At 44.4% G+C, this 144179-nt stretch overlaps 2 protein-coding genes and 2 pseudogenes across 2 annotated transcripts; 2 read left to right on the top strand and 2 right to left on the bottom strand.

The window, feature by feature from the left end:
• Nucleotides 1–4382: 4382 nt before the first annotated feature.
• Nucleotides 4383–5846, top strand: LOC141961093 (putative C->U-editing enzyme APOBEC-4; annotated as a pseudogene).
• A 21844-nt stretch (nt 5847–27690) lies between these two features.
• LOC141961092 (ral guanine nucleotide dissociation stimulator-like 1) lies at nt 27691–71272 on the bottom strand. Its single transcript, XM_074907642.1, has 16 exons — nt 71246–71272; nt 70140–70250; nt 62998–63203; nt 60943–61020; nt 53527–53711; nt 50957–51081; nt 50056–50271; nt 45645–45748; nt 44389–44473; nt 42004–42093; nt 40069–40155; nt 38893–38925; nt 37288–37409; nt 36304–36393; nt 35773–35787; nt 27691–27895 (listed from the first exon to the last, which is right to left on the bottom strand). The coding sequence occupies exons 1-16, from the start codon at nt 71270–71272 to the stop codon at nt 27691–27693; spliced, it is 1779 nt and encodes a 592-aa protein (XP_074763743.1).
• A 9428-nt stretch (nt 71273–80700) lies between these two features.
• On the top strand, nt 80701–82164 carry LOC141961089 (putative C->U-editing enzyme APOBEC-4; annotated as a pseudogene).
• Nucleotides 82165–99955: 17791 nt separating this feature from the next.
• On the bottom strand, nt 99956–143551 carry LOC141961087 (ral guanine nucleotide dissociation stimulator-like 1). The gene is made up of 16 exons (XM_074907637.1): nt 143525–143551; nt 142419–142529; nt 135277–135482; nt 133222–133299; nt 125806–125990; nt 123236–123360; nt 122335–122550; nt 117924–118027; nt 116668–116752; nt 114270–114359; nt 112335–112421; nt 111159–111191; nt 109553–109674; nt 108569–108658; nt 108038–108052; nt 99956–100160 (listed from the first exon to the last, which is right to left on the bottom strand). Exons 1-16 carry the CDS (start codon nt 143549–143551, stop codon nt 99956–99958), a joined length of 1779 nt encoding a protein of 592 aa, XP_074763738.1.
• Between the last annotated feature and the right edge of the window lie 628 nt (nt 143552–144179).

The raw sequence follows: 144179 nt of genomic DNA, 5'->3' as shown, positions 1-144179 counted from the left end.
ACCTTTGCGATCCTTATTCCTGTGCAAAAAAGGAAAAAACGTGTTCCCCGCTCGCTCTGAACAGCGTTGAAAGATGTGACAATGCAGTAGCAGCTCAGTAAAGAACCAGATAACCAAGTTCATCATAACCTGTCTTGGCTGACACTAGAACTAAATAGGTGCCTTTGAGTAACTGGAAGTATTAACCAGCTTCATTGTAAAATGCCAGAGGAAATGCAACAGAGCTCCCATACAAAAAAAAAACCCAACAGATTACTGATTCATAAGGCTGCATAATTAGCAATGCTAATTCAAAAAATTATGTACTTAAGGAAGCAGATCCAGCCTTCCCTTGACCTCTCATTTCAGATGTGATTGCAGTTAGATAGGCATGCACTGTTTCACAAACTGTGCAGTCCAAGAGGAGATGGCATGCTTTTGTATAATCTCAGATCTAGGGGGCATATCTCCTTCAGGAACAGCAAGTCCTTGGCCTGCCGTTTGTTAAGACTTCAAAGCAATGCTGCTTGCAAAACCGTGGTCACATCACTGGTAAACTGCACCGCCTGCAACGTCATACGGAGAAACAACAGCGTGTTTTACTCCCTGTCCCCTGAGCCTTTTCACTCAAGAGGAGGGTAAGTAGTGCCAGCGTACCTCAGGGTCTGCTCTTATACCTGCCCCCTACTCAGTCTGCAGAAACCTCTCTTGGTTCTTTGGAAACAACCTGGAGGAGCAGAGACGGCGGGTCCTAGGAACTGGAGTCTCAGTCGCACATATCGCAAAACACCCAGAAACTTTTCTTAGGCCTTAAGCGCTTTACCAGCTCCTCTGTTCTTTTTCCAGCCACACGTGTCCCTGCTGCTTCAAAGCAGTATCTTTCTCTAGTTTCGTGCTCTATAGCTACTCAGGTGTTTGCAGCAAATCCTCTTGGCTGCCCCCTTCACAAGCTTTGAAGGAAGAAACAAAACCCTGAAGTGCATGCTGAGTACGTGGTTTTCTAAGGCTTGTAACTCAGTCAAATCAAAGCCATATTAACAAAGGGAAAGTTGCCTATGCTGTTGAGATCGTTCCGTTTGTAAACAGTGGGACCGTGCTTCTTCACCTTACTACTGCTTCACAGAGGAATAAGCAAGTGTTCACGTAAAGGAGAAGACAGGGAGATGGAGTTCACCAATTTCTTCCTTTTTCAAAGAAAGGACTGATTTTCCCGCCTGTTACACACACACACACACACACACACTTCCATTTGGTATCATCACTGTTGTAACCACAGAGTTTTCTGCCACAGCAGAAAATTCCTATGGACATTGTGATATAAATAGGTCATTTTGATTGCATCAGCTGAATTAAGGAAAAAAAACCTTTCCTGATTTGTGAATCAAGTGGCTCTCATATACAAGTGTCACTCAAAAGATTGCCTTCTTTTTTGCACAAACAGATATTGGGTTGATTTAGCACAGTTCTCGTTTTCCCTAATTGCTCTCTCATCTCCATAAACAGGCTGATTGTCCATAAGAAGCTTCTTGCTTCCAATACATTTACAAATTTGTTATTTATGTTATTGGCTAGTTGGTAGTCAATCCTCCCCCTCATTCCCAAATTACTTGCCATAGTTCATGTTCTTTTCTAGCAAGCTTCAGTTTCCAGAACAAGAAGTGTAACTGTTTGATTAGTTGATGAGCTCTCAGAACTTCCCATTTACAAACATAACTTTCTTTTTCCCTTCTGCTCTGTTTCAGTTTGCTTTGGTTACAGGTATGCACATAGGCCTTTTATGGCCCTGTTGCTGTCTGCTTCGACAGTATAAATCTCTGTTGACTATGAGGATTTTCATCTCCTTAATTTTCACTCTAGAGTCTTTTTCATTTTTCCTCTTGAAAAATAAATATTTCCTTCCCTAGAAGACTGTATCACTCTGGTATCCTTTAATCCAAGCACTCCCCAGAGGACTCTGGGTTTAATAATTATATTGGAGTGCCTGTTACTTAAGATACTGGGAGTACTTCCCACTCTATCCAGGGCCTTCCCTTCCTCTGAACAGACTTTTGCCAGGCAGCTCTGTATTTGTATCTAACTAGTTCAAAGCCCAAGGACTTTGTCCCTCCCACCCACTGAGTTATAATCAGAGGGCAGGTCGCATTCATTTCATGCATACATAGTTTCCAGAAAGAGTAAATGTAGAGTTTCAGTTTAAATGCTGTTCCTACAACAAATCCTAGTAATCGTGTGTTTTCAATGGCATTATACATGTTAGAGGTCACAACTAACATGTCCAAAAGTAACTCCATGGCTTAGACTTAAAGCATGAGGAAAATCTGCACAAAGTAGTCTTGTGAACTGTGAACCCCAAAACAAAGTGTGGCATTTCCGAACGTTGTGCACAGACTCAACACTCTTAACCTCTAAGAGATGGTTAAAGTAACAGGGATAAATTAATCATAAATCCTTGTATTACTATCATAGTTGATCCTATTTGCTTTTTTATTCTAAATGACCCATATTAAACTTGAAAACTGTGTCCTCCTTTCTTGCAGGACATATTTCAAAATACTCAGAAATTCCTAGACCCCATTTCAAGAAGCCAGTCATATAAGAGAGCTCTTTTGGATGCTGAAGACTCTTGAACACCAGGGACAGATTTCTCAATCAGATCTAAGACCAATTCTTTCAAGCGTTCAGGTAAGATGGGCACTCGCTGCAGTTCTCTGCTCTCAGATCTCAATGCTGTTAGTCTAAGCCAACAAAGGATTCCCACTAGCGTAACAGAAAACAGAACATAGGCTTCAATTTCAGCTGAGAGTGAAGACATGAGAAAGAGCCTCATTTTCCAGTTGGCTTGGGACCCTAACTTTTCCCCAGTGCTCAAGTAACAACAGTAAGACATAGTTGTCATCTTTTTTCTTCTCTTCATTCAGTTAAAAGGCAAATAGCTGAAGTGAAGCAAGAATTCGGCTTATCTATGGGTTACTTCTTTTGTTTAATGCTACATTCGTTCTATGTGATTTCACCAAATCCTACAAGGATTTTATTGCCCTCTTAGAGCCCTGCTACAGAGCCAAGTAGGCACCATTAAATCAGATGCCTACTCCATAGCTTTCTTTTGAGCTCTGTTTAGATTTGCAGGGAGGAGCAATGAACAGGAGAATTGCAAACAAATATGTAACCATTAACTTTAGAAATATATATATATACTAGTCCTTCTGTAACCATGTAATGAGTTTTCATTATACATACCACTTGAACAATTAAAATTTCAGGGCTTTACTAACTACCACAGCCTTGAATACAGAAATCTCTAAATTAGAAAGGGTATCTTTCAAGTGCCGCACAATAAAATCCAGGTTTGGGGAGGCTGGGGTTTGGGGGTTTTGAGTTGTTTTTCTGTTTGTTTGTTTTTACACCATCTCTAAAATATCCCATAGTCAGCTATAACTGCCTGTACACCAGTGACTTGCCTCCTGCACACTCTCTGCATCTTCTGCAGGCTGCACCTGTGTCTCAGTTTCGGCAAGGTGTTGCTCAGGTGAGCTTCTATTTCTTCTTCTCCAAAATCTCCGAAACAGGTTCCTGAAGAACAAATGTCATACTTGTTTGGAATCAACAGAAAGGCAGTTTTGAAACGCAGATAGCAATACATTTACTATTAATGTCCATTGTGTTTCTCTCTCTCTTGTGAATCACGACAATTGACTAAAATCCTTCCACAGCTAAGGAAGATGCTCAGGCATGTTGAGTAGATGCAGTGCATCTAACCCATGGCATGGTTACATGCACCCAAGCCCCCTTCCTAGCTCACTTAAATTTCTGCTTTCTCTGACACTAGAGTAAGTACCGCTATCGCAGTGGCCTAAACCAGTAACCTAGACAGCACATCTACTTCTCCCTCTTTACACTGCATACACTTTGAGCTCCACCAAACCATTTGGAAATGTGCACCTCATAGTCCTATGTATTGGTTCTCTGATGACCATTCTTGTAAATAACCCCAAAAGTCACAAGGGCTTTAGAGACTGCTTGGGGTGTCCAGGCTCAAAGCCCACAGTTAAACATCCCCCGGCGTCTCTAAGTATTCCAAAGAACACCATATTCTGGCCTCCTCTTTCGTCTTGTTGACACACAGCCAGCACTCGTCAGTCCGTTTGATCTGAATCACCAGGCAGCTAGTTGGGGAGGCAATAGTAACTTTCTTCTTCATCATAGGATTTTGAAAAGAAAGCTTGCCACATCACTGGAGTGGAAACTCTGGACCAGTCCTAAAAGGCCAGTGAAGGAAATCAGACGAGTATTTACTGAGCTGGAGCTGCTGAGATGGTAATTATACCTTTTGGGTTTTGGTGGTGTTTTCCTGTTTGCTTTGCCAGATTTCATAAGGCTCATCTGCTAATCAATTCCTGAAAATCATGGCTGGTTTTATTATACAGTTTGTCCTGTCTAGGGTAAGGGAGCAGAGCCGGAGAAATATTTTCAACTTACGTTTTTAGCAAAAAAGGCTAGTTTGTGAAAAGGAAAAATGTTCCTAGGCTGCAAGGGCGCTTTGTTCTGTGTGTCACTAAGTTGCTATACGCTGCTACAAGTTTCAGTACGTTTTTGAGGAGACTGTCCCCTACTATTTTTGCGGTTCAAGTGCCAAATAAATCGAAGGGTTGACTTAAGCTAATACTTCCCCTTTTCACTCAGGACTGTCAGCTATGTAGCTCATAAACGGGGAGATTTTTCAACAGAACTTGAATCCAGGAGAGAAAACAATTTTCCAAGAATATCTGACAAACCAGGGGACTGTGGTAAAGCCCTGTTGCTGGCAGAGACAGAACCACACCTGCGCCAAGTGTCCCTACCACATGCGGGCTGGTGAAGAAGCGAGAGTCCCTTACGCAGAATTTGACAGGGTCTTTGGCTTCCCTTACAGATCAACAGCAACTCTCCGAAACAAACACCTCCTCTTCTGTGAACTGAGGAGTTCCTCAGGCAGCGTAGTCCAAAAAGGCCATGCTACAGACTGTACTGAGCGAGGCTACCATCCCGAATCTGTGCTGTTTGGGGTGGGTGGTTATCTGGATGCAGTTACAGATGCCCATGCAAACATCGGATGCATCGTCCTCTATGCAAATTACTCTCCTTGTAACGAGGTTTACCACTGCTGCGTAAGTAAAATCTACACCCTTTTGTGGAAGTATCCAGAAATCACGCTCTGCATCTATTTCTCTCAGTTTTATCTCACCGAGGACGGTTTCCCCACGGCTGCGTGGAACGGCGAAGCTTTGCGGAGCCTCTCCCAGCCTGTGGCCTGGGGTGACTCTGCAGAGACTGCCTGGGGGGGCCTGGTGTTACCTCCTCTGCAATTTTGTGTATGGCATCCCAGGGTCAGCCCTTCATCACTCAACTCCACCATCAAGAACCCTAGCAGATCAACAAAATCTGCATCCAGTTAACAACTTAACAGGAATTACACCCTACTTTAGGAAAGCCTTTCCACAGGCGAGGCAGGGAAACCCTGCTGTGCAGCAGAAATTAAAGGCCTTTTCTTCTCCTAGTCCGGCCTCCCAGCAGCCTTTCCAAGCGATGAAAGGCAGACTGCTACCTCCGATGTCTCACAGCCCCTTGGTGCTTTTCCCAGGCATGTTTCTGCCCTTTTAGAGGGAACATCTATACCCCAGACCTAAAAATATCGTAAGGCATTTAAAAATGCCAAAGGAATAATTCAGTGACACTCATAATCCTGATTTTTTTCCAAGCAGCAGGCACCTACTCTAAAGATGATACTAACTGAACTGCTTTCTGGCTATCAAACTGAGATCACAGATGGAAAAAAGAAAAAAAAAAAATCAATAAAGTCACCTCCTACAAAAGTTAACCCACAGAATAACTGGTGGTCTCGAATAGCTGATTCTGAAGATAGTATACTTTTATTTTATCCCTGTTCCTTTCAAACATAATTCTATCGCACTAAAACCAAAACCTTGGTATCTTCTGATTACCTCCTGGGAGTAATTTGTTTGTTGCCCTTAAGCCAATTGCTACCAGAAACATGTGAACAGTCCACAAGCTACCGCCACAGCCAGACTTGTAGCTTCCCAGCTGAGGCAACTTTGGGGGAACACATGACATATCCTAAATTCCTCCTCTGTCAAGAAGGTGGTTCTGTAGGTAAGGCTGATCTATCGATAAAGTTTTCCCACCGGCTGTTTCCTTAATAGTAGAGGGGTTTATATACACTTATTTATGTGTGTGCATGTACTTTACGCCCCCCCCCCCCCCCCTTGGGTTCCTCCCTTCCGTTAAGAGGAAGCTCACAAAGCTGTGTCATTTTGTAATTGATAGCAAGTATCTGATAGGATAATAGAGATAACAGATCTACACAGTCCAAGTGTAACTTGAAAAAGAAAAACAAAGTTTCTGTCATTTAGAGCAGTGTTTTCACTGTGTGATTGAGTACATTTGTGATGACACTAAAGGTCTTGAAGAAGGGAGCAGCTGAAGTCAAGATCATGCTGTTGCCTGGGGAAACCGGGGTTCCTTCCTAGGTAACAGCCATTGCCAAACACACACACTGTCTAATTTTGTGAGGCAGTGCTGCTGCTCCTTTTTGACTCTTTTTGTGGCATCTCTTACTTAGTTACGCATATCCGAGTAGAAAAAAAGAGGTTGCTTCCCCGTGTGACCTTAACCACCCTTGACTTCAGCAGAGGTGATCCCCCTTGGAAACGCAGAGGTTCTTCTGAGCCTCAGACGACGTTAGAGAGGCAGCACTGCGCTAAAACCCACCCGATCCCTTACTTTTACAACGCCTAGGCGCTTTTTTAGGACAGCTTTCTTGCATGAGACGGAATCCCTCTGCACTTTCCGATTAAGTACTAGCTAGCACGGCCACAAGCAGGCGCCTGTGCTGTAGCATCGGGGCGATTACTTTTCTTTCGCTAGATTTTGTAGAGCCGCTGCTCTTTTTGAACTCTTGTGGTAAGTAGGCGGCGTTTGAGCTTGGACTTCCAAGCTCAGCACCAAAGCCTGTTCCCCAGTGCCGGAGCACGCCGCGTGGGCACTACCTGGCGCCACCCGCGCTCCGTGTCGCCCCCACAGGCCCGTTGGAGGGGGCGGCGGGCTCTCGCTTCGGCCAGAGCCGTCTGAGAACGCTCCCTAGGCTGAACCCGCACGGCATCGCGCCCTGTCGCTGTGTCCGCAGGACCAGCTCGCTGTCGGGGCTCGGCAGGAGCGCGCTTGCCCGGAGCCCGAAGTCGATGGCCACTCCGCGTCCCGCGGCGCCCGTCCGCGAATGACGCGGTAACCACAGCAACCGGACGCCCTGGCACGCAGCCGACCAATGGCAGCTCGCTTCCCGCGTGGCTCCACCCCCTCGCGCCCAACGGCCGGCGCCTGCGCAGAGCTCGCGCCCCGGCGGAGGGCGCGTGCATAGCGCTCGCGCCCCGGCGGCGCCTGCGCGGGGCGGGGCGGGGCGGGGCGCGGCGCGGCGCGGCGCGGCGCGGCGGCCATGGCGAAGCACGCGGTGTTCTCGGCGCGGTTCCGCCGGGTGGATGTGGACGAGTACGACGAGAACAAGTTCGTGGATGAGGAGGAAGGAGGCGACGGGCAAGCGGGGCCCGATGAGGGCGAGGTGGACTCGTGGCTGCGGCAATATCCTTCCGCCGCCGGGCGGGAAGTAGTCCCGGCAGGAGCGGGCGCGGCGGGGAGGGCTGCGGGGAGCGGCGGCCGCCGGCGCTGCCTTTTGCGGGAACATCCGTGCCCGGCGCTCCCGCCGAGGGGCGACCCGGCCCTGAGCCGACCGGAGGGCGGGCAGGGGCTGCGGGGCGGCCGGGAGAAACTGCGAGGGAGCGCTGTGTGCAGTTGTCACCGAAATCCGGGATAAAAATAACTTATCAACACCAATTTGATGTAGATAAGCAGACACTTCTTTATTGACGGCCGGACGTGTAGGGGAGTGCTCTCACCAACAACACGTACCAGGCACCAGGGTCATACATCTTATATAGAACTTACTCATACATATTCATTAAGTCTTTATACATAAGCATACAATTTCTAGGAAATCATTAGCATATTCTCCTCCCATTTCCGATTCTGCGCAGTAAAGGTTAGAAATGTCCAGAAATGGGTCTGGGGTGTAATGTGAGTAGGTGGCCCATGAGTCGGTGGTCGCGATCTCCCCCTGCCGGAATTACCTTCTGCTTAAGGACACAGTTTTCTTGGCAGGTACCTGCAAGCTGTTACGGTTACTTCCCTCGGTTCTCATTAATCCTGGACCTTGACAACTACTTGCATTCTTCTAGTCCTATACATGTATTATAAATCAGATTACAAATCACCTCATGTTTTGTTACCTAGGTTCTAACCGTTCTTACTAAACAATTATGACCAATCCTTTCGGCCTTGGTACGGGGCTGTACAGGGGATTTTAGAGTAGCGATCGGTTGCTAGATTCAAAATACAATAAATGTAAAATGATTTTTACTAAAATATCCCTTAATTCTATACTTACATTAAAATTAAACATAATTTAATTTCAGTTGATAATAAAATCAGTAACATTCCCCCCTTTGAAAGTGTTGAAAATTATTTCAATACTTTCACACTTTTATTCTTTCTCATTTTTGAGGCCAAAGTTTGTCTTGCTAGATGATGGTGGTGGTGGGCTGTAGTCTGGTGGCATAGTGGGTACTTTTCTTATAATTCTATGATGTATTGCAAGTTTATTAGTAAACTGTCTTTTAAGGCACGCATACACTAGCATAATCATTAAAAGGACGATCAGTAATAAAAACAGAGTCTTGATTTGGGATTTCAGCCAAGAGCTCAAATTCCAACCTAATCCACTAAAAATTTTTCTTAGCCAATCTTCTGATATGTCTTCTCGAATGGTTTCTGTTTCTTTTTCGATTTTGCCTAACAGATCTAAATCATGTTCTAAATCCTGTTTAACATTTGGAATATGAATGCAGCAATGATCCGATCTATCTTTGAGATATCCACACACTCCATTCTCTTTTAACAGAAGCATGTCTAATGCCATCCTGTTTTGAAGTGTCATTCGGGAAGTTGCCTGTAACTGTATATTTAATTCTTTAAATCCTTTTCTTGTAACATTGGCCAATTTTTTTACTTGTCCTGTTAAGTGATAAAGCTATTCTCTCTTCCTATAGGACGCTATTGGGTTCAGAAGAGACTCTAAAGCCTGGCCAGTTTTTACTCCTGTTAATGGTTCATTCCAAGTGTCATCATCTGTTTCAGACCTTTTGATTCGTTGTAATTTTAAATTTTTCTAGGGATCCCTTGAATGGTGATTTCTTCCAAATTGGACACAATGTTGGCAGGCCTAAAGTAATTTGTTTTACCTTACTATCTACTGGTAAGTGGGTTGTCCAGGTGCCATCACTTAATGCCCAAACTAAATGTCCTGGACTTTGAGTGGTGGATTTCTTACAACTAGAAAAGTATCTGCTTCTGGGTGTAAAGATGCTAGTCATGGTGAAGTTATTATAAAAACCTCGACAATAACAACCAAACTTCTAAGTATCTGCCAAATGAGGAATTCTTTGAATTATTAAGTCTGCATTGCTGCAATCATACACCTTTTCACATTTCTACCATGGTACTACAATGTTCCTTTTCTAATCGGGTAGTGCCTTTATTTACTATTGAGGGAAGGATTGTAAACACTCTATTGATCCAGGTACTCTCCCAAGTAAAACACTAAGGGGTTCTGGCCATGTACTGAAATAGTAAGAATATGGACATAGACCATACAGAGTCTCACCTTGCCTGGTTTTGGGTACTTTGCCCAGTTTTGTTACACTGCTATTCCATGATGATCCTGCTCACATTGTTGTTAACTTGTTCATCATATGAACACCATCCTAGATTAGGGTTTGGGCCTCCTGGAAGGAGAACTCGATCCAAAGCACTAGGTTGAGACCCTGTTACAAAGTCATAATTTAGTAGTTTTTCGCAGTCTGATTTTTTTCCTGGTGATTTCCATTGTTTTCTAATAACTTTCACTTGTTCGTACCATTGAATCACTGGCTTTTGTTTGCAATAAGTGGTCTCGTTTTTGTGTTCTAGATAGGTCAAATTAATAGTCAAGATTCTCCAAGGAATAGATTCACCTACTGCTCTTGGAATTGGTAAACAAGCTGTGATCTGGGTGACATTTTGTAAGTTGGCAAATCCCTTAATCAATCCCAACATCAAATTTTCTTCAGGTATTTCTTTGGGAATTTGGATTAATTATTCTGTATCTGCTTGCCTTCTGTTGCTTGCCACCAGATCAACCATGATTCCACCAGTGTCACCTTCCAAGCTAATATAAGGAGAACAATCACAAACTGATATGAAATTTTAAACATGTTTTAAAGTCAGTTTTAAAGTCTTTGGGTCACGGCTTATAATCTTCCATGGAGTAGGTGCTTTCTTCACTCGGGTATAGTGTATCCAAGCATCTGATTCTGCAATTTTGATAGCCGTAAAGGTTGTTAACAGTATCTGAAAAGGTTCTTTCCAGCGCTCCTGTAAAGGTTCAGAAGTCCATGTTTTCACATAGACATAATCTCCTGGTTGAAAGTCATGCACTGGAGTTTCTAGGGATAATAGTCTATTCCACAGCACTGCACTCCGAATCACAGTCAGTGTTTTTCCTAAAGAAAGTAAATAGTTATACACATCCTGTTTTCCTTTTACATGCATGTTTGGATTTGGTTCTGGGGACTCATAAGGTTTTTCCATACAGTAATTCATAAGGACTGACTGAGGTTCCATCTTTGGTTGTACTCTGATTTGTAATAATGCCAATGGAAATGCTTGAGGCCATTTTAAATTGGTCTCTTGACAGATTTTACTTATTTGTCTTTTTAAAGTTTGATTCATTCTTTTTACTTTTCCACTGAATTGCAGCCTCCATGGAGTATGCAAATCCCAAGTGATACCCAGAATTTTGATGACATTTTGAACTATTTCTGCAACAAAGTGTGGACCTCTGTCAGACAAAATTCTAACAGGAATTCCAAATCTTGGAATTATTTCTTGTAATAACCACTTTACTACTTCATTGGCTTGGGTGGTGCGACAGGGAAAAGCTTCTGGCTATTTTGTAAAAGTATCAGCCCCTACCAGGATGTATCAGTACCCATTTTGTCTAGTAATTCTGAAAAATCTACTTGCCAATAATCTCCATTTTCTGTACTAGATTTTAATCTACCCATTTGAACTCTTTTCTTGATTACTGGATTATTTTTTAAACATACGTCACATTTTGCAGTTATTAATTTAGCCATGTCCACCATTTTAACAGATATAACTTGTTTTTGTAAAAAAGTTACTAAAGCTTCTGTTTCTTAATGACATTCTTGATGTTTGGTTTGCATTCTTTCTTTTATTAACAAAGGTGGAACTATTACTCCTCCATGAAGAGTTATTCACCATCCCGCTAAATTTTTCTTAGCATTCAAAAATTGACCTAATTTTCATCTTCTACTGAATATTTTGGCCTTTCCCTTGGAAGAGTTACTGTTTGGAGGGAATTAATGCCATTTGGAATGCTTGTTCCTTTGTTATTTTTCTTGCTGTTTGGACAGCCAAAATGTTTCCAATAAAATTTTTTTGTATTTTTAATTTGGTGTGATTTACAGTGCATGATTGCTACCTGATTTGGTTTTTGAACTGCTTGCAATAATTGTATAATTTAATTTTGATGCTTAATATTTGATCCCTGAGAGGACAATAATCCCCTTTCTTTCTACAAAGCTCCATGGACATGTACCACCCTAAGAGCATACTTTGAGTCTATCTAATTATTTACTTTCTTCGTTTCACTTAGTTCTAAGGTTCGAATCAAAGTAATGAGTTCTGATTTCTAAGCTGATGTGGTATTCGTCAGTGCCTTTGCTTCTATAACTGTGGTGTCTGTTGTTACCGCGTATCCAACATATCAGACTCCTCCATAAAGCTGCTACCATCTGTATACAATTCCCAGTCTGGTTGCTCCAATGGTGCATCCTTCAAATCTTCTCGACTGGAATAAACATACTCGATAGTAGCCAAGCAGTCCTGCTCCAGTGGCTCTTCTTCCTGTGTGGAACTTAAAAACACTGCAGGATTTACCAGGTTAGTTGTTTTTAGAATCACATCATCTTGTTCAGTCAGTACTACCTGGTACTTCATCATTCAGCTCAGAGATAGCCAATGTCCCCCCTTCTGTTCTAAAACAGTTATCACCATCTGTGGGACATAGACTGTTACTGTGCTTCCCAAAGTTAATTTCCGAGCTTCCTGTATGAGTATCACTGTTGCAGCCACAGCTCGAAGGCACTTTGGCCACCCTTTACTCACTGTGTCCAGCTGTTTAGAGAAGTATCCGACAGGTCGTTTCCAGCTTCCCATCTTCTGAGTCAGGACACCCAGTGCCAGGCGTTGTCTTTCGTGAACAAACATCTGAAAGTCTTTGGTGATGTCCAAAAGTCTTAAGGCAGGTGCAGACATTAAAGTGTTTTAATTCTGTGACAGCCCATTGTTGCTGTGGGCCCCATGTCAAAGGAGAGTTCTTTGGGCCTCATATAGCAGTTTAGCTGTCAGACCATAACTTATGATCCAGAGGCGGCACCACCCTGTCATTCCTAAGAATACTCAGAGTTCATGAATATTTTTCAGCTTACATGGCTTCTCAGTGTTCTGTTCCTAATTGCCGCTGCCCTTTTGAAATCTTAAACTCCAAATGTATCACAGTCTGACATGCTATTTGGGCGCTTTTTTTTTTTTTTTTTTTTTTTCCTGGCTACCTTATACCCATTCAGTGCCAGAAATTTAAAAAGATCTATTGTTACCTATATGTAGGTAAATCTTTCTTCTGTAGCAATCAGTGTGTCATCCACATATTGTAAAAGAAAATGTCCAGGTTTTGGTTTGTCCTGTTTCCGTGTTTCAAGCTTCTTTGCCAGCTGATTTCCAAAAATTATCGGGCTATTTTTAAATCCTTGGGGTAGTCTTGTCCATGCCAGCTGCATCTTTCGTCCTGTTTGTGGATTTTTCTATTCAAAGCAAACGATTTTCTGTTTTCCTTCTCCAAGGTATACAAAAAAAAGCATCTTTTAAATCAAGCACTGTAAACCACTGATAAGTCTCCTTTAAAGCTGTTAACAGCGTGTAAGGATTTGCTGCTACAGGATATATACCCTTAACTATTTGATTCACTGCTCTGAAGTCTTGCACTAATTTATATTCACCCAATGGTTTTCTGACTGGTAGAATGAGAGTTTTATATTTAGATTCACACTCCTCCAAGATTTTATACTTCAAAAATTTATCAATCAGTTTCTTTCTTATATCTGGTACCAATTGTCCTATAAAAATCAAAGCCAATTATATCTGAGCTGCCTCAGTTTCTACTTTCAAATCAGTATTTATTTTTCTGGCAGCTTCTTCTAGTCTTTCTAGAAATGCTGAAGGAGATTCATTCTTATCTTGTCCCACCTCATACAATTTAGACCAGTTCAGAAACCTAGGCATGGCATGTTTAACTCCATATAAAATCCATTTCTGATACCAACTCAGTCTTTCTCTGTGTTCTACATTATTTGGATCCTCACTGCAGATCCCCAGATGAAGTATTCTGCTCTAATATTCTACCTGTTGTCCTACTCAATACAGTCACTTCTGCCTGTGCTTTACCAGCCTTCAATACCATCTGTTTTTCTGTATCATCTAACACATTAGCTAAAATCACCTGTAAATCACTCCAATCCAGATTCTGTGTTCTGTTCATATTATCTATTACTCTGCCTGTTTTCTCAGGATCCTCTTTATACACTTCTACTGCCTGCTTCTAAGCCATCAAATCCGTCACTGAAAAAGGCACTTTCACATACGCTGACCCATCATTGCCAACTCTCTGCCGCAGGGAAACTATTGTTTGTACCTGCTGCCGAGTTCTTTCAAGATACAGGGGTATGAATTACAACCTTAGACGACCCTTCATCCACATCTTCTATTCCACTACTTTCAGGTTCCTCTACCTGTTCTCTATATTCTCGCCCCTGATGCCATTCTCTCTGTGGAGGGCATATATCTAATTCCAGCCCTTCATCCTTTTCAGTAGAAACAATTCTTTCCTTCAAACAGTCTTTCCAAGTTCATATGTTGAACAACACTTTTTCACCTTTTTATCATCAGAAATTATAGCCATTACTAAATTATCCTTACTAATCAACTTACATTCTTTCTGCCAATCCTTCCTTTTAAATAAAAAAATAAATGAACAGATGGCACCTCACTCCATTTTCCTTCCCTTCTGCAAAACAGCATTAACTGAAAAATGGTATTATAATTTAATGTCCCATTCATGGGCCTTTTTTTCCTGATCATCCACAGTATACAGAGGCCACCAATGATTACAATATTCAATCATCTGACTCTTTCGCAAATCATCCTGCAAATCTCCCCAATGTGCTAACAAACATCCTAACAGAGAGGTTTTTGGAACTTTGTCATTTGCAGCAAGATTACCCATACTTTTGCTTTTAAACAAATGAGTCAGCTTAGATGCCATGGTTCAGTTATTTTGTTAACACAATATACAATTAATCACTCGCTCAAGTCTATCGCTTCGTCCTTCTCCGGCTGCACCCCTCGTGGGATAACAGAACTGCGGATCCGAACTCCACACTCACTTCATGCTCAATTACACGTCTCACACTTAACAAACACACTCACACCTTTCTACCATTACTACGACAAATAAAGGTATATAACACAATGCAACACAGTTCCTAATTACTACACAAAATTCAATTGACGAAACAACCAATCCCACAATAGAGTACATAAAAACTTCTAACTTTTTCGTTAGAGGCACTACCTTTGAAAACTCTATAGCATATAGGTTCTCTTGTTTCCAAATCCAAATGTCCAACCCTGCAATAGCTTTCGCTTATGTCTTACGGGCAGACGCCTAGGCTTCCAACAAACGAGGATCCTCTAGCCCAACCCTGCGCAGCTTTCGCTGCGTCTGACAGGCAGGCTTATATAGTGGGACTCTAACCCACTTTTCCAAAACGAATGCAAAACCAATACAAAACCAATGCAAATGCAAAACCAATACAAAACCAATGCAAAGGAGAAGTGTCTTACCAAAATCCAGGGGACGTCGCGAAGAGCCTTACGGATCGGGGATCGATGGGTATCCCCGAGTAATCCTCGGTGCCGGCTGGAACCGATCAGGTCCCCGACTCCTCCGGTCTCTCTCAGCGAGGTCCCATCTGGGTCGCCAGAAACTGTCACCGAAATCCGGGATAAAAATAACTTATCAACACCAATTTGATGTAGATAAGCAGACACTTCTTTATTGACGGCCGGACGTGTAGGGGAGTGCTCTCACCAACAACACGTACCAGGCACCAGGGTCATACATCTTATATAGAACTTACTCATACATATTCATTAAGTCTTTATACATAAGCATACAATTTCTAAGAAATCATTAACATATTCTCCTCCCATTTCCGATTCTGCGCAGTAAAGGTTAGAAATGTCCAGAAATGGGTCTGGGGTGTAATGTGAGTAGGTGGCCCATGAGTCGGTGGTCGCGATCTCCCCCTGCCGGAATTACCTTCTGCTTAAGGACACAGTTTTCTTGGCAGGTACCTGCAAGCTGTTACGGTTACTTCCCTCGGTTCTCATTAATCCTGGACCTTGACAACTACTTGCATTCTTCTAGTCCTATACATGTATTATAAATCAGATTACAAATCACCTCATGTTTTGTTACCTAGGTTCTAACCGTTCTTACTAAACAATTATGACCAATCCTTTCGGCCTTGGTACGGGGCTGTACAGGGGATTTTAGAGTAGCAATCGGTTGCTAGATTCAAAATACAATAAATGTAAAATGATTTTTACTAAAATATCCCTTAATTCTGTACTTACATTAAAATTAAACATAATTTAATTTCAGTTGATAATAAAATCAGTAACACAGTGAGATCATTCTTGCCACCCGCGGCAGAGAGAGAAGGAAACGCTCAAGTCAATCAGATAACAGGAGCCACTTTACTGTCGGGGTGGTCCAGGAGTGGGCACACAAGGCATCGAGTGGGTGTTTCATACACCGTGTTACCCTCAAGCTGATGGCATGGTTGAGCGAATTAATGGCTTGATCGAGAGGCCTGCCGGTGTTTCACGACCTACCTGGGATGTAAGGTTCGCATAAGCAGTTTTTATTGTTAATAACTGCCAGGGACATTACGTGAACCCAAGAAGGCGAGCGTTTTGTCCTATGGGATTATCAGGTGACGATGCTCCTATATTTGACAATCATAAGGGCCGGTTCCCCCTGAAAATACATGCAGGCCAGCCTGCGGTGGGGAAGTTGCCCTCTTGTGGCATTGTGCTTGTGACCTTGTTAAAATCTAGGGGGTTTCCATGCCTGGGAGGCCTTAGATAAAGGTGGAAAAACTCACCAAAGCAGTGCCTGATGGATAATCCCTGATTTCCAACTTGATGCCCGGGTTCTGACCCCAGGCCTAGTTCTGTTTCTTTTGTTAAGATCTTGGAGGAACAGATGACTTCGACATCCTGACTGGCAATGGTGACCCATATGGACAACCAAGACTCGGCTGACAAAGTGGTGGTGAATGAATCTTGTGAAATTGGCATCCTTCAGAAGAATGTGATTGAACTTGGTGCTGTTGTGTTAATGTCACTTTAGGTCAACAAATGAAGAAAGTGGCAAGAGACTTGAGGCAGTTGTTGCCATATTAAGCATTAACTGGATCTGTTTGAATCTTCCTCGTTAGAACGGTTAATCAGCTTCCTTCAGTGTTGATTGTAATACATTGTATGGGTGGGGGGTTGTTTTTTTTAAGATTTGAGTGTATAATCATCTAGGGATGACAATCCACAACGAGCATGGAGACTCACCAGGACCGCACTGCCTTTTAACCTTGGAGGCGAGAGGTGACTGCGCCGCCACTTCAAGGAAACCTGCCGAATTATGGCTGCAGTCACGGGGTGGATTGTGGCAGGTGCACCAGCCCAGTGGTGCTTCTTGGCTGCTGAGGGGTTGCTGCTCCTGGCTGCCCTTGTTCTCCGGGCTCCGTGGCAATCGGGGCCTGTGGCCAATGGGAGCCGCTATTGACACAGGTCAGATTCGGCCTGGGTATCGATGGAGTCCCCGGGGGGAGCCATTTGGAGCTCGTCCCCTGGAGCAGCAGCTGCGGCCGAGGACTCTCCCCCTGGGTCGGGATGCTGCCCAAGGAAACTCCTCGAGGGGCCTTGGCTCGGGACGCTGCCCTGAGCAGGTCCTCGAGGTTGAGAGCCCTCACTTGTCAGGTGAGTGATAAAGCGTTTGGGGTTGCCGTTAAACCCTAGGAAGTCATTCTGTGCTCCTCTCACAGACATTCGAACCTGTAATTTATGGAGAGCTAGTTAATTGTGTTAATAATAATTTTTTTATTTTTTAGTGGATTATGTGAGAGCCTTCGTAACAACAACCCAACTGACATACCTATGAAGGTGTAAGTAGAGCCGCCCCGGCCCCTCTAATCTCTGAGGACCGGCTAGAACGCAAGGGGATTTATCTTGTACCAAATTTATTCTCACCCGAAATGCAACACCACTCTTTCTGTGAAAAATTTTTTCCTCCTGTCCACTCTGAACCTCCCCTGTTGCAGTTTAAAGCCATTCCCTCTTGTTCTGTCACGCATCACCCGTGAGAAGAGACCAGCACCAACCTCCCTACAATGTCCTTTCCGGGAGCTGTAGAGAGTGATGAGGTCTCCCCTCAGCCTTCTCCTCCTCAAACTAAACAGCCCCAGCTCCTTCAATCGCTCCTCATAGGATCTGTTCCCCAGGCCCTTCCCCAGCTTCGTTGCCCTCCTCTGCACCCGCTCCAGCCCCTCGAGATCTCTCTCGTATTGACGTGCCCAAAACTGGACACAACACTCCAGGTGTGGCCTCACCAGTGCAGAGGACAGGGGGACTATCACCTCCCTGCTTCTGCTGGTCACACTATTGCTGACACAAGCCAGGATGCCGTTGGCTTTCTTGGCCACCTGGGCACACTGCTGGCTCCTGTTCAGCCGCCTGTCAATGAGAACCCCCAGATCCTTCTCCTCCAGACAGCTCCAGCCACACCTCCCCAAGCCTGTAGCTGTGCAGGGGGTTGTGGTGGCCCGAGTGCAGGACCTGGCACTTGGCCTTGTTGAAGCTCATCTCGTTGACGTTGGCCCACTGATCCAATCTATGCAAGTCTCTCTGCAGTGCCTCCCTATCCTCATGCAGGGTTAGGCTGCTCCTAATGCACACGTGCTCTCCCACCCAGAAAACACCTTCCCCAGGCTGCAGGCGCAGCTTGGCTGCAGCTGGGCTTTCCTTGGTGAGCACAGGGCTGCTGAAGTCTGTTGGAGAACGGCTTGCAGAGGGCAAGGCCACGGGTCTCTGCAGGAGCTGATTGCAGCCATCTGAGGTAAACAAAGGAAAAAACCCAGGGTACAGTTATGCTTACAAAGGACTGTTATGTTAACCAAGAGAGAAACTGAGGTACACAATGGCCTTGAGTGTGATGGGAAAGAGGGCAGGCCAGAAGAAGGAAGATGCCACAAGGGGCTGGGATATGATAATGTAGCCTTTTACATGTCTCCAATAGATTTGTGAGTAGTATGCGTGATTATTGTAGAGTGCTTATGTAAGGTGTGATTTCTTTCAATAAAGTTGAAGCTTGCTCTATCATTCACGTTGAATCGGCTGCTTGCTTCCTCCGCCCGCCGCAAGTGGCGCACCGAACAGGGTTACCCGAACTCTGCTTTTCCACCGAACGGAACCCAGGAAGCGGCGGGACGGATTTCGGAGCAGGAAGGCGATAAAGTCGCTGCCGGCGGCAGTAGATGTGTGCCATCTCCTAAAGCGTCGGGATTTGTAAGTCTGACATTGGAGCAGCTGGTCCAGCTTCAGGAGGTTTTGCAATCCGGGGAGGGCTACCCCGGAATAGGCCGCAATAGGGATTTACCCAGGAAAGGCCAGGCCGCAATAGGGATATTACCCAGGAAAGGCCACAGGAATAAAAGGCTGAATAGGGATTACCCAGGAAAAGCCTTCACTGGTTGTTGGCTACTTGATCGGACTTTAAGGAAGGTCGTCAAGCTGCACCAGGAATTTAAGGAATTTTTGCCCGGGCAGGAACAAGGAACGAGAGGTAGCCCTTAAACTTTTTGCTTTTTAGAAAAGCAGGGAGTAGGTCCGTTAAAAGACTTAGCCGCGCTGATCGGTCTGGGCAAGGCTAAGGGACACTTTAAAGAGCCAAATTTATTGTTTAAAGAAGCAGAATGGCGTGATAATCTTTTAGACCCTGATGCTGTAAATCCTGAAAAAGAATCTGGACTGTCTGGTCTGTGTCCTCCTTTAATTGGGGATGATCCATAGATAAAACTTGTTATAAACTGACTTCTTAAATTTGGCTGAGTCAGAGTTTTATTTAGCAAGCGGCAACAAGCAAAACAGCGCTGGGCGGCCGGGGAGTCTCCTGCTCCAACAACGGCCCGCAACCCCAGGGCATTTTGTTTCAATCTTATACTATAAAGTGTTACATAGTCATTATACACTTATGCATATACATTACTTGGACCCGCCTATTCCCGCTTCGTATGGTAATTAGCTTATCAGTCTTTTACGCTTGCGCAGAAGCTGTTAAAAATACGGGTAAGGGTCCCCAAATTATGGGTGGTGGTCGTTTGGGATGAAGGCCGTAGGTCCTCCTCACAGTGTACTTTTCACCTTTCGCCTGGAATGTGATGATCCACTAAGTCTGCAGCGTCCTTATCAGCCTAGGCCCAGCAGTCTCTTTGAATAAGGAGATTTATGGTCGTGAACACTCTCTTGTTTGCTTAATTGGGCATCTGCAACTCTTCACACCTTTTGAAGTGCAGATGCTTCTTCTCTTGTTGTTCCCCCCCCTTTCTTCCGGTCACAATTCACACTATCATGTTAATTCAATTAAACATTTGCTGTTAGTCTTACACAACATACAATAGTTCATATGACAGTTTGCTTTTCTATTGTCTTCTTACTGGATTTGATGAACAGGCGATTTACTACCTATCACAATCCCCCCTTTTTCTTTTTACCATGTTGTTCATCAAATCTTTCGAGTGCCTGTTGGCTCAGGATGAAAGTTTCTTCCAATTTCGGTGTTCCCCCCAAAGGTTCACACTTAGTTCCCATGATCATTGAATGAGCTGTTTCTAATCTATTCTTAATGATCTTTACTACCCTGTCAAATATACAAGGACCAAAAGTTAAGGTTAAAATTAAGAGGATAAGTGGCCCTGCTTCTGGTACCCAATCTGAGGCTATAGTTTCGCATCCCCAATACTTACAATAGAATTGGTTAGGATAATTGCAGTAGCTTTTTCCTGGGTTGGAACTGGGGCAAATATAAAATCCTGAGTCCTGTGTGCAAGGCATTACGGGCACAAGTGTACACAGGGAACTTACAAATGATGGTGCCCCTGATGTTATTACAGTCTGCATTTGCTTTTGGTTACCCCTTTCAGCAGTTAGGGTCCATTCAAAAGGTTGATGGGGCTGGTGGTTCAGTCCAGCCCGTGCTTGTGACATGTGTGTTATGAGTAGTATGTTCAGAATGTATTGAGAAGGGTGGAAACTCCATTTCTTTGTTATCCAGATAGTCCAATAGATCCAATAGAAGGTTGGTAGGATTCTGAAAGTTTTTACAACTTTTATAGAAGGAGGGCATTGCTCCTGTAGAGTCAAGGTGATTTGCACCCCTTCCTGGCCTTCGCTTTTAAGGAGCCTTTTTCTCTCAGAGTAGGGCTTGAAGTTTTTCCCCACTGGTGTACGTCTCTGCCTCCTCTGCCTACTCTGTTGCATAGAGCAGCAGTGTGCTTCATCTTCTCGGCAGCAGTCGTATTCTTCAGGGGTACGTTTTACCTCTACTCTGGTCTGCATAGGCCTCCCAGTTTTAGCTTCAATCTCAGGCCCTTGACAAGGATTTTGACGTTGGAACTTTGTAGGCCAGTTAGGGTGAGTGTGTGTGTGTGTGTATATATATATATATTTTTTTTTTTTTATTTTTATATATATATTTTTTTTTTATTTATTTATTTATTTATTTATTTTTTTCCCCCTTCTCTGTTGTTTCTAATTTTAAGGCCCAGTTAGTTAACCACCGTTCTAGTCAGTAATCTTGATTACGACTAGATCGGAGGTTCGCCTCGAGTGTATTATGAATCCACCAGCCTTCTTTACATGTATTGTATTCTATATACACGAAAGGGAAACAATTATGGGTTTTAATTAACAAAATATTAACATCTCACTCATTGAGTTCTTTTGTGATGTCTTGTACCTTGACTTTCACAGTGTTCGTTTAGGTCTTTCGAAGAGTGACTCGCAGATCTCCGGGAGAGCTGGTCACCTGCCAGGATGAATCTCGTATAGGTCCTTTCACACGACTGGCATGTGTCCACCCCTTCTCAGCAGTTCGAATAGCAGTTTCTGTAGTGATAAGAACAACATAGGGTCCTTCCCAACGGGGGGGGTTAAGGAAGATTCTTTCCACGATTTAATCAATACTTTATCTCCTGGTTGAATTCAATGCATTGTTATGTCCAAAGGAGGCCTTTGTACCACCATCCCTCGGGCTCGCAGCTGTTTTCTCCTTGCCATTAGTTGTATTAGGTAGGATATTATTCTTGCATCTTTAATTTGAGGGTGATCAGGGGGCATTTCCAAATCATAAGGCATTCCATATAACATTTTAAAGGGAGATATTCTAGTATCTGTTTTAGGCTGGGTTCTGACATTTAGTAGGGCCAGAGGTAAACATTTAACCTAGGACATCTTAATTTCCTGTGAGTGTCAGGGTTCTCCCATTCAAAGGCAAAATAATCTCTACATTCCTCTTTAAGAGGGCAGGCCCAAAATGCATCGTTTAGGTCGATGACACTATACCATTGATGTTCAGGGTTCAATTGGCTTAATAGCTTGTGAGGGTTTGCTACTACTGGAACATAGTACCAGTTCTTTTGTTTATTTCCCTTAAATCATGCACTAATCTGTAACTCCCATCTGCTTTCTTAACGGGCAATATTGGAGTATTAAAAGGCAACATACAAGGTTCCAATAGTCCCTTATTAAGGAGTCTTTCTATTTCAGGCTTTAAGCCTTTCTTGCCTCCTTGCGGCAAAGGGTACTGTTTGATTTTGGTCGGGATCTCTGGGTTCCTAATGGTTGTTTCAAAAGGAGGTAATATCCAGTCTACCCACTGTCTCTGGGGTATACCATACTTCTGGGTTAATCTCTTCTTCATCCGCAGCTGCAAGGGGGCATAATCTGACTTTGAGTTCTTTTTCTTCCACTTCCAAATTGACTCCTAATTCTATAATCAGATCCCGTCCAAGCAAATTATAATCTGCTTCTGGTATTAATAAAAATGTTCCAATCACATATTTACATATTGATTCAATAATTATATTATGAAGAACGGGGACTTCAAATGGTTCACCTTTAGCCCCTATTACATTAACTTTTTCTGATGATACCTTACAACCTGGAAGTAAAGCCTGAATGGTAGATCTTTTGGCTCCTGAGTCCACAAGGAACTCTACTTCTTGTCGCTGAGGACCCACTTTAAGTTTTATTAAGGGCTCTTTGTTCTTTGGGGTCCCCAGCACATAGAGCCCCTGACCCCACTAATCTTCAAAGAATATTTTCTCATCTTGGATTCTCTTTCAGCAAACCTTCTTCACATGCCCTTTCCTTTTGCAATAAAAACACTCCACTTAATTTGTTATAAACTGACTTCTTAAATTTGGCTGAGTCAGAGTTTTATTTAGCAAGCGGCAACAAGCAAAACAGCGCTGGGCGGCCGGGGAGTCTCCTGCTCCAACAACGGCCCGCAACCCCAGGGCATTTTGTTTCAATCTTATACTATAAAGTGTTACATAGTCATTATACACTTATGCATATACATTACTTGGACCCGCCTATTCCCGCTTCGTATGGTAATTAGCTTATCAGTCTTTTACGCTTGCGCAGAAGCTGTTAAAAATACGGGTAAGGGTCCCCAAATTATGGGTGGTGGTCGTTTGGGATGAAGGCCGTAGGTCCTCCTCACAGTGTACTTTTCACCTTTCGCCTGGAATGTGATGATCCACTAAGTCTGCAGCGTCCTTATCAGCCTAGGCCCAGCAGTCTCTTTGAATAAGGAGATTTATGGTCGTGAACACTCTCTTGTTTGCTTAATTGGGCATCTGCAACTCTTCACACCTTTTGAAGTGCAGATGCTTCTTCTCTTGTTGTTCCCCCCCCTTTCTTCCGGTCACAATTCACACTATCATGTTAATTCAATTAAACATTTGCTGTTAGTCTTACACAACATACAATAGTTCATATGACAGTTTGCTTTTCTATTGTCTTCTTACTGGATTTGATGAACAGGCGATTTACTACCTATCACAAAACTGAGGTGAAAAAAACATAAAAGTGAGGCGAAAAAACTTTGGCGCAAGGGAATACGGACATGGCAAGAAAAATTCTTACTCCTGTAAGCTATGAGCCGAGTCATCAGCCACGTTGGGAAAAACGGCATTTTTCTAATATTAAAGATTTACAGAAAAGCATTAATAAGAACGGGCTGCAAAATCTCAGACTACGACAGCTGTACTGGAGGCGATGGCTCAGGGATCTCGACTGGCCCCATAAAAACTGGCTAACACTTTTAAGAAAAAACGGCATTCACGCCGGCACAGTACTCTGAAAAATCAAAATCTGAAAAACCGAGCGTGTACATCTCTGTGCTCGGCGTTCGGAGCTGGCGGCGGCGGCCCGGGGCCTCCCCGACCCCCCCGCGGAGCGGCCGCCTGCGGCTGAGCCCGGCACTGCGCGCTCGGCACCCCCCCGCCAAAAGCGGCAGGGTTGTGCAGCACAGGCTTTAGATGTTCTTAATGGAGTCCTCGTATTTGTCATATTTGTCATTTTATGTTGTGAGTGATGAGTGTCAGGAGCTCCTGCGTGCAGTTGTGCGACTGTGTGTGTGTGTGTGTGTGTGTGTGCGCGAGACGCGGCCGCTGCAGCCGCGGAGTTCTGCGGCCAAGGGAGCGGCCGCCGAGGAGCTACAGGGTCCTAGTGCCCGCCCGCTGGGGCATCGGTGCTGCGGTTTGTTTGGGCTCCGTGTTCTCAGTGTTACAGGTAAAATACCTCCTCTAACGGGAGGCAGTAATTCTGTGTTGACTGTTATCTTGAATTTAGGTGCATACTCTGCGGAGAGAGTGCACCTCTGAAAATATTGTTAAAAAGTCATCCGCAACCTTACAGGGGTTGTTTGTTTTACCAGGGGTCGTAGATGCTGATTATGAAGAGAAAAATCAAAATTATGGTCTGTACCCCTATGTTCAGTAACAAAAAAGTAAAAAATTGCTCAGCTTGTTAAAGAAGCTGCAATTACTCGGGATTTGGATCAGCAGGTACCCCTTAAATTTTTTTTGACTAAAACAGTAACACAAGGTTCACTTCTGGTAAAATGTACTCTCGTTAAAGCTGAAAAATCTGTCGAGCTGACAGGCGTTTTAGATACTGGTGCAGATGTTAACCATAATATCTGTGAGCAGATTGGCTGTTAGCTCCGGTAACTCAAATGCTTTTCAGGGTTGGTGGTCATGCTGTAACAATTTAAAGCAAGGATCTCATTCATGTAAGAGGCCCAGAAAATTGGGTAGCAAATATCCATCCATTTATATTGGAAAACCCCTATTGCATTTTGGGGTCATAACTGTATGACTCAACGAGGAACTCAAATTGGATCAAGTTTGTCTTAATCACCACTGTAGCACAACCCACCCTGAAACCCACCCTGACACTAACCTTGTAAACCGAATCACCTGTGTGTATTGTCCTGCAACAACTTAAAACTGTTATTAAGACTTTAAAAGATTTACAGTCACTGTTAGGAACCATAAATTAGATACAGCCGTCGTGGGCCTAACTCATGATGATCTGCATAGCTTATTTGATATTTTGTGAAAAGATCCTTCACTGACATCACCCAAAGTACTTACAGAGAAAGCAAAACAAGATCTTCACCGTATAGCTAACAAGCATCGCAAGTGTACTGCATTCCCCCACAGGACAAACCATCGTAGAAAGAGCACGCCAGATCTTGAAAGTGCTGTTGCAAAAACAAAAGGGGGGAGAGATCTTGGCTCCCGGTCAACCATTTGCTCTGCTGTAAAACGCATGCATTTTTTCCACCAGAATGCCAGAGCAATACAAAACCAGGTTTCTTTATCAAGGCATCAGGCTAAAGACATCACTGCAACTTGCCCTGAATACCAGAAAGACTCCGTCTCTTCAACAGGGAAGTGGTGTTGACTCTTGGGGACTCACCTCCTCAGAATTATAGCAATCTGTTGTCACTCACTTAGGTGCATTTCAGATACTAAAATATGTACAGGTGTCTGTTAATACCTTTCCTGGAGCACTGTTTGCATCCTGTCATACAGTGGGGAGTCAAGCGTCTGACCTGCATTCCCCATTCACCGGCTGGTCAGGCCACTGTGAAGCATACATCTAGCAAGCTAAAGCGTCTATTGCAACAACAATAACAACAAAGGGGCAAGACGCAAGATACCAATCTACACCTCACAAAAGGCTAAATAAGGCATTATATGTCATGAACATTTTAAACATTTCCCCTGTGTTACAGGTGTCACCAATATTGTGTCATTTCTCATCACAGATACCAGATCAACAAGAAGTCCAAAGCAAAGCTCAAGTGTTAACAAAAACCTAGTAAGGGGTAACTGGGAAGGACCATTTTCTTTAATAACCTGGGGAAGAAGTTATGCTTGCGTCTCCACAGGTCTTAGTCTCCAATGGTCACCAGCAAGGTGTGTGCAACCACAGCTGAGGCGTGAGAGGCAGCCAGCACTCGGGATCCAGCTGTGGGTGCTGTGAGTGCCCCTGTGCGGACAGTTTGCGGTCTCTTCGACTGATCGTTCAAGCAGAATGTCTGAGTAATGTTTGCTACTGCAACAGGACAAACTACACTACAGTTGCCAATTCTTTTAAGAGAAAATGCTAACAGTAATTGTAACTCCTTAATGAAATATATAAGCTTACTAGTCGCTTGTGCAAAATGTAGTTTAGAGAAAATGTAGTTATTAATAAGGATAAGATACCGCAAGAATATGTGTATTCCACTTTCTGTGTTTAGTAACATTGAGAATTAAGAGCTCAAGTGTTTAACCTTATTTAGAAACTCCCTTGGTTTTCCCCCTGGAGTACTGGCCAGGCTCCAGGTGGAACCCAACAGGAGGATGAAATCAGATGTTTCCGCTCAAAGAAAGTTGCCAGTTATTTTGGCTTGTTGCTTTGAAGGCTGGACCTGCTTGCAGCGACTTTGGATGCCTCACCTACGGATGGACGCATCACGTAGGGTTTCCAGTTTGTGAGGAAGGGCATTCTAAATTCTCGCTGTATCCAGGGTTCCCTAGCAATTGCGGATCTGAATGTTAGTACTTCTATTAATTAAGTGTGCTATTCCATATTTTCCTCACTGTTTATTTTCTAGTATTTAGTCATATCCCTTGAACATAGGTAATATGGGATGCTTTGTACTTAATAGGGTACCTTTAACAGTTTATTGCGGTGATTAGGAATAGTATTATTGATTGTAGTAATTATTAAAATAGCATATAGTTGTATAATGAGAAATATTAGTAAATTTATGCTTGTGCAGCCTGCACAAAAAGAAAAAGGGGGAATTGTTGGAGAACGGCTTGCAGAGAGCAAGGCCACGGGTCTCTGCAGGAGCTGATTGCAGCCATCTGAGGTAAACAAAGGAAAAAACCCAGGGTACAGTTATGCTTACAAAGGACTGTTACGTTAACCAAGAGAGAAACTGAGGTACACAATGGCCTTGAGTGTGATGGGAAAGAGGGCAGGCCAGAAGAAGGAAGGTGTTGTGACATGCCTGAAGTGCTGCAGGGGGCTGGGATATGATAATGTTTTACATGTCTCCAATAGATTTGTGAGTAGTATGCGTGATTATTGTAGAGTGCTTATATAAGGTGTGATTTCTTTCAATAAAGTTGAAGCTTGCTCTATCATTCACGTTGAATCGGCTGCTTGCTTCCTCCGCCCGCCGCAGAAGTCAAACTCCCTTTAACAGCCGCAGCTGACTGAGAATGATGGACACAACAGCAGGCTGCTAACAGCAGAATAATTCATCAGACCTGAGGTATTGGAGGAGGAAATGTCTAGCTGTTGAGCTTACTCCTCTTCAGCTGATCCCATCTCCCATTTCAGTGGGTTTTGGTTGGGGGGCGCTCACAAATCCTCTTGTCCGTGTCACTGCTAACGTCATGCTGCCACGTGCTCCTCACCCCACTTCCCACAGGTAGAAATGCTGCCCGCTAGCCTGCCCCATCCCTCTCAAAAAGCACAACGAGGGACTGAAAGAAAAATTAACCTCGTGCAATTCCACTAACAGGCACCACAAGAAAATCTGGTTTCAGGGAAGGAGAGCTTCAGTCTGCCTTGTATCTCAGCAACACAGAGGGAACTGTGCAAAAATCCTGACTGGGTTGCTTTCATTTTTACACATTTATATCTAGAGTCTCTCCATTCCTCTAAAAGCAATGCTCTCGACACGACAAGCAGGCTTGGGCCCTGCTGGCAGTGTCGACAGTCTCTCTCAGGCTACTTCTTCTGGCAACAAGGCACAGACTGCACCTTTTTCTGAGACGCATCAGCGGTTCCTACGGGAGCGATGCAGGCGTCTTCAGGCTCAGGGTGATTAAACTCGCATGATGGAACACTGGCCGAGTCTGTGCTGTCACCCGAGCCCCCACTCGGAGCAGATTTGGGTTGCTCTCTGAGGGGTGTGTTATGGGCCAGTGGATCACTGGTTCCTGGGGGGTGAAAGAGGATTGAGCACTGCTTTCCGACTTGTGCCCTTTGCACGAGGCAAGGGAAGTGAATCAGTACATGTACGTGACTTGTACATGAGCAGTACAAATGAATTAATGGCCAAACTCTAGGGCAACCTGTGCAGAAAGACTGACGTTAAATCTTTCTGATAGTCAGTATCAATTCGGAGTTAAACTCTATTAGTGCTGGACCTGTTACGGGCGGCAAAGTAAAAATACCTCCCATGCAGATTCCAGCTGCAACTAAGTTAGTTGCAACAATTAAGAGATTTAGGTGTAGGAGTTGAAAGCCAAGCACCCCAGAAATCCATCTCATTTCTCCCAGACAACCTGTCTTAGTTGAACTGCCAACAGTGGGAGCGGTATCGTTGGTATTGGATACACCAATAAACAAGTATACCTGGAAAGCCAAAGATGCTCATGGAAAGGAGCACAAAATTAATACAAGGTGGATTGCCCCATCTTTCTAATTATAACCCACTCCCGGTTCACAAAACGAACCAAGAAGCTTTTCCTTCCTTTTTCCTGCAGGTCAGCGCTCCTGGAGACAGATGCCCTGAGTCATGAGGAGGGATCCTTATGTAAATCTAAATTTTTGTGCAGTGCCGATGTTCGTTGCCTTACTAACGTTTTTAGGATGCGTTGTCTATCATTGCAAAAATTGCTTTGGGTGACCATTCTCCTCTCCCTTGGTTCCGAGGGAAGGTCCCTTTGCTAATGGGGCCTGCACTTTAAAAGGTCATTACTGGACCCATGAAGGCGAGGTGGAAGTACCAAGGCCTAAACCACGCCTGCACGCTAGGCTGGGGGTGTGGAATTTCATTTTCCTGCTGCGTAGGCAGACAACCCGCGCCCCCCCCGCCCCGGCGAGTCAGAGTGCCATCTTCAGCCACAACAGCCACCGGAATATATACCCTGTTGACACTTAATTGTGTGGCAGGTGCTCTGTTAGCTCTTGCTGTATTTTTCCCGTGTGGTATGTATGTGGTCATCCTGTAAGCGTCCGTGTAAACCGTCTTGCAGTTGTACCTGTTCGTGTGAACAACCACCTTCTCCCCCCAGTTCCCAAAGGCTGGAAGCACATCCCTCGGCCCGGCCCGGGACACATTTTGTTTGAATATGTCTGCTTAAAAACTGTTAATTGATAGTGTTGTTATTACTGTTGCCTTTATCATGTGCTTGGTTAGGACTGTGCTTTATTTGTTATTTGCAGTGTTGTTGGTCGTTTACCTTTCTTTGACTCTGGGATAGAACTCCACCTGCACACACGCTTTGCCACAATAATTCTTAATACCCCCTCGTGTTAGAGGAGGTTATAGAATCAGGATGCAGGAATGGAGCTGCGTACTCGGCCGGGTTCAGAGGGCAGCTTTGCCACTGGTTTGTATGAAGCCCTCCGGCAGGACTGACAGGCTCAGGCACTCCCTGCAGCCCGGGACCTGCACCGCTGCGTGTTTGCGTGGCAGCTCCGTCTGGGTCGCCACGTTCTTTCTGGTGGTGGTTTTGACGCGAGTGGAGGCCATGGTTCAGTCTACTCGGGGAGGACGATAAGATGAAACTGGCTCGGATAAGTTCCAGACCCAGGAGATGGACTGCGCCCTGTCCGCTGGCCCTGCCTGCGCAAACTGAGGCGCCAGGCTCGGGTTGGCGTGTGTGACTGATGCACCGGGATCGCTTTTGCTTTGCCCTGGAGCTCTCGGCAAGCTCGCTGCACTCCTGCAATGTGTGACTGGACTACGTATGGCTCGTGGTGAGCTGCTGCCCCTCCGTGGGTAACGTGGGTGAGAGACTGCTTTACTTGGACAGCCCTTCCAGCCACTGTGCGGAAGAAACACAGAAGCCGTCCTCATAGAAACTTTTAGGAATTCAAAAGAAAATGCACGATTGCAGAGTAAAAAAAGGTATAGGAAGGTTGTAGCTGAAGGGTTACGGCTAAAATATGGCATTTCAAGTTCTCTGGGTGGCAGGGGAGATGGGTTGTGGGAGCTGGAAGAAGTTGAGAACAGTTAAAACAGTAAAAGTGATGAAGTTGGAAAGAGTGACAGTGAGGGAAGTGGTGTGAGGTAGGAAAAAACCCCACAACTGACATGCAGTAATAAAGTCTTAAGAAAACAGATTCACTCCAGGCAAATATTAGTGGAAAAAAAGTTTATATACTTATTGTATAAAGATTACAGGTAAGCAATTAAAAAAATCTTTTTCATATACAACATTTTTGTAATTTTAAAATCAAGAACATTCACCTTTCAGCTTAGTACAGACATACCCCCTCTGAGTGAGCAGTGCTGTGCTTTGCAAATGGTACTGCACAGACATCAGTGCACGCTTACACTGAAACGCAAAGAAAACTGAACTTCTTCTGTGGTAATCTTATCCTAACTCTGGGCAAAGTTTAAGGCTCAGTTACAAACTCGCTTCCTTCACCCTCCTAACAGGGAAACAGTGGGAGTCCTTAAACTATTCAGACTAGGACCTACATGGTGCTACTTGTCAACAGAGGTGATAAAACTTCACACAGAACATAGTAAAGCAAACACTGCGTCATGAGTTTATCGCTAATTGCGCACAGTTTTGAAAATCTCTGCTACAGAACCGGTGGGGAAAAAAAAGACCCAGGCATGTGTATCATTAAGTATTTGAGTTTGTTTTAACTCAGACTAATCTATCTCAAAGACAGCCTATTCAGTAAGAGCTGCTTACAATCCAATGTCTCATTTATGGCTTTTAAAAATAAAACTCCTAACTATCCTTTCAAGGAAGGCTGTATTCTGGTAAGAGACTCAAGAAATATGTTCTTTAAAGTTTCACAGAGAACAGATGATAACATTCCAGCTGAATTCTTTATTGCAGCTGAAAGGATGTACCATTCAGGAAACTCATTTAACAGACATACATCAAGAGCAAGGGAGCTGCCTGTAGATGACCCATAATAATGCTACGAGTGTATCAAAATCTCTGGGTGGTTGGGGTAATGTTTAAGGCCCGGTTATCTCCTCTCAATACCCACTTTTAAAATAAAAGGTCATGTAGTTGCCCCTCATGAAGGAAAACGTGAGTTAAAAGTTTTGCTCTTGAAGAGTGATTGCACGTTACAAAGAGGTACATCGGTCCTTCCAGAGTACAGGCAAAAGGCATCGATTTCTGTACAACGGGTTAGCAAAGTGAAAGAAAAAACGCCCTGTAGCGGCATTAAGACCAGACCTAAATCCAGACAAGGAGTGGTTCTTTGCCTTGTTCATGGACAAACCATGACATTCATCCCAAAGCAAGTGCAGTCCATTCTTTCAAAGGTCTTTGGAAAAAAAACCCCAAATAGGTAATTTTCTGGCATGGAACAAGCGCAAAAAGAAGTTTGCCAGCTGTGTGAAAGCAACAGACCCACTTGCAGTTTCTACTGTCTCCAGGGATGAGTGTTTTGGGGATGCACCCGCCCTGCTTTTTCATGAATGTAAATCCCTCCTGAAGGCAGCAACTGCTTGTGGCACTTGGCTCACCCACACCTCCCGCAAACCAGTGTTCCCGTCAGTCAGCTGGAGGCGGCTGGGACCTCCTCCTCGGTTCAGGCAGAACTGCATTGAAACTTTTCTTCTCCCGTTTTATAAAAATAAATTCAGACCTTCTTCTGTGTAATACTGGCACAAAGGAAAATGTTTTCTCGCAAAGAGAGTTGGCTTGTGCGGTGTTCTTAAGACAAACGTTGCAGTCCTGTTTTCCCCTCTAGGTGAGGCTGTCACCTTCCTCGGCTCACGTGCAAAACAACCCCCCCAAAAATTCCAGTCTGTACTGTTGTGGAGAAGTTGTTGGAAGATAACAGTCACATGGTCCTTGATACTGAAATGAACAATTCTCTGCTGTTTGCCTCTGTAGAAAGAACTGCTGTTCAGCATTCCTCTCTGACTTGCCACTGCATAGAGAGCTATTGTTCAGCAAATTCTTTTAACTAGAGATAAGGCGTGACGTTGAAACCTCAAGTAGTAGGTCCACGGCTCACGCCTCTCGCGTGTGCTTCTTACGTTGTACCAATGAAATATGAATAATATCGTGTGGACAGTAGCACAGAACCAATCACAGTTTGTTTGCCTTCGCATAGTCACTCTCTAACAGTATGTAAGATGCTCTGTACTTAATAAAATTGGATCGAGCTTGCAAACCACGTTGGTATTATTCTTGATATCCGGGCTCTATCCATCGGCAGATGGCGCCCGAACAGGGACCTCGTTATTCTTAACACATCGACCGAGACGTGGCGATGAACGGAGAACTTCGGATAGAAACGGCGCAGAGAAACACAGAAGCCGGCACATAGACGCACTTCTGGAGTTAGGAGACGGTTCTGCAGGCTGTCCTCTGCGAAGGTAAGCTGCTATGGCACAAGAAGTGGAAGCAGCGATATGGCTCCTCACAAGTATACTCTCTAAGAGAGGTAGTGATGTGAGCCAGTCCAAGCTAAAAGACTTGGTGCAATGGGCGCAGGAGCCACAGCTTTGCCTCAGCGCCTCTATGTTATTTAATCCCTCTCAATGGAGGGCTGTAGGAGATTTACTGTGGAATTTTACTATAGAGGGTGGAAAAGCAGGAAAAAAAGCAAAGGAACTTGGATCGGTGTGGCGGGAAGTGATTAATGCTTTACAAGAGATGGAAGCTGAGCGGAAGGTGGCCGCTGCAGCAATAGAGGCGGTACAACCAGATAAAGCAGAAGTAAATAAAGCAACCACCCCACGTCGTCCGGTAGCGAAATTTTTTGGTCTCGATGTCACTAAGCTGCCTGTTCGTGGTACGTCGGGTTCCGTCGCTGCATCCGCAGCAGAAGTTGCGGCTCGTGCAGGAGGGGGTGGTACAAGCAGCAAAGTTTCAGTTTCAACTGAGAGTAAAGCGGAAGTGAAAGAGATTGCCCCTCAGATGAGGGAAATTACAAAAGAAGAGGCGGAGCAAAGCGGATCTAGTTGCCGCCCACGATTATATTCGTCCCTTCCAGTTTCACACTCCTCCTCCTCTTCTTGGTCATCATCCAACAACTCTGGCAGTAACACGCCTCCAACAGTTCCTGCTGCAGGCGATTTAGAAAATGACCAACTGTTACATCAACTAATGAAAAAGCTGGAGGAGCTACATCCCTGTATTGACACAAAAAAGGACTCTAAAATCTACCACTTGGTGGCACTCCAACTCAGGCCCTGCACTTCCTTCTGCACCACCACCACCACTGCCACCACCACCAACCACAACAAATACAGCTCCGACTATACAACGACCTCCATCCTATCCAACCTCCGACACTGATCCTGTGCAGCGACGATGGACTGGAGTAGTCCGAGATGCTATTTTAGAAGGAGACTGGCAGACAGTTGGATCTTTAGCCTGCCCCGTGGTCACTGAAGGGGGAGTCGGGAAGTGGGAACCACGTGATTGGAAAATTTTACAGCAAGCAAAACAAACAGTAACCACTTATGGATTAAAATCAGGAGCAGCAAAGAACATTATAAAATATATAATTACAGCGGATTTGATGGTACCTGCTGATTCTCAGAACATTGCTTCACTTTTATTGACTCCTTCTCAACATTTAATTTGGGAAAGAACATGGAATCAACTTGTAATTACTGAACTAAATAAGCATCAACGTGATCAGAACGATCCATTTTATGCTGGGACTGTAGGTATCTGTACTGTATCTGTAGAGTCAGGGCGCATATGCCAGCACGGCCGTACAGGTGACTTTCCCTCCAATTTTTCACCAAATGTCACAACAGCTAGCCCACCGGGTTCTTCTGCAGATACCTGAAGGGAAAAAAAACAGCTCCATTTGCGGCTGTTCGACAAGGACTTACAGAACCATATACAGTGCCTGTATTGATCGACTATCTCAAGCTATGAAAGATCAAGCGGACTTACCTGATGAAATGAAAGACTATGTTTCGGTTGTTAGCTTTTGAAAATGCCAATACCAGAACAAGGACTATACTAGCAGGTTTACTAAATGGAGCTCCTGTTGATGAAATGCTACTACGTGCTTCCAGGGCAGAACAGAATGCCCAAGCAGCTATGATTGCCTCTGCTGTAAAAGGTGTTTTACTAGCAGAAAAAGAAAAACCAGTAGTTGCTGCTGTCACTAAGATAAGTAACAAAATGCCAGAAAAGAAAAAATTCATTCAGAACATGAGACCATGTTATCATTGTGGAGAGAGTGGACACTTTAGGAGGAATTGCCAAAAAATAGAGTGGAAAGGCTAGCCACAGCTTGTTTGAACTTAATAGATCAGCTCCAGCAGCAGGCCTTTGATGTCGAGTTGCCTAAAACAGTCTAGTATAGAAAAGAAAGCATAAAAGCCAGTAAGTGAAAGCAGAACAGAGCTGGCCTGAGCAAGGCGGTCACTTGGCTCAAAGTTCTTATGCACTGTTTCATTGTTTTGCTTTCCTGTCTTGAGTGGCCTGTTGTTTCCATTTCCTCTATGCTGTTCATACGGTTTGTCAAGAGAGTCTGTTACACCCTAACACAATACCTTCTTGACCTGGCATACCCACCAGCTGCAAGGCCAAAAGCTGAGCTAATGCCCAAGTACCACAAACAAGACTCTTCGGTCTGCTGAATTTTCAGCCTCACTTGCTAGGAAATGACAGCTTGTAAACCTGATGTGTTTACAACCCAAGGGATGAGGAGGGGCGAGTTAGAGGCATGGCAGCTGGCTGCACCTTACGCGGTCCTGCACACTGCTGTCACACCCGGGTCCCACTGACACAAGACCTGCTCAGTCGCCATGAGTGCAAGAAAGGTAACACGTGGCCAAACACCAGGCAAAGGTCTGCCAAAGGCCAATTCCTCCCCGCTGCAAATTCTTTCCCTCAGTAAAGGTGCCACGGATACCAGTTTCTCTCTAAGAGTCTGAATGGAGATGTACACAACGAGAAGATCAGGAGAAAGTGTAAATTATAGGCTCTCCCTCTCCAAGACTCATTTCTAAATGCAGGTCAAGTAAATTTAAAGGAGTGTCAAAGGAAACAAACTTGTACAAGACATAAAGTAAAGAAGCCAGGTGAATTAGATGCTCTGTCGGCATGCAGTTAACGATTTAAAACAATTTAAAGAGGTGTCACCCCCTGTTGCCGGGGTGAATTATGCCAGTCTTTTCTACAGTATTAATTTGCAAAATACATTCAGAGTGCAGATGAAACAATTCTTTAGACAAAGGCTGCACAGTGCAAACAAACTCCATGCAGTAAATGACAATACTGCAGCACTGAAACGCCGTCAGAAACAAGAGAATAAAGCCTGTGCTCCGCAGCGACAGTTCTTACGCGCAGCTTAGGCACGTGCCGAGGGAGACACCCATGACAGGCCACCGAGAGCTCAGGCACTGTCATCTTCAAAGCTCACGTTCTCACAGCCAGATGGACTACGCAAAATGGAACTCAGACGGACTAATTGAAACACCTTCCAAACAGCTGCCTGGACTTTTTTTTCTTGCTTATCAGAACTCAAAACTCTAGATTGAAAACATCCATTCATTCTTCTTTCAGACCCTAGCCTGCAGTAGTGCTGATGTGAAGTGAAATGGCTACTGCCTGTTCTGAGGAAACTGGCCACAAGAACCGAGCAGGAAAGGACAGTTAGGAGCTGATAGTGCTCTTAAATTCATCATCTCCCCACCTCATCTTGATCATGCCACTGGTATGCGGGAGTCCTTTCGTATCTCCTCTCGCATCAGGTTCAAATTTCTCACCTTTAAGTTAGTTTTACTTCCGCCCTTGATCTCTGCTTTCATTTCCTGCAGCTTGCCATGAATTCCTGCTAGTCTGTTCTTTCCTGTGTCTGCTTAGCTGCATGCCCCTGTTCTCCACCGCCTCCTGCTTGAACCTTTGCAGTATTAAACTCAATTGAACCATGTCCCCATGATTATTTTCCTTCTCTAACCTGAAGGCAGCTGGGCAGATTGTTTCTATTATCAAATGCCCTTTTGCTAACCTTAATTTTCAAATTAAAATCCTGCAAGGAATTTTTGCAAGTGTGAGCAAATTAGACTAATAATAGGCCAGACTTTATCCTCATCTACTCTGTTTTGCCTCTGCATTCAGGGAAGTCATTACACAATAGATATTGAATTTATAATCCAGCCCTAAAATGATTCCTTTTTCTGACACCTTAGGAAGGCTTTTTTGTCTCTAATCTCTTTCATCATTAATAATCCTCATGACTACTTATAACAACAGCAGCAGCAAGGACAGCTTCAGACAGAAGTCTGCATTTCTAGCTGATGGTGTCTCCTTAATGTACTGCAGTGGTCTGCATCCCCAGCCAGGTTTTTCAGCGGGTAAAACAAGCACTGCTTGTTTGATTTATTCAGGTTCATATTAACACACCAGATACCCTTTGCCCCATCGTACTCACAGGCTCAACCTCTTCACCACGCTTTTCCGAGGTTTCGGCGATGGGGTGCCAGTGTCAGCAGCTGCTTCAATCTCACGTGCAAGGTTGTAACTGCAGAACAGAGGGCACCCGGTTAATTTTGACAGACAAGACGATTAGTTAGGTATCTCAAAGCAGTAATATTCAAGATATTTGAGAAGCCTTCAGTTATTCCCACTTCACCAAAGGTTGCAACCCCACAAAGAGGAACACAGCGCGCTCTACACTTTACCCTGATGAAGGGGATATTTCACTTCTTTACAACAATTTTAAAAATTAGTGCTTTTTTGGGTAACAGTCATCATTTTATTTAAAAAAAATAGTCAAGAAAATACTTAACATGTGAATCTTGGATAAGCTGACTTTTTTTCACTATGACTCAGTACAATGCAGTATGTATCTATGCTTACACTCTTAGTGCAGCAGAGTGGTATTCAGATACCTAGTGGAAATATTAGAGTGCAGAAAATAAATTGCCTTGCGTTTTTCTAGCAGCATGTACCGTAGCACAGAACTCAGCAGGGCTGCAAAACCCACCCCAAACACCCGGGAGACGTTTATCTGATGAGCGCTCAGCCAGCTCTGCGTTGCCTTGGCTACCTGCTGCCTGCATCCACCAGCCCAACGCTCAGTGCCTGCATCTCGACCTCCCCTAGGATCGGCCTCTGAGCGTGCCTCTGGGCATACAGACAGCCCAGACACAACAGACTATCAGATTTCAAAGTCAGAAGCCTCATTTCCAATCTCAAAAAAAAAAAAAAAAAAAAATCCAGTCTCCAAAAACCCCTGCTAAATGTTTAACAGGGTTTCTACAGCTGGTTAGCAGAAGACAGAGGTACTTCCACCCTCCTGGAGCAGCAGTACATGTAAGTCCCTGTAAGAGGACAGCTCAAGGCTGACACAACCTCCCTGCAGGGGGGTGTGGGCTAAGAAAAGCCTGCTTCGCCGGCTGGACTGAGAACCTACCTCTCCTCCTCAGTTAAATGCTCCTGTCTGCTCCACCACTGGAGGAATTTTGGGTCTGGTGTCAAGCAGTAGCTGTTACATGCAGACTGCAAGTGCATAATTTCGGCAATTACTTCAAATTCCTAAAAAAAAATAAAGAATCAAATGGGAATTCTAATTAAAAAACAACACAAACCCAAATTCACTCATTCATATACTAAACACAGGCAACAACAGATCCAGGACAAACTTCGTTTGACCTGAAGTTCAGTTTCAGTCGAGTGACTATTTCCAGAACCAGTTTTTCAAACAACGAAGTCTTGTCTTTTTTTTTCCCCCCAGCATCCAAAATGTTTACTGAAGTGTGACATTTTCAGAGAAGCACAAATCAGAAGACAAACACAAGGAATCGCACTTCACCACAGCGCTTTTCCCAAGTACTAACTGAAGTGCAATGCCAGTGCAAACCCACCGAACGGCAGCACTGCTGGTTGTTCCTCTAGGAACGAGGGTAGCAAAGGGTCATAAAGTCTTCAGATTACCCCACCTGCTGACCCCTGCTCGGGCCAGACCAGCTGTGAGAGACAAACCATGCCCTGTGCTTAGGTGGTTCTCAGACAGCAAGCGAGGGTAAATAATTAGGGGTGCCTGCGACGAAAGCAGAGAGTCTGATTGTCCCCGGCTTTTCACGTTGTGCACTCACACTTGCACCAGAGGAACATGAAATGCTACCCGTAACACGTGTGACTAGAACGTGCAGCTCTTCTCTAACTCCACCTGCACACACGCTTTGCCACAATAATTCTTAATACCCCCTCGTGTTAGAGGAGGTTATAGAATCGGGATGCAGGAATGCAGCTGAGTACTCGGCCTGGTTCAGAGGGCGGCTTTGCCACTGGTTTGTATGAAGCTGGACCGATGACCAACCAGAAGCTCCCGTATCCCGTTATTAGTACCCTGAGCCATGCAGCTGTACATGCAAGGCAAGTCCAAGAAGTGGTTTGTAGAGCTGGGAGCAGTTAAGGGGAGGAAATGGCTCCATCACAGCCAACTCCCAAGACTGCTTTCAGACCCCAGAATGGAGATTTGGCATGACTTCATTCAGACAGAACCTTTAACTCCTACATAACATTACTCATCTCTGACCAACGAGGATCAGGCTGAACAGAAAGACTGACAGCTTTTATTTCTCTGTCTCATCTGCAGCCTTTCACCTACAAATAGTTTACCGCAGCAGAAGGAAGATATTTACAAACTGTATCTTCTGGAAAGCAAAGGTCTCATGCCACCAGCTCTGTTTCAACACACAGGTCATACACATCTGTCACATTCCCATGAACACCAAAGGGAGGGAATGGGCATGCCCCGCATGTAATTCCCACGGAAGTAAGTGGCCTGCAGCTCCTCTTCCCCTACTGCACACATCTAAAAAGTAGGTTCTCGTTCTGCAGTTTGTTCACAGTTTGGCAGAAGCTCGCAGCATTTCAGGGGTCTATTCTTTCCTTGTGAACTTGCATTAAAATTCACAGCTGTTGTATATGCCCAAGCAATGACAAACGGCCTCGCCAAGAGAACGCTCTAGAAGAGGGTATCAGTAAACTAAAAATCACAGAACATTCAACTTACCCTTCGTCTCTTCTCAAAATTGATCAGGCCGCCCTGTTGGAAGGAAAGAGCAGGGATCAGAATAGAAGAACACAAGCTTAGTTGAACTTAATCACAAACAGCGTGAAGTAGCAAGGCTAATGTAAAGCGCAGACGTGCCCCGAGCAAGGACCTTCTCCAAATACCTGTTTCCAGATCTGGTATAAACCACAGCACTCATACATCTGAGTCTCCAAGGGACAGCTGTCCTCACGGCCTATAGGGCAATCTGCCCCAGAAAAAAAGCCCAATGCAAGAATGCTCATAAAAGCTGTGTTGAGATCCGCTCTGAAGAATGCTAGTGGGATTTTGCACGGCAGAAACAAACTTGGCTCTTGCCTGTGCTGTGACTCTAGCAGTGTTCCCAGGGAGTTTCAGAAACACCAAGTAAACACAAAGCACGGACAGGAGGGAAACTGCCCCAAAGAAAATGGATGTACAGCAACCTTACGCAGGCCTGCTTCTGTGCAGTTCCGCCAAACAAACCACCACTAAAAACCCCAGCAACCACTGCCAGCCCAGGGAGAACTGTATTTGCCCATTCTTATCATAAATACCAACACCAGCACAACAAAGGCTGCAGTGTCTCTACTTATGGTTTCAAACACCTTTGAAAACTGGCCCCATCCTCAGTCTCTGTTAAACAACCAGACTCTCTTGCAGTCCTTTTTCCCTTCCTGTGCTAAATTGGTTCCCCCTGCTTGTTCAGCTAAAGAGAAACGAAAAAAAAACAAGTCTTCAATCACTTTAGGGCCCAGACACACCCGAGTCAATACCAAAGCTCTTCAGTGATCAGTCTGCAGTGCTGAATTTGTGATTGTGTGCATTTTACCAATTATTCACATAAATCTGCATGCCTAAAACGTTGTTTTCAGAAAAATGAAACAGAATAATGGAAAGCCTACTTTCTTCACATTTTCTAACCTAAGAAAACAAGACAAAATACAACGCTAAGCTTGTCCCTTCAGATAACAGCACTCCAATTCACACAAGATTCTTGTTGCTGATAAAACCGCATCTGGCTTCCTTTTTTTTGAAAACAGATTCCTCCATTTTTAAGAGCTGCAGAAGAACCCGGTAGAAGATACAGGAACAGACACGCTCAGTGCTGGGAAGGCAGGGAGGATATTTAGGATTCAAGAAATTGCCTTAATTTACCTCGATATAGTCCTGAAGTGCTGTGTCAAGCATGATGAGATCAGTGAGGAAGGTACCAAGAAAAGGTACCGTGCCTTGCATTACTGCCTGCAAATGATCAGAGCAACGTTGGATTAAATGATTGAGAAACGGTAATAATCAGAATGCTAGAATAGGCCTGTATAGGAGAATGAAATAAAAGCAGTCTGCTTAACCAAACAGTGGTCTTATCTTTTCTTTCATGGCATCCTCCTCAGTATCTAATCTACAATTCAAATCAAACTCGAATGACAGTGGGATGCTCTCACAGATATTGCCAAGTGGTTTTCTATTACCACACTGCCACCACACCCTGGTTTCTAACAGTGGGTCACCAGGAAACCCCGCCTGTGGAAGCAGCATCGAGCAGCAGGGACAGGGTCCCTCGGCTACCTGCTACAAGAGAAGGAGCCGGGGCATGCTCCCGGCTAGCCTGTTGAAGCAGTTTCTCTCTCTGCCTCATTCCAGTGGATTTTTACTTAATGGTGTATGCCACCTGACAGTCCAGTCAAATCAAGTCACAGTTGTCCTCCTCTAAGAAGTGACCATCTTCCTCAGCCATTCCTTTCATTTTGAGAGTAATTATTCACATTTTAAACTTCCTAGGCTGCTAGCAGTTGTAGAATTCAGGCTGCTTCTACACTTGTGAAGGAAACGCTTGTTTCTACCATCCAAAGGATCCATACTTTCTCCAGTCAAACAAATAGACAAAAAAGTCACATTCAGCACTTTTGCCTCCCTATCCCAGATTTCTCTCCGCCTGCCCTTTTAAATCTTTGCCAGCTTTGAGACAAAAGGCATTTTCACCAGCAGACTGGAAACTGGACACGTTTTACAAAGCAATCTCTGTAAAAGTCTGTGCAATTTTCAAGCTGGCATGTCAGAAGCTTCATGAGCTTGCTTCAAAGTAAATGCAATTGCTGCTCTGCCAGAGCTAATTTTCTTTTATCACAAGAATTCCAGTACTTACATTAGGTATCTTACTACATGAAAAAGTTTCCCTGTATTTCTCTCTAAAGGGTAACGAGAGTAGTTAACAGAATTAATTTCTTGTAGGACAGAAACAAGGCAGTTGAAAACGAAGAACACATGTCTGTATTCACCCATCTTTTATTACTCTTCTATGTGACAGATTTAGTAAACTTCTGGAAGACCTGAAACTGAGGCCAAACCCTTGTCTCAGGGTCCACCCCCAACAGCTGGTTGGGATGTGAAGCAAATGCAAGCGGGAGCAGCAAACCTGCCCACCCAGTTATCCCCTTGCAGGGGACAGGGGAAGATTGGTGCCAGGGAACATGACGTGGCCCCCGCGTACAACCACCGAATCCTGAAATCTCGGAGCGTTCCCAGCATCAGATCTCTGAACACACTGGCTATGCTGAAGCTTTGCACATCCGTTTCCTCCGGCCTTTCAGTACACAGGCGGGTGTTACTGGAGTAGGAGGACAGCTGGGCTGCGCTAAAAACCACAGCGGTTACAGCGTGGCAGCTCAGCGTAGGCCATACGGCTTGAGCGGGGTGCAGCACGGATCCCGCTTTGGAACCATCTTTATATACAGATGTATGGGGCGGGGGGAGGGGGGGGATATCATCTATATATATCTGCACTTTATATACACGCACACAGAGTATTACCTGCTTACTGCGACCCACAGCATAAGTGAAATACAGCTTTGCACAGGAACAAACACTCTGACTGCCTATTCAGTCTCAACCTTTCGCTTCCCTCGCTTTGCATCAGCTAATCTATAGCACTGATGTGATTGTTTTTCTTGACAGCGGCACTCTCAAGGTCTTTACCTACTGCACGCTCTCTTTGTTAAATACCTTTCTAGTTTTTGCTTCTTATATCATTCACCACTCAGGGTTAATCACGTTATCAGGTCAAAAAGGGGAGGAAAAGGACCCCAAACGCACCATATCTTTTTGAAGTTGCAGCCGCCTCCGTGTGCTTTCCGCATTTTCTTTCACACTGCTGTCCAGGTTGGCAAATTTGGATGTTCCTTCCTGTGAGTTACAAGAGAATTAAAGGCAATTAACAAAGGATCTAAGCGATAAGCTGGCAACTATGTTTGTGTAAAATAATTGCAAATACATTCAATGGGGCAAGCAAAAATATTTGCTGTATAGGTACATGCACGTGTACATACATGTGCTAATTTTCCGGGACTTGTACACTGACTGGGAATTGTGGACAAAATCCCACAAAATTACTAGAAGGGAGTTTTTCAGCAAAGTGGCTCTACTCTGGTCAAAGCTAAGAGCTGTTGAAAATCTCCTGGGAGTTTAAATCAGAGAAGCTTAGATGCACCTTCAGGTGGCCAGATGCTTCTCTGAACTCTATCCTGACACTCTCGACCTCAGGATTTCTGTTTAATTTCCTAATCAGGACTGCTACAAGTAAACATCTCTATCTTATGTAATGCTTGCTTGTTTTTCTCATGCCGCAACAGAGATGCAGCAACTACCCTCTGTAGCTTATTGACTAATCCAAAACCACGCAGGAAAACAAGGTAATAGGTTTTCATCTCCACAAGTCAAGCTCTCCTGTGAATGGAGGAGCTATTTCACAATAGATCTGTAGCCTTTATTTCCCTGGATCCCTACGGGATGCTGGGAGTTACTGTTACTGTCTCCAGTGGTTGGACAGGTGGGGCACGAATGATTATCAGTCTTTTTAAGAGGCACAAAACAACAGCCTGCACTTGGAAAGATCCTTTCATCACAACGTTTACTTCTCTCAGTCACAGTGAAGGAACAGATCAAACTCAAACTGTATTTCCTTCCTCGGCTGGAAAACAAGAGCAAATGAAAAACGAGTGTTGTCTCAGTGTCTTCAAGATACTGAAAGATAAACTGGAGATCCTCTAACAGCAGCCGGCGGGCAGGCACAGAACCTGAAACTGCAGCTTGCAGCAGAGCCATTGTTTGGGGAGGAGAGAACACAGCGCTCCCTCTCCGTGCCAAACAACCTGTGTCATGTGCCATTTTGTCTGCTTTACACTTACATTTGTAGGATGGATAGGCAAGGGCAAAGACAGCTTCCCTACAGACACTATTTACAGTGAAAGAAAACAAAGACTTTAGGGATTCAGTGGACATTCATCCTCCAATCGTTACAAAACAGTCCAAAAGGAGGAGTAGGAGAGAGGTTCTAGCTATTCTGTGGAATTTTTCTCCTCTCACTGCTTTCAAAATGTTTTGCAGATCTCCTTACGGCAGCTGGAGAGGGTGATTTGCTAGGAGCCAGAAGGTCTGGGCTCAGATTGAGTTGCTGTTGTGTCTTTTTAGTACTTAGGTTAATAAGCTGTTGTGAACACACATTTTCCCTCTATGCCTATTATTATCTCACCTGCTTTAAAATTTAGCTACAGGTGTTGATAAATGGATGATAAACAAAAGAGATTGACAGGTTTGAATGTGTTCACCCATCACTCCTGAGCAAAACACTGTGTCAAATACCAAGGCAAGGGGGTAAGGTACAAATGCCAGACTGACTGGATAGAACTGCCAAAAAATCAACTGGTCAGGAGGCAGTCTATAGAAACATTTTCATGCAGACAGAAAAAACTGCCACAAACATTCCATAGTTTCTACAGAATATAACCTTTCCCTGCTATTCTTCCTCACCCCTCTCAAGACCCAGAGCTTGTTGGCGTTCGCCCAGGAGAGTGCTCAAGTCAAACTGCTTCAGACAGAGCCTGCTTTGTTGTCCATCTGGCCACACACAGAGCAGGAAGCCTGTTCCTTCGAAATTCCCAGCCCTGTTTTCCAGTTCCAAGAAAGGTATGGGATGGTCGGATAAACATCTTGGTTTAATTCCTCAGCTGAAGCCGAGTGGCATTGTTCCAGTGAAGTCAAGAGCACTACAGCCGTGCAGCTCCATTTGGAGCTGCTCTGCACTCACCAGTGCAAACCAGAGCCTTTCCAGGTCTGCTCAGAGGGTGCACCAGCTAGCAGTTCAGACAATCACCCTGCCCAAGAGACGTCGAACTCCAGCAGTGGGGGCTCCAAGGCTCCTGACCTGCTGTCCTGTGAACAAGCCCTCACAGAAACTGTGCTGCTGCACCCTGCTCTGTGTGGGTATCCAAGCTCAGCAGGCTAACAGGAGCGTAGGTGCTTTCAGGAACAACAAAATCACCTCTCATCCCAGCAGAAAAGCACAGGTTTTACAGACCTCTCTTCCCTGAAGCACTGCCTACCGTAGTTCAGGGAGAGACGAGCTTTGACAGCTCCTTAGAAGAAGGGCTAACCTCAGCTTTGATTGAGATCACAAGCCTTGCAACTCAAGCTAATTCTCACCTTCAGCAGCAGCTGCCTGCTTGTCAAATAATTGTCGTGGTCTGAGAAGGTATCAGAGAGCTCTTCGAACATCAGCATCATGTCCCTGTATAGGAAAAGATTAAATCTTTTAGGTTATCAGAAAGCACTCTAATACAGATCAGATTACTGGTTTTTTCCTCATGAATCGTTAACAGTTGGGCATGTAAAAGATACCACCACCAAAACGCATCCAGTGAGATGCTGCACATCAACTAGGAACTTTCCTGGGATCTCCTGGTGCTCCCCGGTAACGCCAGCCTTATTTGACAGCAGCACAAGGAATGCCACAGGTACGCCGATCCTGGGCAGGGCTTTCAGTCACACTGAGGGGTATCAGATTGTTGTAAGGAAGCGGGTAAATGGATACAAAGCAACAGAAAAATAGCTGTGAGAGGTATCCTACGTTTTTGCCCTGTGCCACGCACTCAGGAAAGCCAGAAGCTTGTAACTGTGTGAGCCCCTTTCTATTACCCCACACTATAAACACAAGATGGCAACATCCTGATCAGCAACAGGAACACAGGGCGGCAGAAGGAAAGATCCACCTCTCCTAGTGGAAATGCAGAAGTATGCTGTGTGGCAGAGCAACGTTTCTCTTTGTTTATCAAAGACAAAGGAAAAAAACATAAATCTGTTTGTCACCAACTGAATGAGCAGAACACCATCTTTCCTACACAGCTTTCTGGTGTCTGTCTGGCATGCAGTAAATATGCCAGTTGCACAAAAAGGTATTCCCCTGTAAGAAATACCATCTTCAATACAGGCTTGGATTTTGTAGTTTGGGGATATGTTTTAAGGAAATGTCAGGACCAAGAGAGGATTAGTGAAGGTTTGTGGCAACGTTGACCTCCTCCAACTTCACAGTAGAGGAGACAACTGGCAAGCATCATGGTGGCCTTTTGCTGACCTTCCAAGAACCGTGTGCTTGTGCTGAGTCAGTAGGTAGTCCCATAGTTCTTCAAAATAGGTTGTGGAAGATCCAATACGCTATAAAGGACAGAAGAGACCCAGTACCCCTGAGGGCAGGTGGTCCCGTCAATATGAAAGAAGAGCTCACAGCAGACAGACCCAAAAAAAGGGGTCTGAGCCTCACAGGAATGAGAGTATCTTCTAAGAGGACACTTGTCCATGAAGGAGCAGAATAGGAAGACCGAGAAGAACAAGATGGAAAGAAAGAGCACGGAGCTTTTTGTCTTTGTTTGGGGCTAGCCACAGGGGCAGAGGGGGATGCTTACTTTGAAACACACACCCAGGTCTTCTTCAGCCGATAGATGGAGTTGGATTGCAGTGCTGAAATGATGGCCCTCAAGGAGGAAAAATTCTTCAGGATCCTACATTCCTGTGAAAGGAGTGGTTAGAGATACAGGAGCATGTAATGTCAGCATTACGAATATGTTAGTGCTCTTCTGTTTGACTGGTGTCATGCTCGCTACACATTCTCACTGCTAAGCAGGCAGCTGTACAAATATGGAGCATCAAAAATATCACTCCCCCCCGCCACCCCCCCCAGCCAACAAACACTTTATGGGCTTTGGCATTTATATCTTGTTTTCCTCACTTTCATGTATTTGTGGTGATGTTGCAGTGGTACAGCTTCCAGTTGTCCCAGTAAAAATAAAAGTGGAACTGAGTCCATGAAGCCAGGCTAGAAAGCACAAATATTACACTTCTTAAAAAACTCTTTACAGTTACCAATCCCTTTTACCCTTTAGAGGAAAAAACAGGCTTTGCCTCTTTATATGTGGTATTAAAAATGTAAACCCTCAATCATCTAAGCGTCAATTAAAAATAAAGACATGCAAAGGAATAACCTGTTATTCAAGTACGTGCACACTGTTCAAGAGAAAAAAACTTCCCAGCTTTTCCAGAGTCAGTACCAAATCCTAACAGAGGGACTGGTTCATAGGCATTTCTTACAGTTTCTCTGGGGGAAAAGGTTGGATGGAAAAGGATACTGAAAAACCTAGTTCTCAAAAAGACAGCACAGATTCCTGGTAAAGCAGATGCAAGCAAGGAGGAGAGGGAAAGTCTGGCCTGAGACTCTTCAAGGAACTCCTGTAAATCTGTTGGCGGCTCATGAACTAGAACGCCCGGGCACCACAGACTTAAACTCTTGCAAATACAAGCTCTCACTAACAGGTGTCCGTACATGCAAATTAACAGACAAAACACGTGCCCATTTGACTGTTGCATGTAGATGAGAATATATCCAAATCCAAACTACAATTCCACTTTGCAAATTTTGATGGGACTCATTATTACACTAATAATGCTGAATATGTAAAGGATCCTTACAGTGAAAATAGACATACTTTATTTCCTTTGTAGGACTGAATCAATGTAAAGCAACCTTAACATAAACAAAAGTCAGACCTTGGTATATCAGCAACTCTGTTCACAAGTTGCATTAAAATTGACTGAACAACTAAGGCAAGTACATTTACTCCCTTTTATTTACCTAAAAAAAAAAAAAAAAAAAAAAATCTTTGGGCAACTTAGGAGGCTACATTTAACAAAGTGTGGTTTAAGAAGACTGACTAGGCACACCGCAGCACTTGAAGCAGGTTAGCAGTTAGGCTAGATGAAGACCAAGTTCACAATCACGTGGTAGGACATGCAAGACCTGAAAGCTCTTCTTGCAAACTTTGCAGCCAAAGGAACCACGTAACGGCTCTTCTTCTGAGACCGACACATTTAAGAACAAGACCCTGCTTTCTTTAACTTCAACTTGAAATTCAGACCGGGGAGAACAGGGATTGAGAGGCACAAATTCTCAGCACTGAGATTTCTCAAACACAGGAGTTTGCACTGGAAGATCCAATTTGGAACCATCTTGACTTAACTGCACGTTGCATAATCTAAAGCATATTGTTGCAGGACGAGGTTGCGGGACAAGACACACACCAATATGGTTAACAGTCAAGCTCCAAAGTTTATGAGAAAAACAAGTCCTTATATATTCTTGTACATTCTAAAAATAACGGTAAACCCGTGTGCTGCTCTAGCGCATGCCCATTTCAAAAACTAGTTCCTGTCAGCACTTTCAATAAGGACTACTAACCGCGGGCAGCCGGTAGATAAGTTTCTGCTTTGCTATTTTAAAGGAATCCCTTCTTATCTGTTTCTTCCATAACAAGCACAAATTCTTTTGCTTTTAGCCATCATCAGTCTAGACGCCATTAGTCTTCCAACACAAGTGCATCATTAATTCAGACGTCGTTAATCTCCTAACCCAAATACTGATGATACATCTACATTGTCAGTGACGCAGAAGGTTCACGACCAGGCATACGCACCCACAGCACATTAGGAATTCAATCCTGGATTTGGTGTTCTCAATGATTTAACTGATTGCAGACTAAACTTTAGCAAGCTTTCATTTACATATAGGAAGAATTTTTAAGACTGCTCTGAATAACATTGTTTCATGCTGTGCCCTTCACAGGGGGGAAACCAGAAAGAATACTGTGCAGAAGCAACTTTGAGTTTAAAAGATTAAGCATAACAGGGTAGTAACGATTTCAACGTTCCTTTTCAGTTTTAAAGAAAAAATTGTGTGAGTAAAATTGGCTGCTCCTGCTCAGGAACCCCAGATCTAGGTGGAGCAGAGAGGGCTGGCAGTTCGGAAAAGTATTCGGTTTATCCTGTAAACCAAGAAACTGGATCCAAAAGTCACGAACAAATAACAAACGTGGAACTCCACGCTGCTTAGTTACAGAGTCAGCAGTCTGGGAATAACTGCACTTTAATGAGGGGATTATTTTCTAATTCAGACATCTAACTATTCAAAACATTCATTTGCACGCAAAAAGCAAGCAGCTTTCTTCAGAAGTGGGCAGCTAAGCAGATATGCAACTAGCTGTTCGACATGTGCAATTATTTTGTAGAGCGTGCTCATGCATTTTTCACGTGCTTAGCTAAGACTGGAGCATTGAATTATGTGTATGAACTAAGTACAGGGAGAAGCACTGAATCAACAGAGGTGGAGATCAAAGTTCTCCATCCACAGAACAAGTATGCCGAGAGCGGTCCCTGTCCTGGCTTCCCGGGCCTCCCTGCTCCCTGGGACCAGCAGGAAGCTGCTTCGTACTTGCTCGCCCAGGCTGCAGCCCAGGCTGCCCCACGAAGGCCCCTTCAGCTGGTACCCTCTGCAACTTAAAGATCTGCCCACAGACAATAGGAATCAAACTTCCTAATCCATTCACAGGGGCTACAAAGCAGCCATCAGACGAGAACAATGAGTCAATGGAAGTGCCAAAAGAGGTGAAAGACTTCTTCCCCACACCAGCCTCCTGAACCAGCAGCTGCCAAAGCTCAGGTGCCAGGACTAACAACGCTGCCGCTGGGAGCATACAAGTGCAGGGTCAAGGTTGGAAAGCCTCTGCTTGGCTTGAACTTTTTATGACTGCTTATTTTGTATAGCTCAGAAAGAATCCACGTGATTCTTAAAACACAAGTCAACACACATCCATATGAAAGTGCTTTAAATGTTCTCTTCAAGAGAGATCCCGTTTGCTGCCAGCTGCCCAGTGCTCTGAGGGGAGTTAAAAAGCTTACAGTAAAATGTTAAAGATAAGATCTAAGAAATTAGCAAACTGGAGTTATGTAAAGAAGTCATGAAAAACCCTTTCGCACAAAGATTAAGAAACACACAATCTGCTACAAGACAAAGGAATCGAAGCCAAGAGTATAAACGGGTTAGAGAAACGCGTGAGACAATGATAAACCAGAAAGGTAAGATGAGGAGGAGTCTGGTACCATATTGTAACTCTACTTATTTTTTCTGGTCACTGCTTGCACCCCTCACCCCCTCCAAACTCAGCTGGTTTGCATACATGATGGGAACCATGAATAACTCAGTAGGCAAATGACCTTCCAGCCTCAAGGACTTTTCAAAACAAAAGAGTACAAACAATAATTTCATTTTTTCCATGTTGAAGAGGCTACTGCTTCCTAGAAGTGTTAGCTTTCTCTGCACTTACTTCAAACCCTGTATTTGCTTTCCTTTCACATGTACACACACATATGTAAATGTATAAAACACAAACAGTTGTGCTGCCTTCCACCACATCTGATTTCAAGTCCCATGGCGTTCATCGACGCAGGAGAGGGAGCATGATGCTCACTGGCTGAACACGAATGGCCAAAGGCAGGCAAGTGCAAAGCTTATTCTGACTGTGCCTGCTGCTTGCACCACTGCCAGTCCGACTCCTTTCTTGTTAGACTTTCTTCTGCAAACAAGTCTAACCTTTGGATGATATCAACCATCACTTCTCTTCCTTCCCTGATACGAGCAGCATTTAGTTCCAGGGAAGTGAACTGGTTGAATTTATACCCATCTTCCCATAAACGTTGCATCATCAAGTATGTGGCACTCCCCATCTGCAAGACACAGTACCTGCCTCACCCATTAATTAGCACTCCCCAACCAAAGAGACAAGCACCAACCCCACTTCCATGGTGGGGAAGCAACTGAGGAAGGGCAACACTTCATCTACTGTTACAAAGAAAGGCAGTCAAAAATAGAAAGCATTAGAGCTAAGATGGCCTGGGACCAACGCATCCAACACCTTCCTCCCCTTCCAACTCCCCCACTCCAAGGCACCCACACGAGAAACATTAAACAGTCTAGAATAAATGCCTTACATGTGCAATATGAATCCATTTCTCAATGATCTTGGCTCTTTGCTGTGATTTGAGCTCCTTGTCCTTCAGGATAGTGCTGACCACACATTTGGTAACGACATTGAACTGTGAGATGGTAGCCCTGATGGTCAGCGCCAGGTGCTTATATTCTTTCTTATTCCGTCGAGACCAGATGCATCCCAAACAGTGGTAGGGCACAACCTTCTTGAAGAGTTCCTAGAGTGAAGCAGAGGTGTCTACGTCAGCAGGGTTCTCCTAAATCTCTACTATCCACAAGAAGAAATGCCTGTTTACATGGATCTAAATCTAATATGGCATTAAAAGGTAAATATTTGTTTTCCGTTAGTTTGAAATACACGCTTTGGCAGTATGTACACTTTATTTTTTTTATACATAAAGTGTATATACTTTAATATATATATCTATTGTATATTTGGCAGAAATAGACACTTTATAGGCTTGATGCCCTGAAAGAACTGACAGCTAAACACTCCTGGGAAAACCAAGGGGAAATTCTTTTATATCATGATATTTTGAAGGAGATTGATACAGACAAATCAAATCAGAGCACTGCATTTAAGAGTACCGATACATCTTTAGTATACGTCATAAAAATGTGCTATTTCTCAGGTGTACAAATACTGAGCTTTGCAGAAAAGGCTACACAGTATACATTCACGCTTATTTTAATTTAAAAAAAAAATAATCTTTGGAATGACTGAAGGAAAAAAAGCCCAATGAATGAAGCCAGTTTGGATAACCAAGCAGAGCTGTGTTCTGTGTCCCAACAACAGACCTTTTCTGGAACACTATACTTACATTGACATATCTTTACAAAAAATTTTTAGAAGCCCCACACTATTTACCCCAGCATTTCAAGTAGTACATATACTCTACATACTGCATCCATGTATGTCAACTGTTCTGCCACAAGGTCTGCCTGGAAAAAAGAGAATTCTTCAGGCCTGCTGATGTCCATTTCCTCTTCATCACGTAGGTTACAGAGGGAAGCAACACGGAACCCATCTGTCCAGGATGGAAAACACGACTTGGTAAATTTATACAGCAAACAGTGAATCAAAGCAGATGTTTGTTTATTTTAAACCACCACTCTATATATTATAGCAGAACACACAAAGGGTCCTGCCTGACCTAATAGCCCCGCTGTGCTGCATATTTTGGTGAGAAAGATGATGACCAGAAAATTAAATTGGCAAAGAAAAGGTGGAAGGAAAAGAGAACTGAGCTGTTCAGGGTCTCTTAGCAGAGAAGTGACTTAACCCATTCACTAAACATTCTTCTGAAAGAAGAATGCCCCAACAAAAATTTCTTATTAACATTGCAGAATTTTGTTAATCTACCTTTTAGTATTAATGCGTCTTATAATCTGAAAAACCAAAAATTAACCAAACTGAAAAGGAACAAGACTGCAGTCATATCCCCAAAATACTGCATTAGGAGTGCTCTTATATCCAGATTTCAGCTCCCATGTGGGGAACTAAAAGGAGAGATCAGATTTCTTGGCACCATTTGTGCTTACATAAACTACATTGAAGAGAGTTTATTCCAGCATCCCTCACCTTCCCTCTCTGGGATTTCTGCCCAGAAAAGGGAGAACAGTGAGCACCTACAGCATTCAGCTGAATGCTGCTTCTAAATCTGCCCTGGGCAGCAATGAAGAGGTGAGAGAGGAGAGTTGTCCTCATCAAGGGACCAGATCCAGTGCAGAAGGGAAAGGATTTCACAGATGTTCCCATGTCACCTTTTGGCTCCCACAGGTTGAGAACAAAGCCACATTAAAACACAAAGAAATATGCCCTTGTTTCCCATGGTAGAGGAGGAAGTCAAACAGAAAATCTCTGAAAAGAAATCCTCTTCCTAATCCCTTTTACTGTAAGGTGACAGTAACTCCATGAGAAGGGAGGGAAAAAAAATGGACTTGTTGAAGACTAACACTGAAAGTGCTGAGTTTACTACTAGTGAGATTTCATTAACAAAAACAACCAGTGCATTTCAGAGTGTGTTGTGCAATACTTCATAACCAGTTAAAGCAGAACAGATATTAAAGCGACAAAAGCAGACTGCGATATTTTATCATTGTTTTTCAAAATACTTCAGTTTTCCTTTCTTTGTTCATTAGCAAAACCTAATCATCAGTGTAAATTGCTACAGTTCTGATGTAACAAATTATTAACTAGAGGCTCTATCCAGACTTCCATCCGCACATTCCAACTGCACAATTTATTGACAGAGCTAAACGCAATAAAGGGAGACCTCTGTTCCAGCATTATTTTTCCGTGACTGTTTTGTAACACTGCGCATAATTAAATGGATTTCTACCAAACTGTTACAAGAGTTACACCTTCTTCTCCCTCTTTTTGGCTGTGTAACTCCTCATTTTCCCTTCCGCCTTGAAATTCAGTGAAAATCCTCATCGCAAAGTTGCAACCCTACTCAAAATCTCCCAGTGCCTTTAAAATCAGGTCCTCGAGTGCAACGCAAGAATTTTCCTTTTCTTTTTTCATGCCTTTTTTTTCTCTTTTCTCCTTCACCTTCATAAATGTGTAACCAGTCTTTTCCCTGCTGTCCAAGAAGCTGGAATTCTCTCGTACTCAAGTATCTCATCATCTTCAAATCGCTGATCCGTTTAGGTCCCCCTCAAAGCCCAGCTGCCCTCTTGACTTCACTGACAGCAACCACGTGCCCCTTTTGAATTTGCAGTCTCTGACTCACCTTGATTTGCATTGCTCAAGCAGCAAGAATTGAGGCCAGAAATGGCTTTTTTCTACGTATCTGATACTGCAGTCTAATCTACCGGCATGGCTGATGGCAGCACTGAACGGAGGTCTGATTACGCAAATCAAACTGTAGGATTAGGACCCAAATTTGTAAATTCATAGCACAATATGAATGCTTTGGGACAATAATTATCAGCAAGCCTTGATGCCAGACCACACATTAAGAGTTCTGAAAGAAATCTCAGAAATAAACAAAGATGGAGCTCTGATAAAGTAAGCGACAAGTCTAAAACTCTTCTAACCCCACAGCTCTGTATTTTTCTTTCTGCTGGTTTGGGCTTTTCTCGGTGCATGTGTGTTGAAATGAAAAAAACAGCTAGAGACCTGCTGTGTGTTTTAATTCCATGACACGGGAAGGGCGCTGACAATTAACGACTTAGTTGCTGCAGTAATCTCAAAGTTTTGGCTAAATATTAGACAAGTGCTGGATTTCCCAATCCCAATCCCCACAATAAACAGGCATAGGCACCTACACTATAGGACTATTTCATCCCGCACAGAGCCTGCAGCCTCACAGAGATTTTTTTTTAAAGAAAGAAACAAGAAAAAAGTCCCTGGTGAGCCTCACAATATAATCAATTAGCCTACGAGTTAGTGAAGTGTACTCCACACAAACCCCTGTGTCACCACACAGTCCGGGAGAACAGGAAGGCAGAAGGGAAAGGTAACTTACCGTCCTTTTCCACTTCTTGGTTCTGGAACTTCTCCAAGAGGTTCTGCGCCCTCCTCTCCAGGTCAGAGCCAGGGATATTCTTCTTCAAGTAATCCAACAGCTTCATCAAACATGGGTAGTCAGGCGGCTCTCTGAAATCCTCAGTACACTGATCAAGCCAGGCTCCTAAGATTGATGCTACTTCACTAAGAGCAAATACACAAGAACACACTGGTTGTAAACAGCATGTATTGATGCAACCGCAGGTATCTGTGTCTAATACAACAATAAAAACACAGGCATTCATACCCCACATGAAGGCAGTATGAAGACTTTTTTGAGCAAAGAATTTAATTTTTATACATGGAATCTTATTAAGATATCACTCAGATTTTGCCAGGGACCTCAGTGAAGTTGCTCCTGATTTGCCCTCCCCCAAGTGGATCTGATTATAGTCCCCAAATGAAAACGAATAAAGAATCAAATCCACTTAAGCTATATTGAGACTCTTCTATTAAATTCAGGACATCAAATATTGATAGAATAGAACAGATTATTTCAGTTGGAAGGGACCTACAACGATCATCTAAGTCCGACTGCCTGACCACTTCAGGGCTGACCAAAAGTTACGGCACGTTGTTAAGGGCATTGTCCAAATGCCTCTCAAACACTGACGGCCTTGGGGCATTGACCACCTCTCTGGGAAGCCTGTTCCAGGGTTTGACCACTCTCTCAGTAAAGAAATGCTTCCTAATGCCCAGCCTGAACCTCCCCTGGCACAGCCCTGAACCATTCCCATGCGTCCTGTCCCTGGATCCCAGGGAGAAGAGCTCAGCACCTCCCTCTCCACGTCCCCTCCTCAGGAAGCTGCAGAGAGCCATGAGGTCGCCCCTCAGCCTCCTTTTCTCCAAACCAGACAAGCCCAAGGTCCTCAGCCGCTCCTCACAGGACATGCCTCCAGCCCTGACACCACCTTGGTTGCCCTCCTCTGGACGCATTCAGGGTAGCAGCTTCCCCCGTGGAAGCGCTAAATCAAACGCTTCCTTTGCTGCCCTTCCTCCCATCAGTTGCTGCTGCCAAGTCTAGGGACCAAGCTGAAGCTGCATTGTCCTCCAACCCATACTACTCACGATCTGCTGTCTTAGGAGAAAGACTGAAGGAAACCTTGGCTTCTGTGAAAAAGCCGTCTAAGCCTGAACCTAACCCCCATGAACATACACAGTGAGATTGCCTCATCTGTGAAGATAACACCCTAACCGTGACATGTGCAGCACGGGCAGTGCCCCGTATCGAGCTTGAAGCGCCAAGACAGCTGAACCCAGAAGACAGACTGGCCTTGCTAATCTCAGGATGAAATGCGTTTAACAAAAAAATGTATCAGCAGAACCTTGAGTTTACCCTTAGCTCAAAGACAGGGAGGCTTTGTCAAATTACACCATGCAAAAAGGTTATGCTCGGTTATGCTGGAAGAGGAACGCTTAAGGAGTTAGAGGAGCACTGGATCTTGTTCAGGAAAGTTATCGCACGCCTTCTTAGACACATGTAGCTAAAAAGACACCAACTGCAGAGAACTGCCCATGGACAAGCCTAACACAGACTGAGAGGGATGAGGGGAAACCAGAGCTGATGCGGTTTCCACCCTGCCTGAAACAGAGGGAAGTGATCTGTTTATCTCCTTTTCCTGGTTTATGTAGGTTTTAACCCACACCCACCTATTGGGACTGGTACATAGATACTCCACAAATGGATGCTTATGGGAAATTCTTTAAATCCTGTCTTTGCAGGGACTTCCCATCATTTCAACTTGATTTTGTAACAAGACGTAAAATTTATGCTATGGTTTTCCAGAGATAACTCACAATGTTGTTGACAAATTTCAACTGAGTGTGAAAAAAACTAAACAAAGTCTGCCAAAATAATCTAATTACTTCAAGTTTTAAGAAAATTCAAGCCTGGATAAAAAAAGTAACTATCAACTTTTCTTTTTTTCTGCTGCATTTTCTGTGAGATCTGTGGTTCGTCACAGCAACGTGCCGGTAGCTCACCATGTCTATATTGGTGCACTACGACCACAGGCCACAGCACATATTACAGGCAGGGAAGACACAGGCAGCATATCAAAAAACGATGTCAAGAGAATTTTGTTCGCATGAGCTGACAGAGGGATTAGGGAAAAGGACTTTTGTGTGCAGTCACATAACATGACCCACTATCCACAGCCACTGCCTCATAATCACCTACTGTGACAGAGTAGGACATAACGTGAAAGGGAAAAGAGTCCCTTGTTCCAGAGTAAAAGGCAAAAGAAACCTCTAACTTTCCTGAGAAAATGAAGTCCTGAAGATTTCCCCCTTGACAAGGAAGCCATCCCTGTATTTCAAACCTCTTCCAGCCAGTAGTCACATAAATGGTGCTAGGAGGATAAGCAAACCCCTTTTTCACCCCTTTAACTGCACTTCAAGACAGCTTTGCTCTTTTTCTTGCAAATTCGGATGACTTCAGAATTTAAATCTCACTCTAAAAGCAACACTGTAAATCACAGGGGCACCAGTGGCAAAGAAACACGCATACACACGCTGCCTGAAACAACCCCAGCTTCGGTCTGCAGACACTGCTGTTATGCACAATGAAATCAGTCACAAGCCATAACCATTTACCACCAGAGGTAAAGCAGGGGAAACAAACACTCCTCCTTTGTTTAATCAACTAACTCTTGGCCTAGATGTGTTCGTCTCATGTTGAATTCTGAGACAATTTCCCTGACAGAAAGATCTCTGCGTTATAGGGCTGGATATCTTACCAGACCGTTGATATGTGGCCTTTACACAAGCCTCTTGAAGCAAGCAAACAGTGCTCTGAAATTTCAAAGGAAGCAACATCTATGCTGCCCACAGCCTCCCCCAGTACCGAATCCTGACTGGGGCTTCCTGTGCAAAATAACAGTGAAGAAACACACTTACGTCCCCAGGACTGGTTTGGATTCAGAGGAATCCTGGCTTACATCCTCTTCACAGCCTGAGGGCTCTGGGTTTCCGCACCTGAAAAAATGAGACGGGTGTTTAGAGGAACTCCGACTGAATAAAAGCAAAATCCTAAATAGCATAATTCATATACAAGTCTCATCAACAACTAAAAAGCTCAAATACGGAATCTAACATTTGGGCAAAACTAAGGAGCTTGAAGATTATGTCACTTAGGAGGAAAAAAGTCCTCAAGAGACAGACAGTTTCTTCCAACCGAATTTGTTCACTTACAGGAAGCAGCCTGCACACAGGAGGAATCAACCAAAACATTTTCCTTGCTCACAGCTCCAAGACCCTTTCTGCCTGTTGGCACTCCATCCTTTCCCAGAGCAATATTCCAGGGCGCAATGAGGCTGCAACACAACCACTTTCTCCAACGCAGCTTCTCTTTCTCTAGTAGTTGCCATTTCTTCCTACTCCAAGAGTGATTTCCCACAAAGTTTGAGGTGACAAGTGCCCACCCGTGCCAAAACTACTGACACAGTTGTCACGAGTGGGAAGGGCCCACGGCACTCTGAAAATTACCACTGGGAAAGAGGAAACCATGGGCACGACTCCAAAAGTGCAAAGCAAAATCTCTCACCTACACAGGCAGCGCACGTGCCTCGAAGGCAGGATTATGCCCTTCATTTTCAACGGCAGTGCCCCCTGTTTCAGACATACAGCTCCGTAACGGAGTTCATGGCTCCTTACAGCCAGCTTTCATGAGTGAAAGCGGACAATTACGCACAGTCCAGAATAAGGCAAGCTGATTTTACGCATTCTGTGCCCAACTAAGGGTAACAGGCACCTGAAATTAATCTGAACAGTCAGAGGAGAGTAAGTGCATCTTTAAGTGCTTGTGCTACAACATCCTCGTAACATCAGATAGAGAACACGTAGCGGGCTGCCAGTTTGTGTCCAGCAGGTTCATGTCAGAACTCTTAACAAAGTCATCCAAAATGTTTCAAAGGACAAAAGGAAGAGGTGGAAGTATCAGTCTAAGGCTTCACACGCAAGAATCCCAGGTCTGTACAGATAGCGTTTGCAATTCAAAGAAAAATTCCATTCAATTCAACTCACTATTTATTTATTCCAACTTTCTCTGTTAAAAATGTGTCTTTTATAAAAGTCAGTAAAATAAATCATACACAAAATATTACTGGCTAAAAGGGACAATCTATATGCACACAGCTATTGGCTCCTCTGATAAATCTGTGCCTCTTTGGCAATTTACAGGCTTAGGAAGCAAGACACTCTCACGACACACTGTCACTTGGCAAGTCAGCTCCTCTTTAAAGTTACTAGCACCCCCACAAACTTGCTGTCCTTTCGTATTTTATTCTTCAAAGATACGAAGAATTACCCATTCAGAAGAATGAATTCCTCAACAGTTTTACATTCTTGGATACATGCACTGTCGATTTGTATTGCTCCCCGTGCTCTATGTCAGAATTAGTACAGACTGAGAGGTAAAGCTCACAGTAGTAAATCTAACTGTACGGCCTGCTCCCCAGGGTGGCTGCTCTTTCCTCGTCTGACTTCTTACCTGGCTGCAAAGTTACTGCACTTGAGCAACCACAGCTATTATCACAATCACAGCAGGACTGGCACTTAGGCATTTCAACATCGCTATTAATTGAGCCACATAACGTCCCTACAAAGCAAGTAGGATCATACCCCTTTCCTGACACAAAAGAAAAGCACAGATGGCTTATCCGTGCCTTGTTCCTTACCTACCTAAGCCGGAGAGCCAAAATTAAAAGCTAGGAGTTCTTACGCTACTCCTCTGTTCTGATTACTATAGGCCAGAACAACTGATTCTGTACATCACGGAGTCATAAGTGCTGCTGCGGGCACGAGGGGTGGTGACTTACAGGTATTGCTGTCAGGGAAAGCGGGGGAAGATGTTCAGGAAAGAAGAAACCGTCTTCTAGAGAAGCAGATCTCATGAGCTCCACTGCCATCAGAAAAACAGCTGAGATGACCAAGTGACAACAGCCCTGGTTTGCAGCAGGTCCTATCCACTTCACCAAACGCTTAGGGCCGCGCTCTGTAGTGAGCTGTGAGAGCTTAGCCCTCCAATGGCCGTATTTTTCACATCTACAGAAACCTTCCCTGATACCTGTTCCAATAACCCCACTTCACAAAACCCTCGTGCAATAACGGTATCCCACACTCCCACTGATATTCCATGAAGGGCCATGCTCTCAGTAAAAACCTCTGACCACAAGCATCCAGTCAGACACACTGATCTGTCAGCTCAAAGAACATCTGTACTCTGTGCTCCCGACAACCAGGCACTTGGCTTTTAAAGTTCAAATCCTCAAAAAGACAGATACAGTGGCTCAGGTCTATCCTGTTAATAGCTGCAAAATGGACAAGCATACCAGGAGGACCTCTCCTTCCTCAAGTTACGAGATCACGAGAGGAGTTCAAATATGAACACAGATTTCACATGTAGACAATGAGCTCCCACAAGGCTCTCAAACGAGGCTGTGCCACAAGCGCACTCAAGCCCTGGCACGGGACTTGCAGGTCTATTCTGAGATACATAAACACACTGAGTGTTCTCCATCTCATAATCAAGCTCCTTTGGGTCCATGACACGGCAGTTGGGGGACTAATCCCAACCTGATTTACCCTGGTGAAACTATTCTCCTCATCCCCAGTACAAATGCTTCATCTGTTTTGCAGGAAGGGTACTGCTGTAGCTCATATTCTGTGCCTGGACTGACTGGGAAAGGGGAAAGTCAAATGGTTTGCCCAAAGCTGGAAGAGACCCTGGAGCTCATTTTCGATGGCAGTGTGGGAACCTGCTGGCTGCCTACTACTGCCTCTACCCATTACAGAACACTGCCTTCTTGGTGCTTGTAATGAATTTTTAACTACCAGCTGTTCTTTGATGAGTTCTCATGGCAAAATGGGAGGAAAAGACTGATAGCTCTCTGTCACAGCAGCCAGGAAAAAAATCAGAGAATTGAGCTCCCATGTTGAGTCTCATGGGGCAAGAGGAACAGCCCAAATCAGTAGAGCTTCTAGCTTGCTGTCCTTGCTAAGTGCTAAAAAAAAAAAAATAAACTAACAACCGATAACATGTGTTTCTAACTAAAGCCTCGGAGAGTCCTGTGTCATTTACAGACATTAATTAAGCTCTACATCTCTTCTTGTCAGAGACAGCTACTGAAATGCTCACAGCCAAGGAGCTTTTACCAATTTATCTCTGGTGGTTAAGCAAAACAGTTGCTGCATGAGTGACGGAAGGCAAAGCGACCTCACTGTCCAACCAATCCATTCAGACAACGGAGGACAGGAAGGTGTTCAGTATGTTAACGACACATTTCTGGACTGGGGATGTTTGAACCCTTTTAAGCCAGACTCAAAACCCCCCTAATCCCAACACACAAGCCATCAGAAAAGCATGGAGGTAAGCAGTGGGAAGACCACGCTCGGTATTGTAGAACAGAACTGAATCGACAGTCTGCCTGAATCTCAGGAATTAAAACAGTGCAGCGTATTTCTCAGTCTTGATTGGACTGTGTGACATGTGGACATGACAGAAGAGTTCCACATTTTTCTTCCACCTCAAAACAAAAGGAAGCTAAAGGCTTCTTCTTCAGTTACGCCTTGAGAAGTCAGTGCACTGATAAAAAAAACTAAGGTCTTCTTAACTGGTGGAAGCTGAGACATTCATAGAAAAACAATCCTCAGTAACGCTGACAAGAATAGAGCATCTTCATACTGTAATCAAATATAACGTTGCAGCTACTCTTCACTGCCACAATGCATGCAAACCACAGATCACACCGCTGTCAAAGAACAAATGCTGAAGACCTAAGGCACATTTTACACTCGACGTCTACAGATAAAATCCACGTTCATATGGTGCTAGGAGGATAAGCAAACCCCTTTTTCACCCCTTTAACTGCACTTCAAGACAGCTTTGCTCTTTTTCTTGCAAATTTGCATGACTTCAGAATTTAAATCTCACTCTAAAAGCAACACTGTAAATCACAGGGGCACCAGTGGCAAAGAAACACGCATACACACGCTGCCTGAAACAACCCCAGCTTCGGTCTGCAGACACTGCTGTTATGCACAATGAAATCAGTCACAAGCCATAACCATTTACCACCAGAGGTAAAGCAGGGGAAACAAACACTCCTCCTTTGTTTAATCAACTAACTCTTGGCCTAGATGTGTTCGTCTCATGTTGAATTCTGAGACAATTTCCCTGACAGAAAGATCTCTGCGTTATAGGGCTGGATATCTTACCAGACCGTTGATATGTGGCCTTTACACAAGCCTCTTGAAGCAAGCCAACAGTGCTCTGAAATTTCAAAGGAAGCAACATCTATGCTGCCCACAGCCTCCCCCAGTACCGAATCCTGACTGGGGCTTCCTGTGCAAAATAACAGTGAAGAAACACACTTACGTCCCCAGGACTGGTTTGGATTCAGAGGAATCCTGGCTTACATCCTCTTCACAGCCTGAGGGCTCTGGGTTTCCGCACCTGAAAAAATGAGACGGGTGTTTAGAGGAACTCCGACTGAATAAAAGCAAAATCCTAAATAGCATAATTCATATACAAGTCTCATCAACAACTAAAAAGCTCAAATACGGAATCTAACATTTGGGCAAAACTAAGGAGCTTGAAGATTATGTCACTTAGGAGGAAAAAAGTCCTCAAGAGACAGACAGTTTCTTCCAACCGAATTTGTTCACTTACAGGAAGCAGCCTGCACACAGGAGGAATCAACCAAAACATTTTCCTTGCTCACAGCTCCAAGACCCTTTCTGCCTGTTGGCACTCCATCCTTTCCCAGAGCAATATTCCAGGGCGCAATGAGGCTGCAACACAACCACTTTCTCCAACGCAGCTTCTCTTTCTCTAGTAGTTGCCATTTCTTCCTACTCCAAGAGTGATTTCCCACAAAGTTTTCGAGGTGACAAGTGCCCACTCGTGCCAAAACTACTGACACAGTTGTCACGAGTGGGAAGGGCCCACGGCACTCTGAAAATTACCACTGGGAAAGAGGAAACCATGGGCACGACTCCAAAAGTGCAAAGCAAAATCTCTCACCTACACAGGCAGCGCACGTGCCTCGAAGGCAGGATTATGCCCTTCATTTTCAACGGCAGTGCCCCCTGTTTCAGACATACAGCTCCGTAACGGAGTTCATGGCTCCTTACAGCCAGCTTTCATGACTGAAAGCGGACAATTACGCACAGTCCAGAATAAGGCAAGCTGATTTTACGCATTCTGTGCCCAACTAAGGGTAACAGGCACCTGAAATTAATCTGAACAGTCAGAGGAGAGTAAGTGCATCTTTAAGTGCTTGTGCTACAACATCCTCGTAACATCAGATAGAGAACACGTAGCGGGCTGCCAGTTTGTGTCCAGCAGGTTCATGTCAGAACTCTTAACAAAGTCACCCAAAATGTTTCAAAGGACAAAAGGAAGAGGTGGAAGTATCAGTCTAAGGCTTCACACGCAAGAATCCCAGGTCTGTACAGATAGCATTTGCAATTCAAAGAAAAATTCCATTCAATTCAACTCACTATTTATTTATTCCAACTTTCTCTGTTAAAAATGTGTCTTTTATAAAAGTCAGTAAAATAAATCATACACAAAATATTACTGGCTAAAAGGGACAATCTATATGCACACAGCTATTGGCTCCTCTGATAAATCTGTGCCTCTTTGGCAATTTACAGGCTTAGGAAGCAAGACACTCTCACGACACACTGTCACTTGGCAAGTCAGCTCCTCTTTAAAGTAAATATAATCTACACAAACTTGATTGGGAAAATGCAATAAATATTCTCCTCCCAAAAGAAGATCACCTCCGATCTAATCATGTCCCATTTAGAATTCAGTGTGAGAAAACTAATCTTGTGGGTTCTAAGCATTTGTACAGATACAGCAGATGTGATTTAACAGTCTTACCCTAAGCTATTCTTAGAACATCATCCAGTTCTTCTGCTGTCTGCAAATACTTATGACTGCATGTTCACGTCAAGTACTAGAAGGGGACAGTGAATTCTTTCTTATGTTTGTACAATCCCTGTCTCAAATCAGCAGCCCCCAAACAGGAGAGTGTAGGTCCAAAAATATCAGTATCCAGAAAAACATACTAATCTATTCTAGGTATGACTTTGCAGCCCATGCATTCTTTTTTTTTTTTTGAGGGGTGGGTAGAGGGAAGCTGTACTAATTTTCTTGCGTTGGTCCTAGTTTGGATCCTTAGCAGTCAGACACGGCACACTTTTGCTGCCTGATGACTACGCTTTAATGACAGCTGGGATGTGGGCAGCACGCATTTACACATTTTATCTTTATGCTGAAATTCTGAATTTTGCAGGACTCTTGACATCTGTCCATCGGGTTATTAAGTCCATGTCCTCTAAAAGTAATGGAAGAAATTGCTGAGCACATCCCCCTATCATGTAAATGATGGCTCAGTTCCCATTGTATACTGGCTCTTACCTCTCAAGAATTTCCAGTACTTCCTTAGTAGAAGCAAAGGCACGGTATGTAGACAGAAATATACTGGTGTAGGTGAAATCACTGTCTCCAAAAGCTGTCAGAAGATTCTTCACAAGTCTGTCCAGAGTCCCAGCTTTTATTGTCCGGATTTTGCATGTTTCGTACTGGCTGACAGTACGTTCTGGAGGGAACTCGTCCCCTCCAGCCTACAAAGTTGAAACAAAACAATCACAAAAATCAGACAGAAGCCAGATCCCTGACACAGCTTTCACAATGAAACAAAGATTAAATTCCATCCTCCACATCAATACTCCATCTTTAGTTACTACGTGATTTTGTCACTTTTGGCTAAATGAACACCAAATGCCGTATCAAATAGCAGAGGTTTTCAGTAAGTTTATCTTGAAGATAACTTCTACGCTCCACACAATCTTTTACAGTCCAACTGCTATTAAGTTAGCTTATGATCCCAACATATATTATCATCTAAAAGAAAATCCATCACACCACAAATAATATTATTACTGGGAGGAACAATAGTGGTAACTCAGTGCCCCATTAACTTCTGAATAAACATGAAAACTGACCACAACTTTGGCATCAGCACTTGTGATTCCCTTTCTGAAAATACCAACTTTGGGTTGCCACACAGAACCCAAGGTCATGAACACATCTGGATGTGAAACATTTCATGATACTTTTGCAAGGAGGGTGCCAACATCATCTTGCAAACTTACCATTAGAACATTTCCATTTTCTCTTACAGTTTTCATTTGGCACAAGATTTGTCAACAAATTTAGGGTTTGGTGTTGGGGGGAGGGGCTTAGACAGCATTTGGTTTTCATGCTTACAGACTGGTTTAAGTCTGAAATAACTAGAAACATTCCCTTCAATTCTGCCATTATTTAGAGGATGGTTCAGAAAATTATTTTTGTGACTACTTTAAATACTGATTTGTTAAGTATGTGGGATAAAAACTTTAAAATGAGATTATAAATAAAATACATCAACAAGAGCAATCAAACAGAAGATTTCCCTCTACCTCTTGAGTTGACTGTCTCTGGGAAGGAATGTTCAGATCACTAACCTAAGAAAGGCCGAGCTACAGAGGCAGCATGGGGAGGTGTACAGTTCTCTTTCTGTTGCTGCTGTTTAATGGGGACCAAACTGACTGATGGACTGCATCCTCAGCTTGAGGAAAACATGCTGTGACACACCTGCTCTTTTACCTCAGTCACAGTTACATGACGTGCATAATCACATATCACCAGCACTAATGGAACTCCAGTAACAAAAAAGTAATTTTCCTTGAGAGAAAGAAATGGCTTGAGCCCATTCGAGTGTCCGCAGCCATGAGTGAAATGAAAAATCCTGTCAAAAATCCCCAGACATCACTATGATTTATGTAAATAAACTATTGGAAGATCATCTGAACGAATGAAATACCTTTTTGAAGTAGTTACTTTTATTCACTTCCACTGAGTTTACAAAGTCAAATCCTAGCTAGGATTAATGGCATTATGCAAAGGAGAAATCAAGCCGTCATGAAATATTTCAAGGGGGGGGAGGGAATCTTAAATCTTTTTAGGTTAGATTAGATATATCAGTAGAAGAATGCTACAGGAAACAAACTTGCACTGGACATGAACACACAACACTCTAGTACTTAGTCTTTGCATCATCAACTCTCCTGCAACCTCAGGATAAAAACTAAGGAGTTCAACCATTTTCATCGCAGCATTATTCCGCTGCAGATTTCCTCCTTACATACTCACCCACAGCATGCCTTCAGCTGGGACTGCTGTGATGGTTCTCTTCGGAATCACAGCCTCCCCTCCTAGTAAGAGCTTCTGCTGTATCATGAGATCACGCAGTAACAGCATATCATTAGGTCACATTTCACAGCCTTACAGTAACGGTTTATAATTTAACAGCTCTTCTGAGTTTGGAATATCGAGTCGGTTATTTGTACAGACTGAGAGGCTCCCCTAAGTAACGAGACAATCCACATTCTGAGTTTCTCCATGGTTCCTTGACGTGTCTCAAATTCATCCTGACCAACCACCACCAGGACTGAATATGAAGTTCATGGACAGCTTGACCAGACGTTTTGCTCCAGAAACTGCCTGCTAAGGTATGAGTTAGAAACAACAAGGCTAACAATATTCCAACATTAACACAACACCTTGGGACTAGACTGAGGACATGAAGACAGCATGTTAATGACTTACAGTCACTACCAACTCTGGCTTGGTATATTGACAAAAGCACAAAGAAAAAAGTTAACCTATTCATAAAATAATTAGGAACGGATCACCCATCCACTTCATATTTACATCACGACCTTCCATTGCTTTTGAATTATTTATAATAGACACCCTTTTTTGTTTTAAACAAGACAGAGGTCTTTAATATTAGTCTAAAGCCCTGCTACTCTGGCACGAGGACATCTCATTTCCCAGCTTAACAAGGTCCAACAAATCTTACTGTTACATTAAAATACAACCTCCTGTATTAAAAAACAAAAACAAAACCCCAAAACCAAACAAATAGACCAGACAGGAAAAGAAAAATCAGGAATAACAGCAGTATCCCACAGTGTTCTGGACTTTCTAACAAGAAGTGGGCCCAGGCACAGATTTTTGGCAGAAAAGTGCCTCTGTGTCTGTAGGAAGGCCTGGAAGAGCCAGGATCATCTTGCACCATCAAGACACAAAGACCTGTCAACAGCCTGTAAAGAGTATAGACGCAGTAGGTAAGCAGAGGCCCTAGGAGACTTGCAGCCACATCTCAACTGCAAAATGGCACCATTTCACCTTGAGTTTAAGCCACTGAAAGAACCCATTCCCAGAGGCCCTTTTCTGTCCACCTGCTGCAGCCAAGTGGGCTGGGAAAGTGGTCCAGCCAAAACAGAGCCCTTTATTTCACCTCCTAGGCTCAGGTTTAACCCGCACAAGTTCACCCCACGGCTGCAGAAACACACAGGCTGATGCAAGGAACACAAGCTTGGGTGCAAGCTGTAAGAATTTCTGGAAGCACTGTGGGTTTACATCTGCTCAAACAGACTGGTAACTTGGGCTTGTGTCATGAACCCATTCATACCTTTTATAAACAGACAAGGCAACACACAGTACTACTGCACCAAACCCCACTGTTACCCCAAACGCAACCCCACAGGGAATGAGTGAAATTACACCAGAATAACTTGAAAAACTTTGTTCCGTGGATCTCATGGCTGATATAAAGGTGTATAATTTGTTATACACCTGACTTAAAGGTATATATAGAATTATATATGGCATCACCATTACAGAAACACTCTAAGAATACTGTTTGTTATTGGTGCTATACATCGCCCGCCTCCATTCAAATTTTCCCTAAGCAAAACTTGCTCAGGAGAAAAAAAACCACTACATTTTCTTGCTGACTTTTCATCGTACAATTAAAATAGACTTTTGACAATAACCACTTATACAATGCAACCACTTTCAAACAGGGAAGAACGCCTGCACCACCGTATTTAACTATTAATTTTCTATCCAGCAGATTGTCCAAACCATGATGTACTGATTTACGGCCATATTCTACTCAGCGTGTGTAAAGGCGTCTCATCCACTAATGTGAATGTGTACCAAACAAGGGCTGAATCTGCTCCCAAGTATGATACACGCACAAATTTCTCTGCTAATTGCAACACTGCAACTTCCCCAAGATATCATACTGGGAGAAAGTTAAAAAAAAAAAAAAACAAAAAACAAACCCCACACCAAAAACCAAAGCAAACCAAAAAAACAACACCAAACCCTGAAAATCTAAACCTGAGTTTGTCAGCAAAACATTAAACTGCTAGAAATCATTTTAAGAGACTTGTAGGGATTGTTCGTGTTTATATTATTTCACATATTAAAGCTGCAGCAGCAGCTCTTCTTCAACAGGTACTTAAAAATATTTTATCATCCCTAATTTTTTTCAGTGATTTCAAGATTCAAGATGGGCAGATTTTCAAACAGTTTAAGCCCACAGCTTTTTTAAATCAGAGCAGTTATCTTCATGAGATCACTGTCTCCTACCCACCTAAATCACACCTTCCCCACACCAAATACAGGCACCGCTGCTGTTCTCCAGCCATACAACAGCATTTCTGACTTGATCGATGAATTAAAACTTCTTGCTGCTTGACTATCATTTCTTACACCAGTTCCTTGGTAGTTTGGGGATGGACACTACCAGATGCCCAGCATGGGCACATTAAGCTCTTGGAAACAAAGCTTGAAGACATGAAAAAGCCCCACGCGCCATCATTACCATCAACCTCTAGGTTGACCTTTGTCATCCTTATAGAAAACAGGTAAAAATTCATTTGGTTTTTTGGGTTATATATAGATTAATTTTAATTCCTATCTCGTTCTCTCTAGGAAGCAGACTTATTCTTTTGTTGTTCTCATACGGCTGACAAAACGTGATCTGTTTGTGTTCACTTCCTTTGTGAGGCTTGACTTCACCAACTCTTAGTTTAACTCTTAGATACAGCTTTCTCTGCTGACAAGAGCTTTTCTCTATTTCTCAAAGTCTAACTCCTAAAAAAAAAAAATAGCATCTTTCTTAGATCATTATTCATGCGCCCTGGTCTGAAAGGTTTTTTCCCTTATTCAAACTAGAAGTCAAGGTAGTGTTTGCAGTTTGGTCTCTCCAACTTCCAAGCTCATACATTCAACTATCTGAACTTCCTACCTTACTTGACTTCACCAAACACATTCCACAGTTTCCAAGTGTGCCACTGTAAAGCTAAGCATCTCACAGACCTACTCTACTTACCTTTCTACAGAACTTAAGGCAAATCGCACTGACACAGCATCACCTCATACTGGATGAAAGAACTGGCCGGCACTAGTATCTACTGCCTTGGTACAATTCTGGCCAGTTGCTGAGAACATTCCTCTAACCAGGTAGCCTTAAACTACCCCCTCACTTGCCTCTTTGCTATTTACATGGTCAATCATTTTCTTCCTGCCTTACTGTCTTACCCCATTCCTTCTTTTCTCTTTCCACTAACGTAAGGCCCATTCTGCTAGCCCCTAGCTGTGGTTCATCTTCAGTGTACGCATCCACTGGCATACAGCACAAACACAACCACCAGGCCAAGCATCTTCAAGAGAAAGGCCTTTTTTCCATCCCTCCTATCTTCAACTGTGTCTGCTCCACAGTCGAGCAGTTTCAGTATTTCAATTCAATCTCGTTCCACACCTGCAGTCCCAGCTCCTCAAATTCTCCAGCCCTTGTTCCTCCTTGCAAAGGAACCCTTGAACAATTCTCATTTCTATCATTTGACAAATGCAGAAGTTTCTTTCCCGTGGTCATCCTCTAATCCTTTCATTTGTCCAGTGGATCCCATCCACATCATACACATTCTCTTGTCCCATTTGCCCTCCACAGTCCCATCCCTCAGCTAATCAAAATCTCTTTCAGTCTCTCGCCTCTTAAACATTCCCCCCATCTCTCCACTTCCTTCTCTACCTGCTGCTTTTTCCTTTCTCTGTCAACTAACTGTTTACTTTTCAGTTTACTATTTACATAAAACCACTGACTGGAGTTCACCTCTTCCGATGCCATTCATACTCTGTCAGCATACTGCTCCTGGCAACAGAAATTCAGGTGTTTAGCAGCTCGTCTACTTTTACAGCCACTGCTCTACTGTTCTTATCTGCTTCTGGCTAAGCTACGATTCAGCTTGTCCTTGGTTCATTTCATGGGTACCTGGCTGTCAGTTCAAGACCAACAAACACCACAGAACTCTAAATTTTTCACCTGTCTTTTCTGCTTTGCTGTCTTTGCTTCATGGACAATAGCACCATCCGGTTCAACACACAGGTGCCAGCCTCCCTACAGGCTGCCTTTACATCCTCGGGAGTAAGCTGAACCTCATACAACCTTCTCTTTCTAGCCACGTCATTCAAATTCCTTGCTACTCCTCTTAAAACTTTTATTCCAGTTACCAATATGCCTTTTTCTCTAGCCTGATCTATTTACAGGAGCTCGTAAATACTTTCTAATATTTTCTCCTGGGAAAAACAGGAGGCAGAGGCGGGAAATCTGCCACTCGAAGGAAGCAGATTTGAAATTATCTGTTCTGACTGGAACTCTATGTACTTCTTGGAAACATAGGAAGGGGAGCTTCTAAGCACTATCTCTATGCAGGACAGAATTTGCTTATCTTTCTTGACTGTGGATTCAGCACCGCTGCATTGCTGTATGTCATGGAACTTCACAAGAACACGATTTGATATAAATCTCAGGGCAGTTTTAAAAGTCTTTAAAATATCAGTCTGGATACTACATCAAACCAAGTTCTTACATCATTGCCTCTGATCCTGAAGAAAATATAGAAACATAACAAAATAATACAAAAGCTAGAGCCAGCTCCTGAAGATCTGGCTCAAACTGCCACAGCTGCACTGATTCCAATGAAGTGAGGACATTTTCTATCAGCTGGGGACTTGGCCTGACAGAGGTGAAGCACTGGGCAGCATGCCAAATTGAGTGCGTGTGCATTTCAGCTCAATCTACTTACCACTAAAGCCTTCATGCTTTAAAATGTACCTTTGACAAACAGTACAGAGCTGTAATTCCTGCAGACATGCAGACAAGTAATTTCTAACCTAGCTGAGAAAGCACTACAAAAATAAGACCCAAACCTATATTCACTTAACTTCTCAGGAAGTTTCCGCTAACTTCCGACAGATCTTCATTAGTCAAAATACTATGACTACTAATTTGGGAGACCTGAGAAAGGTTCCTAGCAGCAGAAACAAGCCATAGCCCAGTCTGAAACAACTGCTAAATGTTCAGCTTCTCAGGCCATAAGCTAAGATCCTTACTCCTGCACTAAGTATCATCCGACCCCGACCCCTCGCCACAACTGGTCAAAGCTTGTCTGCATGACAAGAAAAGAGTCAACACAAGGAGAGAGTTATTTCAGATGACCCAGGCAGTCAACTTCACTGTTTTGGGTTTTTTCAACAGTGAGAGCAGTCAGTGCTAAAAGTTACTATCATTAACGATTCGTGTGGAATTCAGCTCCCTGGAGCAGGCTCCAAAGCCCATGAGCAGCCTTCCAAAACGCCACCGCGCCAGCTTTACTTACGCCTATCCAGTTTGCTCCTTCCTTGGCAGCGTGCTGAACCTGCACTCGTTTCAGGGTGACATGGAAAATGGCTCCCTCTTCCACCTCTTCACCCACATCCTGAATTGCACTCTGCCAGGGAAAGGAGAAAGGGGGAAAAAAAAAAAACAAAACAAAACAAAAAAAAAAAGAGAGAAAGAAAAAGAACATTTTCACTCCTCTGCTAACCGCACTCTACCCCAGGTGCTGTACTGCTTCACGCAGACCTGAGGGCAGAAGATGGGCTGCACAAAGTAAATACAACAATCAAAGCAATACGGGATACTTTCAGATTGAGGATATATTCTGGAGATATTCTTGGCAAACTGTCCTCTCCTGTGGTATCAAGATACCTTGAGTTCCCATTCAACTGTTTTTCCTAGACTAGCACATACTTTAAATAGTTGTATAAAGTCTTTTCTAAGGAAACAGTTTGGGTTTGATTAGCAGTCTTCTCTTCCCTCCCCTCCCCCCCTTTCCAAAGCAATTAATCTCTTTGGCCTTTCATTTATGGAAGGAATTGCACTTTTTAAAACTGCAGAATTACTTAGGCAGGCAGCCTTTAAATGCTTGTTAGCTTCGAAGTTTAAAATACACCAACCTTTTATTTCTTTTGACAGGACGGATCCAAAGAGCCGGTGGTTTGCTTTTCAAAACCTATTATTCCAAGCTACGAAAAACTTTACGGAGTCGAGGCTTTAAAACTCACAAACACTAGAAAGCGGGTTAAAAAAAATAACAATGATAACAGAAAAAGAAGTAGCGCAACGTCCTCCAAACTCGAAGCGAACAGGTGCTGCAATGACTCCTCGTTTCCCAGCTGATTACCCGGACAAAAGCGCAGGCAGAGCCCCCGCGTCCCCGCTTCTCCCGGGGGTGGGGGACTCCCCCCCTCCGGAGCACCCTCCCGGCCCCAGGCGCGGGCTCACGGTTCCTGGGGAAGGCAGCATCGCTCCGAGCGGCGACGAGCAGGGAGGCGGCAGCGCGCTGCGGCTCCGGCGAGGCTGCGGGGAGCGGCGCGCCCGGGCCACCCCGCCGGCACCGGCACCCCGCGGGCAGGGCAAGGGGGGGACGGGACGCCCGGTTACCCTTTTCGCTTTCCACAGCAATTTCATTCTCGGCGCCTTCCCGGGCGCCTCGACGGGGCACGCCGCCGCCGCCGCTCCGCCCTGTCAGCGGCCGCCGCGGGCCGGGCCGGGCCGGGCCGAGCCGTGCGGCCCCTCGGCTCCGCGGCGCGGGAGGCGGGAGGGCGGGCGGCCGCGCCAGGCCCCGCCTCGGCCCGGCCCCGGCCCCGCCGAGGGGCTTCCTGTTTACCGCCGGCCGACAAGTTGCGGCGGACTCAGTCGTGCCTGCCCGGCGCCGCGCCGGGAGCGGCCGCGGGGCTGCCGCTCGCCGGGGCTCCGCCGCCCGGAGCGGGGCGTTCACCCGCCCCCAGCTCCCTGGAAGAGGGACGAGGTGCGGCGCGTCCCGCTCGGCTTCCAGCGGGGACGGGGCCGGCGGGCAGCGCCTCCTTCCCGCCGCCGCCCGGGTGCAGCCGCACCGGCAGCGCCCGGTGCCCCCGGGCGGCCGGGGCAGGTGCCCAGCGCGCAGGGCCGGGCCGGGCCGCCTGGGGGGCTCCCTGCCCGCTCCTGACGGGGTTGGAACTGTTCTAGCACTTAGAAAGGCAAACGGACAGAAGGGGGATTGTAGGGCAAGCTCAAGCTGGACAAGCTTACTTCCCCAAGCTTGAAAGGAAGGAAGTCAGAGGCTGTAGGGAACCCCAGCCCTGCTGCGAGCGGCGGTACTCCAGGTTGTCGCGGCCCTGCCCTGCGCTCGCCCACCGGGCAATTCAGGTGGCTCAGACAGGGGCAGAGCAAGGGCCTTCCTCCTCCTCCTCCTCCTGCCCACCCCAGGCAGGCCGTGCCAGGGCAGGCAGCCCCCACCGTGCTGGCTGGGGGGCAGCAGCGGCCCCCCGCGGCTCTCCGCAACCCTGTGGCCGTCGGCAGAAAACCTCCTCCCCCTGCCAGGGAGAAGCGAGAGCGGGGACAGGGGATGTGCAGATGCGCAGCGGCAGGTAAGAAACCCGTGGTAAACAGCGGAGCCACGAGGAGCAAGGAGCGGAGACGTGGGCTCTGCAGGTCGAGATGCGGAGGGGCACGGGGCAGCGCTCCTGGCTTGCGGAGATAAGGGGATGGGAAACTGGAGGCCTGGGGAGAGTATTCCTACCCCTTCGACCTGTGCAGCTGGCCCTGGGAAACAAACCCCGACGCTCTTCACCTGTCTCGCCGCAAGAGAATGGCTCTTCCTAAGCCAAGGAGAAAAGCTTCTCATACTGAGTCTCTGTAATCAGTAGATTATCATTTTTCCCCCTTACCTCTTTACATAGACTAAACCCACAATATCCTTATTTTTTTTCTGTGGGAGCCCCTTGCTCACACACAAGCCCCTCTGAACCATGACCCTCCTCTTACGCAAGCACTAGCTGCAGACATCAGCATGCTAACACAAGGATCTCAAACCACCTTAAAAACACTGACTTAAGTTGCCTATTGAGCTGTCTTTAGTTACCTGGATTTTTGGACTTACAAAGGGAAGCAGAGAGGAGTTGAATGCACCAATTACTGTGCAAGTCAATGAAAGCAAGTAAGACCTGAACCTCAGCACTAACAGCCAGTATATTCACGTATTTACACACAAGTGTTACTGGCAAGTCTCTCAGGAGCAGTGCTGGTTCGGAGAGACTGTTATCACTTGCAGCTGTTAACGTGAGGCAGCACAGGAAAGCAAGGAACATTATTTTAAGCTACGAAACCAAGATTGCATTGTGTTGTCACGGTTGAAGTGATCAGATGATTTGCCAGGCGGAGCATTGAGTTTATTTGTTTAACACCAAAGTGATCCAGAATATGCTGAGGCAGATACAAACTTCAATAATCTGACCAGAAACCCCCAACCCAATATGTCTGTGTTTCGTAGAAACTTTCAGTATTTACTTGACTGAAATCTTAATCTAGTTATTTTGTTTACTTATCCCTTAAATTAGTTTACATGAGTAAGCTTCTAGAAGCTGTTTCCGTTAACTAGTTTAGCTGCAAGAGGAAAACTGCAAGATGGCCAGGGCAATACACAGTGCAACTTAGTCTGACAAATTAATTTCATCTTTCTTTAGCCCCTACCTAGGATGCTAGTTCAGAAAAGCACGTAAGCAGTAGCTTTACTTCAGCATGAGCCTAAACCATTCACATCAAAGCAACTAAATTCTTAAGATTCTTTGATGAACTGGAGCCTAGACCCTGGAATCAGAATGAGTTGCAGGCTCAAACCTCCCCGGGACTGAGTCTTGTCCCCACAAGAATTCCGTCAGACGTTGCATTGCGTAGAGCCCTGCAGTCACATTTGCAACAGATTTTCAGTGCAAAAGTGTTTATCCGAATCCTCTGCCAATTCTAATATTTGCAGTTTTCTAGTTCCTTGGAAGTCTGGATTCTGTTGCTAACGGTCTCACTTGGGAGAGGGATAGGTGTAGGCTGGGGTGGTTTGCTCATCAAAGCAGCTGCCAGGGGATGGGATAGTGTTTTCCAACATAGTGTGCCTCTTTCTTATGCCGCAGTATTTGCTTGCTTTCCAGCTAACCAAAGAGGTCAATTCAAATATACTCCCTCTTTCAACGGACCTTGTCCATATTTAGATCCTCAGATGTCATAGCTACAACAGTGTTGTTACACGGAATACAAGAAATTTCTCTCAGACTGGTAGAACCTGTCAAAGTGAATGGAACATGCTGTACTGACTACAAATTTAACAGAAGGACCCAACTCCTGTTATTAACTTTTACCAAAACATGCGTGTCTGTGTATGTGTACATAACATGTATGTGTTTATTTGATCTTTGAGAGAGAAAGGATTGTGCTCAGTCTAGGCTCCTAAAAATCTGATTTCTATCCAGATACTGATTATTTCATACTGAAAAGGAGGAAAAGCGTATGTAATGTTTAACTTCCCTTTAGTTGCATTCTAAGACCATTATGTAGTGTTCAACCCCTTATGTAGACCAAGAGACAGGATCAGAATGCACAGGAGAACATGAAGACAAAGCAGGCTCTGATTGGTCTAAAAGATGTTCTGTAAAGATTTCGAGGACTGAGAACAGCATGAAAAAGCATGAGAACAGTCTGCAACTCGGTTTAGTGGAACTTCTGGTTTGCTGGTTTAACAGACTTTAATCACAAACTCGATCTACACCAATGAGCCACACTCGTGGTTAACTTTGTGTTAAATATTTGGTTCTTTCCCAATCATGTTCACATGCGATAGCTACATTCCTGCCATAATCAAGGTCTGTGCCTGCCCTTTCTACTGAATCAGAATTGTTCCTCTAAATACATCTGAGCACGTATTCCCTCCCCCTTGCACCAAGAAGGAAATGCAAATCCACTTGTGAAATGCAACCTTACACTTCTCACAGTGAAATGTTATATAAGAAGATCCTTTGAGGTCTGGAAAGTTCTCAAACGGCAGATCATTGACCACTTAAGCCCAATGAGAACTTGCTGACTGTCCACAGAGAAATAAGTTAGTCACAGAGTGATGATTTTCCTTGTTTTCAACTGTTGCTACAGCTGGCATGCAGACACTTTCATGAGCAGATAAAGCAAAAGACCTATAAACCAGCTGGAAATAAAGAACAGCTAGTCCTACTGCCTCTTCTAGGGGCCTAGCGGAAGGAGAAGAGGAAACAGAAGCCAGCGGTACCCAAATAAGGGAAATATTTGGGAGAGCAAAGGAAAAGGACAAAGTAACCAGGCGATGTAAGAATCGTCCCAGACAGCTTCTCTATGAGAGAAGGGCATCGCGCAGCCTAAAAGGAAAGAAGCCAGGTACCAGAGCGCTGCATGCGAATTAGCCTTACTGGGAAGGGCTGCTCAGTGGGAGACAGGAAAGGAAAACACACAACTGCCTCCTTACTTTTTTTCCAAAAAAGGGAGAACGCTCCTTGCATTACAGAAACCATAAGTTAGGCCGTGGTTTCAAGATGTTCCTTTCAATGGCAGTACCAGCTCAAGCAGTTTCCACTGTCTGGTGCTTGATTGTGCCAGGGGCTAGACCTGTTTGCATGTTGGAAATGCTAGACATTTCCTAGTAACCCTGGCTTTGCATTAAGTGTTTTTACAATATTACATAGTTTTCTTTTTTTCTGTTTTGGGGTTTCTGTTTAAGAAGCAGTGGCTACCACCTCAAGGGCACTACCTGTACATGTGCAACTGTTAACTGGAAGAGAGGATTCCACGAGACAGGCTGTCTGTTCATCCTGTAGAAAATAGGAGAATCTATCGTATAGAATAAAGCCTGTCCAAAGAGACGCCCCCTGCAGTGGATGATGCATTAGAAGGGCATGCTTACAAAAGGAAATAAATACTGTTTCTATTCATACTATCTCATTAATTATTATTTGTCTGGTTTCTTTATAACCACATCTAGTTCCCGCTTTCTGTTTATGGCATATGCCCTCAATTTGATAGCTAACAGGTGCTGCAGACTACAGTTCTTGAGATTGAAACTATTAAAAAAATCACACACAGGTGAGCCACAAAAGCTACAGAATTTAAGCAGACTATAGAAATGCAAACACGTATCGGTTTTATATTGTGATTTACTGGCTGCGGACTCTGGCCTGTAGCTTGGCTACAGAGAGCTCTTTGCCACAGTTACTGTATGAGAACCACCTGGTAGTACTCCTTTACATTGTGCACGCCTGAGTTCCTGCTTTCCACTCAATTACACAGTTAGTTTGTCAGAGTGCTTTAGACCCGCTTAACATTCAGCGTGCTGCAATCTCGGTAAAGGACTCAAGGTCCTTTACAGCACAAAGCACCTCACAGGCACTTACCTCATGCAGTCTGTTCCATCAGCACAGGGGCAATACGTTTACGTGCTGCGTGCTGATGTGGAGGGTAACAGAGGGGAGGCAGGTCCTCCATGTTCCTCTTTTGGAAATAAATTAACTTGGAGATTTATATTCTTTAGATGAATGAGTGCCCTGTCAGTACATGTCAGCCAGTAAGAAAAATTGTTGGGATCAAAAATTAAATTTGAATTTCAAACCGCTAACTAATCAAAGCACAAGCAATGTTACATTATACACGGTATGTCTGATCTTCCACTGTCTGCAACCTTTGCGATCCTTATTCCTGTGCAAAAAAGGAAAAAACGTGTTCCCCGCTCGCTCTGAACAGCGTTGAAAGATGTGACAATGCAGTAGCAGCTCAGTAAAGAACCAGATAACCAAGTTCATCATAACCTGTCTTGGCTGACACTAGAACTAAATAGGTGCCTTTGAGTAACTGGAAGTATTAACCAGCTTCATTGTAAAATGCCAGAGGAAATGCAACAGAGCTCCCATACAAAAAAAAAAAAAACAGATTACTGATTCATAAGGCTGCATAATTAGCAATGCTAATTCAAAAAATTATGTACTTAAGGAAGCAGATCCAGCCTTCCCTTGACCTCTCATTTCAGATGTGATTGCAGTTAGATAGGCATGCACTGTTTCACAAACTGTGCAGTCCAAGAGGAGATGGCATGCTTTTGTATAATCTCAGATCTAGGGGGCATATCTCCTTCAGGAACAGCAAGTCCTTGGCCTGCCGTTTGTTAAGACTTCAAAGCAATGCTGCTTGCAAAACCGTGGTCACATCACTGGTAAACTGCACCGCCTGCAACGTCATACGGAGAAACAACAGCGTGTTTTACTCCCTGTCCCCTGAGCCTTTTCACTCAAGAGGAGGGTAAGTAGTGCCAGCGTACCTCAGGGTCTGCTCTTATACCTGCCCCCTACTCAGTCTGCAGAAACCTCTCTTGGTTCTTTGGAAACAACCTGGAGGAGCAGAGACGGCGGGTCCTAGGAACTGGAGTCTCAGTCGCACATATCACAAAACACCCAGAAACTTTTCTTAGGCCTTAAGCGCTTTACCAGCTCCTCTGTTCTTTTTCCAGCCACACGTGTCCCTGCTGCTTCAAAGCAGTATCTTTCTCTAGTTTCGTGCTCTATAGCTACTCAGGTGTTTGCAGCAAATCCTCTTGGCTGCCCCCTTCACAAGCTTTGAAGGAAGAAACAAAACCCTGAAGTGCATGCTGAGTACGTGGTTTTCTAAGGCTTGTAACTCAGTCAAATCAAAGCCATATTAACAAAGGGAAAGTTGCCTATGCTGTTGAGATCGTTCCGTTTGTAAACAGTGGGACCGTGCTTCTTCACCTTACTGCTGCTTCACAGAGGAATAAGCAAGTGTTCATGTAAAGGAGAAGACAGGGAGATGGAGTTCACCAATTTCTTCCTTTTTCAAAGAAAGGACTGATTTTCCCGCCTGTTACACACACACACACACACACACACACTTCCATTTGGTATCATCACTGTTGTAACCACAGAGTTTTCTGCCACAGCAGAAAATTCCTATGGACATTGTGATATAAATAGGTCATTTTGATTGCATCAGCTGAATTAAGGAAAAAAAACCTTTCCTGATTTGTGAATCAAGTGGCTCTCATATACAAGTGTCACTCAAAAGATTGCCTTCTTTTTTGCACAAACAGATATTGGGTTGATTTAGCACAGTTCTCGTTTTCCCTAATTGCTCTCTCATCTCCATAAACAGGCTGATTGTCCATAAGAAGCTTCTTGCTTCCAATACATTCACAAATTTGTTATTTATGTTATTGGCTAGTTGGTAGTCAATCCTCCCCCTCATTCCCAAATTACTTGCCATAGTTCATGTTCTTTTCTAGCAAGCTTCAGTTTCCAGAACAAGAAGTGTAACTGTTTGATTAGTTGATGAGCTCTCAGAACTTCCCATTTACAAACATAACTTTCTTTTTCCCTTCTGCTCTGTTTCAGTTTGCTTTGGTTACAGGTATGCACATAGGCCTTTTATGGCCCTGTTGCTGTCTGCTTCGACAGTATAAATCTCTGTTGACTATGAGGATTTTCATCTCCTTAATTTTCACTCTAGAGTCTTTTTCATTTTTCCTCTTGAAAAAGAAGTATTTCCTTCCCTAGAAGACTGTATCACTCTGGTATCCTTTAATCCAAGCACTCCCCAGAGGACTCTGGGTTTAATAATTATATTGGAGTGCCTGTTACTTAAGATACTGGGAGTACTTCCCACTCTATCCAGGGCCTTCCCTTCCTCTGAACAGACTTTTGCCAGGCAGCTCTGTATTTGTATCTAACTAGTTCAAAGCCCAAGGACTTTGTCCCTCCCACCCACTGAGTTATAATCAGAGGGCAGGTCGCATTCATTTCATGCATACATAGTTTCCAGAAAGAGTAAATGTAGAGTTTCAGTTTAAATGCTGTTCCTACAACAAATCCTAGTAATCGTGTGTTTTCAATGGCATTATACATGTTAGAGGTCACAACTAACATGTCCAAAAGTAACTCCATGGCTTAGACTTAAAGCATGAGGAAAATCTGCACAAAGTAGTCTTGTGAACTGTGAACCCCAAAACAAAGTGTGGCATTTCCGAACGTTGTGCACAGACTCAACACTCTTAACCTCTAAGAGATGGTTAAAGTAACAGGGATAAATTAATCATAAATCCTTGTATTACTATCATAGTTGATCCTATTTGCTTTTTTATTCTAAATGACCCATATTAAACTTGAAAACTGTGTCCTCCTTTCTTGCAGGACGTATTTCAAAATACTCAGAAATTCCTAGACCCCATTTCAAGAAGCCAGTCATATAAGAGAGCTCTTTTGGATGCTGAAGACTCTTGAACACCAGGGACAGATTTCTCAATCAGATCTAAGACCAATTCTTTCAAGCGTTCAGGTAAGATGGGCACTCGCTGCAGTTCTCTGCTCTCAGATCTCAATGCTGTTAGTCTAAGCCAACAAAGGATTCCCACTAGCGTAACAGAAAACAGAACATAGGCTTCAATTTCAGCTGAGAGTGAAGATATGAGAAAGAGCCTCATTTTCCAGTTGGCTTGGGACCCTAACTTTTCCCCAGTGCTCAAGTAACAACAGTAAGACATAGTTGTCATCTTTTTTCTTCTCTTCATTCAGTTAAAAGGCAAATAGCTGAAGTGAAGCAAGAATTCGGCTTATCTATGGGTTACTTCTTTTGTTTAATGCTACATTCGTTCTATGTGATTTCACCAAATCCTACAAGGATTTTATTGCCCTCTTAGAGCCCTGCTACAGAGCCAAGTAGGCACCATTAAATCAGATGCCTACTCCATAGCTTTCTTTTGAGCTCTGTTTAGATTTGCAGGGAGGAGCAATGAACAGGAGAATTGCAAACAAATATGTAACCATTAACTTTAGAAATATATATATATATATATATATACACTAGTCCCTCTGTAACCATGTAATGAGTTTTCATTATACATACCACTTGAACAATTAAAATTTCAGGGCTTTACTAAGTACCACAGCCTTGAACACAGAAATCTCTAAATTAGAAAGGGTATCTTTCAAGTGCCGCACAATAAAATCCAGGTTTGGGGAGGCTGGGGTTTGGGGGTTTTGAGTTGTTTTTCTGTTTGTTTGTTTTTACACCATCTCTAAAATATCCCATAGTCAGCTATAACTGCCTGTACACCAGTGACTTGCCTCCTGCACACTCTCTGCATCTTCTGCAGGCTGCACCTGTGTCTCAGTTTCGGCAAGGTGTTGCTCAGGTGAGCTTCTATTTCTTCTTCTCCAAAATCTCCGAAACAGGTTCCTGAAGAACAAATGTCATACTTGTTTGGAATCAACAGAAAGGCAGTTTTGAAACGCAGATAGCAATACATTTACTATTAATGTCCATTGTGTTTCTCTCTCTCTTGTGAATCACGACAATTGACTAAAATCCTTCCACAGCTAAGGAAGATGCTCAGGCATGTTGAGTAGATGCAGTGCATCTAACCCATGGCATGGTTACATGCACCCAAGCCCCCTTCCTAGCTCACTTAAATTTCTGCTTTCTCTGACACTAGAGTAAGTACCGCTATCGCAGTGGCCTAAACCAGTAACCTAGACAGCACATCTACTTCTCCCTCTTTACACTGCATACACTTTGAGCTCCACCAAACCATTTGGAAATGTGCACCTCATAGTCCTATGTATTGGTTCTCTGATGACCATTCTTGTAAATAACCCCAAAAGTCACAAGGGCTTTAGAGACTGCTTGGGGTGTCCAGGCTCAAAGCCCACAGTTAAACATCCCCCGGCGTCTCTAAGTATTCCAAAGAACACCATATTCTGGCCTCCTCTTTCGTCTTGTTGACACACAGCCAGCACTCGTCAGTCCGTTTGATCTGAATCACCAGGCAGCTAGTTGGGGAGGCAATAGTAACTTTCTTCTTCATCATAGGATTTTGAAAAGAAAGCTTGCCACATCACTGGAGTGGAAACTCTGGACCAGTCCTAAAAGGCCAGTGAAGGAAATCAGACGAGTATTTACTGAGCTGGAGCTGCTGAGATGGTAATTATACCTTTTGGGTTTTGGTGGTGTTTTCCTGTTTGCTTTGCCAGATTTCATAAGGCTCATCTGCTAATCAATTCCTGAAAATCATGGCTGGTTTTATTATACAGTTTGTCCTGTCTAGGGTAAGGGAGCAGAGCCGGAGAAATATTTTCAACTTACGTTTTTAGCAAAAAAGGCTAGTTTGTGAAAAGGAAAAATGTTCCTAGGCTGCAAGGGCGCTTTGTTCTGTGTGTCACTAAGTTGCTATACGCTGCTACAAGTTTCAGTACGTTTTTGAGGAGACTGTCCCCTACTATTTTTGCGGTTCAAGTGCCAAATAAATCGAAGGGTTGACTTAAGCTAATACTTCCCCTTTTCACTCAGGACTGTCAGCTATGTAGCTCATAAACGGGGAGATTTTTCAACAGAACTTGAATCCAGGAGAGAAAACAATTTTCCAAGAATATCTGACAAACCAGGGGACTGTGGTAAAGCCCTGTTGCTGGCAGAGACAGAACCACACCTGCGCCAAGTGTCCCTACCACATGCGGGCTGGTGAAGAAGCGAGAGTCCCTTACGCAGAATTTGACAGGGTCTTTGGCTTCCCTTACAGATCAACAGCAACTCTCCGAAACAAACACCTCCTCTTCTGTGAACTGAGGAGTTCCTCAGGCAGCGTAGTCCAAAAAGGCCATGCTACAGACTGTACTGAGCGAGGCTACCATCCCGAATCTGTGCTGTTTGGGGTGGGTGGTTATCTGGATGCAGTTACAGATGCCCATGCAAACATCGGATGCATCGTCCTCTATGCAAATTACTCTCCTTGTAACGAGGTTTACCACTGCTGCGTAAGTAAAATCTACACCCTTTTGTGGAAGTATCCAGAAATCACGCTCTGCATCTATTTCTCTCAGTTTTATCTCACCGAGGACGGTTTCCCCACGGCTGCGTGGAACGGCGAAGCTTTGCGGAGCCTCTCCCAGCCTGTGGCCTGGGGTGACTCTGCAGAGACTGCCTGGGGGGGCCTGGTGTTACCTCCTCTGCAATTTTGTGTATGGCATCCCAGGGTCAGCCCTTCATCACTCAACTCCACCATCAAGAACCCTAGCAGATCAACAAAATCTGCATCCAGTTAACAACTTAACAGGAATTACACCCTACTTTAGGAAAGCCTTTCCACAGGCGAGGCAGGGAAACCCTGCTGTGCAGCAGAAATTAAAGGCCTTTTCTTCTCCTAGTCCGGCCTCCCAGCAGCCTTTCCAAGCGATGAAAGGCAGACTGCTACCTCCGATGTCTCACAGCCCCTTGGTGCTTTTCCCAGGCATGTTTCTGCCCTTTTAGAGGGAACATCTATACCCCAGACCTAAAAATATCGTAAGGCATTTAAAAATGCCAAAGGAATAATTCAGTGACACTCATAATCCTGATTTTTTTCCAAGCAGCAGGCACCTACTCTAAAGATGATACTAACTGAACTGCTTTCTGGCTATCAAACTGAGATCACAGATGGAAAAAAGAAAAAAAAAAAATCAATAAAGTCACCTCCTACAAAAGTTAACCCACAGAATAACTGGTGGTCTCGAATAGCTGATTCTGAAGATAGTATACTTTTATTTTATCCCTGTTCCTTTCAAACATAATTCTATCGCACTAAAACCAAAACCTTGGTATCTTCTGATTACCTCCTGGGAGTAATTTGTTTGTTGCCCTTAAGCCAATTGCTACCAGAAACATGTGAACAGTCCACAAGCTACCGCCACAGCCAGACTTGTAGCTTCCCAGCTGAGGCAACTTTGGGGGAACACATGACATATCCTAAATTCCTCCTCTGTCAAGAAGGTGGTTCTGTAGGTAAGGCTGATCTATCGATAAAGTTTTCCCACCGGCTGTTTCCTTAATAGTAGAGGGGTTTATATACACTTATTTATGTGTGTGCATGTACTTTACGCCCCCCCCCCCCCCCCTTGGGTTCCTCCCTTCCGTTAAGAGGAAGCTCACAAAGCTGTGTCATTTTGTAATTGATAGCAAGTATCTGATAGGATAATAGAGATAACAGATCTACACAGTCCAAGTGTAACTTGAAAAAGAAAAACAAAGTTTCTGTCATTTAGAGCAGTGTTTTCACTGTGTGATTGAGTACATTTGTGATGACACTAAAGGTCTTGAAGAAGGGAGCAGCTGAAGTCAAGATCATGCTGTTGCCTGGGGAAACCGGGGTTCCTTCCTAGGTAACAGCCATTGCCAAACACACACACTGTCTAATTTTGTGAGGCAGTGCTGCTGCTCCTTTTTGACTCTTTTTGTGGCATCTCTTACTTAGTTACGCATATCCGAGTAGAAAAAAAGAGGTTGCTTCCCCGTGTGACCTTAACCACCCTTGACTTCAGCAGAGGTGATCCCCCTTGGAAACGCAGAGGTTCTTCTGAGCCTCAGACGACGTTAGAGAGGCAGCACTGCGCTAAAACCCACCCGATCCCTTACTTTTACAACGCCTAGGCGCTTTTTTAGGACAGCTTTCTTGCATGAGACGGAATCCCTCTGCACTTTCCGATTAAGTACTAGCTAGCACGGCCACAAGCAGGCGCCTGTGCTGTAGCATCGGGGCGATTACTTTTCTTTCGCTAGATTTTGTAGAGCCGCTGCTCTTTTTGAACTCTTGTGGTAAGTAGGCGGCGTTTGAGCTTGGACTTCCAAGCTCAGCACCAAAGCCTGTTCCCCAGTGCCGGAGCACGCCGCGTGGGCACTACCTGGCGCCACCCGCGCTCCGTGTCGCCCCCACAGGCCCGTTGGAGGGGGCGGCGGGCTCTCGCTTCGGCCAGAGCCGTCTGAGAACGCTCCCTAGGCTGAACCCGCACGGCATCGCGCCCTGTCGCTGTGTCCGCAGGACCAGCTCGCTGTCGGGGCTCGGCAGGAGCGCGCTTGCCCGGAGCCCGAAGTCGATGGCCACTCCGCGTCCCGCGGCGCCCGTCCGCGAATGACGCGGTAACCACAGCAACCGGACGCCCTGGCACGCAGCCGACCAATGGCAGCTCGCTTCCCGCGTGGCTCCACCCCCTCGCGCCCAACGGCCGGCGCCTGCGCAGAGCTCGCGCCCCGGCGGAGGGCGCGTGCATAGCGCTCGCGCCCCGGCGGCGCCTGCGCGGGGCGGGGCGGGGCGGGGCGCGGCGCGGCGCGGCGCGGCGCGGCGGCCATGGCGAAGCACGCGGTGTTCTCGGCGCGGTTCCGCCGGGTGGATGTGGACGAGTACGACGAGAACAAGTTCGTGGATGAGGAGGAAGGAGGCGACGGGCAAGCGGGGCCCGATGAGGGCGAGGTGGACTCGTGGCTGCGGCAATATCCTTCCGCCGCCGGGCGGGAAGTAGTCCCGGCAGGAGCGGGCGCGGCGGGGAGGGCTGCGGGGAGCGGCGGCCGCCGGCGCTGCCTTTTGCGGGAACATCCGTGCCCGGCGCTCCCGCCGAGGGGCGACCCGGCCCTGAGCCGACCGGAGGGCGGGCAGGGGCTGCGGGGCGGCCGGGAGAAACTGCGAGGGAGCGCTGTGTGCAGTTGTCACCGAAATCCGGGATAAAAATAACTTATCAACACCAATTTGATGTAGATAAGCAGACACTTCTTTATTGACGGCCGGACGTGTAGGGGAGTGCTCTCACCAACAACACGTACCAGGCACCAGGGTCATACATCTTATATAGAACTTACTCATACATATTCATTAAGTCTTTATACATAAGCATACAATTTCTAGGAAATCATTAGCATATTCTCCTCCCATTTCCGATTCTGCGCAGTAAAGGTTAGAAATGTCCAGAAATGGGTCTGGGGTGTAATGTGAGTAGGTGGCCCATGAGTCGGTGGTCGCGATCTCCCCCTGCCGGAATTACCTTCTGCTTAAGGACACAGTTTTCTTGGCAGGTACCTGCAAGCTGTTACGGTTACTTCCCTCGGTTCTCATTAATCCTGGACCTTGACAACTACTTGCATTCTTCTAGTCCTATACATGTATTATAAATCAGATTACAAATCACCTCATGTTTTGTTACCTAGGTTCTAACCGTTCTTACTAAACAATTATGACCAATCCTTTCGGCCTTGGTACGGGGCTGTACAGGGGATTTTAGAGTAGCGATCGGTTGCTAGATTCAAAATACAATAAATGTAAAATGATTTTTACTAAAATATCCCTTAATTCTATACTTACATTAAAATTAAACATAATTTAATTTCAGTTGATAATAAAATCAGTAACATTCCCCCCTTTGAAAGTGTTGAAAATTATTTCAATACTTTCACACTTTTATTCTTTCTCATTTTTGAGGCCAAAGTTTGTCTTGCTAGATGATGGTGGTGGTGGGCTGTAGTCTGGTGGCATAGTGGGTACTTTTCTTATAATTCTATGATGTATTGCAAGTTTATTAGTAAACTGTCTTTTAAGGCACGCATACACTAGCATAATCATTAAAAGGACGATCAGTAATAAAAACAGAGTCTTGATTTGGGATTTCAGCCAAGAGCTCAAATTCCAACCTAATCCACTAAAAATTTTTCTTAGCCAATCTTCTGATATGTCTTCTCGAATGGTTTCTGTTTCTTTTTCGATTTTGCCTAACAGATCTAAATCATGTTCTAAATCCTGTTTAACATTTGGAATATGAATGCAGCAATGATCCGATCTATCTTTGAGATATCCACACACTCCATTCTCTTTTAACAGAAGCATGTCTAATGCCATCCTGTTTTGAAGTGTCATTCGGGAAGTTGCCTGTAACTGTATATTTAATTCTTTAAATCCTTTTCTTGTAACATTGGCCAATTTTTTTACTTGTCCTGTTAAGTGATAAAGCTATTCTCTCTTCCTATAGGACGCTATTGGGTTCAGAAGAGACTCTAAAGCCTGGCCAGTTTTTACTCCTGTTAATGGTTCATTCCAAGTGTCATCATCTGTTTCAGACCTTTTGATTCGTTGTAATTTTAAATTTTTCTAGGGATCCCTTGAATGGTGATTTCTTCCAAATTGGACACAATGTTGGCAGGCCTAAAGTAATTTGTTTTACCTTACTATCTACTGGTAAGTGGGTTGTCCAGGTGCCATCACTTAATGCCCAAACTAAATGTCCTGGACTTTGAGTGGTGGATTTCTTACAACTAGAAAAGTATCTGCTTCTGGGTGTAAAGATGCTAGTCATGGTGAAGTTATTATAAAAACCTCGACAATAACAACCAAACTTCTAAGTATCTGCCAAATGAGGAATTCTTTGAATTATTAAGTCTGCATTGCTGCAATCATACACCTTTTCACATTTCTACCATGGTACTACAATGTTCCTTTTCTAATCGGGTAGTGCCTTTATTTACTATTGAGGGAAGGATTGTAAACACTCTATTGATCCAGGTACTCTCCCAAGTAAAACACTAAGGGGTTCTGGCCATGTACTGAAATAGTAAGAATATGGACATAGACCATACAGAGTCTCACCTTGCCTGGTTTTGGGTACTTTGCCCAGTTTTGTTACACTGCTATTCCATGATGATCCTGCTCACATTGTTGTTAACTTGTTCATCATATGAACACCATCCTAGATTAGGGTTTGGGCCTCCTGGAAGGAGAACTCGATCCAAAGCACTAGGTTGAGACCCTGTTACAAAGTCATAATTTAGTAGTTTTTCGCAGTCTGATTTTTTTCCTGGTGATTTCCATTGTTTTCTAATAACTTTCACTTGTTCGTACCATTGAATCACTGGCTTTTGTTTGCAATAAGTGGTCTCGTTTTTGTGTTCTAGATAGGTCAAATTAATAGTCAAGATTCTCCAAGGAATAGATTCACCTACTGCTCTTGGAATTGGTAAACAAGCTGTGATCTGGGTGACATTTTGTAAGTTGGCAAATCCCTTAATCAATCCCAACATCAAATTTTCTTCAGGTATTTCTTTGGGAATTTGGATTAATTATTCTGTATCTGCTTGCCTTCTGTTGCTTGCCACCAGATCAACCATGATTCCACCAGTGTCACCTTCCAAGCTAATATAAGGAGAACAATCACAAACTGATATGAAATTTTAAACATGTTTTAAAGTCAGTTTTAAAGTCTTTGGGTCACGGCTTATAATCTTCCATGGAGTAGGTGCTTTCTTCACTCGGGTATAGTGTATCCAAGCATCTGATTCTGCAATTTTGATAGCCGTAAAGGTTGTTAACAGTATCTGAAAAGGTTCTTTCCAGCGCTCCTGTAAAGGTTCAGAAGTCCATGTTTTCACATAGACATAATCTCCTGGTTGAAAGTCATGCACTGGAGTTTCTAGGGATAATAGTCTATTCCACAGCACTGCACTCCGAATCACAGTCAGTGTTTTTCCTAAAGAAAGTAAATAGTTATACACATCCTGTTTTCCTTTTACATGCATGTTTGGATTTGGTTCTGGGGACTCATAAGGTTTTTCCATACAGTAATTCATAAGGACTGACTGAGGTTCCATCTTTGGTTGTACTCTGATTTGTAATAATGCCAATGGAAATGCTTGAGGCCATTTTAAATTGGTCTCTTGACAGATTTTACTTATTTGTCTTTTTAAAGTTTGATTCATTCTTTTTACTTTTCCACTGAATTGCAGCCTCCATGGAGTATGCAAATCCCAAGTGATACCCAGAATTTTGATGACATTTTGAACTATTTCTGCAACAAAGTGTGGACCTCTGTCAGACAAAATTCTAACAGGAATTCCAAATCTTGGAATTATTTCTTGTAATAACCACTTTACTACTTCATTGGCTTGGGTGGTGCGACAGGGAAAAGCTTCTGGCTATTTTGTAAAAGTATCAGCCCCTACCAGGATGTATCAGTACCCATTTTGTCTAGTAATTCTGAAAAATCTACTTGCCAATAATCTCCATTTTCTGTACTAGATTTTAATCTACCCATTTGAGCTCTTTTCTTGATTACTGGATTATTTTTTAAACATACGTCACATTTTGCAGTTATTAATTTAGCCATGTCCACCATTTTAACAGATATAACTTGTTTTTGTAAAAAAGTTACTAAAGCTTCTGTTTCTTAATGACATTCTTGATGTTTGGTTTGCATTCTTTCTTTTATTAACAAAGGTGGAACTATTACTCCTCCATGAAGAGTTATTCACCATCCCGCTAAATTTTTCTTAGCATTCAAAAATTGACCTAATTTTCATCTTCTACTGAATATTTTGGCCTTTCCCTTGGAAGAGTTACTGTTTGGAGGGAATTAATGCCATTTGGAATGCTTGTTCCTTTGTTATTTTTCTTGCTGTTTGGACAGCCAAAATGTTTCCAATAAAATTTTTTTGTATTTTTAATTTGGTGTGATTTACAGTGCATGATTGCTACCTGATTTGGTTTTTGAACTGCTTGCAATAATTGTATAATTTAATTTTGATGCTTAATATTTGATCCCTGAGAGGACAATAATCCCCTTTCTTTCTACAAAGCTCCATGGACATGTACCACCCTAAGAGCATACTTTGAGTCTATCTAATTATTTACTTTCTTCGTTTCACTTAGTTCTAAGGTTCGAATCAAAGTAATGAGTTCTGATTTCTAAGCTGATGTGGTATTCGTCAGTGCCTTTGCTTCTATAACTGTGGTGTCTGTTGTTACCGCGTATCCAACATATCAGACTCCTCCATAAAGCTGCTACCATCTGTATACAATTCCCAGTCTGGTTGCTCCAATGGTGCATCCTTCAAATCTTCTCGACTGGAATAAACATACTCGATAGTAGCCAAGCAGTCCTGCTCCAGTGGCTCTTCTTCCTGTGTGGAACTTAAAAACACTGCAGGATTTACCAGGTTAGTTGTTTTTAGAATCACATCATCTTGTTCAGTCAGTACTACCTGGTACTTCATCATTCAGCTCAGAGATAGCCAATGTCCCCCCTTCTGTTCTAAAACAGTTATCACCATCTGTGGGACATAGACTGTTACTGTGCTTCCCAAAGTTAATTTCCGAGCTTCCTGTATGAGTATCACTGTTGCAGCCACAGCTCGAAGGCACTTTGGCCACCCTTTACTCACTGTGTCCAGCTGTTTAGAGAAGTATCCGACAGGTCGTTTCCAGCTTCCCATCTTCTGAGTCAGGACACCCAGTGCCAGGCGTTGTCTTTCGTGAACAAACATCTGAAAGTCTTTGGTGATGTCCAAAAGTCTTAAGGCAGGTGCAGACATTAAAGTGTTTTAATTCTGTGACAGCCCATTGTTGCTGTGGGCCCCATGTCAAAGGAGAGTTCTTTGGGCCTCATATAGCAGTTTAGCTGTCAGACCATAACTTATGATCCAGAGGCAGCACCACCCTGTCATTCCTAAGAATACTCAGAGTTCATGAATATTTTTCAGCTTACATGGCTTCTCAGTGTTCTGTTCCTAATTGCCGCTGCCCTTTTGAAATCTTAAACTCCAAATGTATCACAGTCTGACATGCTATTTGGGCGCTTTTTTTTTTTTTTTTTTTTTTTTTCCTGGCTACCTTATACCCATTCAGTGCCAGAAATTTAAAAAGATCTATTGTTACCTATATGTAGGTAAATCTTTCTTCTGTAGCAATCAGTGTGTCATCCACATATTGTAAAAGAAAATGTCCAGGTTTTGGTTTGTCCTGTTTCCGTGTTTCAAGCTTCTTTGCCAGCTGATTTCCAAAAATTATCGGGCTATTTTTAAATCCTTGGGGTAGTCTTGTCCATGCCAGCTGCATCTTTCGTCCTGTTTGTGGATTTTTCTATTCAAAGCAAACGATTTTCTGTTTTCCTTCTCCAAGGTATACAAAAAAAAGCATCTTTTAAATCAAGCACTGTAAACCACTGATAAGTCTCCTTTAAAGCTGTTAACAGCGTGTAAGGATTTGCTGCTACAGGATATATACCCTTAACTATTTGATTCACTGCTCTGAAGTCTTGCACTAATTTATATTCACCCAATGGTTTTCTGACTGGTAGAATGAGAGTTTTATATTTAGATTCACACTCCTCCAAGATTTTATACTTCAAAAATTTATCAATCAGTTTCTTTCTTATATCTGGTACCAATTGTCCTATAAAAATCAAAGCCAATTATATCTGAGCTGCCTCAGTTTCTACTTTCAAATCAGTATTTATTTTTCTGGCAGCTTCTTCTAGTCTTTCTAGAAATGCTGAAGGAGATTCATTCTTATCTTGTCCCACCTCATACAATTTAGACCAGTTCAGAAACCTAGGCATGGCATGTTTAACTCCATATAAAATCCATTTCTGATACCAACTCAGTCTTTCTCTGTGTTCTACATTATTTGGATCCTCACTGCAGATCCCCAGATGAAGTATTCTGCTCTAATATTCTACCTGTTGTCCTACTCAATACAGTCACTTCTGCCTGTGCTTTACCAGCCTTCAATACCATCTGTTTTTCTGTATCATCTAACACATTAGCTAAAATCACCTGTAAATCACTCCAATCCAGATTCTGTGTTCTGTTCATATTATCTATTACTCTGCCTGTTTTCTCAGGATCCTCTTTATACACTTCTACTGCCTGCTTCTAAGCCATCAAATCCGTCACTGAAAAAGGCACTTTCACATACGCTGACCCATCATTGCCAACTCTCTGCCGCAGGGAAACTGTTGTTTGTACCTGCTGCCGAGTTCTTTCAAGATACAGGGGTATGAATTACAACCTTAGACGACCCTTCATCCACATCTTCTATTCCACTACTTTCAGGTTCCTCTACCTGTTCTCTATATTCTCGCCCCTGATGCCATTCTCTCTGTGGAGGGCATATATCTAATTCCAGCCCTTCATCCTTTTCAGTAGAAACAATTCTTTCCTTCAAACAGTCTTTCCAAGTTCATATGTTGAACAACACTTTTTCACCTTTTTATCATCAGAAATTATAGCCATTACTAAATTATCCTTACTAATCAACTTACATTCTTTCTGCCAATCCTTCCTTTTAAATAAAAAAATAAATCAACAGATGGCACCTCACTCCATTTTCCTTCCCTTCTGCAAAACAGCATTAACTGAAAAATGGTATTATAATTTAATGTCCCATTCATGGGCCTTTTTTTCCTGATCATCCACAGTATACAGAGGCCACCAATGATTACAATATTCAATCATCTGACTCTTTCGCAAATCATCCTGCAAATCTCCCCAATGTGCTAACAAACATCCTAACAGAGAGGTTTTTGGAACTTTGTCATTTGCAGCAAGATTACCCATACTTTTGCTTTTAAACAAATGAGTCAGCTTAGATGCCATGGTTCAGTTATTTTGTTAACACAATATACAATTAATCACTCGCTCAAGTCTATCGCTTCGTCCTTCTCCGGCTGCACCCCTCGTGGGATAACAGAACTGCGGATCCGAACTCCACACTCACTTCATGCTCAATTACACGTCTCACACTTAACAAACACACTCACACCTTTCTACCATTACTACGACAAATAAAGGTATATAACACAATGCAACACAGTTCCTAATTACTACACAAAATTCAATTGACGAAACAACCAATCCCACAATAGAGTACATAAAAACTTCTAACTTTTTCGTTAGAGGCACTACCTTTGAGAACTCTATAGCATATAGGTTCTCTTGTTTCCAAATCCAAATGTCCAACCCTGCAATAGCTTTCGCTTATGTCTTACGGGCAGACGCCTAGGCTTCCAACAAACGAGGATCCTCTAGCCCAACCCTGCGCAGCTTTCGCCGCGTCTGACAGGCAGGCTTATATAGTGGGACTCTAACCCACTTTTCCAAAACGAATGCAAAACCAATACAAAACCAATGCAAATGCAAAACCAATACAAAACCAATGCAAAGGAGAAGTGTCTTACCAAAATCCAGGGGACGTCGCGAAGAGCCTTACGGATCGGGGATCGATGGGTATCCCCGAGTAATCCTCGGTGCCGGCTGGAACCGATCAGGTCCCCGACTCCTCCGGTCTCTCTCAGCGAGGTCCCATCTGGGTCGCCAGAAACTGTCACCGAAATCCGGGATAAAAATAACTTATCAACACCAATTTGATGTAGATAAGCAGACACTTCTTTATTGACGGCCGGACGTGTAGGGGAGTGCTCTCACCAACAACACGTACCAGGCACCAGGGTCATACATCTTATATAGAACTTACTCATACATATTCATTAAGTCTTTATACATAAGCATACAATTTCTAAGAAATCATTAACATATTCTCCTCCCATTTCCGATTCTGCGCAGTAAAGGTTAGAAATGTCCAGAAATGGGTCTGGGGTGTAATGTGAGTAGGTGGCCCATGAGTCGGTGGTCGCGATCTCCCCCTGCCGGAATTACCTTCTGCTTAAGGACACAGTTTTCTTGGCAGGTACCTGCAAGCTGTTACGGTTACTTCCCTCGGTTCTCATTAATCCTGGACCTTGACAACTACTTGCATTCTTCTAGTCCTATACATGTATTATAAATCAGATTACAAATCACCTCATGTTTTGTTACCTAGGTTCTAACCGTTCTTACTAAACAATTATGACCAATCCTTTCGGCCTTGGTACGGGGCTGTACAGGGGATTTTAGAGTAGCAATCGGTTGCTAGATTCAAAATACAAAAAATGTAAAATGATTTTTACTAAAATATCCCTTAATTCTATACTTACATTAAAATTAAACATAATTTAATTTCAGTTGATAATAAAATCAGTAACACAGTGAGATCATTCTTGCCACCCGCGGCAGAGAGAGAAGGAAACGCTCAAGTCAATCAGATAACAGGAGCCACTTTACTGTCGGGGTGGTCCAGGAGTGGGCACACAAGGCATCGAGTGGGTGTTTCATACACCGTGTTACCCTCAAGCTGATGGCATGGTTGAGCGAATTAATGGCTTGATCGAGAGGCCTGCCGGTGTTTCACGACCTACCTGGGATGTAAGGTTCGCATAAGCAGTTTTTATTGTTAATAACTGCCAGGGACATTACGTGAACCCAAGAAGGCGAGCGTTTTGTCCTATGGGATTATCAGGTGACGATGCTCCTATATTTGACAATCATAAGGGCCGGTTCCCCCTGAAAATACATGCAGGCCAGCCTGCGGTGGGGAAGTTGCCCTCTTGTGGCATTGTGCTTGTGACCTTGTTAAAATCTAGGGGGTTTCCATGCCTGGGAGGCCTTAGATAAAGGTGGAAAAACTCACCAAAGCAGTGCCTGATGGATAATCCCTGATTTCCAACTTGATGCCCGGGTTCTGACCCCAGGCCTAGTTCTGTTTCTTTTGTTAAGATCTTGGAGGAACAGATGACTTCGACATCCTGACTGGCAATGGTGACCCATATGGACAACCAAGACTCGGCTGACAAAGTGGTGGTGAATGAATCTTGTGAAATTGGCATCCTTCAGAAGAATGTGATTGAACTTGGTGCTGTTGTGTTAATGTCACTTTAGGTCAACAAATGAAGAAAGTGGCAAGAGACTTGAGGCAGTTGTTGCCATATTAAGCATTAACTGGATCTGTTTGAATCTTCCTCGTTAGAACGGTTAATCAGCTTCCTTCAGTGTTGATTGTAATACATTGTATGGGTGGGGGGTTGTTTTTTTTAAGATTTGAGTGTATAATCATCTAGGGATGACAATCCACAACGAGCATGGAGACTCACCAGGACCGCACTGCCTTTTAACCTTGGAGGCGAGAGGTGACTGCGCCGCCACTTCAAGGAAACCTGCCGAATTATGGCTGCAGTCACGGGGTGGATTGTGGCAGGTGCACCAGCCCAGTGGTGCTTCTTGGCTGCTGAGGGGTTGCTGCTCCTGGCTGCCCTTGTTCTCCGGGCTCCGTGGCAATCGGGGCCTGTGGCCAATGGGAGCCGCTATTGACACAGGTCAGATTCGGCCTGGGTATCGATGGAGTCCCCGGGGGGAGCCATTTGGAGCTCGTCCCCTGGAGCAGCAGCTGCGGCCGAGGACTCTCCCCCTGGGTCGGGATGCTGCCCAAGGAAACTCCTCGAGGGGCCTTGGCTCGGGACGCTGCCCTGAGCAGGTCCTCGAGGTTGAGAGCCCTCACTTGTCAGGTGAGTGATAAAGCGTTTGGGGTTGCCGTTAAACCCTAGGAAGTCATTCTGTGCTCCTCTCACAGACATTCGAACCTGTAATTTATGGAGAGCTAGTTAATTGTGTTAATAATAATTTTTTTATTTTTTAGTGGATTATGTGAGAGCCTTCGTAACAACAACCCAACTGACATACCTATGAAGGTGTAAGTAGAGCCGCCCCGGCCCCTCTAATCTCTGAGGACCGGCTAGAACGCAAGGGGATTTATCTTGTACCAAATTTATTCTCACCCGAAATGCAACACCACTCTTTCTGTGAAAAATTTTTTCCTCCTGTCCACTCTGAACCTCCCCTGTTGCAGTTTAAAGCCATTCCCTCTTGTTCTGTCACGCATCACCCGTGAGAAGAGACCAGCACCAACCTCCCTACAATGTCCTTTCCGGGAGCTGTAGAGAGTGATGAGGTCTCCCCTCAGCCTTCTCCTCCTCAAACTAAACAGCCCCAGCTCCTTCAATCGCTCCTCATAGGATCTGTTCCCCAGGCCCTTCCCCAGCTTCGTTGCCCTCCTCTGCACCCGCTCCAGCCCCTCGAGATCTCTCTCGTATTGACGTGCCCAAAACTGGACACAACACTCCAGGTGTGGCCTCACCAGTGCAGAGGACAGGGGGACTATCACCTCCCTGCTTCTGCTGGTCACACTATTGCTGACACAAGCCAGGATGCCGTTGGCTTTCTTGGCCACCTGGGCACACTGCTGGCTCCTGTTCAGCCGCCTGTCAATGAGAACCCCCAGATCCTTCTCCTCCAGACAGCTCCAGCCACACCTCCCCAAGCCTGTAGCTGTGCAGGGGGTTGTGGTGGCCCGAGTGCAGGACCTGGCACTTGGCCTTGTTGAAGCTCATCTCGTTGACGTTGGCCCACTGATCCAATCTATGCAAGTCTCTCTGCAGTGCCTCCCTATCCTCATGCAGGGTTAGGCTGCTCCTAATGCACACGTGCTCTCCCACCCAGAAAACACCTTCCCCAGGCTGCAGGCGCAGCTTGGCTGCAGCTGGGCTGTCCTTGGTGAGCACAGGGCTGCTGAAGTCTGTTGGAGAACGGCTTGCAGAGGGCAAGGCCACGGGTCTCTGCAGGAGCTGATTGCAGCCATCTGAGGTAAACAAAGGAAAAAACCCAGGGTACAGTTATGCTTACAAAGGACTGTTATGTTAACCAAGAGAGAAACTGAGGTACACAATGGCCTTGAGTGTGATGGGAAAGAGGGCAGGCCAGAAGAAGGAAGATGCCACAAGGGGCTGGGATATGATAATGTAGCCTTTTACATGTCTCCAATAGATTTGTGAGTAGTATGCGTGATTATTGTAGAGTGCTTATGTAAGGTGTGATTTCTTTCAATAAAGTTGAAGCTTGCTCTATCATTCACGTTGAATCGGCTGCTTGCTTCCTCCGCCCGCCGCAAGTGGCGCACCGAACAGGGTTACCCGAACTCTGCTTTTCCACCGAACGGAACCCAGGAAGCGGCAGGACGGATTTCGGAGCAGGAAGGCGATAAAGTCGCTGCCGGCGGCAGTAGATGTGTGCCATCTCCTAAAGCGTCGGGATTTGTAAGTCTGACATTGGAGCAGCTGGTCCAGCTTCAGGAGGTTTTGCAATCCGGGGAGGGCTACCCCGGAATAGGCCGCAATAGGGATTTACCCAGGAAAGGCCAGGCCGCAATAGGGATATTACCCAGGAAAGGCCACAGGAATAAAAGGCTGAATAGGGATTACCCAGGAAAAGCCTTCACTGGTTGTTGGCTACTTGATCGGACTTTAAGGAAGGTCGTCAAGCTGCACCAGGAATTTAAGGAATTTTTGCCCGGGCAGGAACAAGGAACGAGAGGTAGCCCTTAAACTTTTTGCTTTTTAGAAAAGCAGGGAGTAGGTCCGTTAAAAGACTTAGCCGCGCTGATCGGTCTGGGCAAGGCTAAGGGACACTTTAAAGAGCCAAATTTATTGTTTAAAGAAGCAGAATGGCGTGATAATCTTTTAGACCCTGATGCTGTAAATCCTGAAAAAGAATCTGGACTGTCTGGTCTGTGTCCTCCTTTAATTGGGGATGATCCATAGATAAAACTGAGGTGAAAAAAACATAAAAGTGAGGCGAAAAAACTTTGGCGCAAGGGAATACGGACATGGCAAGAAAAATTCTTACTCCTGTAAGCTATGAGCCGAGTCATCAGCCACGTTGGGAAAAACGGCATTTTTCTATTATTAAAGATTTAGAGAAAAGCATTAATAAGAACGGGCTGCAAAATCTCAGACTACGACAGCTGTACTGGAGGCGATGGCTCAGGGATCTCGACTGGCCCCATAAAAACTGGCTAACACTTTTAAGAAAAAACGGCATTCACGCCGGCACAGTACTCTGAAAAATCAAAATCTGAAAAACCGAGCGTGTACATCTCTGTGCTCGGCGTTCGGAGCTGGCGGCGGCGGCCCGGGGCCTCCCCGACCCCCCCGCGGAGCGGCCGCCTGCGGCTGAGCCCGGCACTGCGCGCTCGGCACCCCCCCGCCAAAAGCGGCAGGGTTGTGCAGCACAGGCTTTAGATGTTCTTAATGGAGTCCTCGTATTTGTCATATTTGTCATTTTATGTTGTGAGTGATGAGTGTCAGGAGCTCCTGCGTGCAGTTGTGCGACTGTGTGTGTGTGTGTGTGTGTGTGTGCGCGAGACGCGGCCGCTGCAGCCGCGGAGTTCTGCGGCCAAGGGAGCGGCCGCCGAGGAGCTACAGGGTCCTAGTGCCCGCCCGCTGGGGCATCGGTGCTGCGGTTTGTTTGGGCTCCGTGTTCTCAGTGTTACAGGTAAAATACCTCCTCTAACGGGAGGCAGTAATTCTGTGTTGACTGTTATCTTGAATTTAGGTGCATACTCTGCGGAGAGAGTGCACCTCTGAAAATATTGTTAAAAAGTCATCCGCAACCTTACAGGGGTTGTTTGTTTTACCAGGGGTCGTAGATGCTGATTATGAAGAGAAAAATCAAAATTATGGTCTGTACCCCTATGTTCAGTAACAAAAAAGTAAAAAATTGCTCAGCTTGTTAAAGAAGCTGCAATTACTCGGGATTTGGATCAGCAGGTACCCCTTAAATTTTTTTTGACTAAAACAGTAACACAAGGTTCACTTCTGGTAAAATGTACTCTCGTTAAAGCTGAAAAATCTGTCGAGCTGACAGGCGTTTTAGATACTGGTGCAGATGTTAACCATAATATCTGTGAGCAGATTGGCTGTTAGCTCCGGTAACTCAAATGCTTTTCAGGGTTGGTGGTCATGCTGTAACAATTTAAAGCAAGGATCTCATTCATGTAAGAGGCCCAGAAAATTGGGTAGCAAATATCCATCCATTTATATTGGAAAACCCCTATTGCATTTTGGGGTCATAACTGTATGACTCAACGAGGAACTCAAATTGGATCAAGTTTGTCTTAATCACCACTGTAGCACAACCCACCCTGAAACCCACCCTGACACTAACCTTGTAAACCGAATCACCTGTGTGTATTGTCCTGCAACAACTTAAAACTGTTATTAAGACTTTAAAAGATTTACAGTCACTGTTAGGAACCATAAATTAGATACAGCCGTCGTGGGCCTAACTCATGATGATCTGCATAGCTTATTTGATATTTTGTGAAAAGATCCTTCACTGACATCACCCAAAGTACTTACAGAGAAAGCAAAACAAGATCTTCACCGTATAGCTAACAAGCATCGCAAGTGTACTGCATTCCCCCACAGGACAAACCATCGTAGAAAGAGCACGCCAGATCTTGAAAGTGCTGTTGCAAAAACAAAAGGGGGGAGAGATCTTGGCTCCCGGTCAACCATTTGCTCTGCTGTAAAACGCATGCATTTTTTCCACCAGAATGCCAGAGCAATACAAAACCAGGTTTCTTTATCAAGGCATCAGGCTAAAGACATCACTGCAACTTGCCCTGAATACCAGAAAGACTCCGTCTCTTCAACAGGGAAGTGGTGTTGACTCTTGGGGACTCACCTCCTCAGAATTATAGCAATCTGTTGTCACTCACTTAGGTGCATTTCAGATACTAAAATATGTACAGGTGTCTGTTAATACCTTTCCTGGAGCACTGTTTGCATCCTGTCATACAGTGGGGAGTCAAGCGTCTGACCTGCATTCCCCATTCACCGGCTGGTCAGGCCACTGTGAAGCATACATCTAGCAAGCTAAAGCGTCTATTGCAACAACAATAACAACAAAGGGGCAAGACGCAAGATACCAATCTACACCTCACAAAAGGCTAAATAAGGCATTATATGTCATGAACATTTTAAACATTTCCCCTGTGTTACAGGTGTCACCAATATTGTGTCATTTCTCATCACAGATACCAGATCAACAAGAAGTCCAAAGCAAAGCTCAAGTGTTAACAAAAACCTAGTAAGGGGTAACTGGGAAGGACCATTTTCTTTAATAACCTGGGGAAGAAGTTATGCTTGCGTCTCCACAGGTCTTAGTCTCCAATGGTCACCAGCAAGGTGTGTGCAACCACAGCTGAGGCGTGAGAGGCAGCCAGCACTCGGGATCCAGCTGTGGGTGCTGTGAGTGCCCCTGTGCGGACAGTTTGCGGTCTCTTCGACTGATCGTTCAAGCAGAATGTCTGAGTAATGTTTGCTACTGCAACAGGACAAACTACACTACAGTTGCCAATTCTTTTAAGAGAAAATGCTAACAGTAATTGTAACTCCTTAATGAAATATATAAGCTTACTAGTCGCTTGTGCAAAATGTAGTTTAGAGAAAATGTAGTTATTAATAAGGATAAGATACCGCAAGAATATGTGTATTCCACTTTCTGTGTTTAGTAACATTGAGAATTAAGAGCTCAAGTGTTTAACCTTATTTAGAAACTCCCTTGGTTTTCCCCCTGGAGTACTGGCCAGGCTCCAGGTGGAACCCAACAGGAGGATGAAATCAGATGTTTCCGCTCAAAGAAAGTTGCCAGTTATTTTGGCTTGTTGCTTTGAAGGCTGGACCTGCTTGCAGCGACTTTGGATGCCTCACCTACGGATGGACGCATCACGTAGGGTTTCCAGTTTGTGAGGAAGGGCATTCTAAATTCTCGCTGTATCCAGGGTTCCCTAGCAATTGCGGATCTGAATGTTAGTACTTCTATTAATTAAGTGTGCTATTCCATATTTTCCTCACTGTTTATTTTCTAGTATTTAGTCATATCCCTTGAACATAGGTAATATGGGATGCTTTGTACTTAATAGGGTACCTTTAACAGTTTATTGCGGTGATTAGGAATAGTATTATTGATTGTAGTAATTATTAAAATAGCATATAGTTGTATAATGAGAAATATTAGTAAATTTATGCTTGTGCAGCCTGCACAAAAAGAAAAAGGGGGAATTGTTGGAGAACGGCTTGCAGAGAGCAAGGCCACGGGTCTCTGCAGGAGCTGATTGCAGCCATCTGAGGTAAACAAAGGAAAAAACCCAGGGTACAGTTATGCTTACAAAGGACTGTTACGTTAACCAAGAGAGAAACTGAGGTACACAATGGCCTTGAGTGTGATGGGAAAGAGGGCAGGCCAGAAGAAGGAAGGTGTTGTGACATGCCTGAAGTGCTGCAGGGGGCTGGGATATGATAATGTTTTACATGTCTCCAATAGATTTGTGAGTAGTATGCGTGATTATTGTAGAGTGCTTATATAAGGTGTGATTTCTTTCAATAAAGTTGAAGCTTGCTCTATCATTCACGTTGAATCGGCTGCTTGCTTCCTCCGCCCGCCGCAGAAGTCAAACTCCCTTTAACAGCCGCAGCTGACTGAGAATGATGGACACAACAGCAGGCTGCTAACAGCAGAATAATTCATCAGACCTGAGGTATTGGAGGAGGAAATGTCTAGCTGTTGAGCTTACTCCTCTTCAGCTGATCCCATCTCCCATTTCAGTGGGTTTTGGTTGGGGGGCGCTCACAAATCCTCTTGTCCGTGTCACTGCTAACGTCATGCTGCCACGTGCTCCTCACCCCACTTCCCACAGGTAGAAATGCTGCCCGCTAGCCTGCCCCATCCCTCTCAAAAAGCACAACGAGGGACTGAAAGAAAAATTAACCTCGTGCAATTCCACTAACAGGCACCACAAGAAAATCTGGTTTCAGGGAAGGAGAGCTTCAGTCTGCCTTGTATCTCAGCAACACAGAGGGAACTGTGCAAAAATCCTGACTGGGTTGCTTTCATTTTTACACATTTATATCTAGAGTCTCTCCATTCCTCTAAAAGCAATGCTCTCGACACGACAAGCAGGCTTGGGCCCTGCTGGCAGTGTCGACAGTCTCTCTCAGGCTACTTCTTCTGGCAACAAGGCACAGACTGCACCTTTTTCTGAGACGCATCAGCGGTTCCTACGGGAGCGATGCAGGCGTCTTCAGGCTCAGGGTGATTAAACTCGCATGATGGAACACTGGCCGAGTCTGTGCTGTCACCCGAGCCCCCACTCGGAGCAGATTTGGGTTGCTCTCTGAGGGGTGTGTTATGGGCCAGTGGATCACTGGTTCCTGGGGGGTGAAAGAGGATTGAGCACTGCTTTCCGACTTGTGCCCTTTGCACGAGGCAAGGGAAGTGAATCAGTACATGTACGTGACTTGTACATGAGCAGTACAAATGAATTAATGGCCAAACTCTAGGGCAACCTGTGCAGAAAGACTGACGTTAAATCTTTCTGATAGTCAGTATCAATTCGGAGTTAAACTCTATTAGTGCTGGACCTGTTACGGGCGGCAAAGTAAAAATACCTCCCATGCAGATTCCAGCTGCAACTAAGTTAGTTGCAACAATTAAGAGATTTAGGTGTAGGAGTTGAAAGCCAAGCACCCCAGAAATCCATCTCATTTCTCCCAGACAACCTGTCTTAGTTGAACTGCCAACAGTGGGAGCGGTATCGTTGGTATTGGATACACCAATAAACAAGTATACCTGGAAAGCCAAAGATGCTCATGGAAAGGAGCACAAAATTAATACAAGGTGGATTGCCCCATCTTTCTAATTATAACCCACTCCCGGTTCACAAAACGAACCAAGAAGCTTTTCCTTCCTTTTTCCTGCAGGTCAGCGCTCCTGGAGACAGATGCCCTGAGTCATGAGGAGGGATCCTTATGTAAATCTAAATTTTTGTGCAGTGCCGATGTTCGTTGCCTTACTAACGTTTTTAGGATGCGTTGTCTATCATTGCAAAAATTGCTTTGGGTGACCATTCTCCTCTCCCTTGGTTCCGAGGGAAGGTCCCTTTGCTAATGGGGCCTGCACTTTAAAAGGTCATTACTGGACCCATGAAGGCGAGGTGGAAGTACCAAGGCCTAAACCACGCCTGCACGCTAGGCTGGGGGTGTGGAATTTCATTTTCCTGCTGCGTAGGCAGACAACCCGCGCCCCCCCCGCCCCGGCGAGTCAGAGTGCCATCTTCAGCCACAACAGCCACCGGAATATATACCCTGTTGACACTTAATTGTGTGGCAGGTGCTCTGTTAGCTCTTGCTGTATTTTTCCCGTGTGGTATGTATGTGGTCATCCTGTAAGCGTCCGTGTAAACCGTCTTGCAGTTGTACCTGTTCGTGTGAACAACCACCTTCTCCCCCCAGTTCCCAAAGGCTGGAAGCACATCCCTCGGCCCGGCCCGGGACACATTTTGTTTGAATATGTCTGCTTAAAAACTGTTAATTGATAGTGTTGTTATTACTGTTGCCTTTATCATGTGCTTGGTTAGGACTGTGCTTTATTTGTTATTTGCAGTGTTGTTGGTCGTTTACCTTTCTTTGACTCTGGGATAGAACTCCACCTGCACACACGCTTTGCCACAATAATTCTTAATACCCCCTCGTGTTAGAGGAGGTTATAGAATCAGGATGCAGGAATGGAGCTGCGTACTCGGCCGGGTTCAGAGGGCAGCTTTGCCACTGGTTTGTATGAAGCCCTCCGGCAGGACTGACAGGCTCAGGCACTCCCTGCAGCCCGGGACCTGCACCGCTGCGTGTTTGCGTGGCAGCTCCGTCTGGGTCGCCACGTTCTTTCTGGTGGTGGTTTTGACGCGAGTGGAGGCCATGGTTCAGTCTACTCGGGGAGGACGATAAGATGAAACTGGCTCGGATAAGTTCCAGACCCAGGAGATGGACTGCGCCCTGTCCGCTGGCCCTGCCTGCGCAAACTGAGGCGCCAGGCTCGGGTTGGCGTGCGTGACTGATGCACCGGGATCGCTTTTGCTTTGCCCTGGAGCTCTCAGCAAGCTCGCTGCACTCCTGCAATGTGTGACTGGACTACGTATGGCTCGTGGTGAGCTGCTGCCCCTCCGTGGGTAACGTGGGTGAGAGACTGCTTTACTTGGACAGCCCTTCCAGCCACTGTGCGGAAGAAACACAGAAGCCGTCCTCATAGAAACTTTTAGGAATTCAAAAGAAAATGCACGATTGCAGAGTAAAAAAAGGTATAGGAAGGTTGTAGCTGAAGGGTTACGGCTAAAATATGGCATTTCAAGTTCTCTGGGTGGCAGGGGAGATGGGTTGTGGGAGCTGGAAGAAGTTGAGAACAGTTAAAACAGTAAAAGTGATGAAGTTGGAAAGAGTGACAGTGAGGGAAGTGGTGTGAGGTAGGAAAAAACCCCACAACTGACATGCAGTAATAAAGTCTTAAGAAAACAGATTCACTCCAGGCAAATATTAGTGGAAAAAAAGTTTATATACTTATTGTATAAAGATTACAGGTAAGCAATTAAAAAAATCTTTTTCATATACAACATTTTTGTAATTTTAAAATCAAGAACATTCACCTTTCAGCTTAGTACAGACATACCCCCTCTGAGTGAGCAGTGCTGTGCTTTGCAAATGGTACTGCACAGACATCAGTGCACGCTTACACTGAAACGCAAAGAAAACTGAACTTCTTCTGTGGTAATCTTATCCTAACTCTGGGCAAAGTTTAAGGCTCAGTTACAAACTCGCTTCCTTCACCCTCCTAACAGGGAAACAGTGGGAGTCCTTAAACTATTCAGACTAGGACCTACATGGTGCTACTTGTCAACAGAGGTGATAAAACTTCACACAGAACATAGTAAAGCAAACACTGCGTCATGAGTTTATCGCTAATTGCGCACAGTTTTGAAAATCTCTGCTACAGAACCGGTGGGGAAAAAAAAGACCCAGGCATGTGTATCATTAAGTATTTGAGTTTGTTTTAACTCAGACTAATGTATCTCAAAGACAGCCTATTCAGTAAGAGCTGCTTACAATCCAATGTCTCATTTATGGCTTTTAAAAATAAAACTCCTAACTATCCTTTCAAGGAAGGCTGTATTCTGGTAAGAGACTCAAGAAATATGTTCTTTAAAGTTTCACAGAGAACAGATGATAACATTCCAGCTGAATTCTTTATTGCAGCTGAAAGGATGTACCATTCAGGAAACTCATTTAACAGACATACATCAAGAGCAAGGGAGCTGCCTGTAGATGACCCATAATAATGCTACGAGTGTATCAAAATCTCTGGGTGGTTGGGGTAATGTTTAAGGCCCGGTTATCTCCTCTCAATACCCACTTTTAAAATAAAAGGTCATGTAGTTGCCCCTCATGAAGGAAAACGTGAGTTAAAAGTTTTGCTCTTGAAGAGTGATTGCACGTTACAAAGAGGTACATCGGTCCTTCCAGAGTACAGGCAAAAGGCATCGATTTCTGTACAACGGGTTAGCAAAGTGAAAGAAAAAACGCCCTGTAGCGGCATTAAGACCAGACCTAAATCCAGACAAGGAGTGGTTCTTTGCCTTGTTCATGGACAAACCATGACATTCATCCCAAAGCAAGTGCAGTCCATTCTTTCAAAGGTCTTTGGAAAAAAAACCCCAAATAGGTAATTTTCTGGCATGGAACAAGCGCAAAAAGAAGTTTGCCAGCTGTGTGAAAGCAACAGACCCACTTGCAGTTTCTACTGTCTCCAGGGATGAGTGTTTTGGGGATGCACCCGCCCTGCTTTTTCATGAATGTAAATCCCTCCTGAAGGCAGCAACTGCTTGTGGCACTTGGCTCACCCACACCTCCCGCAAACCAGTGTTCCCGTCAGTCAGCTGGAGGCGGCTGGGACCTCCTCCTCGGTTCAGGCAGAACTGCATTGAAACTTTTCTTCTCCCGTTTTATAAAAATAAATTCAGACCTTCTTCTGTGTAATACTGGCACAAAGGAAAATGTTTTCTCGCAAAGAGAGTTGGCTTGTGCGGTGTTCTTAAGACAAACGTTGCAGTCCTGTTTTCCCCTCTAGGTGAGGCTGTCACCTTCCTCGGCTCACGTGCAAAACAACCCCCCCAAAAATTCCAGTCTGTACTGTTGTGGAGAAGTTGTTGGAAGATAACAGTCACATGGTCCTTGATACTGAAATGAACAATTCTCTGCTGTTTGCCTCTGTAGAAAGAACTGCTGTTCAGCATTCCTCTCTGACTTGCCACTGCATAGAGAGCTATTGTTCAGCAAATTCTTTTAACTAGAGATAAGGCGTGACGTTGAAACCTCAAGTAGTAGGTCCACGGCTCACGCCTCTCGCGTGTGCTTCTTACGTTGTACCAATGAAATATGAATAATATCGTGTGGACAGTAGCACAGAACCAATCACAGTTTGTTTGCCTTCGCATAGTCACTCTCTAACAGTATGTAAGATGCTCTGTACTTAATAAAATTGGATCGAGCTTGCAAACCACGTTGGTATTATTCTTGATATCCGGGCTCTATCCATCGGCAGATGGCGCCCGAACAGGGACCTCGTTATTCTTAACACATCGACCGAGACGTGGCGATGAACGGAGAACTTCGGATAGAAACGGCGCAGAGAAACACAGAAGCCGGCACATAGACGCACTTCTGGAGTTAGGAGACGGTTCTGCAGGCTGTCCTCTGCGAAGGTAAGCTGCTATGGCACAAGAAGTGGAAGCAGCGATATGGCTCCTCACAAGTATACTCTCTAAGAGAGGTAGTGATGTGAGCCAGTCCAAGCTAAAAGACTTGGTGCAATGGGCGCAGGAGCCACAGCTTTGCCTCAGCGCCTCTATGTTATTTAATCCCTCTCAATGGAGGGCTGTAGGAGATTTACTGTGGAATTTTACTATAGAGGGTGGAAAAGCAGGAAAAAAAGCAAAGGAACTTGGATCGGTGTGGCGGGAAGTGATTAATGCTTTACAAGAGATGGAAGCTGAGCGGAAGGTGGCCGCTGCAGCAATAGAGGCGGTACAACCAGATAAAGCAGAAGTAAATAAAGCAACCACCCCACGTCGTCCGGTAGCGAAATTTTTTGGTCTCGATGTCACTAAGCTGCCTGTTCGTGGTACGTCGGGTTCCGTCGCTGCATCCGCAGCAGAAGTTGCGGCTCGTGCAGGAGGGGGTGGTACAAGCAGCAAAGTTTCAGTTTCAACTGAGAGTAAAGCGGAAGTGAAAGAGATTGCCCCTCAGATGAGGGAAATTACAAAAGAAGAGGCGGAGCAAAGCGGATCTAGTTGCCGCCCACGATTATATTCGTCCCTTCCAGTTTCACACTCCTCCTCCTCTTCTTGGTCATCATCCAACAACTCTGGCAGTAACACGCCTCCAACAGTTCCTGCTGCAGGCGATTTAGAAAATGACCAACTGTTACATCAACTAATGAAAAAGCTGGAGGAGCTACATCCCTGTATTGACACAAAAAAGGACTCTAAAATCTACCACTTGGTGGCACTCCAACTCAGGCCCTGCACTTCCTTCTGCACCACCACCACCACTGCCACCACCACCAACCACAACAAATACAGCTCCGACTATACAACGACCTCCATCCTATCCAACCTCCGACACTGATCCTGTGCAGCGACGATGGACTGGAGTAGTCCGAGATGCTATTTTAGAAGGAGACTGGCAGACAGTTGGATCTTTAGCCTGCCCCGTGGTCACTGAAGGGGGAGTCGGGAAGTGGGAACCACGTGATTGGAAAATTTTACAGCAAGCAAAACAAACAGTAACCACTTATGGATTAAAATCAGGAGCAGCAAAGAACATTATAAAATATATAATTACAGCGGATTTGATGGTACCTGCTGATTCTCAGAACATTGCTTCACTTTTATTGACTCCTTCTCAACATTTAATTTGGGAAAGAACATGGAATCAACTTGTAATTACTGAACTAAATAAGCATCAACGTGATCAGAACGATCCATTTTATGCTGGGACTGTAGGTATCTGTACTGTATCTGTAGAGTCAGGGCGCATATGCCAGCACGGCCGTACAGGTGACTTTCCCTCCAATTTTTCACCAAATGTCACAACAGCTAGCCCACCGGGTTCTTCTGCAGATACCTGAAGGGAAAAAAAACAGCTCCATTTGCGGCTGTTCGACAAGGACTTACAGAACCATATACAGTGCCTGTATTGATCGACTATCTCAAGCTATGAAAGATCAAGCGGACTTACCTGATGAAATGAAAGACTATGTTTCGGTTGTTAGCTTTTGAAAATGCCAATACCAGAACAAGGACTATACTAGCAGGTTTACTAAATGGAGCTCCTGTTGATGAAATGCTACTACGTGCTTCCAGGGCAGAACAGAATGCCCAAGCAGCTATGATTGCCTCTGCTGTAAAAGGTGTTTTACTAGCAGAAAAAGAAAAACCAGTAGTTGCTGCTGTCACTAAGATAAGTAACAAAATGCCAGAAAAGAAAAAATTCATTCAGAACATGAGACCATGTTATCATTGTGGAGAGAGTGGACACTTTAGGAGGAATTGCCAAAAAATAGAGTGGAAAGGCTAGCCACAGCTTGTTTGAACTTAATAGATCAGCTCCAGCAGCAGGCCTTTGATGTCGAGTTGCCTAAAACAGTCTAGTATAGAAAAGAAAGCATAAAAGCCAGTAAGTGAAAGCAGAACAGAGCTGGCCTGAGCAAGGCGGTCACTTGGCTCAAAGTTCTTATGCACTGTTTCATTGTTTTGCTTTCCTGTCTTGAGTGGCCTGTTGTTTCCATTTCCTCTATGCTGTTCATACGGTTTGTCAAGAGAGTCTGTTACACCCTAACACAATACCTTCTTGACCTGGCATACCCACCAGCTGCAAGGCCAAAAGCTGAGCTAATGCCCAAGTACCACAAACAAGACTCTTCGGTCTGCTGAATTTTCAGCCTCACTTGCTAGGAAATGACAGCTTGTAAACCTGATGTGTTTACAACCCAAGGGATGAGGAGGGGCGAGTTAGAGGCATGGCAGCTGGCTGCACCTTACGCGGTCCTGCACACTGCTGTCACACCCGGGTCCCACTGACACAAGACCTGCTCAGTCGCCATGAGTGCAAGAAAGGTAACACGTGGCCAAACACCAGGCAAAGGTCTGCCAAAGGCCAATTCCTCCCCGCTGCAAATTCTTTCCCTCAGTAAAGGTGCCACGGATACCAGTTTCTCTCTAAGAGTCTGAATGGAGATGTACACAACGAGAAGATCAGGAGAAAGTGTAAATTATAGGCTCTCCCTCTCCAAGACTCATTTCTAAATGCAGGTCAAGTAAATTTAAAGGAGTGTCAAAGGAAACAAACTTGTACAAGACATAAAGTAAAGAAGCCAGGTGAATTAGATGCTCTGTCGGCATGCAGTTAACGATTTAAAACAATTTAAAGAGGTGTCACCCCCTGTTGCCGGGGTGAATTATGCCAGTCTTTTCTACAGTATTAATTTGCAAAATACATTCAGAGTGCAGATGAAACAATTCTTTAGACAAAGGCTGCACAGTGCAAACAAACTCCATGCAGTAAATGACAATACTGCAGCACTGAAACGCCGTCAGAAACAAGAGAATAAAGCCTGTGCTCCGCAGCGACAGTTCTTACGCGCAGCTTAGGCACGTGCCGAGGGAGACACCCATGACAGGCCACCGAGAGCTCAGGCACTGTCATCTTCAAAGCTCACGTTCTCACAGCCAGATGGACTACGCAAAATGGAACTCAGACGGACTAATTGAAACACCTTCCAAACAGCTGCCTGGACTTTTTTTTCTTGCTTATCAGAACTCAAAACTCTAGATTGAAAACATCCATTCATTCTTCTTTCAGACCCTAGCCTGCAGTAGTGCTGATGTGAAGTGAAATGGCTACTGCCTGTTCTGAGGAAACTGGCCACAAGAACCGAGCAGGAAAGGACAGTTAGGAGCTGATAGTGCTCTTAAATTCATCATCTCCCCACCTCATCTTGATCATGCCACTGGTATGCGGGAGTCCTTTCGTATCTCCTCTCGCATCAGGTTCAAATTTCTCACCTTTAAGTTAGTTTTACTTCCGCCCTTGATCTCTGCTTTCATTTCCTGCAGCTTGCCATGAATTCCTGCTAGTCTGTTCTTTCCTGTGTCTGCTTAGCTGCATGCCCCTGTTCTCCACCGCCTCCTGCTTGAACCTTTGCAGTATTAAACTCAATTGAACCATGTCCCCATGATTATTTTCCTTCTCTAACCTGAAGGCAGCTGGGCAGATTGTTTCTATTATCAAATGCCCTTTTGCTAACCTTAATTTTCAAATTAAAATCCTGCAAGGAATTTTTGCAAGTGTGAGCAAATTAGACTAATAATAGGCCAGACTTTATCCTCATCTACTCTGTTTTGCCTCTGCATTCAGGGAAGTCATTACACAATAGATATTGAATTTATAATCCAGCCCTAAAATGATTCCTTTTTCTGACACCTTAGGAAGGCTTTTTTGTCTCTAATCTCTTTCATCATTAATAATCCTCATGACTACTTATAACAACAGCAGCAGCAAGGACAGCTTCAGACAGAAGTCTGCATTTCTAGCTGATGGTGTCTCCTTAATGTACTGCAGTGGTCTGCATCCCCAGCCAGGTTTTTCAGCGGGTAAAACAAGCACTGCTTGTTTGATTTATTCAGGTTCATATTAACACACCAGATACCCTTTGCCCCATCGTACTCACAGGCTCAACCTCTTCACCACGCTTTTCCGAGGTTTCGGCGATGGGGTGCCAGTGTCAGCAGCTGCTTCAATCTCACGTGCAAGGTTGTAACTGCAGAACAGAGGGCACCCGGTTAATTTTGACAGACAAGACGATTAGTTAGGTATCTCAAAGCAGTAATACTCAAGATATTTGAGAAGCCTTCAGTTATTCCCACTTCACCAAAGGTTGCAACCCCACAAAGAGGAACACAGCGCGCTCTACACTTTACCCTGATGAAGGGGATATTTCACTTCTTTACAACAATTTTAAAAATTAGTGCTTTTTTGGATAACAGTCATCATTTTATTTAAAAAAAATAGTCAAGAAAATACTTAACATGTGAATCTTGGATAAGCTGACTTTTTTTCACTATGACTCAGTACAATGCAGTATGTATCTATGCTTACACTCTTAGTGCAGCAGAGTGGTATTCAGATACCTAGTGGAAATATTAGAGTGCAGAAAATAAATTGCCTTGCGTTGGTCTAGCAGCATGTACCGTAGCACAGAACTCAGCAGGGCTGCAAAACCCACCCCAAACACCCGGGAGACGTTTATCTGATGAGCGCTCAGCCAGCTCTGCGTTGCCTTGGCTACCTGCTGCCTGCATCCACCAGCCCAACGCTCAGTGCCTGCATCTCGACCTCCCCTAGGATCGGCCTCTGAGCGTGCCTCTGGGCATACAGACAGCCCAGACACAACAGACTATCAGATTTCAAAGTCAGAAGCCTCATTTCCAATCTCAAAAAAAAAAAAAAAAAAAAATCCAGTCTCCAAAAACCCCTGCTAAATGTTTAACAGGGTTTCTACAGCTGGTTAGCAGAAGACAGAGGTACTTCCACCCTCCTGGAGCAGCAGTACATGTAAGTCCCTGTAAGAGGACAGCTCAAGGCTGACACAACCTCCCTGCAGGGGGGTGTGGGCTAAGAAAAGCCTGCTTCGCCGGCTGGACTGAGAACCTACCTCTCCTCCTCAGTTAAATGCTCCTGTCTGCTCCACCACTGGAGGAATTTTGGGTCTGGTGTCAAGCAGTAGCTGTTACATGCAGACTGCAAGTGCATAATTTCGGCAATTACTTCAAATTCCTAAAAAAAAATAAAGAATCAAATGGGAATTCTAATTAAAAAACAACACAAACCCAAATTCACTCATTCATATACTAAACACAGGCAACAACAGATCCAGGACAAACTTCGTTTGACCTGAAGTTCAGTTTCAGTCGAGTGACTATTTCCAGAACCAGTTTTTCAAACAACGAAGTCTTGTCTTTTTTTTTTCCCCCCAGCATCCAAAATGTTTACTGAATTGTGACATTTTCAGAGAAGCACAAATCAGAAGACAAACACAAGGAATCGCACTTCACCACAGCGCTTTTCCCAAGTACTAACTGAAGTGCAATGCCAGTGCAAACCCACCGAACGGCAGCACTGCTGGTTGTTCCTCTAGGAACGAGGGTAGCAAAGGGTCATAAAGTCTTCAGATTACCCCACCTGCTGACCCCTGCTCGGGCCAGACCAGCTGTGAGAGACAAACCATGCCCTGTGCTTAGGTGGTTCTCAGACAGCAAGCGAGGGTAAATAATTAGGGGTGCCTGCGACGAAAGCAGAGAGTCTGATTGTCCCCGGCTTTTCACGTTGTGCACTCACACTTGCACCAGAGGAACATGAAATGCTACCCGTAACACGTGTGACTAGAACGTGCAGCTCTTCTCTAACTCCACCTGCACACACGCTTTGCCACAATAATTCTTAATACCCCCTCGTGTTAGAGGAGGTTATAGAATCGGGATGCAGGAATGCAGCTGAGTACTCGGCCTGGTTCAGAGGGCGGCTTTGCCACTGGTTTGTATGAAGCTGGACCGATGACCAACCAGAAGCTCCCGTATCCCGTTATTAGTACCCTGAGCCATGCAGCTGTACATGCAAGGCAAGTCCAAGAAGTGGTTTGTAGAGCTGGGAGCAGTTAAGGGGAGGAAATGGCTCCATCACAGCCAACTCCCAAGACTGCTTTCAGACCCCAGAATGGAGATTTGGCATGACTTCATTCAGACAGAACCTTTAACTCCTACATAACATTACTCATCTCTGACCAACGAGGATCAGGCTGAACAGAAAGACTGACAGCTTTTATTTCTCTGTCTCATCTGCAGCCTTTCACCTACAAATAGTTTACCGCAGCAGAAGGAAGATATTTACAAACTGTATCTTCTGGAAAGCAAAGGTCTCATGCCACCAGCTCTGTTTCAACACACAGGTCATACACATCTGTCACATTCCCATGAACACCAAAGGGAGGGAATGGGCATGCCCCGCATGTAATTCCCACGGAAGTAAGTGGCCTGCAGCTCCTCTTCCCCTACTGCACACATCTAAAAAGTAGGTTCTCGTTCTGCAGTTTGTTCACAGTTTGGCAGAAGCTCGCAGCATTTCAGGGGTCTATTCTTTCCTTGTGAACTTGCATTAAAATTCACAGCTGTTGTATATGCCCGAGCAATGACAAACGGCCTCGCCAAGAGAACGCTCTAGAAGAGGGTATCAGTAAACTAAAAATCACAGAACATTCAACTTACCCTTCGTCTCTTCTCAAAATTGATCAGGCCGCCCTGTTGGAAGGAAAGAGCAGGGATCAGAATAGAAGAACACAAGCTTAGTTGAACTTAATCACAAACAGCATGAAGTAGCAAGGCTAATGTAAAGCGCAGACGTGCCCCGAGCAAGGACCTTCTCCAAATACCTGTTTCCAGATCTGGTATAAACCACAGCACTCATACATCTGAGTCTCCAAGGGACAGCTGTCCTCACGGCCTATAGGGCAATCTGCCCCAGAAAAAAAGCCCAATGCAAGAATGCTCATAAAAGCTGTGTTGAGATCCGCTCTGAAGAATGCTAGTGGGATTTTGCACGGCAGAAACAAACTTGGCTCTTGCCTGTGCTGTGACTCTAGCAGTGTTCCCAGGGAGTTTCAGAAACACCAAGTAAACACAAAGCACGGACAGGAGGGAAACTGCCCCAAAGAAAATGGATGTACAGCAACCTTACGCAGGCCTGCTTCTGTGCAGTTCCGCCAAACAAACCACCACTAAAAACCCCAGCAACCACTGCCAGCCCAGGGAGAACTGTATTTGCCCATTCTTATCATAAATACCAACACCAGCACAACAAAGGCTGCAGTGTCTCTACTTATGGTTTCAAACACCTTTGAAAACTGGCCCCATCCTCAGTCTCTGTTAAACAACCAGACCCTCTTGCAGTCCTTTTTCCCTTCCTGTGCTAAATTGGTTCCCCCTGCTTGTTCAGCTAAAGAGAAACGAAAAAAAAACAAGTCTTCAATCACTTTAGGGCCCAGACACACCCGAGTCAATACCAAAGCTCTTCAGTGATCAGTCTGCAGTGCTGAATTTGTGATTGTGTGCATTTTACCAATTATTCACATAAATCTGCATGCCTAAAACGTTGTTTTCAGAAAAATGAAACAGAATAATGGAAAGCCTACTTTCTTCACATTTTCTAACCTAAGAAAACAAGACAAAATACAACGCTAAGCTTGTCCCTTCAGATAACAGCACTCCAATTCACACAAGATTCTTGTTGCTGATAAAACCGCATCTGGCTTCCTTTTTTTTGAAAACAGATTCCTCCATTTTTAAGAGCTGCAGAAGAACCCGGTAGAAGATACAGGAACAGACACGCTCAGTGCTGGGAAGGCAGGGAGGATATTTAGGATTCAAGAAATTGCCTTAATTTACCTCGATATAGTCCTGAAGTGCTGTGTCAAGCATGATGAGATCAGTGAGGAAGGTACCAAGAAAAGGTACCGTGCCTTGCATTACTGCCTGCAAATGATCAGAGCAACGTTGGATTAAATGATTGAGAAATGGTAATAATCAGAATGCTAGAATAGGCCTGTATAGGAGAATGAAATAAAAGCAGTCTGCTTAACCAAACAGTGGTCTTATCTTTTCTTTCATGGCATCCTCCTCAGTATCTAATCTACAATTCAAATCAAACTCGAATGACAGTGGGATGCTCTCACAGATATTGCCAAGTGGTTTTCTATTACCACACTGCCACCACACCCTGGTTTCTAACAGTGGGTCACCAGGAAACCCCGCCTGTGGAAGCAGCATCGAGCAGCAGGGACAGGGTCCCTCGGCTACCTGCTACAAGAGAAGGAGCCGGGGCATGCTCCCGGCTAGCCTGTTGAAGCAGTTTCTCTCTCTGCCTCATTCCAGTGGATTTTTACTTAATGGTGTATGCCACCTGACAGTCCAGTCAAATCAAGTCACAGTTGTCCTCCTCTAAGAAGTGACCATCTTCCTCAGCCATTCCTTTCATTTTGAGAGTAATTATTCACATTTTAAACTTCCTAGGCTGCTAGCAGTTGTAGAATTCAGGCTGCTTCTACACTTGTGAAGGAAACGCTTGTTTCTACCATCCAAAGGATCCATACTTTCTCCAGTCAAACAAATAGACAAAAAAGTCACATTCAGCACTTTTGCCTCCCTATCCCAGATTTCTCTCCGCCTGCCCTTTTAAATCTTTGCCAGCTTTGAGACAAAAGGCATTTTCACCAGCAGACTGGAAACTGGACACGTTTTACAAAGCAATCTCTGTAAAAGTCTGTGCAATTTTCAAGCTGGCATGTCAGAAGCTTCATGAGCTTGCTTCAAAGTAAATGCAATTGCTGCTCTGCCAGAGCTAATTTTCTTTTATCACAAGAATTCCAGTACTTACATTAGGTATCTTACTACATGAAAAAGTTTCCCTGTATTTCTCTCTAAAGGGTAACGAGAGTAGTTAACAGAATTAATTTCTTGTAGGACAGAAACAAGGCAGTTGAAAACGAAGAACACATGTCTGTATTCACCCATCTTTTATTACTCTTCTATGTGACAGATTTAGTAAACTTCTGGAAGACCTGAAACTGAGGCCAAACCCTTGTCTCAGGGTCCACCCCCAACAGCTGGTTGGGATGTGAAGCAAATGCAAGCGGGAGCAGCAAACCTGCCCACCCAGTTATCCCCTTGCAGGGGACAGGGGAAGATTGGTGCCAGGGAACATGACGTGGCCCCCGCGTACAACCACCGAATCCTGAAATCTCGGAGCGTTCCCAGCATCAGATCTCTGAACACACTGGCTATGCTGAAGCTTTGCACATCCGTTTCCTCCGGCCTTTCAGTACACAGGCGGGTGTTACTGGAGTAGGAGGACAGCTGGGCTGCGCTAAAAACCACAGCGGTTACAGCGTGGCAGCTCAGCGTAGGCCATACGGCTTGAGCGGGGTGCAGCACGGATCCCGCTTTGGAACCATCTTTATATACAGATGTATGGGGCGGGGGGAGGGGGGGGATATCATCTATATATATCTGCACTTTATATACACGCACACAGAGTATTACCTGCTTACTGCGACCCACAGCATAAGTGAAATACAGCTTTGCACAGGAACAAACACTCTGACTGCCTATTCAGTCTCAACCTTTCGCTTCCCTCGCTTTGCATCAGCTAATCTATAGCACTGATGTGATTGTTTTTCTTGACAGCGGCACTCTCAAGGTCTTTACCTACTGCACGCTCTCTTTGTTAAATACCTTTCTAGTTTTTGCTTCTTATATCATTCACCACTCAGGGTTAATCACGTTATCAGGTCAAAAAGGGGAGGAAAAGGACCCCAAACGCACCATATCTTTTTGAAGTTGCAGCCGCCTCCGTGTGCTTTCCGCATTTTCTTTCACACTGCTGTCCAGGTTGGCAAATTTGGATGTTCCTTCCTGTGAGTTACAAGAGAATTAAAGGCAATTAACAAAGGATCTAAGCGATAAGCTGGCAACTATGTTTGTGTAAAATAATTGCAAATACATTCAATGGGGCAAGCAAAAATATTTGCTGTATAGGTACATGCACGTGTACATACATGTGCTAATTTTCCGGGACTTGTACACTGACTGGGAATTGTGGACAAAATCCCACAAAATTACTAGAAGGGAGTTTTTCAGCAAAGTGGCTCTACTCTGGTCAAAGCTAAGAGCTGTTGAAAATCTCCTGGGAGTTTAAATCAGAGAAGCTTAGATGCACCTTCAGGTGGCCAGATGCTTCTCTGAACTCTATCCTGACACTCTCGACCTCAGGATTTCTGTTTAATTTCCTAATCAGGACTGCTACAAGTAAACATCTCTATCTTATGTAATGCTTGCTTGTTTTTCTCATGCCGCAACAGAGATGCAGCAACTACCCTCTGTAGCTTATTGACTAATCCAAAACCACGCAGGAAAACAAGGTAATAGGTTTTCATCTCCACAAGTCAAGCTCTCCTGTGAATGGAGGAGCTATTTCACAATAGATCTGTAGCCTTTATTTCCCTGGATCCCTACGGGATGCTGGGAGTTACTGTTACTGTCTCCAGTGGTTGGACAGGTGGGGCACGAATGATTATCAGTCTTTTTAAGAGGCACAAAACAACAGCCTGCACTTGGAAAGATCCTTTCATCACAACGTTTACTTCTCTCAGTCACAGTGAAGGAACAGATCAAACTCAAACTGTATTTCCTTCCTCGGCTGGAAAACAAGAGCAAATGAAAAACGAGTGTTGTCTCAGTGTCTTCAAGATACTGAAAGATAAACTGGAGATCCTCTAACAGCAGCCGGCGGGCAGGCACAGAACCTGAAACTGCAGCTTGCAGCAGAGCCATTGTTTGGGGAGGAGAGAACACAGCGCTCCCTCTCCGTGCCAAACAACCTGTTGTCATGTGCCATTTTGTCTGCTTTACACTTACATTTGTAGGATGGATAGGCAAGGGCAAAGACAGCTTCCCTACAGACACTATTTACAGTGAAAGAAAACAAAGACTTTAGGGATTCAGTGGACATTCATCCTCCAATCGTTACAAAACAGTCCAAAAGGAGGAGTAGGAGAGAGGTTCTAGCTATTCTGTGGAATTTTTCTCCTCTCACTGCTTTCAAAATGTTTTGCAGATCTCCTTACGGCAGCTGGAGAGGGTGATTTGCTAGGAGCCAGAAGGTCTGGGCTCAGATTGAGTTGCTGTTGTGTCTTTTTAGTACTTAGGTTAATAAGCTGTTGTGAATACACATTTTCCCTCTATGCCTATTATTATCTCACCTGCTTTAAAATTTAGCTACAGGTGTTGATAAATGGATGATAAACAAAGGAGATTGACAGGTTTGAATGTGTTCACCCATCACTCCTGAGCAAAACACTGTGTCAAATACCAAGGCAAGGGGGTAAGGTACAAATGCCAGACTGACTGGATAGAACTGCCAAAAAATCAACTGGTCAGGAGGCAGTCTATAGAAACATTTTCATGCAGACAGAAAAAACTGCCACAAACATTCCATAGTTTCTACAGAATATAACCTTTCCCTGCTATTCTTCCTCACCCCTCTCAAGACCCAGAGCTTGTTGGCGTTCGCCCAGGAGAGTGCTCAAGTCAAACTGCTTCAGACAGAGCCTGCTTTGTTGTCCATCTGGCCACACACAGAGCAGGAAGCCTGTTCCTTCGAAATTCCCAGCCCTGTTTTCCAGTTCCAAGAAAGGTATGGGATGGTCAGATAAACATCTTGGTTTAATTCCTCAGCTGAAGCCGAGTGGCATTGTTCCAGTGAAGTCAAGAGCACTACAGCCGTGCAGCCCAGTTGAGAATCTCATTTGGAGCTGCTCTGCACTCACCAGTGCAAACCAGAGCCTTTCCAGGTCTGCTCAGAGGGTGCACCAGCTAGCAGTTCAGACAATCACCCTGCCCAAGAGACGTCGAACTCCAGCAGTGGGGGCTCCAAGGCTCCTGACCTGCTGTCCTGTGAACAAGCCCTCACAGAAACTGTGCTGCTGCACCCTGCTCTGTGTGGGTATCCAAGCTCAGCAGGCTAACAGGAGCGTAGGTGCTTTCAGGAACAACAAAATCACCTCTCATCCCAGCAGAAAAGCACAGGTTTTACAGACCTCTCTTCCCTGAAGCACTGCCTACCGTAGTTCAGGGAGAGACGAGCTTTGACAGCTCCTTAGAAGAAGGGCTAACCTCAGCTTTGATTGAGATCACAAGCCTTGCAACTCAAGCTAATTCTCACCTTCAGCAGCAGCTGCCTGCTTGTCAAATAATTGTCGTGGTCTGAGAAGGTATCAGAGAGCTCTTCGAACATCAGCATCATGTCCCTGTATAGGAAAAGATTAAATCTTTTAGGTTATCAGAAAGCACTCTAATACAGATCAGATTACTGGTTTTTTCCTCATGAATCGTTAACAGTTGGGCATGTAAAAGATACCACCACCAAAACGCATCCAGTGAGATGCTGCACATCAACTAGGAACTTTCCTGGGATCTCCTGGTGCTCCCCGGTAACGCCAGCCTTATTTGACAGCAGCACAAGGAATGCCACAGGTACGCCGATCCTGGGCAGGGCTTTCAGTCACACTGAGGGGTATCAGATTGTTGTAAGGAAGCGGGTAAATGGATACAAAGCAACAGAAAAATAGCTGTGAGAGGTATCCTACGTTTTTGCCCTGTGCCACGCACTCAGGAAAGCCAGAAGCTTGTAACTGTGTGAGCCCCTTTCTATTACCCCACACTATAAACACAAGATGGCAACATCCTGATCAGCAACAGGAACACAGGGCGGCAGAAGGAAAGATCCACCTCTCCTAGTGGAAATGCAGAAGTATGCTGTGTGGCAGAGCAACGTTTCTCTTTGTTTATCAAAGACAAAGGAAAAAAACATAAATCTGTTTGTCACCAACTGAATGAGCAGAACACCATCTTTCCTACACAGCTTTCTGGTGTCTGTCTGGCATGCAGTAAATATGCCAGTTGCACAAAAAGGTATTCCCCTGTAAGAAATACCATCTTCAATACAGGCTTGGATTTTGTAGTTTGGGGATATGTTTTAAGGAAATGTCAGGACCAAGAGAGGATTAGTGAAGGTTTGTGGCAACGTTGACCTCCTCCAACTTCACAGTAGAGGAGACAACTGGCAAGCATCATGGTGGCCTTTTGCTGACCTTCCAAGAACCGTGTGCTTGTGCTGAGTCAGTAGGTAGTCCCATAGTTCTTCAAAATAGGTTGTGGAAGATCCAATACGCTATAAAGGACAGAAGAGACCCAGTACCCCTGAGGGCAGGTGGTCCCGTCAATATGAAAGAAGAGCTCACAGCAGACAGACCCAAAAAAAGGGGTCTGAGCCTCACAGGAATGAGAGTATCTTCTAAGAGGACACTTGTCCATGAAGGAGCAGAATAGGAAGACCGAGAAGAACAAGATGGAAAGAAAGAGCACGGAGCTTTTTGTCTTTGTTTGGGGCTAGCCACAGGGGCAGAGGGGGATGCTTACTTTGAAACACACACCCAGGTCTTCTTCAGCCGATAGATGGAGTTGGATTGCAGTGCTGAAATGATGGCCCTCAAGGAGGAAAAATTCTTCAGGATCCTACATTCCTGTGAAAGGAGTGGTTAGAGATACAGGAGCATGTAATGTCAGCATTACGAATATGTTAGTGCTCTTCTGTTTGACTGGTGTCATGCTCGCTACACATTCTCACTGCTAAGCAGGCAGCTGTACAAATATGGAGCATCAAAAATATCACTCCCCCCCGCCACCCCCCCCAGCCAACAAACACTTTATGGGCTTTGGCATTTATATCTTGTTTTCCTCACTTTCATGTATTTGTGGTGATGTTGCAGTGGTACAGCTTCCAGTTGTCCCAGTAAAAATAAAAGTGGAACTGAGTCCATGAAGCCAGGCTAGAAAGCACAAATATTACACTTCTTAAAAAACTCTTTACAGTTACCAATCCCTTTTACCCTTTAGAGGAAAAAACAGGCTTTGCCTCTTTATATGTGGTATTAAAAATGTAAACCCTCAATCATCTAAGCGTCAATTAAAAATAAAGACATGCAAAGGAATAACCTGTTATTCAAGTACGTGCACACTGTTCAAGAGAAAAAAACTTCCCAGCTTTTCCAGAGTCAGTACCAAATCCTAACAGAGGGACTGGTTCATAGGCATTTCTTACAGTTTCTCTGGGGGAAAAGGTTGGATGGAAAAGGATACTGAAAAACCTAGTTCTCAAAAAGACAGCACAGATTCCTGGTAAAGCAGATGCAAGCAAGGAGGAGAGGGAAAGTCTGGCCTGAGACTCTTCAAGGAACTCCTGTAAATCTGTTGGCGGCTCATGAACTAGAACGCCCGGGCACCACAGACTTAAACTCTTGCAAATACAAGCTCTCACTAACAGGTGTCCGTACATGCAAATTAACAGACAAAACACGTGCCCATTTGACTGTTGCATGTAGATGAGAATATATCCAAATCCAAACTACAATTCCACTTTGCAAATTTTGATGGGACTCATTATTACACTAATAATGCTGAATATGTAAAGGATCCTTACAGTGAAAATAGACATACTTTATTTCCTTTGTAGGACTGAATCAATGTAAAGCAACCTTAACATAAACAAAAGTCAGACCTTGGTATATCAGCAACTCTGTTCACAAGTTGCATTAAAATTGACTGAACAACTAAGGCAAGTACATTTACTCCCTTTTATTTACCTAAAAAAAAAAAAAAAAAAAAAAATCTTTGGGCAACTTAGGAGGCTACATTTAACAAAGTGTGGTTTAAGAAGACTGACTAGGCACACCGCAGCACTTGAAGCAGGTTAGCAGTTAGGCTAGATGAAGACCAAGTTCACAATCACGTGGTAGGACATGCAAGACCTGAAAGCTCTTCTTGCAAACTTTGCAGCCAAAGGAACCACGTAACGGCTCTTCTTCTGAGACCGACACATTTAAGAACAAGACCCTGCTTTCTTTAACTTCAACTTGAAATTCAGACCGGGGAGAACAGGGATTGAGAGGCACAAATTCTCAGCACTGAGATTTCTCAAACACAGGAGTTTGCACTGGAAGATCCAATTTGGAACCATCTTGACTTAACTGCACGTTGCATAATCTAAAGCATATTGTTGCAGGACGAGGTTGCGGGACAAGACACACACCAATATGGTTAACAGTCAAGCTCCAAAGTTTATGAGAAAAACAAGTCCTTATATATTCTTGTACATTCTAAAAATAACGGTAAACCCGTGTGCTGCTCTAGCGCATGCCCATTTCAAAAACTAGTTCCTGTCAGCACTTTCAATAAGGACTACTAACCGCGGGCAGCCGGTAGATAAGTTTCTGCTTTGCTATTTTAAAGGAATCCCTTCTTATCTGTTTCTTCCATAACAAGCACAAATTCTTTTGCTTTTAGCCATCATCAGTCTAGACGCCATTAGTCTTCCAACACAAGTGCATCATTAATTCAGACGTCGTTAATCTCCTAACCCAAATACTGATGATACATCTACATTGTCAGTGACGCAGAAGGTTCACGACCAGGCATACGCACCCACAGCACATTAGGAATTCAATCCTGGATTTGGTGTTCTCAATGATTTAACTGATTGCAGACTAAACTTTAGCAAGCTTTCATTTACATATAGGAAGAATTTTTAAGACTGCTCTGAATAACATTGTTTCATGCTGTGCCCTTCACAGGGGGGAAACCAGAAAGAATACTGTGCAGAAGCAACTTTGAGTTTAAAAGATTAAGCATAACAGGGTAGTAACGATTTCAACGTTCCTTTTCAGTTTTAAAGAAAAAATTGTGTGAGTAAAATTGGCTGCTCCTGCTCAGGAACCCCAGATCTAGGTGGAGCAGAGAGGGCTGGCAGTTCGGAAAAGTATTCGGTTTATCCTGTAAACCAAGAAACTGGATCCAAAAGTCACGAACAAATAACAAACGTGGAACTCCACGCTGCTTAGTTACAGAGTCAGCAGTCTGGGAATAACTGCACTTTAATGAGGGGATTATTTTCTAATTCAGACATCTAACTATTCAAAACATTCATTTGCACGCAAAAAGCAAGCAGCTTTCTTCAGAAGTGGGCAGCTAAGCAGATATGCAACTAGCTGTTCGACATGTGCAATTATTTTGTAGAGCGTGCTCATGCATTTTTCACGTGCTTAGCTAAGACTGGAGCATTGAATTATGTGTATGAACTAAGTACAGGGAGAAGCACTGAATCAACAGAGGTGGAGATCAAAGTTCTCCATCCACAGAACAAGTATGCCGAGAGCGGTCCCTGTCCTGGCTTCCCGGGCCTCCCTGCTCCCTGGGACCAGCAGGAAGCTGCTTCGTACTTGCTCGCCCAGGCTGCAGCCCAGGCTGCCCCACGAAGGCCCCTTCAGCTGGTACCCTCTGCAACTTAAAGATCTGCCCACAGACAATAGGAATCAAACTTCCTAATCCATTCACAGGGGCTACAAAGCAGCCATCAGACGAGAACAATGAGTCAATGGAAGTGCCAAAAGAGGTGAAAGACTTCTTCCCCACACCAGCCTCCTGAACCAGCAGCTGCCAAAGCTCAGGTGCCAGGACTAACAACGCTGCCGCTGGGAGCATACAAGTGCAGGGTCAAGGTTGGAAAGCCTCTGCTTGGCTTGAGCTTTTTATGACTGCTTATTTTGTATAGCTCAGAAAGAATCCACGTGATTCTTAAAACACAAGTCAACGCACATCCATATGAAAGTGCTTTAAATGTTCTCTTCAAGAGAGATCCCGTTTGCTGCCAGCTGCCCAGTGCTCTGAGGGGAGTTAAAAAGCTTACAGTAAAATGTTAAAGATAAGATCTAAGAAATTAGCAAACTGGAGTTATGTAAAGAAGTCATGAAAAACCCTTTCGCACAAAGATTAAGAAACACACAATCTGCTACAAGACAAAGGAATCGAAGCCAAGAGTATAAACGGGTTAGAGAAACGCGTGAGACAATGATAAACCAGAAAGGTAAGATGAGGAGGAGTCTGGTACCATATTGTAACTCTACTTATTTTTTCTGGTCACTGCTTGCACCCCTCACCCCCTCCAAACTCAGCTGGTTTGCATACATGATGGGAACCATGAATAACTCAGTAGGCAAATGACCTTCCAGCCTCAAGGACTTTTCAAAACAAAAGAGTACAAACAATAATTTCATTTTTTCCATGTTGAAGAGGCTACTGCTTCCTAGAAGTGTTAGCTTTCTCTGCACTTACTTCAAACCCTGTATTTGCTTTCCTTTCACATGTACACACACATATGTAAATGTATAAAACACAAACAGTTGTGCTGCCTTCCACCACATCTGATTTCAAGTCCCATGGCGTTCATCGACGCAGGAGAGGGAGCATGATGCTCACTGGCTGAACACGAATGGCCAAAGGCAGGCAAGTGCAAAGCTTATTCTGACTGTGCCTGCTGCTTGCACCACTGCCAGTCCGACTCCTTTCTTGTTAGACTTTCTTCTGCAAACAAGTCTAACCTTTGGATGATATCAACCATCACTTCTCTTCCTTCCCTGATACGAGCAGCATTTAGTTCCAGGGAAGTGAACTGGTTGAATTTATACCCATCTTCCCATAAACGTTGCATCATCAAGTATGTGGCACTCCCCATCTGCAAGACACAGTACCTGCCTCACCCATTAATTAGCACTCCCCAACCAAAGAGACAAGCACCAACCCCACTTCCATGGTGGGGAAGCAACTGAGGAAGGGCAACACTTCATCTACTGTTACAAAGAAAGGCAGTCAAAAATAGAAAGCATTAGAGCTAAGATGGCCTGGGACCAACGCATCCAACACCTTCCTCCCCTTCCAACTCCCCCACTCCAAGGCACCCACACGAGAAACATTAAACAGTCTAGAATAAATGCCTTACATGTGCAATATGAATCCATTTCTCAATGATCTTGGCTCTTTGCTGTGATTTGAGCTCCTTGTCCTTCAGGATAGTGCTGACCACACATTTGGTAACGACATTGAACTGTGAGATGGTAGCCCTGATGGTCAGCGCCAGGTGCTTATATTCTTTCTTATTCCGTCGAGACCAGATGCATCCCAAACAGTGGTAGGGCACAACCTTCTTGAAGAGTTCCTAGAGTGAAGCAGAGGTGTCTACGTCAGCAGGGTTCTCCTAAATCTCTACTATCCACAAGAAGAAATGCATGTTTACATGGATCTAAATCTAATATGGCATTAAAAGGTAAATATTTGTTTTCCGTTAGTTTGAAATACACGCTTTGGCAGTATGTACACTTTATTTTTTTTATACATAAAGTGTATATACTTTAATATATATATCTATTGTATATTTGGCAGAAATAGACACTTTATAGGCTTGATGCCCTAAAAGAACTGACAGCTAAACACTCCTGGGAAAACCAAGGGGAAATTCTTTTATATCATGATATTTTGAAGGAGATTGATACAGACAAATCAAATCAGAGCACTGCATTTAAGAGTACCGATACATCTTTAGTATACGTCATAAAAATGTGCTATTTCTCAGGTGTACAAATACTGAGCTTTGCAGAAAAGGCTACACAGTATACATTCACGCTTATTTTAATTTAAAAAAAAAATAATCTTTGGAATGACTGAAGGAAAAAAAGCCCAATGAATGAAGCCAGTTTGGATAACCAAGCAGAGCTGTGTTCTGTGTCCCAACAACAGACCTTTTCTGGAACACTATACTTACATTGACATATCTTTACAAAAAATTTTTAGAAGCCCCACACTATTTACCGCAGCATTTCAAGTAGTACATATACTCTACATACTGCATCCATGTATGTCAACTGTTCTGCCACAAGGTCTGCCTGGAAAAAAGAGAATTCTTCAGGCCTGCTGATGTCCATTTCCTCTTCATCACGTAGGTTACAGAGGGAAGCAACACGGAACCCATCTGTCCAGGATGGAAAACACGACTTGGTAAATTTATACAGCAAACAGTGAATCAAAGAAGATGTTTGTTTATTTTAAACCACCACTCTATATATTATAGCAGAACACACAAAGGGTCCTGCCTGACCTAATAGCCCCGCTGTGCTGCATATTTTGGTGAGAAAGATGATGACCAGAAAATTAAATTGGCAAAGAAAAGGTGGAAGGAAAAGAGAACTGAGCTGTTCAGGGTCTCTTAGCAGAGAAGTGACTTAACCCATTCACTAAACATTCTTCTGAAAGAAGAATGCCCCAACAAAAATTTCTTATTAACATTGCAGAATTTTGTTAATCTACCTTTTAGTATTAATGCGTCTTATAATCTGAAAAACCAAAAATTAACCAAACTGAAAAGGAACAAGACTGCAGTCATATCCCCAAAATACTGCATTAGGAGTGCTCTTATATCCAGATTTCAGCTCCCATGTGGGGAACTAAAAGGAGAGATCAGATTTCTTGGCACCATTTGTGCTTACATAAACTACATTGAAGAGAGTTTATTCCAGCATCCCTCACCTTCCCTCTCTGGGATTTCTGCCCAGAAAAGGGAGAACAGTGAGCACCTACAGCATTCAGCTGAATGCTGCTTCTAAATCTGCCCTGGGCAGCAATGAAGAGGTGAGAGAGGAGAGTTGTCCTCATCAAGGGACCAGATCCAGTGCAGAAGGGAAAGGATTTCACAGATGTTCCCATGTCACCTTTTGGCTCCCACAGGTTGAGAACAAAGCCACATTAAAACACAAAGAAATATGCCCTTGTTTCCCATGGTAGAGGAGGAAGTCAAACAGAAAATCTCTGAAAAGAAATCCTCTTCCTAATCCCTTTTACTGTAAGGTGACAGTAACTCCATGAGAAGGGAGGGAAAAAAAATGGACTTGTTGAAGACTAACACTGAAAGTGCTGAGTTTACTACTAGTGAGATTTCATTAACAAAAACAACCAGTGCATTTCAGAGTGTGTTGTGCAATACTTCATAACCAGTTAAAGCAGAACAGATATTAAAGCGACAAAAGCAGACTGCGATATTTTATCATTGTTTTTCAAAATACTTCAGTTTTCCTTTCTTTGTTCATTAGCAAAACCTAATCATCAGTGTAAATTGCTACAGTTCTGATGTAACAAATTATTAACTAGAGGCTCTATCCAGACTTCCATCCGCACATTCCAACTGCACAATTTATTGACAGAGCTAAACGCAATAAAGGGAGACCTCTGTTCCAGCATTATTTTTCCGTGACTGTTTTGTAACACTGCGCATAATTAAATGGATTTCTACCAAACTGTTACAAGAGTTACACCTTCTTCTCCCTCTTTTTGGCTGTGTAACTCCTCATTTTCCCTTCCGCCTTGAAATTCAGTGAAAATCCTCATCGCAAAGTTGCAACCCTACTCAAAATCTCCCAGTGCCTTTAAAATCAGGTCCTCGAGTGCAACGCAAGAATTTTCCTTTTCTTTTTTCATGCCTTTTTTTTCTCTTTTCTCCTTCACCTTCATAAATGTGTAACCAGTCTTTTCCCTGCTGTCCAAGAAGCTGGAATTCTCTCGTACTCAAGTATCTCATCATCTTCAAATCGCTGATCCGTTTAGGTCCCCCTCAAAGCCCAGCTGCCCTCTTGACTTCACTGACAGCAACCACGTGCCCCTTTTGAATTTGCAGTCTCTGACTCACCTTGATTTGCATTGCTCAAGCAGCAAGAATTGAGGCCAGAAATGGCTTTTTTCTACGTATCTGATACTGCAGTCTAATCTACCGGCATGGCTGATGGCAGCACTGAACGGAGGTCTGATTACGCAAATCAAACTGTAGGATTAGGACCCAAATTTGTAAATTCATAGCACAATATGAATGCTTTGGGACAATAATTATCAGCAAGCCTTGATGCCAGACCACACATTAAGAGTTCTGAAAGAAATCTCAGAAATAAACAAAGATGGAGCTCTGATAAAGTAAGCGACAAGTCTAAAACTCTTCTAACCCCACAGCTCTGTATTTTTCTTTCTGCTGGTTTGGGCTTTTCTCGGTGCATGTGTGTTGAAATGAAAAAAACAGCTAGAGACCTGCTGTGTGTTTTAATTCCATGACACGGGAAGGGCGCTGACAATTAACGACTTAGTTGCTGCAGTAATCTCAAAGTTTTGGCTAAATATTAGACAAGTGCTGGATTTCCCAATCCCAATCCCCACAATAAACAGGCATAGGCACCTACACTATAGGACTATTTCATCCCGCACAGAGCCTGCAGCCTCACAGAGATTTTTTTTTAAAGAAAGAAACAAGAAAAAAGTCCCTGGTGAGCCTCACAATATAATCAATTAGCCTACGAGTTAGTGAAGTGTACTCCACACAAACCCCTGTGTCACCACACAGTCCGGGAGAACAGGAAGGCAGAAGGGAAAGGTAACTTACCGTCCTTTTCCACTTCTTGGTTCTGGAACTTCTCCAAGAGGTTCTGCGCCCTCCTCTCCAGGTCAGAGCCAGGGATATTCTTCTTCAAGTAATCCAACAGCTTCATCAAACATGGGTAGTCAGGCGGCTCTCTGAAATCCTCAGTACACTGATCAAGCCAGGCTCCTAAGATTGATGCTACTTCACTAAGAGCAAATACACAAGAACACACTGGTTGTAAACAGCATGTATTGATGCAACCGCAGGTATCTGTGTCTAATACAACAATAAAAACACAGGCATTCATACCCCACATGAAGGCAGTATGAAGACTTTTTTGAGCAAAGAATTTAATTTTTATACATGGAATCTTATTAAGATATCACTCAGATTTTGCCAGGGACCTCAGTGAAGTTGCTCCTGATTTGCCCTCCCCCAAGTGGATCTGATTATAGTCCCCAAATGAAAACGAATAAAGAATCAAATCCACTTAAGCTATATTGAGACTCTTCTATTAAATTCAGGACATCAAATATTGATAGAATAGAACAGATTATTTCAGTTGGAAGGGACCTACAACGATCATCTAAGTCCGACTGCCTGACCACTTCAGGGCTGACCAAAAGTTACGGCACGTTGTTAAGGGCATTGTCCAAATGCCTCTCAAACACTGACGGCCTTGGGGCATTGACCACCTCTCTGGGAAGCCTGTTCCAGGGTTTGACCACTCTCTCAGTAAAGAAATGCTTCCTAATGCCCAGCCTGAACCTCCCCTGGCACAGCCCTGAACCATTCCCATGCGTCCTGTCCCTGGATCCCAGGGAGAAGAGCTCAGCACCTCCCTCTCCACGTCCCCTCCTCAGGAAGCTGCAGAGAGCCATGAGGTCGCCCCTCAGCCTCCTTTTCTCCAAACCAGACAAGCCCAAGGTCCTCAGCCGCTCCTCACAGGACATGCCTCCAGCCCTGACACCACCTTGGTTGCCCTCCTCTGGACGCATTCAGGGTAGCAGCTTCCCCCGTGGAAGCGCTAAATCAAACGCTTCCTTTGCTGCCCTTCCTCCCATCAGTTGCTGCTGCCAAGTCTAGGGACCAAGCTGAAGCTGCATTGTCCTCCAACCCATACTACTCACGATCTGCTGTCTTAGGAGAAAGACTGAAGGAAACCTTGGCTTCTGTGAAAAAGCCGTCTAAGCCTGAACCTAACCCCCATGAACATACACAGTGAGATTGCCTCATCTGTGAAGATAACACCCTAACCGTGACATGTGCAGCACAGGCAGTGCCCCGTATCGAGCTTGAAGCGCCAAGACAGCTGAACCCAGAAGACAGACTGGCCTTGCTAATCTCAGGATGAAATGCGTTTAACAAAAAAATGTATCAGCAGAACCTTGAGTTTACCCTTAGCTCAAAGACAGGGAGGGTTTGTCAAATTATACCATGCAAAAAGGTTATGCTCGGTTATGCTGGAAGAGGAACGCTTAAGGAGTTAGAGGAGCACTGGATCTTGTTCAGGAAAGTTATCGCACGCCTTCTTAGACACATGTAGCTAAAAAGACACCAACTGCAGAGAACTGCCCATGGACAAGCCTAACAAAGACTGAGAGGGATGAGGGGAAACCAGAGCTGATGCGGTTTCCACCCTGCCTGAAACAGAGGGAAGTGATCTGTTTATCTCCTTTTCCTGGTTTATGTAGGTTTTAACCCACACCCACCTATTGGGACTGGTACATAGATACTCCACAAATGGATGCTTATGGGAAATTCTTTAAATCCTGTCTTTGCAGGGACTTCCCATCATTTCAACTTGATTTTGTAACAAGACGTAAAATTTATGCTATGGTTTTCCAGAGATAACTCACAATGTTGTTGACAAATTTCAACTGAGTGTGAAAAAAACTAAACAAAGTCTGCCAAAATAATCTAATTACTTCAAGTTTTAAGAAAATTCAAGCCTGGATAAAAAAAGTAACTATCAACTTTTCTTTTTTTCTGCTGCATTTTCTGTGAGATCTGTGGTTCGTCACAGCAACGTGCCGGTAGCTCACCATGTCTATATTGGTGCACTACGACCACAGGCCACAGCACATATTACAGGCAGGGAAGACACAGGCAGCATATCAAAAAACGATGTCAAGAGAATTTTGTTCGCATGAGCTGACAGAGGGATTAGGGAAAAGGACTTTTGTGTGCAGTCACATAACATGACCCACTATCCACAGCCACTGCCTCATAATCACCTACTGTGACAGAGTAGGACATAACGTGAAAGGGAAAAGAGTCCCTTGTTCCAGAGTAAAAGGCAAAAGAAACCTCTAACTTTCCTGAGAAAATGAAGTCCTGAAGATTTCCCCCTTGACAAGGAAGCCATCCCTGTATTTCAAACCTCTTCCAGCCAGTAGTCACATAAATGGTGCTAGGAGGATAAGCAAACCCCTTTTTCACCCCTTTAACTGCACTTCAAGACAGCTTTGCTCTTTTTCTTGCAAATTCGGATGACTTCAGAATTTAAATCTCACTCTAAAAGCAACACTGTAAATCACAGGGGCACCAGTGGCAAAGAAACACGCATACACACGCTGCCTGAAACAACCCCAGCTTCGGTCTGCAGACACTGCTGTTATGCACAATGAAATCAGTCACAAGCCATAACCATTTACCACCAGAGGTAAAGCAGGGGAAACAAACACTCCTCCTTTGTTTAATCAACTAACTCTTGGCCTAGATGTGTTCGTCTCATGTTGAATTCTGAGACAATTTCCCTGACAGAAAGATCTCTGCGTTATAGGGCTGGATATCTTACCAGACCGTTGATATGTGGCCTTTACACAAGCCTCTTGAAGCAAGCAAACAGTGCTCTGAAATTTCAAAGGAAGCAACATCTATGCTGCCCACAGCCTCCCCCAGTACCGAATCCTGACTGGGGCTTCCTGTGCAAAATAACAGTGAAGAAACACACTTACGTCCCCAGGACTGGTTTGGATTCAGAGGAATCCTGGCTTACATCCTCTTCACAGCCTGAGGGCTCTGGGTTTCCGCACCTGAAAAAATGAGACGGGTGTTTAGAGGAACTCCGACTGAATAAAAGCAAAATCCTAAATAGCATAATTCATATACAAGTCTCATCAACAACTAAAAAGCTCAAATACGGAATCTAACATTTGGGCAAAACTAAGGAGCTTGAAGATTATGTCACTTAGGAGGAAAAAAGTCCTCAAGAGACAGACAGTTTCTTCCAACCGAATTTGTTCACTTACAGGAAGCAGCCTGCACACAGGAGGAATCAACCAAAACATTTTCCTTGCTCACAGCTCCAAGACCCTTTCTGCCTGTTGGCACTCCATCCTTTCCCAGAGCAATATTCCAGGGCGCAATGAGGCTGCAACACAACCACTTTCTCCAACGCAGCTTCTCTTTCTCTAGTAGTTGCCATTTCTTCCTACTCCAAGAGTGATTTCCCACAAAGTTTGAGGTGACAAGTGCCCACCCGTGCCAAAACTACTGACACAGTTGTCACGAGTGGGAAGGGCCCACGGCACTCTGAAAATTACCACTGGGAAAGAGGAAACCATGGGCACGACTCCAAAAGTGCAAAGCAAAATCTCTCACCTACACAGGCAGCGCACGTGCCTCGAAGGCAGGATTATGCCCTTCATTTTCAACGGCAGTGCCCCCTGTTTCAGACATACAGCTCCGTAACGGAGTTCATGGCTCCTTACAGCCAGCTTTCATGAGTGAAAGCGGACAATTACGCACAGTCCAGAATAAGGCAAGCTGATTTTACGCATTCTGTGCCCAACTAAGGGTAACAGGCACCTGAAATTAATCTGAACAGTCAGAGGAGAGTAAGTGCATCTTTAAGTGCTTGTGCTACAACATCCTCGTAACATCAGATAGAGAACACGTAGCGGGCTGCCAGTTTGTGTCCAGCAGGTTCATGTCAGAACTCTTAACAAAGTCATCCAAAATGTTTCAAAGGACAAAAGGAAGAGGTGGAAGTATCAGTCTAAGGCTTCACACGCAAGAATCCCAGGTCTGTACAGATAGCGTTTGCAATTCAAAGAAAAATTCCATTCAATTCAACTCACTATTTATTTATTCCAACTTTCTCTGTTAAAAATGTGTCTTTTATAAAAGTCAGTAAAATAAATCATACACAAAATATTACTGGCTAAAAGGGACAATCTATATGCACACAGCTATTGGCTCCTCTGATAAATCTGTGCCTCTTTGGCAATTTACAGGCTTAGGAAGCAAGACACTCTCACGACACACTGTCACTTGGCAAGTCAGCTCCTCTTTAAAGTTACTAGCACCCCCACAAACTTGCTGTCCTTTCGTATTTTATTCTTCAAAGATACGAAGAATTACCCATTCAGAAGAATGAATTCCTCAACAGTTTTACATTCTTGGATACATGCACTGTCGATTTGTATTGCTCCCCGTGCTCTATGTCAGAATTAGTACAGACTGAGAGGTAAAGCTCACAGTAGTAAATCTAACTGTACGGCCTGCTCCCCAGGGTGGCTGCTCTTTCCTCGTCTGACTTCTTACCTGGCTGCAAAGTTACTGCACTTGAGCAACCACAGCTATTATCACAATCACAGCAGGACTGGCACTTAGGCATTTCAACATCGCTATTAATTGAGCCACATAACGTCCCTACAAAGCAAGTAGGATCATACCCCTTTCCTGACACAAAAGAAAAGCACAGATGGCTTATCCGTGCCTTGTTCCTTACCTACCTAAGCCGGAGAGCCAAAATTAAAAGCTAGGAGTTCTTACGCTACTCCTCTGTTCTGATTACTATAGGCCAGAACAACTGATTCTGTACATCACGGAGTCATAAGTGCTGCTGCGGGCACGAGGGGTGGTGACTTACAGGTATTGCTGTCAGGGAAAGCGGGGGAAGATGTTCAGGAAAGAAGAAACCGTCTTCTAGAGAAGCAGATCTCATGAGCTCCACTGCCATCAGAAAAACAGCTGAGATGACCAAGTGACAACAGCCCTGGTTTGCAGCAGGTCCTATCCACTTCACCAAACGCTTAGGGCCGCGCTCTGTAGTGAGCTGTGAGAGCTTAGCCCTCCAATGGCCGTATTTTTCACATCTACAGAAACCTTCCCTGATACCTGTTCCAATAACCCCACTTCACAAAACCCTCGTGCAATAACGGTATCCCACACTCCCACTGATATTCCATGAAGGGCCATGCTCTCAGTAAAAACCTCTGACCACAAGCATCCAGTCAGACACACTGATCTGTCAGCTCAAAGAACATCTGTACTCTGTGCTCCCGACAACCAGGCACTTGGCTTTTAAAGTTCAAATCCTCAAAAAGACAGATACAGTGGCTCAGGTCTATCCTGTTAATAGCTGCAAAATGGACAAGCATACCAGGAGGACCTCTCCTTCCTCAAGTTACGAGATCACGAGAGGAGTTCAAATATGAACACAGATTTCACATGTAGACAATGAGCTCCCACAAGGCTCTCAAACGAGGCTGTGCCACAAGCGCACTCAAGCCCTGGCACGGGACTTGCAGGTCTATTCTGAGATACATAAACACACTGAGTGTTCTCCATCTCATAATCAAGCTCCTTTGGGTCCATGACACGGCAGTTGGGGGACTAATCCCAACCTGATTTACCCTGGTGAAACTATTCTCCTCATCCCCAGTACAAATGCTTCATCTGTTTTGCAGGAAGGGTACTGCTGTAGCTCATATTCTGTGCCTGGACTGACTGGGAAAGGGGAAAGTCAAATGGTTTGCCCAAAGCTGGAAGAGACCCTGGAGCTCATTTTCGATGGCAGTGTGGGAACCTGCTGGCTGCCTACTACTGCCTCTACCCATTACAGAACACTGCCTTCTTGGTGCTTGTAATGAATTTTTAACTACCAGCTGTTCTTTGATGAGTTCTCATGGCAAAATGGGAGGAAAAGACTGATAGCTCTCTGTCACAGCAGCCAGGAAAAAAATCAGAGAATTGAGCTCCCATGTTGAGTCTCATGGGGCAAGAGGAACAGCCCAAATCAGTAGAGCTTCTAGCTTGCTGTCCTTGCTAAGTGCTAAAAAAAAAAAAATAAACTAACAACCGATAACATGTGTTTCTAACTAAAGCCTCGGAGAGTCCTGTGTCATTTACAGACATTAATTAAGCTCTACATCTCTTCTTGTCAGAGACAGCTACTGAAATGCTCACAGCCAAGGAGCTTTTACCAATTTATCTCTGGTGGTTAAGCAAAACAGTTGCTGCATGAGTGACGGAAGGCAAAGCGACCTCACTGTCCAACCAATCCATTCAGACAACGGAGGACAGGAAGGTGTTCAGTATGTTAACGACACATTTCTGGACTGGGGATGTTTGAACCCTTTTAAGCCAGACTCAAAACCCCCCTAATCCCAACACACAAGCCATCAGAAAAGCATGGAGGTAAGCAGTGGGAAGACCACGCTCGGTATTGTAGAACAGAACTGAATCGACAGTCTGCCTGAATCTCAGGAATTAAAACAGTGCAGCGTATTTCTCAGTCTTGATTGGACTGTGTGACATGTGGACATGACAGAAGAGTTCCACATTTTTCTTCCACCTCAAAACAAAAGGAAGCTAAAGGCTTCTTCTTCAGTTACGCCTTGAGAAGTCAGTGCACTGATAAAAAAAACTAAGGTCTTCTTAACTGGTGGAAGCTGAGACATTCATAGAAAAACAATCCTCAGTAACGCTGACAAGAATAGAGCATCTTCATACTGTAATCAAATATAACGTTGCAGCTACTCTTCACTGCCACAATGCATGCAAACCACAGATCACACCGCTGTCAAAGAACAAATGCTGAAGACCTAAGGCACATTTTACACTCGACGTCTACAGATAAAATCCACGTTCATATGGTGCTAGGAGGATAAGCAAACCCCTTTTTCACCCCTTTAACTGCACTTCAAGACAGCTTTGCTCTTTTTCTTGCAAATTTGCATGACTTCAGAATTTAAATCTCACTCTAAAAGCAACACTGTAAATCACAGGGGCACCAGTGGCAAAGAAACACGCATACACACGCTGCCTGAAACAACCCCAGCTTCGGTCTGCAGACACTGCTGTTATGCACAATGAAATCAGTCACAAGCCATAACCATTTACCACCAGAGGTAAAGCAGGGGAAACAAACACTCCTCCTTTGTTTAATCAACTAACTCTTGGCCTAGATGTGTTCGTCTCATGTTGAATTCTGAGACAATTTCCCTGACAGAAAGATCTCTGCGTTATAGGGCTGGATATCTTACCAGACCGTTGATATGTGGCCTTTACACAAGCCTCTTGAAGCAAGCCAACAGTGCTCTGAAATTTCAAAGGAAGCAACATCTATGCTGCCCACAGCCTCCCCCAGTACCGAATCCTGACTGGGGCTTCCTGTGCAAAATAACAGTGAAGAAACACACTTACGTCCCCAGGACTGGTTTGGATTCAGAGGAATCCTGGCTTACATCCTCTTCACAGCCTGAGGGCTCTGGGTTTCCGCACCTGAAAAAATGAGACGGGTGTTTAGAGGAACTCCGACTGAATAAAAGCAAAATCCTAAATAGCATAATTCATATACAAGTCTCATCAACAACTAAAAAGCTCAAATACGGAATCTAACATTTGGGCAAAACTAAGGAGCTTGAAGATTATGTCACTTAGGAGGAAAAAAGTCCTCAAGAGACAGACAGTTTCTTCCAACCGAATTTGTTCACTTACAGGAAGCAGCCTGCACACAGGAGGAATCAACCAAAACATTTTCCTTGCTCACAGCTCCAAGACCCTTTCTGCCTGTTGGCACTCCATCCTTTCCCAGAGCAATATTCCAGGGCGCAATGAGGCTGCAACACAACCACTTTCTCCAACGCAGCTTCTCTTTCTCTAGTAGTTGCCATTTCTTCCTACTCCAAGAGTGATTTCCCACAAAGTTTTCGAGGTGACAAGTGCCCACTCGTGCCAAAACTACTGACACAGTTGTCACGAGTGGGAAGGGCCCACGGCACTCTGAAAATTACCACTGGGAAAGAGGAAACCATGGGCACGACTCCAAAAGTGCAAAGCAAAATCTCTCACCTACACAGGCAGCGCACGTGCCTCGAAGGCAGGATTATGCCCTTCATTTTCAACGGCAGTGCCCCCTGTTTCAGACATACAGCTCCGTAACGGAGTTCATGGCTCCTTACAGCCAGCTTTCATGACTGAAAGCGGACAATTACGCACAGTCCAGAATAAGGCAAGCTGATTTTACGCATTCTGTGCCCAACTAAGGGTAACAGGCACCTGAAATTAATCTGAACAGTCAGAGGAGAGTAAGTGCATCTTTAAGTGCTTGTGCTACAACATCCTCGTAACATCAGATAGAGAACACGTAGCGGGCTGCCAGTTTGTGTCCAGCAGGTTCATGTCAGAACTCTTAACAAAGTCACCCAAAATGTTTCAAAGGACAAAAGGAAGAGGTGGAAGTATCAGTCTAAGGCTTCACACGCAAGAATCCCAGGTCTGTACAGATAGCATTTGCAATTCAAAGAAAAATTCCATTCAATTCAACTCACTATTTATTTATTCCAACTTTCTCTGTTAAAAATGTGTCTTTTATAAAAGTCAGTAAAATAAATCATACACAAAATATTACTGGCTAAAAGGGACAATCTATATGCACACAGCTATTGGCTCCTCTGATAAATCTGTGCCTCTTTGGCAATTTACAGGCTTAGGAAGCAAGACACTCTCACGACACACTGTCACTTGGCAAGTCAGCTCCTCTTTAAAGTAAATATAATCTACACAAACTTGATTGGGAAAATGCAATAAATATTCTCCTCCCAAAAGAAGATCACCTCCGATCTAATCATGTCCCATTTAGAATTCAGTGTGAGAAAACTAATCTTGTGGGTTCTAAGCATTTGTACAGATACAGCAGATGTGATTTAACAGTCTTACCCTAAGCTATTCTTAGAACATCATCCAGTTCTTCTGATGTCTGCAAATACTTATGACTGCATGTTCACGTCAAGTACTAGAAGGGGACAGTGAATTCTTTCTTATGTTTGTACAATCCCTGTCTCAAATCAGCAGCCCCCAAACAGGAGAGTGTAGGTCCAAAAATATCAGTATCCAGAAAAACATACTAATCTATTCTAGGTATGACTTTGCAGCCCATGCATTCTTTTTTTTTTTTTGAGGGGTGGGTAGAGGGAAGCTGTACTAATTTTCTTGCGTTGGTCCTAGTTTGGATCCTTAGCAGTCAGACACGGCACACTTTTGCTGCCTGATGACTACGCTTTAATGACAGCTGGGATGTGGGCAGCACGCATTTACACATTTTATCTTTATGCTGAAATTCTGAATTTTGCAGGACTCTTGACATCTGTCCATCGGGTTATTAAGTCCATGTCCTCTAAAAGTAATGGAAGAAATTGCTGAGCACATCCCCCTATCATGTAAATGATGGCTCAGTTCCCATTGTATACTGGCTCTTACCTCTCAAGAATTTCCAGTACTTCCTTAGTAGAAGCAAAGGCACGGTATGTAGACAGAAATATACTGGTGTAGGTGAAATCACTGTCTCCAAAAGCTGTCAGAAGATTCTTCACAAGTCTGTCCAGAGTCCCAGCTTTTATTGTCCGGATTTTGCATGTTTCGTACTGGCTGACAGTACGTTCTGGAGGGAACTCGTCCCCTCCAGCCTACAAAGTTGAAACAAAACAATCACAAAAATCAGACAGAAGCCAGATCCCTGACACAGCTTTCACAATGAAACAAAGATTAAATTCCATCCTCCACATCAATACTCCATCTTTAGTTACTACGTGATTTTGTCACTTTTGGCTAAATGAACACCAAATGCCGTATCAAATAGCAGAGGTTTTCAGTAAGTTTATCTTGAAGATAACTTCTACGCTCCACACAATCTTTTACAGTCCAACTGCTATTAAGTTAGCTTATGATCCCAACATATATTATCATCTAAAAGAAAATCCATCACACCACAAATAATATTATTACTGGGAGGAACAATAGTGGTAACTCAGTGCCCCATTAACTTCTGAATAAACATGAAAACTGACCACAACTTTGGCATCAGCACTTGTGATTCCCTTTCTGAAAATACCAACTTTGGGTTGCCACACAGAACCCAAGGTCATGAACACATCTGGATGTGAAACATTTCATGATACTTTTGCAAGGAGGGTGCCAACATCATCTTGCAAACTTACCATTAGAACATTTCCATTTTCTCTTACAGTTTTCATTTGGCACAAGATTTGTCAACAAATTTAGGGTTTGGTGTTGGGGGGAGGGGCTTAGACAGCATTTGGTTTTCATGCTTACAGACTGGTTTAAGTCTGAAATAACTAGAAACATTCCCTTCAATTCTGCCATTATTTAGAGGATGGTTCAGAAAATTATTTTTGTGACTACTTTAAATACTGATTTGTTAAGTATGTGGGATAAAAACTTTAAAATGAGATTATAAATAAAATACATCAACAAGAGCAATCAAACAGAAGATTTCCCTCTACCTCTTGAGTTGACTGTCTCTGGGAAGGAATGTTCAGATCACTAACCTAAGAAAGGCCGAGCTACAGAGGCAGCATGGGGAGGTGTACAGTTCTCTTTCTGTTGCTGCTGTTTAATGGGGACCAAACTGACTGATGGACTGCATCCTCAGCTTGAGGAAAACATGCTGTGACACACCTGCTCTTTTACCTCAGTCACAGTTACATGACGTGCATAATCACATATCACCAGCACTAATGGAACTCCAGTAACAAAAAAGTAATTTTCCTTGAGAGAAAGAAATGGCTTGAGCCCATTCGAGTGTCCGCAGCCATGAGTGAAATGAAAAATCCTGTCAAAAATCCCCAGACATCACTATGATTTATGTAAATAAACTATTGGAAGATCATCTGAACGAATGAAATACCTTTTTGAAGTAGTTACTTTTATTCACTTCCACTGAGTTTACAAAGTCAAATCCTAGCTAGGATTAATGGCATTATGCAAAGGAGAAATCAAGCCGTCATGAAATATTTCAAGGGGGGGGAGGGAATCTTAAATCTTTTTAGGTTAGATTAGATATATCAGTAGAAGAATGCTACAGGAAACAAACTTGCACTGGACATGAACACACAACACTCTAGTACTTAGTCTTTGCATCATCAACTCTCCTGCAACCTCAGGATAAAAACTAAGGAGTTCAACCATTTTCATCGCAGCATTATTCCGCTGCAGATTTCCTCCTTACATACTCACCCACAGCATGCCTTCAGCTGGGACTGCTGTGATGGTTCTCTTCGGAATCACAGCCTCCCCTCCTAGTAAGAGCTTCTGCTGTATCATGAGATCACGCAGTAACAGCATATCATTAGGTCACATTTCACAGCCTTACAGTAACGGTTTATAATTTAACAGCTCTTCTGAGTTTGGAATATCGAGTCGGTTATTTGTACAGACTGAGAGGCTCCCCTAAGTAACGAGACAATCCACATTCTGAGTTTCTCCATGGTTCCTTGACGTGTCTCAAATTCATCCTGACCAACCACCACCAGGACTGAATATGAAGTTCATGGACAGCTTGACCAGACGTTTTGCTCCAGAAACTGCCTGCTAAGGTATGAGTTAGAAACAACAAGGCTAACAATATTCCAACATTAACACAACACCTTGGGACTAGACTGAGGACATGAAGACAGCATGTTAATGACTTACAGTCACTACCAACTCTGGCTTGGTATATTGACAAAAGCACAAAGAAAAAAGTTAACCTATTCATAAAATAATTAGGAACGGATCACCCATCCACTTCATATTTACATCACGACCTTCCATTGCTTTTGAATTATTTATAATAGACACCCTTTTTTGTTTTAAACAAGACAGAGGTCTTTAATATTAGTCTAAAGCCCTGCTACTCTGGCACGAGGACATCTCATTTCCCAGCTTAACAAGGTCCAACAAATCTTACTGTTACATTAAAATACAACCTCCTGTATTAAAAAACAAAAACAAAACCCCAAAACCAAACAAATAGACCAGACAGGAAAAGAAAAATCAGGAATAACAGCAGTATCCCACAGTGTTCTGGACTTTCTAACAAGAAGTGGGCCCAGGCACAGATTTTTGGCAGAAAAGTGCCTCTGTGTCTGTAGGAAGGCCTGGAAGAGCCAGGATCATCTTGCACCATCAAGACACAAAGACCTGTCAACAGCCTGTAAAGAGTATAGACGCAGTAGGTAAGCAGAGGCCCTAGGAGACTTGCAGCCACATCTCAACTGCAAAATGGCACCATTTCACCTTGAGTTTAAGCCACTGAAAGAACCCATTCCCAGAGGCCCTTTTCTGTCCACCTGCTGCAGCCAAGTGGGCTGGGAAAGTGGTCCAGCCAAAACAGAGCCCTTTATTTCACCTCCTAGGCTCAGGTTTAACCCGCACAAGTTCACCCCACGGCTGCAGAAACACACAGGCTGATGCAAGGAACACAAGCTTGGGTGCAAGCTGTAAGAATTTCTGGAAGCACTGTGGGTTTACATCTGCTCAAACAGACTGGTAACTTGGGCTTGTGTCATGAACCCATTCATACCTTTTATAAACAGACAAGGCAACACACAGTACTACTGCACCAAACCCCACTGTTACCCCAAACGCAACCCCACAGGGAATGAGTGAAATTACACCAGAATAACTTGAAAAACTTTGTTCCGTGGATCTCATGGCTGATATAAAGGTGTATAATTTGTTATACACCTGACTTAAAGGTATATATAGAATTATATATGGCATCACCATTACAGAAACACTCTAAGAATACTGTTTGTTATTGGTGCTATACATCGCCCGCCTCCATTCAAATTTTCCCTAAGCAAAACTTGCTCAGGAGAAAAAAAACCACTACATTTTCTTGCTGACTTTTCATCGTACAATTAAAATAGACTTTTGACAATAACCACTTATACAATGCAACCACTTTCAAACAGGGAAGAACGCCTGCACCACCGTATTTAACTATTAATTTTCTATCCAGCAGATTGTCCAAACCATGATGTACTGATTTACGGCCATATTCTACTCAGCGTGTGTAAAGGCGTCTCATCCACTAATGTGAATGTGTACCAAACAAGGGCTGAATCTGCTCCCAAGTATGATACACGCACAAATTTCTCTGCTAATTGCAACACTGCAACTTCCCCAAGATATCATACTGGGAGAAAGTTAAAAAAAAAAAAAAACAAAAAACAAACCCCACACCAAAAACCAAAGCAAACCAAAAAAACAACACCAAACCCTGAAAATCTAAACCTGAGTTTGTCAGCAAAACATTAAACTGCTAGAAATCATTTTAAGAGACTTGTAGGGATTGTTCGTGTTTATATTATTTCACATATTAAAGCTGCAGCAGCAGCTCTTCTTCAACAGGTACTTAAAAATATTTTATCATCCCTAATTTTTTTCAGTGATTTCAAGATTCAAGATGGGCAGATTTTCAAACAGTTTAAGCCCACAGCTTTTTTAAATCAGAGCAGTTATCTTCATGAGATCACTGTCTCCTACCCACCTAAATCACACCTTCCCCACACCAAATACAGGCACCGCTGCTGTTCTCCAGCCATACAACAGCATTTCTGACTTGATCGATGAATTAAAACTTCTTGCTGCTTGACTATCATTTCTTACACCAGTTCCTTGGTAGTTTGGGGATGGACACTACCAGATGCCCAGCATGGGCACATTAAGCTCTTGGAAACAAAGCTTGAAGACATGAAAAAGCCCCACGCGCCATCATTACCATCAACCTCTAGGTTGACCTTTGTCATCCTTATAGAAAACAGGTAAAAATTCATTTGGTTTTTTGGGTTATATATAGATTAATTTTAATTCCTATCTCGTTCTCTCTAGGAAGCAGACTTATTCTTTTGTTGTTCTCATATGGCTGACAAAACGTGATCTGTTTGTGTTCACTTCCTTTGTGAGGCTTGACTTCACCAACTCTTAGTTTAACTCTTAGATACAGCTTTCTCTGCTGACAAGAGCTTTTCTCTATTTCTCAAAGTCTAACTCCTAAAAAAAAAAAAAAGAATCTTTCTTAGATCATTATTCATGCGCCCTGGTCTGAAAGGTTTTTTCCCTTATTCAAACTAGAAGTCAAGGTAGTGTTTGCAGTTTGGTCTCTCCAACTTCCAAGCTCATACATTCAACTATCTGAACTTCCTACCTTACTTGACTTCACCAAACACATTCCACAGTTTCCAAGTGTGCCACTGTAAAGCTAAGCATCTCACAGACCTACTCTACTTACCTTTCTACAGAACTTAAGGCAAATCGCACTGACACAGCATCACCTCATACTGGATGAAAGAACTGGCCGGCACTAGTATCTACTGCCTTGGTACAATTCTGGCCAGTTGCTGAGAACATTCCTCTAACCAGGTAGCCTTAAACTACCCCCTCACTTGCCTCTTTGCTATTTACATGGTCAATCATTTTCTTCCTGCCTTACTGTCTTACCCCATTCCTTCTTTTCTCTTTCCACTAACGTAAGGCCCATTCTGCTAGCCCCTAGCTGTGGTTCATCTTCAGTGTATGCATCCACTGGCATACAGCACAAACACAACCACCAGGCCAAGCATCTTCAAGAGAAAGGCCTTTTTTCCATCCCTCCTATCTTCAACTGTGTCTGCTCCACAGTCGAGCAGTTTCAGTATTTCAATTCAATCTCGTTCCACACCTGCAGTCCCAGCTCCTCAAATTCTCCAGCCCTTGTTCCTCCTTGCAAAGGAACCCTTGAACAATTCTCATTTCTATCATTTGACAAATGCAGAAGTTTCTTTCCCGTGGTCATCCTCTAATCCTTTCATTTGTCCAGTGGATCCCATCCACATCATACACATTCTCTTGTCCCATTTGCCCTCCACAGTCCCATCCCTCAGCTAATCAAAATCTCTTTCAGTCTCTCGCCTCTTAAACATTCCCCCCATCTCTCCACTTCCTTCTCTACCTGCTGCTTTTTCCTTTCTCTGTCAACTAACTGTTTACTTTTCAGTTTACTATTTACATAAAACCACTGACTGGAGTTCACCTCTTCCGATGCCATTCATACTCTGTCAGCATACTGCTCCTGGCAACAGAAATTCAGGTGTTTAGCAGCTCGTCTACTTTTACAGCCACTGCTCTACTGTTCTTATCTGCTTCTGGCTAAGCTACGATTCAGCTTGTCCTTGGTTCATTTCATGGGTACCTGGCTGTCAGTTCAAGACCAACAAACACCACAGAACTCTAAATTTTTCACCCGTCTTTTCTGCTTTGCTGTCTTTGCTTCATGGACAATAGCACCATCCGGTTCAACACACAGGTGCCAGCCTCCCTACAGGCTGCCTTTACATCCTCGGGAGTAAGCTGAACCTCATACAACCTTCTCTTTCTAGCCACGTCATTCAAATTCCTTGCTACTCCTCTTAAAACTTTTATTCCAGTTACCAATATGCCTTTTTCTCTAGCCTGATCTATTTACAGGAGCTCGTAAATACTTTCTAATATTTTCTCCTGGGAAAAACAGGAGGCAGAGGCGGGAAATCTGCCACTCGAAGGAAGCAGATTTGAAATTATCTGTTCTGACTGGAACTCTATGTACTTCTTGGAAACATAGGAAGGGGAGCTTCTAAGCACTATCTCTATGCAGGACAGAATTTGCTTATCTTTCTTGACTGTGGATTCAGCACCGCTGCATTGCTGTATGTCATGGAACTTCACAAGAACACGATTTGATATAAATCTCAGGGCAGTTTTAAAAGTCTTTAAAATATCAGTCTGGATACTACATCAAACCAAGTTCTTACATCATTGCCTCTGATCCTGAAGAAAATATAGAAACATAACAAAATAATACAAAAGCTAGAGCCAGCTCCTGAAGATCTGGCTCAAACTGCCACAGCTGCACTGATTCCAATGAAGTGAGGACATTTTCTATCAGCTGGGGACTTGGCCTGACAGAGGTGAAGCACTGGGCAGCATGCCAAATTGAGTGCGTGTGCATTTCAGCTCAATCTACTTACCACTAAAGCCTTCATGCTTTAAAATGTACCTTTGACAAACAGTACAGAGCTGTAATTCCTGCAGACATGCAGACAAGTAATTTCTAACCTAGCTGAGAAAGCACTACAAAAATAAGACCCAAACCTATATTCACTTAACTTCTCAGGAAGTTTCCGCTAACTTCCGACAGATCTTCATTAGTCAAAATACTATGACTACTAATTTGGGAGACCTGAGAAAGGTTCCTAGCAGCAGAAACAAGCCATAGCCCAGTCTGAAACAACTGCTAAATGTTCAGCTTCTCAGGCCATAAGCTAAGATCCTTACTCCTGCACTAAGTATCATCCGACCCCGACCCCTCGCCACAACTGGTCAAAGCTTGTCTGCATGACAAGAAAAGAGTCAACACAAGGAGAGAGTTATTTCAGATGACCCAGGCAGTCAACTTCACTGTTTTGGGTTTTTTCAACAGTGAGAGCAGTCAGTGCTAAAAGTTACTATCATTAACGATTCGTGTGGAATTCAGCTCCCTGGAGCAGGCTCCAAAGCCCATGAGCAGCCTTCCAAAACGCCACCGCGCCAGCTTTACTTACGCCTATCCAGTTTGCTCCTTCCTTGGCAGCGTGCTGAACCTGCACTCGTTTCAGGGTGACATGGAAAATGGCTCCCTCTTCCACCTCTTCACCCACATCCTGAATTGCACTCTGCCAGGGAAAGGAGAAAGGGGGAAAAAAAAAAAACAAAACAAAACAAAAAAAAAAAGAGAGAAAGAAAAAGAACATTTTCACTCCTCTGCTAACCGCACTCTACCCCAGGTGCTGTACTGCTTCACGCAGACCTGAGGGCAGAAGATGGGCTGCACAAAGTAAATACAACAATCAAAGCAATACGGGATACTTTCAGATTGAGGATATATTCTGGAGATATTCTTGGCAAACTGTCCTCTCCTGTGGTATCAAGATACCTTGACTTCCCATTCAACTGTTTTTCCTAGACTAGCACATACTTTAAATAGTTGTATAAAGTCTTTTCTAAGGAAACAGTTTGGGTTTGATTAGCAGTCTTCTCTTCCCTCCCCTCCCCCCCTTTCCAAAGCAATTAATCTCTTTGGCCTTTCATTTATGGAAGGAATTGCACTTTTTAAAACTGCAGAATTACTTAGGCAGGCAGCCTTTAAATGCTTGTTAGCTTCGAAGTTTAAAATACACCAACCTTTTATTTCTTTTGACAGGACGGATCCAAAGAGCCGGTGGTTTGCTTTTCAAAACCTATTATTCCAAGCTACGAAAAACTTTACGGAGTCGAGGCTTTAAAACTCACAAACACTAGAAAGCGGGTTAAAAAAAATAACAATGATAACAGAAAAAGAAGTAGCGCAACGTCCTCCAAACTCGAAGCGAACAGGTGCTGCAATGACTCCTCGTTTCCCAGCTGATTACCCGGACAAAAGCGCAGGCAGAGCCCCCGCGTCCCCGCTTCTCCCGGGGGTGGGGGACTCCCCCCCTCCGGAGCACCCTCCCGGCCCCAGGCGCGGGCTCACGGTTCCTGGGGAAGGCAGCATCGCTCCGAGCGGCGACGAGCAGGGAGGCGGCAGCGCGCTGCGGCTCCGGCGAGGCTGCGGGGAGCGGCGCGCCCGGGCCACCCCGCCGGCACCGGCACCCCGCGGGCAGGGCAAGGGGGGGACGGGACGCCCGGTTACCCTTTTCGCTTTCCACAGCAATTTCATTCTCGGCGCCTCGACGGGGCACGCCGCCGCCGCCGCTCCGCCCTGTCAGCGGCCGCCGCGGGCCGGGCCGGGCCGGGCCGAGCCGTGCGGCCCCTCGGCTCCGCGGCGCGGGAGGCGGGAGGGCGGGCGGCCGCGCCAGGCCCCGCCTCGGCCCGGCCCCGGCCCCGCCGAGGGGCTTCCTGTTTACCGCCGGCCGACAAGTTGCGGCGGACTCAGTCGTGCCTGCCCGGCGCCGCGCCGGGAGCGGCCGCGGGGCTGCCGCTCGCCGGGGCTCCGCCGCCCGGAGCGGGGCGTTCACCCGCCCCCAGCTCCCTGGAAGAGGGACGAGGTGCGGCGCGTCCCGCTCGGCTTCCAGCGGGGACGGGGCCGGCGGGCAGCGCCTCCTTCCCGCCGCCGCCCGGGTGCAGCCGCACCGGCAGCGCCCGGTGCCCCCGGGCGGCCGGGGCAGGTGCCCAGCGCGCAGGGCCGGGCCGGGCCGCCTGGGGGGCTCCCTGCCCGCTCCTGACGGGGTTGGAACTGTTCTAGCACTTAGAAAGGCAAACGGACAGAAGGGGGATTGTAGGGCAAGCTCAAGCTGGACAAGCTTACTTCCCCAAGCTTGAAAGGAAGGAAGTCAGAGGCTGTAGGG

Source organism: Athene noctua, chromosome 5 (assembly GCF_965140245.1).
Source record: "Athene noctua chromosome 5, bAthNoc1.hap1.1, whole genome shotgun sequence".
Taxonomy (NCBI): Eukaryota; Metazoa; Chordata; class Aves; order Strigiformes; family Strigidae; genus Athene; species Athene noctua.
The sequence above is the reverse complement of the archived record's forward strand: the minus strand, read 5'-3'. Positions and strand labels throughout refer to the sequence as shown.

Excerpts from the sequence above, each read along its gene's own strand:
- LOC141961092 (XM_074907642.1), bottom strand. The coding sequence starts at position 71,272 with ATGAAATTGCTGTGGAAAGCGAAAAGG. Across the intron at positions 45,749-50,055 it reads AATGGATTCATATTGCACAT|GAATGTAGGATCCTGAAGAA; the intron begins GTAAGGCATTTA and ends CTCCTTTCACAG. Across the intron at positions 42,094-44,388 it reads GCAGGCAGCTGCTGCTGAAG|GAAGGAACATCCAAATTTGC; the intron begins GTGAGAATTAGC and ends TGTAACTCACAG.
- LOC141961087 (XM_074907637.1), bottom strand. The coding sequence starts at position 143,551 with ATGAAATTGCTGTGGAAAGCGAAAAGG. Across the intron at positions 118,028-122,334 it reads AATGGATTCATATTGCACAT|GAATGTAGGATCCTGAAGAA; the intron begins GTAAGGCATTTA and ends CTCCTTTCACAG. Across the intron at positions 111,192-112,334 it reads CACTTCAGGACTATATCGAG|GGCGGCCTGATCAATTTTGA; the intron begins GTAAATTAAGGC and ends TCCTTCCAACAG.